Source organism: Vipera ursinii (assembly GCF_947247035.1).
Source record: "Vipera ursinii genome assembly, chromosome: 7".
Classification (NCBI taxonomy): domain Eukaryota; kingdom Metazoa; phylum Chordata; class Lepidosauria; order Squamata; family Viperidae; genus Vipera; species Vipera ursinii.
The window spans coordinates 65,127,393-65,244,007 of record NC_139521.1 but is presented as its reverse complement, the minus strand read 5'-3'; the positions used below and the strand labels follow the sequence as shown (position 1 = coordinate 65,244,007).

The following is a 116,615-nucleotide window of genomic DNA, read 5'->3' as shown; positions in this document are numbered from 1 at the left end:
AAAATGGCAATCACGTAACCCCTGGACACTGCAACCATTGTAAATACACACTGGTTGCCCAGTGCCCAAATTCTGATCATGTGACCATGGGAATGCTGCATTAAGTGAAGGACCAGTCAGAAGTCACTTCACTGAATACCACTGTAACTTCTAACAATCACGAAATGAATGGCTGTAAGTTAGCAACTACAGGTAAAGCAGGGGTCCCCAACCCCCAGTCCGTGGATCAGCCCCACTCCATAGCATGCCAGAAACCGGTTCACGCAAATAAGTGAAGCCCCATCTGTGGGATGCAGGCAGCACGCGGTCCACTGAAAAACATATGGTCCACTGAAAAATCTCTCTCTAACGGAACCGGTCCCTGGTGCCCAAAAGATTGGGGGCCACTGCTATAAAAGAAGCACAGTAATTAATACCAGTTTGTTCAGTAGCCTCTCTGATCAGATATAATTTCTCAAAATCTGTGATTTATTCTGTTGCTCTGCACAACTAAGGCCCTGCAAGTGTTAAGGAATCTCTGCTCTGATTATTACAACAAACTGAGCCATTTGGTGTAAACCCAACCAGTTAGGTATTCAATAATTTTTGATTAAATCAGCCGTTTGTGGGTCAATTCTGCTGGTAAACCTATCTTCATCTTTCTTCAACCTCGGATTTTCACATATGCAGGAGTACAAGTCCCATTAACAAACATTCTAGATTAAGACATCTGAATGTGCTGTTGTGGCAGTTTCAGTGTAAAATGAATTACACCTATGAGCAGAAAGCAGAATGTTCACATTCCATGTATCTCATTTCCCCCCATCTTTTATTCATACACTCATTCACACACCTGCTGTTTCATTCTGGATACCACGCTAGGATATAGGTATAGAGGGCTAGAATAAATTTAAAAACGGAAAGTGAGTAATTGAGTATTATTTTCATAGAAAAGTCCTTTTTTTAAAATCTTTGAGTCAGAGGATTAATGTTGACGGCATAGAACTGTTAACAACAACAAAAATAAGAGGAATTGAAGACAATGTTCTGTACCAGCCTGCTACCGGCCCTGCAGAAAAGGCAACCCCTTTACAAACGGCAAGAGGCTGGAATAACGTCTGCCACATTTATTACTACAAAAACAAACAAGACACGAACCAAGATACAGGAGCTTTGAAACACTATCCGAGCGGTTGCTTTCAGCAAACCAGACCTCCCCACACATTCCCCTTATAAAGAGTTCAGGGTGTGGCTTCTCTCTGCCTCCTTCCGAGAAGCCCCATTGCCTTCCTCTGTTTACTCCTACTTGACTGCCTCCTGCGTCGGGCGTCCTTGAACAGGGCCAGTTGTGGGTCATCTTCATCCACACTGTCAGGCTCACACAGCTGGCTCTCCATGGTGACCAAGTGGGAGGGGCCTGCCTGAGGGCTATCATCAGCAAGATCTTCAACCCCCTCAGCAAGCTCTTCAACACCCCCCTCCTCCTCTGAGTCATCCGACCCAACTGCCGAACCCACAGGCTGACCCTGAATCACAACAGACAAATGCCTGTACTGATTCCTGCAACGGATGGAAACTAACGAAGGAGAGAACCAACCTAGAACAGAAATTTCCTGACAGAACAACTAATGATTTCAGAAGTTATGGGTGCTCCAACACTGCAGACTTTTAAGATGAGACTTGACAGCCATTTGTCTAAAATGGTATAAGGTCTCTTGCTTGAGCAGGGAGTTGGACTAGAAGACCTCCAAGGTCCCTTTCAACTCTGTTATTCTGTTAAATTGAATTCCCAGATTTGTATCTGACATGCCAATTGCCTAAGCCTGGAAGACATAGCCTCAAACATCTGAACAGAGCAGCTTCAGCTTGGAGAAATTATCTTTGATATACGGTAGGCAGAAAACTACTGTTAAAAGGTAAAAACATCCCTGACATTCCTGCTAGACAGATCACACATTGATGGCAGCCATCCCTGACCTTCAATAAACCCTAGACAGAAATACAAAAGCACAGCTTAAGCTTTTTCCTCTGATTGAAACTTGGGCTGAAATTGATTAAACATGTCTTACCTGTTCTCCATCTAAGCTTGGAGCACTTAGAGGAAAGAAATACTCATGTCTGTCACCCTCAGTTCGACATTTAATACTGTATAATCATTCCTCAGCATCTAGCAGACAGATTGAGCCTTTTAGGCTTTAATGCTCCTTTGTGCGACAGGATTCCTGATTTTCTTATTGATCGGCCCCAGTATTTATTATTTATTTATTTATTATTGGGATTTATATGCCGCCCTATCTCCCGAAGGACTCAGGGCGCCTAACAACAATAACATACAATAATACAGAAGTTAAAAGAAAAATTTAATTAATGGCCCTGTAGAATAAATTAAAATTAAAATTAAAATAAGTTAAAAAATAAAGTTAAAAATTTAAAACATAATTAAAATCCCTGTCAGTCCAGGTCAGCCTGATGGAAAAGGAGTGTTTTGAGGCCACGGCGAAAGGACTGGAGATCTGGGTATGGAGTATGTGCGAGTTGGGACTAATATTTCTAACACCATTTTCTTGAGCACAGGTTCTCCTCACAGTTGTGTCCTAAGTCCCCTGCTGTTCACCCTGTTGACCCATGACTGTTGTTTTTTTTAATCCCATTTATATCCTGCCCTTCTCCGAAGACTCAGGGCGGCTTACAATCTAAAGCACAATGTGCTTAGCAGTAGCCTTCATTCTATGTATATGCCTGCTTATTAGGGCTTTCACACACACCCCAAGCGGCATTATTACAAAGTCAGCTTAATTGCCCCCAACAATCTGGGTCCTCATTTTACCTACCTTGGAAGGATGGAAGGCTGAGTCATGTTTAAAGAGAGTTAAAGCGCATTATGAATTTGGTTAATTGTATATTATGCATAATTGTTATTTAGAATATGATTATTGTAACTATAATCCTGTATTTAGCTCTGGGAAGTGGGGGGAAGTGGGTGGGTTTGGGGTGGGAGTGATTTGGGGATATATTGTAAAATTTTGTTTTTGTAAAACTCTTTAATAAAAAAAAGGAAAACTAATTCATTGTCGATTTCAGAAAAGGCAGGCACAGCTACACTCCTCTATGTATTAATGATTCATCTGTAGAGATGGTTAGCAGCATCAAATTTCTGGGTGTGCAGCTAACAAGTAGGCTGGCTTGGTCGCTCAACAGTGAGACACTGGTGAAGTGGGCATAGCAGTGCCTGCATTTTCTGCATCGTATGAGAAAAGTACATCTTTCTTCCACTGTTCTTACCAATATTTATAGAGGGACGATCGAGAGCATCCTATCATATTGCATTGCAGTCCTGCTTCAGACAGAAAGGCGGTGCAGAGAGTGGTGAGGATAGCAGAAAAGATTATTGGCAGTTCACTCCCTTCTATCCAGACATGGCATATAAGCGTTGCTTGAGCAGGATCCACAGGATTGTCTGGGACACGACACATCCTCTTCACAACCTGTTTGTTACCTTCTGGGAGTAGGCTTCAGGGTATCCGAAGCAGAACATCCAGATTCAGTCACAATTTTGTTCCATACAGTATTAATCTTGTGAACTCTCAAACTTGCCTTGTCTTGTCTTGCCTTGCCTTGCCTTGCCTTGCCTTGCCTTGCCTTGCCCTGTCCTGTCCTATCTTACCTTACCTTACCTTATTGAAATGAGCCAATACCAGCAACACAAATCAAACCCTAAAAAAGCTCCTCAAAACATTACAATCCTTTATACACACATTAAAGACTCTCCAAATCTGAACCCATCACCCATGGCAGATACCAACATATACAAAATATAAAAAGATTGTCTCACCCTTCAGGGTGAGAAGACATCATTGCCTCCCAGACTCAGTGCAAACCCTCACGGCAAGTCATGCCCACTGTACTAACAAAGCCTTAGATTTCTGTGCAAATATTTCCAAAACTTTTTAAACGTGGCCCCGTTTGACTGTCCTGCTGCCAAATAAATTCTACCTCCACTTCAAGCAGGCATCCTGTGCTCATTTACCTGGCACCAGAAGTGACCAGAAGTTCCAGACATCTGGATTTATATTTTGATTTATAATTGAGTGACCAGAAGAGGGAAATAGGCATATGGGCTTTTTGATTTCAGTAACTAAATATAGCATTTTTAAAATATTTACTTGTTGCACATCCTTTGAATTCAGTGCCAGGGCACTAATCAGTACAGACGGTAATTATGAAAAAATGCCAAGTAGCATTCTGTGACAGTATCAGATAATAGATATAATACTTCCCCCAATTTTTCCACGTTTTTCTTTAAAAATTAATTCACGTGGGTATAGGGCTTTACAGATCACTGAATATGTTTCTCTACTTTTCCATTTATGCTACCAGAATAGCTCCAGAATCCATCTGAACTTTTACCTGCCTTTTCCCCATGGAACCTAGACAATGGCATCATGCCAAGAGTCTGTATAAAGATAGTCATAGATTGAAATCTGCAGTCCATTGGTGGCTAATGTAATAGTGATACTTGCAAAATTCTACAAATGTAGCCTATTTCAATAAACTATAGTTCCAGTCTTTCTGTGAAGTCAGTTTTCTGATCTGGTCTACTTCAGAAGGCTGACACTGCTTGCAGAATTCTGCCTTTTGCAAGCTATAGATACACCACAACATTTGAATATCTTTTCCAAAGCCCTTATTATTAACCTATCAAAGCATTGGTCTTGATTGATTTTTTTTAATTTACTGTTGATATTTAAACTTCAAAGGCAGAAACTCTCCACTTTTCAGTGAATTATTACTGTATAATTTTATTTAACCACTAAGGCATACCTTCATTAAAATACTTCTATCCACATGAAATCTAAGGAATGATAAGTTAATGCCTGAAGGAAATCAATTGCCAACATCATAAAAAGGCCATGACATGTTCTTCAGAACTCCTACGTTGAATTGAAGGAAATACTTTGTACCTCTTTTTAGATCTCCCACTCAGTCTTTGATGCAAATGCTAGATCATGATAAGAAATGCCTTAACCAGTACAATCTTAACAATATCTTTGTTTTTCCAGCCACCAAAAGAAGAAAAAGGGGGCAAGCAAAAAGGAAGCAATAAGGAAACTTATGTAAGTCTGACCTCATGAAACTGTGGGTTGATCCTTGGGCAGGATTAAAATTCCCAGGGGTTGTAGGCAACAGAGCAGCAGGGATAAAAGTCTCTTCTGAATCAGAAGTCCAACACTACATTGGAGTCCATTCTAAGTGGTTGGCCGCCTTTGGAGAATTTACTCTTCAGATCCAGGTAATGAGATGATCACATACTATTTTAGAATATCTAGAGCAATATATAAAAAGAACTTTGTAAGCAAAACAAATGTTGCTATCCTTAAATTACTGACGTTCTAAGAAGTTCTAAGCTTCCCTAAGATAGCCAGAGTTGCTGTTAAGATCTAGGTATTGTATAGATCAGGGATAGGCATAGCTGGTTCAGGAATTCTGGGTATTGAAGTCCACTGTCAATGTCAATGATCAGAGTCATCAAAGAGCCAAGGTTGCCTAACCCTGGTATAGATCAAGAATATTTCTATGCTACTATGTCACACTACACTGTTTATTAATTTATGCAAATAGGCAACTTAAAGCAGTTGCTCCTATTCGTAGATTCTCTTTCCTGCCTTTAAATATAACTTTTATTTCACATCTCTTTTTAAAATTTAGTTCTGTCTCTAAACAGAGATTCAAGTCGAGTAAGGGAGCAAGCACAGAGCACAGCCTCCCTAGAACCCAACCTTTGCAACACCCAACATCCAGATAAGAAAAAGGGAAGAAATAGGATAGTCAGGGAAGAAACAATAGCTTAGTCAAGAAACCATCAAGGATACCACGTTCCAACCAAGATTGGCAGGGCAAGCTACTATGTATAAACAATCAGTAAACTCCACTCTATGAATGTCTCCAAGAAGACATCCAAGCTCTCTTCCAGTTTGTGATAGTGCTGTAGGCATATGTTTCACTTCTATCCTGTATTATTGTACGTTCTGGATAAAGAATTTAATCACTGGGTGATCAATAGTTCATTTTTTTATGAGCTATTGGCATAGCTACTAGACCCAAGCAATCAACAGCTAGCTTATTCATTTATTAAATAAATTGGTGGTGCGAAAAGTTTCCACCCAGAATTTAATGACAGTTCCAGGCAAAACTACCTTTTGCAATTGACTGACAGTGTGTCAACCTCCAGTTCAAATATCCAAATAATGTCCAGGACTTTTTTCATTTTGAAAATTCAACGCCAATGGTGTTCAGTAGTGCTCCAGACATTTGGGAATGGTACCCAAGGAGCCTATCACTATTGATGCTATCTTTGCTTCCTTTTGTTTCAGTCTTATTATTACAGTGGATTGCACAGTCAGCCAAATGTTTAGACTGGATTTGGCATATTCATCTCCCTATCAAGCCCCTTCCCACGACCTAGGATAGGCAGATGTTGTTGTTTGATAAGAGTCCATCACCTTTAAATTAGCTTGTTGTGCCAACTCAGACAACACAAACAGTTTCATGTTCAGTGTGTTGTACAAACCCAGAAAAAAATAATATTATATAAACAAGCGTATTATGGAAACGCAACCACTGGGAAGAAAAGGTGAATGGTTTTCATGGCCCTTTTTGGTGATTTGTATAGTGAGACTAGTCTTCCTGTGGCTATTCAATGACGCAACCACAACAAAGAACTCCTGAGGTTAAATTTCAAAATATTGTGGCTAAATGTCAAAACTGTTACAGCAAGCATACTTCAAGCTTCCCAGTTATGTACTTTTTGGCACCTTTGCTCTTTGGTGGATATATAGGAATGCATTTTTATCCCACTTTTATCTCGGATCATTTAGGATTTTCAGATATTGTGAAAACTTACAGGGACCGCTCCCTGCTCTAAAATATATTTACTGGCTGCAACAATAATATGTTGAATATAATGCAGCCATTCCTACACAACATAGCTGGCTGGGGAATTCTGGAGTTGGTCCAGATATCTTCAAGCTGCCAAAGTCGAGAAACACTGCTATATAATATTATTCGTGGGAAGCTCACGTTAGTTCCCTTTCCATCTTTCCGACTTCTGTACTTTTGTTGGTAGTGCTTCAACCTTGATCTGTAGCTTGCGATAGCAATGAAGAAATCAGGTGACCAAAACCAGTAATTTGGTCAGCCACAAAAACCACTGAACGGACAATTCAAGAGAAAGAGGGCAACAACAACAAAAAAGCAAGGGTTAAAATCTTTGTAACCTTCTGTCTTCATTTTTGAACATTTTTCCTCTTATTAAATACTCTACAGGGGATCAGTCACAATGCAAAGCACTGAGAGAATCTGCTGTCTTTCCATCGTCATCTTTGCTTTAGCAGTAAGTACATTGCCAATTTTTTTTAAACAAGCAAAAAAACAAACCAAGGACGTTATATATTTGCATTGGTAGTAGGAAATGAAATCCTTTTTCACCATCCCTCTTCTGCTTTGTCTTTTCCCAAGGTCGCTCATCCACTGCCAGACAATGTTTTGGAACAGGTAGAAGCAAAGGAGGTAGGTCAAACATTATTTCCATAGTTCTTTTGGAAGAAATAATAAAGGTTGCAAAATATTTCATGGGGGAAAGTCTGTCCATTTCAATATTTCCTTCTCCTCTCCTCCTCCTTCTTCTCCTTTAAGATAAAAGCTAATACAAGCTAATACAGGTGGTCCTCAACTTACAACAGTTCATTTAGTGATCATTCAAAGTTACAGCTACTCTGGAAAAAGTGATTTATGACCATTTTTCACACTTATGACCATTGCAGCATCCCCATGATCATGTGATCAAAATTCAGATGCTTAGCAACTGATTCATACTTATGACATTTGCAGTGTCCCGGGATCATGTGATTCCCCTTTTGCAACCTTCTGACAAGTAAAGTCAATGGAGAAGTCAGATTCACTTAACAACCAGGTTACTAACTTATCAACTGTCGTGATTCACTTAATAACTGAGGCAAAAAAGGTTGTAAAATGGGACAAAACTCACTTAACAAATGTCTCACTTAACAACAGAAATTTGGGCTCAATTGTGGTCGTGCGTTGAGGACTACCTGGAGAAAAACAAAGAAATCAAAGAGAAAGCTAAAAATGCAAGAAAGGAAAATATAAAAAAATAGAAAAGAAAAACAAGGATAAAAGAAGAGCTTCCATTCTTTACTGCAGTTATTAAGTGTAACTATAAATTTACTGCTTAGTCTATGCTTACAACATAACTTTCTTCTTTCTATAATCTCACCTGTCTAATCATCAAAACCATAAATCATAAATTCATTTTTTCTGTTTCACACAAAACGTCTATAAAGGGTGTCCTCTCAACAATAAAATCCACATTAACCTTGATTTTGTTGTACCACAGATATCCATGCCCTTCAAATCTCAGGCTGTGTTCCTCTAACTTCAAAAACGCCTTTTACTTCTCAGCAACACTCCTTCAGCCAAACCAAGTAACTGCAAGCTGCAAAATACAATTTCAAGTCAGATAAACCTGATCCTCCTCTTTCCTTTGCATCTTATATTTATTTTATAGATTGTTCCTTACCATACAAATTTAGATAAATCCTTTTGCCGCTGTTTCAATGGTGCAACAATTATCAAAACAGATAGCGTCTGATACAAAAACATATTCTATGCAAGATATTCATTTTATCAGATATTCTCCCCACAGTAATTTCTCCCCTATCTTTTTAAACCTCATTCTATTGTTACTTTGAAATAACATATAATTCATGTTTGTCATAGTGACATCCAGATATTTTACTTTCTACTCAAACTTAAAACTCATTTTATCAGTTCTGTTTGATCTTCTGTTTTTATGATTTTGATTAACATCTTTGTCTTCTGTTTATTGATCTTGAAACCTGTTTGCATAAAATTCTTTTAATTTGCTTCATAATATTTCAATTCCCTTTAAAGGATCCTACAGCACCAACACTCCTTTTAATGGATCCTTCAAGATCAGCACTTCTTTTGAAAGATCCCACAGCGCCAGCGCTCGCTTTAGAGGAAGCTACAAGGCCAGAACACCTTTTCAATGATCCCACAGCGCCAGCACTCGCTTTAGAGGAAGCTACAAGGCCAGAACACCTTTTCAATGATCCCACAGCTCCAGCGCTCGCTTTAGAGGAAGCTACAGGGCCAGAACACCTTTTCAATGATCCCACAGCGCCAGCACTCGCTTTAGAGGAAGCTACAAGGCCAGAACACCTTTTCAATGATCCCACAGCGCCAGCACTCGCTTTAGAGGAAGCTACAAGTCCAGCACTCCATTTAAATGATCCCACAGCGCCAGCGCTCGCTTTAGAGGAAGCTTCAAGGCCAGAACACCTTTTCAATGATCCCACAGCGCCAGCGCTCGCTTTAGAGGAAGCTACAAGGCCAGCACTCCATTTAAAGGATCCCACAGCGCCAGCACTCGCTTTAAAGGATCCTACAGCACCATCTTATCTTCAGAAACTCCCCGCTGTTGACTTTGTTCCTTTAGATATGAGCCAGGAAGATTTCCAGGAACAGCAGGTAGAAGCAATACTTTCAGTGCATTAAGCACTACAGCAGAGGGGGAGAAGGATGGGCACCTTCATGACTTGTGGACTTCAACTCCCAAACTTCCTTAGCCAGTCATGCTCAGTTGAAGTCCACAAGTGCTGGCTCAGGAATTCTGGGACTTGAAGTCCACATGTCATAAAAGGGCCATTATTCCCCACCCCTGCACTAAAGAGTGTTTATTTGTTTTGATTCAATGGATTTGTATGTAATACCGTGATCAGTAACAAATAAATTAAAAGAACAAATAACCTTTTTAAATTGGTAAATAATTAACAAAAATTCAGAAGCTTATCAAGCCTGGGGCAGTACAGCGATCCAAGACAACCCACCTCCACAATTCCACACAAGGGTTCACTTAATTTTTTAACCTGGGGTGGTGGTGTTAATGTCTTCAGAAAGTCACAGGGCCAAAGCCGTCCAGAAAGTCACAGGGCCAAAGCCATCCAGATCTAAGAGGGTATGGTCTTCCATAGGGCAGACTGAAACGTGTTTTCTGTGTACCATCAGATGTCATTGTTTAATCAAAGGTACCTGGAATTAAACCATTAAGAACATCATCATCATCATCATCATCATCATCATCATCATAATTAGAACAGTGTAAGACATCAGATTAGGAATCAGAAGAACGTGAGTTCTAGTTCAGCCTTAGGCACTAAGTCAGCTGAGTAGTTTTGGGCCAGTCACTCTCAGTCCTAGGAAGGAGGCAATGGCAAACCACTTCTGACAAAAACTTGTGAAGGACACGGCATGAACTTGTCCAGGCAGTTTCTAGTAGTCAGTAATGACTCCTCCCCAACTCCTCCAAAAAGAAAATCTACAGCAGAAATCAAGTTATTGTAAACTTACTTTGCATAGCACTATATAAAATAAACCTTGTACATTCTGAATTTCACTGAACAATTAAATTATTCAATTAAAAAATAGATACTTTCCCCAAAAGATACATTTCTGGCAAGATACTTCTATTAAGTGACAACGAGGTAGGAGATTTATATAGACCAGACACTTAAAAAGCAGCAAAAGTGATGCCGATGTAAGAGAAACAGCAAGAAAAATATTGATTCTTCTTCTGGCAAAATGGACAACCATTTTGTGTAACGCTTCTGAGGCACATCAAACAGGAAAATATAGGAATGTCCAGATCATGGTGGTTAAGAGATACATCTTCCCCATCCCAATCCTGCCAGATAAATAACAACTAAGAAATAATAAAATATAGTTTGAACAAGGGTTTAATGACAAAGATGCATAACTGTACTACTTCTAAACGTAATATTCTAGGTTACGCGTTTTAATGTTCACCTGCCTCGTTTTTTATAGTAAATTATGTCAAGTGGAAGGAATGGGAAGAAATGACAAAATATTAAGAACAGTGAATTTCAGAAACTTAACTTCATTTTGAATACTGTCTTGTATCATTTTGGAACTGGTTCCAAGAATTTTCGTAGTCAAAATAGCTATCATTTCATTTTCACGATACAAGTGGGAAATAGAACTTACAACAAATTATTATTAAAACAAATCCTCAATTTGTTTTGTTTAAAGATGAATTTGTAGTAGGCCCTATTGACAATGCCTTTTTTTTGCAGGACCCTGAGGCAATGATGTTTTCAGAGGAAGCTTTAGAGGCTATCTATAATGATACACCTCAAGAAAGTGAACTACAGAAAGAAGAATAGGGAACTTATACAACTTATAAAATGGTTGTCAGAATGACTCCAAATTTCCTAATAAAATTTAAACTGCAGCATAAATCAACTGTGTCATTATTCGGAGTTACATCAGTATTTATTTTCAACAAATTGGAGTAATGACTCCGATTTCAGATTATAAACTCAAAGTTCGCAGATTTCTTCATAAGCAAAACTCTACCATTAGCAATCTTGTTTCCTATTGAAATGTCTCTCTTTTTTAACAATTCCTATGGTGTTTCACTTTATTTTATTGAGAGAAGAGGAAAAAATTGATTATTCATGGAGCACTAATTATTTTAAATAACATAGTTCAATCATTTTAATACAAAGACTAAAGATGTCAGTTAGCAAGGCCGTTACATGTTACTCACAAAATATATACATTCCAGCAGACTTTAGGTTAATAAAAACAACCCTGTGAATAGGTTGCTATTCAGCCCGTCAGTTTTTCTTTTTCTTCCAAAGTCCTCATCAGGGCAACCCAGCACAGTCAAGATCAGGTAAATGCTTTCTAACAGAAAAGAGTACAGATAGTCTTCAATTTACAACCTTTTGTTTAATGACTGTTCGAAGTTAAAACTGCACTGGAAAAAGGGACTTATCATCATTTTTCACACTTATAACCATTATTACAGCATCCCCATGGTCACGTGATTGAAATTCGTAAAATTGGGCGAAACTCACTTAACAACTGTTTCACTTAACAACAGAAATTTGGGCTCAACTGTGGTGGTAAGCCCAGGACTTACTATAGTCATGTGTTTTTTTAGGTCATACTTAATAAAAGCACCTCTTTTTGTATCCGGGCCTAGTGCAGGGCTTTTCAACCAGTGGTACAGGTACCACCTGTGGTACATGCGACCATCCTAGAAAAGTGGTAGTGGGGGAGGGGAATGAGCTGAACCAGTGGTAACACCGCACAAGCCTGAGCAAGAGATGGCTGGAGCTGCAGGGCTTTTCAGGGCTCAGCGAAAGCGCCAGGATCAGCGCCAGGCTCCAGCAGGAGCTTGGCGCTGATCCTGGTGCTTCTGAGCCCAGAACAAGCGTCGGTCAGCTGGAATGTTGTAGCATTTCCAGGGTCTTGTGATCTACATTCAGAAGCTTGGCAAATGATTCATATTTATGACGGTCACAGTGTCCCAGGGTCATGTGAAGTGACCAAAACTTGCTGCAACCACCCAGCAGACCGGGGGGGGGGGAGAATAAAAACCAAACACCCCCCCACCCCAAAGCTGTGGCTTGGGGGGCACTTTTTTCAGTGCCATTGTAACTTCAAACAGTCACTAAGAGAACTGTTGTAAGTCAAGGACTACCTGTACTTCCATCACTTTTTTCTTTTCTTTTTTCTTTTTTTGGTCATCAAGTTTTTGACACCTTGCTAGGCGACTGGTGGTACTCAGATGTTGCCCTGTCCTAAAAACCACCCCGTGGTTTCGGGGTGAGGTATCATCAATATGCTGATGATACCCAGCTTTTTATCTCCACCAACCCAGCGATGCCCTCGATGTGATGTCCCGTTGCCTGGAAGCGGTACGGATTTGGATGGGGAAGAACAGGCTCCAGCTCAACCCGGCCAAACTGAGTGGCTTTACATACCGGCATCTCGACTTGCCCAAGAGGTTCCATCTTTGGTTATGGGAGGAGAGGTGTTACCTCCCGTTGATAGGGCACGCAATTTAGGCGTCCTCCTGGACTCATGACTCAGTTTTGAAGATCATATTGGAGTCGTGGCCAGGGGGGCATTTGCCCAGGTTCTCCTGGTGCACCAGTTGCGCCCCTATCTGCCCTATGTACGGTCACTCATGCACTTGTTACCTCTCGGATAGATTACTGCAATGCTCTCTACATGGGGCTGCCCTTGAAGACCACCCAGAGGCTCCAGCTGGTGCAGAATGTGGCCGCGCAGGTAGTGATGGGAGCATCCCGATACTCCCATATTACACCCCTCCTGCGTGAGCTGCATTGGTTACCAGTTGTCTTCTGGGTGAGATTTAAGGTGCTGGTACTTACCTTTAAAGCCCTACATGGCCTAGGCCCGGGATATCTGCAAGACCGTCTTCTGCCGGAGACGACTTCCCATCACCCAGTACACTCACACAGAGAGGGCCTCCTCAGGGTGCCGTGGGCTAGACAATGTCAGCTGGCAACCCCCAGGGGGAGGGCCTCCTCTGTGGGAGCGCCGGCCCTGTGGAACCAACTCCCCCTTGAGCTCCGGATGGCCCCGGATCTCCGGTCCTTTCGCCGCGACCTCAAAACTTTCCTTTTTCTTTTTTTTTTTTTTAATTTTTTATTAAATTTATTATTTAAAAACATTGGACACAGTACCAGCGAGCTGACAAACCTTTTTGTCTACAATGTTTAAATATATATATATACATGTATATATGTACATCAAAAATACACTTAAATACACTTAGATTACAAATCGGTGAAATACCACAATATTTAAAACAGTGAGCTAGTCTGTAAAACCTAATAGAGACCTTTCTTTTTATCCATCCAAAGATACAATTTGTTCCAAATTCTATAATAGTCTGATTGATCTTTATTCTTTAATTCCAAAGTTAATTTGTCCATTTCAGCGCAATCCCAAATTTTCCTAATAACCTCTTTTTGTCCTGGGATCTCATTCTTTTTCCATTTTTGCGCAAATGATATTCTAGCTGCTGTGATAATATGGATCGTTAAGTATAGCACATCTTTAGGATATTTCTCTTTCGTGATTCCCAACAAGAAAAGTTCTGGACTAAACTCCAGATCTTGTTTCAAAATTTCTTTCAGCCAAATCCAAATCATTCTCCAAAATTTTTGTGTTTTACTGCAAGACCACCACGTGTGGAAGTATGTGCCTATCTCTTCAGAACACTTCCAACATTTGGGAGATGCTGTTGTGTACATTTTTGCTAAGCGGGCTGGGGGAAGATGCCATCGGTAAAACATTTTAAATAAATTTTCTTTATACGATGAGGCCAGTGTTATCCTTTTATTCCTATCCCAAATTGTTTGCCAAGTATCTAGGTCGATGTTATGTCCTAAATTGTTAGCCCAGGTCAACATAGGGTCTTTCACTTGCTCTTCAAACAGCTTATATCCCAAAAGTAATTTATAAAAATTCCTTATTTGTTTAGAGTCCGGTCCCAATAATATTTTGTCCAATGCTGTTTCAGAGGTATATATCCCCCATTCATTTTTATCCTTCCTAAATCTCGATTGGATTTGTAAGTAGGCCCACCAATCGAGTTTTATACCTTGTAATTCTAGTTCATTCCTAAGTTTCAATTCCCCCTCCTCATTCAGAATATCCTTGTATGAGATTATGTTACCCAAATCAAACAGATTTGGGTAAACTATCGCTTCAAGGGTGGATAGCCAGACCGGTATTTTAGTGTAATTGTGAGATCTAATTTTTTTCCAAGTATTGAGTAGCGCTTGCCTGATCCGGTGTCTTTGAAAATGCGAGAAAAGACCTTGTTTCTCCGTCCATAGGAAAGCATGCCAGCCATATTGCAAATCGTGACCCTCTAAAGTTAATAGTCTTCTATTTCTCAAGATTACCCATTCTCTAATCCAGCTCAGGGCCGCGGCGTGGTAATATAATTCCCAGTCTGGCAATCCAAAACCCCCATTTTCCTTCGTGTCTTGTAAATATTTCAATTTAATTCTTGGTTTTTTCCCCTGCCAAATAAAATTTAGTGATAATTTATCCAAATTTCGAAAAAATTTAGAGTCGAGTTGAATTGGGATATTCTGAAACAGAAACAGGATTTTAGGCAGAATATTCATCTTAATGACAGCGATTCTTCCCAATAATGAGAGTTTTAGGTTTCCCCATCTTTCCAGGTCACCTTTTATTTGGTTCACTACATTATCATAATTATCCTTTTTGAGTGAAGTGCATCTAGCCGTAATGTTAATCCCTAGATATTTTATTTTCTTGACTATTTCTATATCCGTGATTTCGGCCAGATTACCTTTTTGTTTATTGGTCATATTTTTAACAATCATCTTGGTCTTATTTCTATTTATTCGCAGTCCGGCAACCTCACCATATTTAGATAATTCTTCCAATAGCTTTGGTCCCGTCTGACATGGATCCTCCATAATAAAAACTAGATCGTCCGCGAAAGCTTGCAATTTAAAGGTTTCCTTTTTAATGGTTAATCCTTTTATCTTTGGGTCGTTTCTTATAGTTCTCGTTAATACTTCAAGAGTCAATATAAACAGCAACGGTGATAAGGGGCAGCCTTGCCGTGTTCCTTTTTGAATTTGAAACTTGCTAGATGCTTCCCCATTAAAAATTATTTTTGCTTCCTGATTGTCATAAATTGCCCTAATTATATTTATAAATTTTTCTCCCATATTCATAAAGCTAAGCTGTTGGCACAAAAAAGACCATTTAACATTGTCAAATGCCTTTTGGGCGTCTAAGAAAAGTAATGCCATCTGTTGTTCGCTATGTAATTCATAGTACTCCAATGTATCTAATATTATTCTAATGTTGTGCTTAGTGTGTCTCTTAGCGAGAAAACCATTTTGATCTGCGTGTATGAAATCATTCAGAAATCGTTTCAATCGTTCCGCTATAATTGATGTAAATATCTTGTAGTCCGAGTTAAGAAGTGATATGGGTCTGTAATTTTGGATTAATGTATGGTCTGTGTTATCTTTCGGAATAAGGGTTATGTTTGCCTCTAGCCAAGATTTAGGCGTCCTTGCGCCTTCTAATACTGCGTTAAATACCTCCACTAGGGGTTGAGCTAGGATATTTTGTAATTCTTTATAAATCTCTGATGGAAGACCGTCGGGTCCCGATGCTTTATTATTCTTTTGTGCATTAATAGCTTTTATCACCTCAGATAGTCGAATTTCCTCGTTTAACATATTTCTGGTATCTTCTGTGACCTTAGGTAGTTTGGCTCTTTGAAAATATTCCTCCATTTTCTCCACACTTGCCTGGCTATCTTCTTTATATAAACGTTCATAAAATTCCTGGGCTATAATTTTTTTTTTTTCCTCCTGGTGGAATATTCTCCCTTCCTCATCTCGTAGTTCGTGAATCCAGTTTTTCCCCTTTTGTTTTCCCAATTTGTATGCGAGCCACCGGCCCGGTTTATTTGCATTTTCAAAAAAATTTTGTTTCGTGTTTCTCAATTGTTGTGCCAATTTCTCTTTGTCTAGGATGTTAAGTTTGTGTTTAATCAGATCCATAGATTGCTTGATATTCTCTTTTTGTGGATCTTGTTGGAGTGTAACTTCTAAGCTCTTATATTCCTCTTCTAATCTTTCCCGTTGTTGTCTTTTCCCCTTATTTTTATATACCATATATGCCCTCGCTACCCCTCTCATCATTGCCTTAGCTGTATCCCAATTGTTTTGTACTGAGGTGTCTATAGCTTTATTTTCCTTAAAGAAAAAACTTAGTTCTCTCTCCATCTTAGATTTGAATTCGTCTTCTTTTAAAATTGCTCTTTGAAGCGTCCATCTGGGTATTTTTTTGGAACCTTTCCAGATAAGTTTAATAGGATTGTGATCTGCCCAAGTACCTGTCGCTATATGTACCTCGTCTATTTCTGAACTAATTTCTTTCGTCATCCATACCATGTCTATTCTAGACCATGAGTTATGTCGGTTGGAGTAATATGTATATTGTCTAGCCTTACGATTTCTTTCCCTCCAGACATCTTGGATATTTAGTTCCTCAGCCAAGTTAAGAAAAGATCTCGGTAGAGTTCTTCTCTTCTTTTTCCTAAGCGTCTTTCCCATATAATCCAAATTTATATCTAGGATAGCATTAAAATCTCCTATTAAACAAATCTCCTCATAATCAATGCTACATATCTTATTGTGAAGTGTTTTGAAAAATTGTTCTTGGTTATGGTTTGGGGCATATATCTCTACCATCATGACCTTCCTGTGATTTATTATAACCTCGACTATCAGTATTCTACCCTCTTTATCGTTATAAATTTGTTTTGCAGTCAATTTTGGGTTTACATATAGTGCCACTCCTCTCTTTTTCTTGTGTCGGTCTAAGGAAACGAATAGGTTCCCTATTCTTGGTTGTACTAACAAATATTTTTGTTGTTCCTTTATATGGACTTCTTGTATTGCCACGATATCCAATTGTTGGTGAATAAGCCTATTAAAAAATTTCCGCCTTTTCACTGGCGAATTCAATCCATTAATATTCACAGACATAATACTACACTCACCTCCCTTCATCTTACTTATTTCTGGTTTTTGTGGATCTCGTGATTCGGGGCTCTCTCTCTTCCTTGTCTCTAGTTCCATGTTTCTCTGTCAACTCACCGGATTTGTTCCTTCTATCCTCTGTAGCTAAGATCTTCCCATCCATTGCCACACGTATTGTATCTCTTTCTTTTACCTCCCTTCCATCTTGATCTTCTAAATCTACTTCCTCTTGGCTATGGAAGTGGCGTTTGTAAAAATCTTCTGCCTTCTCTATCGTGTCCAGTCTATGCCTTCTATCCTGCCACGTAACTAGAATACCCTCTGGAGTTAGCCATCTAAAGTTTACATTTTCTCTTATTAGTTTGGATGTTAAGAATTGATAGCCGCGTCTCAGATCCCTCATCCTTTTAGGTATCTGTTTAAGGATGGTGATTGGTTGGCCCCGAAATTCTAATGGTTCCTCTCTAGATCTATGCAGAAGCTCATCCCGAATTGATTTTTTAACTAACCTTACATGTACTTCTTTTGGGAGGTTGTGCCTTCTCGCATAATTAGTTTGGACCCTGTATGTTTCATCAATTTCCTCCAGCTGGTGCAGAATGTGGCCGCGCAGGTAGTGATGGGAGCATCCCGATACTCCCATATTACACCCCTCCTGCGTGAGCTGCATTGGTTACCAGTTGTCTTCTGGGTGAGATTTAAGGTGCTGGTACTTACCTTTAAAGCCCTACATGGCCTAGGCCCGGGATATCTGCAAGACCGTCTTCTGCCGGAGACGACTTCCCATCACCCAGTACACTCACACAGAGAGGGCCTCCTCAGGGTGCCGTGGGCTAGACAATGTCAGCTGGCAACCCCCAGGGGGAGGGCCTCCTCTGTGGGAGCGCCGGCCCTGTGGAACCAACTCCCCCTTGAGCTCCGGATGGCCCCGGATCTCCGGTCCTTTCGCCGCGACCTCAAAACTTTCCTTTTTCATCAGGCTGACCTGGATTGACGACGGGTTTTTAAAAATGTTTTAATTTTTAATTGTTTAGTTAATTTATTTTGGGGATGTTTATTTAATTTCTTTTAACTTTTGTATTGTTGTTTTTATTGTTGTCAGCCGCCCTGAGTCCTTCGGGAGATAGGGTGGCATATAAGTCCAATCAATCAATCAATCAATCAATCAATGCGGTACAATGGGGGGAAATGTTGACAAGCCCTGGTCTAGCGACCTGCTCCACTGTGTTTTCGCAAACAATAGGATGCTGCTGCTGCTGCTGCTGCTGCAAGGGGACCCTGCAGCTTCTCCCGGATGATCGACTGGACCTTTCGGCCTTTCCACATCCAGACCCCGACGGAGGAGGGCTCAGCCCTCTCCGATCCAACCTCGGCCTGCCTTTAGCACTGAATCCTTCCACGACCTGCTTGCTCCCGCCTCCGCCTCCATCCTTGGAAACGACTCCAAGGAAACTCGGGGGAGATTTTGACTCCTGGGGAAAAATCGGCCGAGAGATTCCCCAGCAGCGCCACTTTCCACCGGGAGCTCAGGAGCTCGCTTCTTTTCCCTTCTCAGCCCGTCCCGAGGAGGCTGTTGGCTCGGCCGGGCTGGCCGCCGAGGCGCTGTGGGCGGGGATGGGGAGGAAAGAGGGCGAGGGCGCCCATTTCCCGCCCCGTTACTCGGCGGGGTTGCGGGGAAGCTCTGGAGGCGGCGGGGCTTGCAAAGGGACAATGGCGGGAGCGGGAGGCGGCGGCGGCGGCCGCGCTGGACTTTGCTCCCCGGGCGGTCTTGAGCAGCTGGAGCTGGGCCAGCTCGGCCAGCCCGCTGGCTCGCCCTCGCCGCCGCTTTCCTCTTGCTCGAGGCAGGCCTGGAGCCGGGACAACCCGGTCTTTGAGCCCGAGGAGGAAGACCCGGCCAGGGTGGCGACGGCGGTGGCGGGGCCGGTGCTGAGGATGGACGTGGAGTGGGGCCGGGGCCACGCGGCCTCGCCGACCTCCGGCGGGCCCGGCGCTCGAAGCGGAGACGCCGCGCAGGGGAGGCAGCGGCGGCGCAGGCGGCGGGGCGAGGAAGAGGAGGAGGAGGACGGAGGGGAGCGGGGCCATCCCTTCCCCGCAGGAGCGGGAGACGCCCTGCCCGCCCGCTTCGCTCCCGAAGAGGGCAACGGCGAGGCCGCGGAGCCCCCGCCGCACCGGGTCGCCTGGGCCAAAGGACTGGCCAGCCGACTGCGAGGTGAGTTGAGCGGCCGTCCGGGGCAGCCTCGCCTCCCCGCCCCTCGCCCAGCTGCTCTCGGACGCGGCTTTCCTGCTCCTGGAAGGAAGGGCAGTCCTTGGCGGATGCATCTACCTGTGGCTGCCAGGAGGACTGGGACCTGAAGGGGACAGAGTTCAGCTCAAAAAAACCCCACCCCAAACCGTAAAGCAGGATGGGAGACCACCAGGAGAGCCCCAAGATTATCAATTAGCCTGAAAACTCCCCCCCCCAAAAAAAAAAGTTCCAGAAGGCAATAGCCAATAACTTCCATAATGTTTACCAGTGCTTTTTTTGTAAAAGAAAAAGGTGCCGGAACTCACCCATGTCATACAACCCGCCTTGCCTACCCTACAAGGTTCTATCCAAAAAAGGTGCCGGAACTCCGTTCTGAGCGGTCTATGAGAAAAAAAGCCCTGGTAATAAGTCATAAGTCAAGGACTACTTGTAAATGCTCAAAAGGCACTGAATTTTAGTAATAAAGAGGGAGGGGTTACTGTGTATTTTTGGTACTTCCGTTAACTTCAAGGTTTTTTATTTATTTATTAACTTGGAATAGAATTAGAATGAATAGAATAGAATAGAATAGAATAGAATAGAATAGAATAGAATAGAATAGAAGGAATACAATGGAATAGAACAGAACCTTGGAGGTCTTGTCCAGCCCCCAACTCAAGCAGGAGAACCTATACCATCTCAGACAAATGGTTGTCCAGTCTCTTCTTAAAAACCTCCGGTGATGGAGCACCCACTTTTTCTGAAGGCAAGCTGTTCCGCTGATTAATGGTCCTCACTGTTAGGAACTTTCTCCTTAATTCTAGGTTGCTTCTCTCTGTGATCAGTTTCCAACCATCGTTTCTCATCCTTCCCTCTGGTGCTTTGGAGAATAGTTTGACCCCTTCTTTGTGTCAGCCCCTCAAATAGTAGAATACTGCTATCGTGTCATCCCTATTTCTTCTTTTCTTTAGACTAGCCAAATCCATGTCCTGCAGCTGTTCTTCATATGTTTTAGTCTCCAGGCCTTGTATCATCTTAGTTGCTCTTCTCTGAACTTGTTCCATATTTCCAATAATTGTGATCTGTATTTTATTCCTTTGATGGGTGGCTCGACTTTTTCCAAATTGATATCCTCCAGATGGGTTTGATTTTGATTTTAAATTGTAGTCTGTGGTTTTCTAATTGGAGAAAAAATGATTGTGAATAAAAAGTTTAGGGCTTTCTTTATAGCCCCAAACGTAATGTGATGTTCTCATTTTGGCCTTAAGAATATCCAGATGATCTCATGACAAAAATTACATGGTGCCTATAGCCTTTAACTGGGTGAAATAGTGTATCGTAAGACAAAACGTTTTAAACCAAAATACCTTTAATGGGCTACTGTACAGAGTGCATCCTAAATCTGAAATCCTATGGAATTGAATTGGTGAATTCTATAAAGCACTTTATGACATAAAAAATGTTACGGAGCAAGGGGTTAGACTAGAAGACCTCCAAGGTCCCTTCCAACTTTTATGATATGGTTATAAAACATTTCCTATGGTCAACTGCTGATGTCTTAACTGTACTATACAGTGTAAATGTGAGCTACTTTCAAGGCAGATACATACATCTCTGAATATCTATTTGAATTTTTAAGAACTTTTGAAGTACAGGTAGTCCTCAACTTAGAACAGTTCATATAGAGACTGTTTGAAGTTACAACGGCACTGAAAAAAGTGGCTTATGACTACTGCAACATCCTGATAGTCACATGATCAAAATCCAGACGCTTGATAAAACTGACTCATATTTGCAATATCCTGGGGTCATGTGATCACTTTTTGTGACCTGACAAGCAAAGTCAATGGAGAGACCAAATTCACTTAACAACCATATTACTAACTTAACAACTCTATTGATTCATTTAACAACTGTGGCAAGAGAGGTTGTAAAATGGGACAAAACTCACTTAACAAATGTCTTACTTAGCAACAGAAATTTTGGGCTCAATTGTGGTCATAAGTTGAGGACCACCTGTACCTTAGAAGCTCTGCCACTGTTGAAAACATTGAGAAATCTGGTAAGGAGATATCTTCGAAACAATAACCCAAGGAGATTGTGATTGACTATTTCTACTATAACAGTTAAAATATTCCTGAATACTAACCCTTGCTATCTAAATTTAATACACATTGGTGGAACCTAGCAGTTTTTATAAAAAATGTAGTAGGTAATGCAAATCTATTCAGTTATAATGTGGAACTGGTCATATGTATTTGAAGGGCAATCCACTGTCACTATTTCAAAGTCTGTGTGTGTGTGTGTGTGTGTGTGTTTGAAAACTTGATTTTGTTTTTCCTGAAATCACATGATTTTTCTTCTGAATTCAGATTTGTTGTTACCGTGCTGCAGATGCGGGTATTCAGACAATATTACATAATTTGCCAACTTCACTGCAATTTATTCGCATGCTTTGAGGCCTGTCCCCATTTGCTCCTAAGCAAAGTACGAACGTATCTTGACAACATCTTTCTGCTTTATCTCTTTGACATCACTTTCACCTTGTCTCTGAAGGCCCTGGCCAAGGCAAGCTGAGGTGATCTTCGCCTGTATGAGCAAAAACATTTACAAAATGAAAGGTCTTAAGGAAAAGCTTTAAGCCTTTTCCTTTCCTGAAAAAATATGAAACTTTTACCCTGGGCACCAGGCAGAATTCATAGACTATCTATTTTTTAAGCTATGCTTCTTTTTTCCCCAAAAGTAAAATATTTCTTTGCCAAGTGTTGCAAACTCCAATCCATTCAGAGTGCATTTCAAACTTTCTGTTGCCTGGCCAACCAGCCTTTGCTCATTTGTTCCAGTTCAGGATAGCCATCTAGTTAGTTACAAATTCCAGAAGGGTAGCCATATTAATCCTTAGAAGTAAAAAAACAGACAAGCATAACTGCAGCTACTTTCAGCTTTGTACTGTAAGCCGTTTATTTTTATTTTTTTTATTTTAATTCCATTTATATCCCGCCCTTCTCCGAAGACTCAGGGCAGCTTACAAGCTTAGCAGTAGCCTTCATTCTATGTATATGCCTGCTTATTAGGGCTTTCACACACCCCCAAGCGGCATTATTACAAAGTCAGCTTATTGCCCCCAACAATCTGGGTCCTCATTTTACCTACCTCGGAAGGATGGAAGGCTGAGTCAACCTTGAGCCTGGTGGGATGAGAACCTGCACTAATTGCAGGCAGCTGGTGTTACTTTTTTTTAACTTTTTTTTTTAACTTTTTTTTACTTTTTTTGTTACTTAAGGAGGCATTAGCCCATTGCTCCACCAAGGCTCACTCGCTTCTTTTCATATAATATTGTTTGCTTGTAATTTATTTATATGCAGGATGGTTCACAGAATAGAAGAGAGAGAAAATCCTGCTACAAAGTAGCATATATCTTAAAAGTTAATTTAAAAAACCTCCCACAAGTGATAATTATTTGAGACAGATGTTAACAACTAAAAAGACCTAAGCTATGTTTGCAAGCTTACTTACTGGACATAAAATACCTAAGTTATGCCCTTTTTCTTGCATTGCAATTCCTTCTGTGGATAGCTCATGCTGTTATTTTTAGTAACATGCCTTTGGTATGATGAAATGAGCACATTTTGTACAACTACTGTTTTGATCTATATACTGATTTGATGTACTGTTTTTGGCAACATGTACTGTTCAGTTCTTATGTCATGATCCACTGTTACAGGACAGGGATTGATCTTCATTGTTGGTCTAATACAAAACTGATACAGTTTAACATAGCTTGTTGTTGTTTTTAAAAAAAGTGGGACATGTTTAGAGTACTTTCCTTTGCACTATAACTTGACACATCTGTTCAGATACTAAGACAAATCCCTGATCCTTAAAGAGTAGAGGTTGGCAATCTGATATCCTTCAGAAGTTTTGGATTGAAATTCTTTGCCATTAGCCAGAACTGGTGAAAGTTGAGACCGAAAATATCTTCACTGTCCTAACTTTTTCTCCTGTTGTTCAAGTGGGTGGTAATTGGTACTAGGTAATGTGCAAACTTCTACAAAACTCTGTCAATTTATCATTTGCGGGGGTGCCTGTTTCTCAGGCAAGTGGGATGTGCAACAGCATGCAAATACATCTTACAAATTTTGTACAAATTACACACAAGTTTAATAAACGGATACAGAACAGCCTAGCTCCATGGTGGTGAACCTATGGCACGGGTGCCACAGGTGGCACGCAGAGCCCTCTCTGTGGGCACACGCACCGTCACCCCAGTCCTAGGCCTTCAGCTGGATTTTAAAGAACCTTTTCGCTTTAGGACTGCATCGCCATGTGCAAAAAAAAAAAAGGTTCAATCAATCAATCAATTTCAACTTCTTGTGGGGAAAAAAAAAGATCTCGCCAAGTTGGAATTGATTGATTGAACTTTTTAGTCCCACCCAGTCTGCCGTTACCACTGCAGCCACACCCACCCAATGGGCCATGCCCACCCAATCGTCCACATTCAGCCAATGGGCCACGCCCACCCGGCACCCGACGATACATAAGTGGGTTTTGGGTTGCAGTTTGGGCACTCGGTCTCTAAAAGGTTCGCCATCACTGGCCTAGCTTCAGTGGACTTTCAATAATGTAGAACTTTATAGTTCTTTTTGTTACTTTGCTGGCTGTTAACACACATTTTGAGCTTTCTGGTCTGGCTGCCTTCCAGAAGAGGCTGAGTAACTGTTTTGGCCTATTTGGGATGTTTAAAATCTTTAAATCCTTTTTGATGATTTCTTACAGAGCATGTTGTAGAAGAACCTTTTCAATAAACTGCATTAGTGGAGTATTGCTTTTTAAAACATCAATTTAGCAGTGTTTGTAAATAGTGCATCATCATTGCAATGTATTTATATGCTGTTGCCATTGGTTTCATTGTTACTGTGTTGGTCTTGAGAGAAAAGTTGTTAACTGCCAATAAGACAAAGATAAACGTATTTCCTTACCTAGAGCCAAGTGCTGTTCCACTAAATTTGAATATGTGTTTTTTTGGATTATTATTTTTTTGCCTGCAAAAACTATTTCCATATTTTCCAGTAAAAATTGCACAAGGTGCTTTTTGCTGGCCAAGGTTTGCCATTCTAACTTGGTTAGTCTTATCAGTGGTCTTCTGCTTGAGCTATCTTGGTAGTACTTAGAACTCCAGTGATGTAATATTGATGCAAATGATATACAGGTAGTCCCCAATTTATAACCACATTTGAGCCCCAAAGTCCATTGCTAAGCAAGACAGTTGTTAAGTGAATTTTGCCCCATTTTACGACCTTTCTGGCCACAGTTGTTAAGTGAATCCTGTAGTTGTTAATAACATGGTTGTTAAATGAATCTGACTTCCTCACTGACTTTGCTTGTCAGAAGGTCACAAAAGGGGATCCATGACCCTGGGATACTTCAACTGTCATCAATATGAACCAAGCATCCGAATTTTGAGCATGTGGCCAGAAGGATGCCACAATAGTTGTAAATATGAAAAGTGGTCACTTTTTCAGTGCCGTTGTAACTTCAGTCACTAAATGAATGGTTGTAAGTCAAGGACTACCTGCATTCAGTTATTACACCTTAGGTAGCAATCTTTCATCCCTTTCTAGTTTATTTCCTTGTTTTTTTGGTTAATAGGTATAACCTATTGTACAAAGTAAGTCTTATATTAATCTTGTAAGGTGGAAATAAATGCCCAAACTTATACATCAGACTAAACAATGCCAAACTAGTACTAGTTTATACTGATGCCTTTCATATACCAATACGTCGTATTTCTTACGGATTCCTGGTTATTCTTTTTAAGGTCTGTGGGGTACTCGGCTCATGGAAGAAGCTACAACTCGAGAGAAATACTTGAAAAGCGTTTTGCGAGAGCTAATAACATATTTGATTTTTCTTGTGGTCCTATCAATCTGTAAGTAGTCTTTGCTGATATTTTAATGTGATGGTAAACTGATATTTAATACATAATGGAATAGAGTCTGAAAGATTTCTTAATTTGAGGCCATGGTTATTGCTTATCCAGTCAAATCTGATGTTCAGAAAATTGCTAATTCATATAGGCTATAATAACTTCCCAAACCTGTTCTTTAATTCTTATGGCTGTAGATTGATTCAAGATCTAGGGAAAACAGTTTGAAGAAGATAATTCTAAAAGTATAGTACAATTTCAGTCTACAATTTAAAAATAAGAAGAAAAAATGTATAGTCTGAGATTTTACAAAATCAGCTATAGTGGATATATCAGTTAGGTAGACTTCTACTACCGTAAAACAATAAATACAATACTATTAGTTTTACAAGGTAGAGCAGATCAGGAAACAGTCACACACAGACACACACAAAAAAACATATTACTTACTATAAGCTATAATATCAGAACCTGCAGCCTTTCTCCTTCCCTCTGTCTGTCTATACCAGGGGTTTTCAAACTTGGCCCTTTTATGACTTGTGGACTTCAACTCCCAGAATTCCTCAGCCAGGCACACTGGCCTATACCATAGAGTCTTAAATTGACATTATCTTGAGTTTTCTTCTCACAAGTTCATGTTTTCCTGGGCTATGTTCATGTTTCCTAACTGCTGCTGCATATTTTCTTCAAGGCTATTTCCATAGTCCTCTGCACATATTGTATTCAAGTTATATTTCCTTTATAAAGCCAGCTGTTGTGGTCCAGCCACTTTCTCTCAGCTGAACCCATCACACTGGGTTGGTATTGTGGGGAAAATAACAGGCAGAATATTAGATGCTGTATGCTTGCCCTCTTGAGTTATTTATAAAAAATAATAAATATGGGATACAAATAAGTGTGTCTGTATTCCCATTCTGTTGTTATTTTTAAAATTGATTAATTTGCAAAATAATATCTTATAAATAAATGTAGATATTTAAAATATTAAATATTACAAATACAACCTTTATTAACAATAAAGGGAGATTGTGGCCTTGTTCTTTTCATTACAAAACCAACATGATATTGTTGTTGTTCAGTTGCTAAGTCCGACTTTTCGCAACTCCATGGACCATAGCATGCCAGGCTTCCCTGTTCTGTATTGTCTCCTGGAGTTTACCCAAATTCATGTTCACTGCATTGATGACACTGTCTATCCATCTTATCCTCTGCTGTGTCCTTTTCCTTTTGCCTTCCTTCTTTCCCAACATCAGGATGTTTTCCAATGACTCCTCTCTTCTCATTTAGTGGCCAAAGTATTTCATCTTCAGTATCTGTTCTTCCAAAGAACCGAGAGGGTTGATTTCCTTTAAGACTGACTGATTTGATCTTCCCCTGCAATCCACAGGCGCTTAAGAGCAGTGGTGGGATTCAAATACCGTATTTTCCGGCGTATAAGATGACCCCCTGACTTTTGAGAAGATTTTCAAGGTTTTTCGTCTTATACGCCGGAAAATACTTACATGCCCGTTGCCAAGTGTCCGACACAAGCCCGATTCAGATTCAGCCCCGTCTGATGCAAATGGTGCAAAGCCATGCGCTCTTCCAGGCCAGACTCTGCAAACAGCACACCAGAAGCCGCAACCACCGCGGGAACTCTGAGTCCCCGCCTTTCGGCAGCCTGCACAGCCAAGCGCAATTCGGCTTTGAGACAGCATTTGCAGACGGAGCAGCCGCCGCGTCTGGAGCCAAGCCCCGCCCAGGAGACGGTTGGCCAGGCGGGCCCGGAAGACGTGCTAGAGAGCCGGGCTTGGGGCGGCCATGCCAAGGCCGGCTGGCGAAGGCCGCTGCATGTTCTGCGGGCAAGAGGGGCGCCAAGTACCGCTGTTCCGCACTCCGTGACCAGGCAAGCGATTCTTCCGGTCGGTACGGGTCAGGCGGTGCCTCGGCAGGAGCAAAGGTGCTACCTTCCTACTGTCTGTCGCGGCCTATGGGCGCGACATTCAGCGGGGCCCCTCTTTGCAGCACGCCGCACGGGCCTCACCCGTCTCCCCATGGACGCGCCTCCCTCGCTACGGGAGCCACCCCCGCCATCCCTGCACGCCACAGACGCAGGCCCACCTCGACTCATCGTGAGCCTGCCTTCCGCGCGTCGGCTGCTTCTTCCGACCGTCCGACGCTGTGTCCGTCCCTCCAGCGATCGCCGGCCTGGCTCGGAGGCAGGGGAGGCTCGCGAAAAGGAGGCTTCTCCCTCCTGTCCAAACCCCAGTGGCGACGGCAACAGCAGCGGCTCAGCTCCAAGCCGTTCCGTCCCCTCCCCCGATCCGATGAGTGATTGACACACCAACGCGCGGCAGCTGGCCAGCGCACGCATGCGCAGGACAACTCTGCCAGGTCTCGCCCGGTACCAGCGGGCTCCGCAGCGTCCTTGACCGGGACCGGACCCATCTGGGCTGCAGTGCCTAGACGCGGTGTGGGCTGGGAAGTTTGGTGGCGACATGCTGGCTGGGAGGCGGCTTCGGAGCGCGTTGCCGGGGACTGCAGATCAGAGAGGTGAATAGTATTTTTCGGCGTATAAGACGACCCGGCGTATAAGACGACCCCCAACTTTTGAGACGATTTTCATGGGTTAAAAAGTCGTCTTATACGCCGGAAAATACTGTAGGTGGACAACCGGTTCTCTGTGTGGATGCCACTTCCAGAAGTCCATTCTGGACCTGGGCAACAAAAAATTAGCTACCGGTTCTGCTGAATTGGTGCAAACCAGCTGAATCTCACCGCCGCTGAAGAGTCTTCTCCAATACCACAATTCGAAATCACGATGGGTCCGTGTATTGATGATATTAAAAGAGCCGTTCTCTCTTCAATTATGGGATTTATTTTTTTTGTCCCTTTGAGTCAGTCTTGACTCTTGCCAATTACAGTACATGCACAAAGCCTTGGTAATTTTTTAAAAAAATAATTTGCCATTTCGTTCTTCCTAGGACTGAGAGGGAATAACTGATCCAAGATCCCCTGGCAAGCTTCGTAATCCTGCTTCAGGCAGGGTTAGAACCCACAGTCTTTTGATGTCCAGCTTGGTGGTTTTAACAAGCACATCAAACTGGGTCTTAGAACATTTTAGGGATACATAAAATATTGAAAGAGCTCTGCCTTTTGTCTGCAATGCAATCTCCTGCGGAGTTTTATTTCTGCTAGAGAATATAATTGGGCAGGCGATTAACTGAATGTAGCTCCAGTTAAGTGCTTCACTAAGTAAACCAACTTCGCTTTTCCGGACACCAAGACAAATAAATTAGAACTGCATGTACCTTTTTTATGTTTTTGCTTTTTGCTTTTTTCAGATATTAAATATAAACAAATAGGTTTAGTATTAGAAACTAGTCCGTGTCCTAATGATTGGATAAGAGGACTGCCTCCAGTGTACGTTTTCTTCAGAAACTGAATCTAGATAATTTCAGTTTCAATTCAGTTTTATTACAGCATTTAGCCAGCAAATAAAACAAAAGGAAAAGAAAGAAAAAAATAAACAGCAAATATGCATATACATCAATCCATCTTATTCTTTTAGATGGCTACAGGTTCCCCATTGTCCTGGGTTCCTTCAACACAAGAGTTTCTGGAAACGTATGAAGGATCTGTTGAACAGAATTCGGAAGAACTATATTTACTTTTTGGTTGATGTTGGGAACATTCATACATAATATGAATACTTCTTGTGCATTTAGCATTAAACATAGACAATCTCTGGCATCTAGGCTCATCCTAAAGAGCCCCATGTGAGATAATTCTTGATAATATAGCAGATAAAATATTGCTTGCTTACATGTTACAGATGAAGATGGTGATTAATAAATTTCTATCTGAAATACATATTATTTCCAAATTCATGTTTACAGTATCTTACGGAATGGTGAATTCTAACATTTACTACTACACAAGAGTAATGTCCCAGCTGTTTCTCGATACACCAGTATCAAAGATGGAGAAAACCAATTTCAGATCTTTGTCTACTATGGAAGACTTCTGGAAGGTACTAATTGAAATGTGATTCTTGATATCGTTAAGCTATATGCATATCACTCAGATTTAACATAAATTATGAGAGCCCTGGTGGGCACTGGTGTTAGAATGCAGTATTGCAGGCTAATTCTGCTGACTCCAGGAGTTCGATTCTCACCAGCTCTCAAGGTTGACTCAGACTTACACACACACACACACACACACACACACACACACACACACACACACACAAACACTTTCTATCCACTGCAGGATGAAGGCCTCTTCCGCAAGATGGTTTCTTTTGCCAATTGGGCCCACAACACTTACTGATGTTGATGATCCACTTTGTTTTAGGTCTGTTTCATGGATTCTTTTTATCAAGTGGGATCCATTCTAGGACTGCCTTGGTCCACCTGCCACCAATTCTTCTTCCTTATGTGACCAGCTCATTTCCATTTCAATCCTTTTACTCTCTTCATGATATCGTATACCAGACATGTCAAACACAAGGCCCGGGGGCCGGATCCGGCCCGCGAAGTGGTTTCATGCGGCCCGCGAAGCCATCCTGGAAACAGTGAGGGAACGGCCCCCACTGCCTTGGCTCTGGCCCAGAAACCCTCCTCCTGCCAGAGACCCCCAGATCTGTCCCACTCCTGCCCCCATAGGCACCCTTGATGCGAACGATGTAGAGCTGGCCACGCCCACCCAGTAGGACATACGCACTCTAGCCATGCCCACCCAATAGGCCACGCCCACCCTGGCCATACCCACCCGGCCCCCTGAGGGCAACCGCAGTGCTGATGCGGCCCTCAATGAAATTGAGTTTGACACCCCTGTCGTATACTTTTGATTGTTCTCTAATCATGGGATCCCCAGCCCCCAGGCCACGGCCCACTAACAGGCCGTGAGCTGTTCAAAACCAGAAGGCCCAATGCAGCAAGCAGGCACACGCACGTGTATGAGCACCAGGTGAGCCCGTGCATACGTGCTCCATTTGCACAAGCGGCAAGCACTCATGCCCACCGCTCACGCAAATGGAGCTGCACATATGCACACGCACGCCCGCAGCTCATGCTGAACCATCACCTCTCCCCCCCCCATGCTGTTCCGCAAAGGTGGAAAGGTTGGGGAACTCTGCTCTAATCCATGTGCAGGTCTTTCTATCTTGTCTTTTAATGTCGAACATGTATCTTTCCATGGCTCTTTATGACATTTGTTGCTTTTCTATCGATTGTGAGCTTAGTGTCCATGTTTCACTGGCTTATGTTAGAGCAGGTAACACACACTGATCAAAAACATTTCTCTTCAGCCATAGGTGGAGGTTATTCTTGAAAATTATTATTAGTTTGCTGAATGCCTGCCAACCACATTTAACATGCTGTTAAATTTCCTTTATTGTATCACATTCCGTTGAGATCCATTGGCCAAGGTGGTCTACTATATCTATCGTCTGTCTGTCTGTCTGCCTGCCTGCCTGCCTGTCTGTCTGTCTGTCTGTCTTTATCTATCTATCTATCTATCTATCTATCTATCTATCTATCTATCTATCTATCTATCTATCTATCTATCTATCTGATAAAAGGGATATTTAAAAATTAAATTAAATGACCAAATGACAAGAAATCTTATGTGAGGGGACAGTGATCCTCAAGGCAGCTTATTAACTTTAATATGAATTAAAAATATTTCTTTTTTAAAACATTTTTTAATGGCTGAAATTTAGTAGAGTCCAGCAAGTAGCATCAGAGGCAGCACATCGCTGATTCTCAATCTAAAACAGTTTGCTTAATCTTTCAGTTCACTGAGGGGCCGTTGTTGGATGGACTGTACTGGGAGATGTGGTACAATAATAAAACAGTGGCAGAGAACAGAAGTTTCATCTACCACGAGAATCTACTTTTAGGAGTGCCTCGTATCCGGCAGCTGAAAGTGAGGAATGCCTCATGTTCGATACCTGAAGATTTAAAAGATGAAATAAAAGACTGTTACGATGTTTACTCGGTGGCTAATGAGGACACTGCTCCGTTTGGGCTCCGGAATGGGACAGCGTATGTATTTATTCACATTCGTATAGACCAGGCGTGGGTAACTGTGGCAACTTTATGATCTGTGGACTTCAACTCCATGTTGGCTCAGGAATTCTGGGAGTTGCAGTCCACAGGTCATAAAGTTGCCATAGTTGCCCATCCCAATATACATAGATGTCTTAGCTATTTAACAGGACTTAAAGCTTCTAAGGCCTTTAAACAACCACATCCATAGCATCAGATAACAACTGCATTTCTTCATTTATTTGTTAGCTCCTTCATTCATTCATTCATTCATTCATTCATTCTATTTAAAGTTTATTCTTATGTTCTGGAGACCAAACCTCTATATGCTTACCAGATGAGCCAGCTATGAAACTTTTATTGATCAAGACTTAATAGTGTATTTGAATAAGGCAGAGGAGGTGTAGAGTACATTATCAGCCCTTACGTTACCCATACTATCGGTATGCCCTACCAATAGGACAGTACTCCATTTTTGATGTTTGACCTCAGTAATGGGGCATGCTACATGAGCAACCCATACCCAATTTTATACCAAGTATGCTCATGCTTTTCAGTGCTACTAAGACAGCTGATAAACTATTCTGGAGATGGCCCCTGCAAGTTACTATCCTGTTGCTGCCACCCCACCTACTAGGAAAAATATTCAATGTATGGCGCATACCGCAGATTCAACGGATATTCAAATATTTTGTCATCATGTTTTACTTCTGATGGGGAAAAAAGCGCTTAGGGATAATTCGTTTCATAAGTGTTCACGATGACGGTAACGGAGGTGGGATTCTAGTAATTCTCATGATTCTAGTGTTGTGTTTTAGATGGACGTACAGCAGTGAAAAAGACTTGAATGGGAGCAGCCACTGGGGGTTGATCGCCACATACAGTGGAGCTGGCTATTACCAGGAGCTCTCAAAAAGCAAAGAAGACACCTCTGCCTTGATTGCTGTCCTTAAGAACAACTTGTGGCTTGACAGAGGCACAAGGGCAGTATTTATCGACTTTTCCGTCTACAATGCAAATATCAATCTATTCTTCATTGTCAGGTGAGCATGGACTGTTTGACTATTAACTGAGCTTTAACTCTTGATTTGTGAAGCCACCTTCTGGTGCATGTGGGTTTCATCTCCATTATACCCAACAGGAAGGCCATGCTACCCATAATGTGTTTTTTTCTCTCACGAGGCTATAGTTAACATTGTCTATTTGAGGTATTTTTTGTAAGATTAATAGCATGCAGGTAAAAGTTCCAAAAGTACTTTTTTTTTAAGACAGTTTCGCTTCTCATCCAAGGAGCTTCTTCAGCTCTGACTGGATGGTGGGGAATGGAAGGATTTATACTCCTTGCAGACAGCTGGTCATTTGCATTCTTTTAGAGAGTCGTTGAGGATCTCTTTGGAGGTTTACCGGTGACCTCAGGCTCACCTGAGTAGTGCAGATGGGTGACCTTGAGGACACAGATAAACCTCCAAGTGGCCTCAATGACTCAATAAAAGAATGCAAACGACCAGCTGTCTGCAAGGAATATAAATCCTTCCATTCCCCACCGTCCAGTCAGAGCTGAAGAAGCTTCTTGGATGAGAATTGAAACGTCTTCAAAGAAAAACAAAGTCCAGTTGCCTCGTGAAAAAACAAACACCTTTGGGACAACCATGATCTGGATGACTGAGAATCTCCATAAACATTTAGGTAAAAGTTTAATTACAGACAGTCCTTGACTGTTCATTTAGCAACTGCTCATAATTACAATGGCACTGAAAAAATTGACTTATGACCAGTTCTCACACTTATCATTGTTGCAGCATCCCTGCTGGTGTGTGATCAGAACTTGGGCACTTGGCAGCTGGCTTGTACTTGTGATGGTTGCAACATCCTGAGATCATGTGATCACATATGCAACCTTCCCAAATTTGCTTAGAACCACGTGATTCACTTAACTTGGAAGTGATTTGCTTAACAACCCTGGCAAAATTGGGTCTGACTCGCTTAACTTCAATTGCTTAGTAATGGAAACCCTGATCCCAATTTTGGGTAGTAAGTCAAGGAGGGCCCATATTGACCCAGGAAGTCTATAAAGTTCAACTCTTGAGATGGCCAGAACCAAACCACATTAACATTTAGCTTCCTACATCAAGCATGCTTATGGATACATCGTAGGGAAGAGAAGGGTTTGATCCAGTTTACAGTTTTATAGCACCAGACATGATTTTATATTTTTAAAACCCTAACCTGAAATAAAATTATACTGCAACAGGCAGTGTTTTCTAGGCCGTTTCCCAATAAAAAGAAGAATGATAGGACGCCGTAGGCAGCCATTTCTTGGCTGTCAGCCTCGCAGCTCCGTAGAGCCGCCGAAAACAGCGCTGATCAGCTGTTCGGTGGCTCGGAAGCCCCCACCTCGGGAGAAAAGGAGGGGGTGAGCGTCCAGGTAGGGGTAGAGCTCTCCGGGGCTGCCAGAACTTAGAGTTTTGGCGGCGGAAGGATTGAGCCCCCCCGAAGCCTGGGCATGCTCCGGACTGCGAGGCGCCTCTGCTCCGGGTTTTTTGGAGCAGAACAGGGCGTTCGCAACCATCCCTGCTAGCAAGGAAGAGCTTTTGAGAATGAGGACGCAGGCAAAGCGATGCAGGAGATTTTGGTGAAGATGATGTTTTGATCTTTAACTCAATGGACTTTGCTGAATCTGCATGTGAAAGTGCGTAGTTAACAATAGAGGATGAAAATGGCGGCTATATCTTCTAAAGTTCCTGCCCTGAGGCAGCAGTCTTCGGTGAAAATTTCATTGTCCTCTGCATCTGAATTTGTATCAGCTTTTACAGCAAAAGATTTGCAGAATCTGTTGCAAGAGACTATGGAAAAGCAAATGCAGCAATTTGTTGAGATAATGGAGAAAAAGTTGGAGGAGAAGTTTACAGAGAAATTAAAAGAAATGAGAGCAGACATCACATCTGCAGTAGAAAGCATGGTTAAAAGTATTGAGATTTTGGATGACAGAGTGGAAGATCTTGTTCAAAATGATATTAGATTGGAAGCCAAAATGACAGAAACTGAAAATGTAATAGAGAAAATGGATTATGATTTGATTTCGACACAGTATTCTCAGATGGAGTTTGCTTTAAGAATCAGAGGCCTAATAGAAAATCCTAAGGAAAATTTGGAGAAAATGGTTTCTGAGGCTTTGGAAGGGGTGTTGAAGCGACCAGCAGATGAAATAATGCAAGATATAGATAAAATCTTCCGTGTTAATTCGTGGATCACAAGACAAAGGAAACTACCCAGAGATGTGGTGGTTTATTTTACAAAGAGAATGATTAGAAATGAAGTTATCCAGGCCTCCTACAATATTGATTTTGTAATTGCTGAGCAAAAAGTTCTGATTTTAAAAGAGATCCCTGCAAAGATTTTAAGGAAAAGGAAGGAATTTGCTTTTTTGACACAAGAATTGAGACGACGTGATATTAAGTTTAGATGGCAAATACCAGTGGGTATGGTGGTGACCTATGAAGGTACGAGGTACTGTTTTACCACGGAGATTCAGGCACATGATTTCTACAGTAATGTTTTAAAAGCAGTCCCCATACCATCTTTGGAATCTACAAAGAAAAACGGTGAGAGAGAGTCTCAACGTTTCAGAGAGAACCCGCAAGTCCCTGAAGGGTTAACGCAGGCAGATGTGAAAGATACAGGAGGGGGTCAAATTTCATTATCACTGGAGAAGGCCAGAAATTGGAAGAGGCATGTTACTTCTGGATGAATGAATCAAGCCTGAAGATTTAGTCACATAACTGTAAGAGACAATAATGTAATAAGGATTATGGGAATTGGAATTGCTAGAAGGACTAAATATTTGGGGATATATTTTTTACCCTTATAAAATAATTATGTAATATTTCGTGTTGCTTTAGTTCTAAGATGATTATGAAAAGTTAATTGGGAAGATTTGTAGTAGTGTTTATTGATATTCTGTAGGTTATGATTTGTTATTTGGATGAAAAATTTTAAGCTTTTAGTTGGATAGAAGAATAGTTTTATAAAATTGATATAAATTGTTTTCTTTGTGATTGAAGTTAATTTGTAATATTTTTATGGGTAATATTGGAATAGGTAATAGAATATAAGAATATAAGAATGATGTGATTATATAAAAATTTCTTAAGTTTGGAAAGTAATCTATGGTATTTTAAGTTGTATAACATATTAGGATAATGTGAATTTAAAGCTTAGTTGGAATGAGGAATAGTTTTAGACAATTGATATAAATTGGTTTATTTGAGATTGTTTTTATTGGGTATCAGATTGGAAGGTATTATTTTGTATTTGAATAATCATTGATATGATATATATATGTATGTTTGGAATTTACCTATATGAGTTAAAGTTTGATAGTTTGAATAGTTTAGGATTGTCTGCGTAAGTTAGATCATGATTGTTTGTATTTTTATACCCTGTGTTTTGGTATTAGATTGGAAAGTATTATTCTGTATTTGTATAATTATTGATATGATATATATATATATATATATATATATATATATATATATATATATATATATATATATATATATATGTTTGGAGTTTTCTTATATGAGTTAAAGTTCAGTAGTTTAAATAGTTTAGGATTGTTTGCGTAAATTAGATTATGATTGTTTGTATTTTTATACCCTGTATTTTGCTCTGGGAAGCGGGGGGGGGGAAGGGAGGGAGGGGTTGGGGAGGGGGAAGAGGGTGGGGGGAGGGGGTTGGGAGGGGTTTTTTTCTTTTTTCTTTCTTTTTTTTGGTTTGTTAAAGATAAAATGTATTGTAAAACTTTTTAATAAAAAAAAAGAATGATAATTTAGAGAAAAATGTAGCAGGCATACTCTAGAAAATAACAGAGTTCTTTGTTGCTATGACCACACACACACACATACACCAATGGCCTCAACTCTTTTGGCCTTTTGCAAAGTCACAAACATCTGGTTCCCCCCCCTCCCTTGAGCTGGACCGAGATGAGCCCATTTTGTGCTGAGAATGTGTGCTATTATTGCCAGCCTCAATTATATATTGATTATATAGTGTTTTTGTTCATTATGATATTGCAAATATTTCTTTTTCTTTTGGGAGTGGGGGAATCCTTTCAAGTCAGACTTGACTCCTAGCAACTACATGAACAAGTCTTCCTGGCACCAGTTATGGAAATGGTTTGCCATTGCCTCCTTCCTCTGGCTGAGACAAAGTGACTGGCCCAAAGTGATCTCTGGACCCAGATTGTTGGGGGCAATTAAGCTGACTTTGTAATAATGCCGCTTGGGGTGTGTGTGAAAGCCCTAATAAGCAGGCATATACATAGAATGAAGGCTACTGCTAAGCTTGTAAGCCGCCCTGAGTCTTCGGAGAAGGGCGGGATATAAATGGAATTAAAATAAAAAAATAAATAAATCTCGCTGGCTTTGTACTTAAGGCAGGTTTAAGATTCATTGTCTCCCAGTTTCTTGTCTGGAGCCTTAACCACCACACCAAACCAAGGGTCATAAATAAAAACCCTGTATATTTATTTCAAACATAGGTTAGTAAGCGTAAGTGAAATAATCCAATACTTGCAAATTATAAAAAAATATATATTTTGTGGGAAGTAAAAAATAATTTTAATTAAAATCTTTTAATAAAATAGTTATAAGCATAGGATTTTCATAGGTATTACTTATCACTTTAACATCTTAATTGTCCACCCTTGGGTTAAAAAAAGATATTTAATATCAGCTGAGCAACAAAAGGATAATCTATGACAAGATAACTTTTATTTTTAAATGCAGGCTGTTGGTGGAATTCCCACCCACCGGAGGCCTCCTGACATCCTGGCAATTCCAGCCAGTGAAGTTAATCCACTACATTTCCACTTTTGACTTTTTCTTGGCTGCTTGTGAACTTGTGTTTTGCCTCTTTATTATTTATTACGTGGTGGAAGAAATCCTGGAAATTCACATTCACAGGTTGTTCTATTTTAGGAGTCTTTGGAACTGTCTCGATGTTCTCATAATCACAGTAAGTAAACCCATTTAAATACTGGGCTAATTTGAAATATTCCAGAAACTTTGTAGGGAGTTGTCAACTCTCAAGTTTCTGATGAACAAAAGAGATAGATCCCTCCTTGTTTGCCCCTTCTGTACCATAACTGCTAGGGATGCCTTCCTTTCTGATGCTGCTAGAAAAATAATAATAATTTGAAATAAACAGCAGCCTTCCCATCTTTGATGAATCAGTAGCCAAATCAGTGGAACAGTAAACCATATGCTTATACTACAAAGCATTTTATACTGTATTATCTACTTTATTTATGTAGGTGTCCATTTGACTTTTATGCGATGCTGGGAGGCTTACAATAAATGGATAAAGACACATAAAATAAAAATGAATAGCCGGGCATCCCCTTAATCCATCATACATGCAATTAGGAAATGGTTCTCTAAGATGGGCTCCAGGCTTAGGCATAAAGCCATGTTTTCAAGACATTATGAAGGGTCCAAATGGATGGGCCACAAATTTCAGAGTGGTCTCCAACTATGTGAACAATCTTTTTGAATCTCTTTTCAATGCTCTTTTCCTCAATACTCCAAATATGTACTTATGGTACTAAGGATACCCAGAATGTTTTCTTTTGGTGGTACTAGGTGTAAACCAGAAGTTAAAAGTACAGTGACGTCTTTATTGACAGGATTACAGTATTACGCAGGAGCAATAAAGTTAGTCCACTAAACTTTGTGTATGTTTTTTTCTTTTTTTTCCCTTCCTATTCTCAGCTATCATTGGCAGCTATTGGATTGAATATCTATCAAATATCTACTGTGAATAAGCTACTGAAGAAACTGCTGGAAGATCAAAATAGCTTTCCCAATTTTGAACCTTTAGCATACTGGCAAACCCAGTTCAATAATGTTGCAGCTGTTACCATGTTTTTCGTCTGGATAAAGGTAATTCAAATTTTACTGAGATAATTAAAGTAAATCAGGACACTTTATAAGAAAATTGTTTTTTTTCTTTTGAAAAACTGAATAGTTATAATTTGGGAGTGAGGAAAATCAATTTGCATTCAAGGTCTTCCTCTCTTTTGTACTTTTAAATGTCTATCTATCCTAAAAGTCAGGAACATAGAACAATGTACTGCAATAAATAAAACTCTTGCAGTTAAGTGGTGTTTTTTTTACTGCTTTCTGACATGGCATATCAAAATTATTTTAAAAGCTTTGGTTGACTAACAAGAGCTTTTCTAAAAAGGAGCAGAAAGCCCAATCCAAGTTAGTTTTTGCCATAATTGCAGATCTTAGGTTGTTGATGTTTCTAATTGCAGGATTACAGTAAAAATACAATTTAGTAATTAAATGTGTGTTATGTGATTGTATAGAGAATTAAAAAGTAGCTCCTAAAAATGTTTCTGCTCAAAGGGGTGGCTCAGTTCACATGCTGTGATAAATCACAGTTTGTTGGGGGGCGGGGGGGAATGTAGGCCCACCATTACCCCCACAGTAACACTTTCCATCTTACACAGCAGAAATGTAATAATAAAATTCACTGAAAATGAAAATGGTTTTCAGTTGATTTGCTTTGAGACAATCCACATGATTCTAAATCACATTCGCAGTATTTATTTGGATTTCACTAAAGGCAAAATTAAAGGGTATTGAAGACCTTCTAGGCTTACAGAAGAATAATAGGTAGGAGAACTCTTTAGGTCTAAAACAGTTCTGTCTCTTGTGCCATGCAGATCGTGTCTAGAGTAATGCAAAGCTTCCATCATCATAAATATGTCCACTGGACAGAGGTCGCCCTCTAAAGATGACCAGGCCAGGATAGTTTTGTGGAGTATTTAAGCCAGACATGTCAAACACAAGGCCCGGGGGCCAGATCCGGCCCGCGAAGTGGTTTCATGTGGTCCGTGAACAGTGAGGGAACGGCCCCCACTGCCTTGGCCCTGGCCCAGAGACCCTCCTTCTGCCAGAGACCCTCAGATCTGTCCCACTCTTGCCCAGGCCCCCTTGATGCGAATGATTTAGAGCTGGGCACGCCCACCCAGTAGGCCATACGCACTCTAGCCACGCCCACCCAGTAGGCCATGCCCACCCTGGCCATACCCACTGAGGGCAACCGCAATGCTGATGCGGCCCTCAATGAAATTGAGTTTGACACCCCTGATTTAAGCCATGAAATAGACATTTTAAGCTTCCACAGGGCTTAAGGCAACCATTTTGCACCTTAGCTTTCTCTTCCCAAATGAAAACAAAAAAAGAGATAGTTGTCTTGTCCGAGTCATTGGTGGTGATGGGGTGAGGGAGAGAGAGAGAGAGAGCCATGAAAGGGATGAATTACATGCTGTCTCCAATCCAGGAGGTCCAACGAGGAGGAGGAGGATCAAAAAAAAGTCAAGATGGCAGTATGAATTTACGGGATGGGTTCTGAAGAAGAGGAGGAAGAGTTGCAGCCAAGGCAAAAATCAGATAAGGGAAAAATGAGTCCAGAGCAGGAATGGAATTTGAGAAAGTATCTCAGACCCTCTCTAGTTCTCTCTAGGAAAAAAGCTGGGAAGGGAGAGGGCCATTTGGAATTAACAAAATTCTGTTACTGTAACTCTGCAATGAAATACAAGTAGACCTTGACTTGTAACAGCTCATTTAGCGACCTTTCCAAGTTACAACAGCACTGAAAAAGGGGATTTGTGGCCATCTTTCGCACATAAGGCCCGCTACAGCATCCCCAGGGTCACATGATCAAAATTCAACCACTTAGCAACTGACTGGTATTTGTGACAGTTTGCAATGTCCCAGGATCGTTGGCGACCTTCTGACAGTGGGGAAGCCTGATTCACTTAACCACCATGTTACTAACATGATTGACTTAACAGCCGTGGCAAGAAAGGTCTTAAAAGGGGCAAAACTTAACAACTGTCTTGCCTAATAACAAAAAATTGGAGCTCAATCGTGGACGTAAGTTGAAACCTGTAGTTTCAGTATTCATGACTTTGGTGTTCATATCTGGTTTACCACAAAGGGCTGATACCAGCCCTGGGATTTTGCCTTTATCCTACAAAGAACTAGGAAGAGCAAAGGAAAGGAGGGGAATTCTCAAATTCCGCTCCTATTCTAATTGTTACCAGAGCTGTAACTGTTCCTCCTCTTCTTCAAGGTTATTCTAAGGGCTCATTACATCGTACAATCAAAGCCCCACCCCTTTTTTATATACTTGATGCTACTTAATATGATATCAAATGCAAACAGTTGATATTTGCAGTATATCCTGCCCCCAAGAATGATTTTCTTTTTTTTGTCTGCTCTAATAATATACAACTGAGATAGTACATTCAGTGTTTCAGCTGAAAACATCTAAGCATCAAGGTAGGCAAATGAACACCAAAAGTGAAAATAAGGCCACAATTTCAACCTTTAACGTATTTACTTTGTATATATCTTGATCTGTCAAAAAAGCAGCCATTGGAATAGTCCTTGACAGTGCTTTTTTTGTAAAAGAAAAAGGTGCTGGAACTCACACATGTCATACAACCCACCTTGCCTACCCTACAAGGTTCCATCCAAAAAAAGGTGCCGGAACTCCGTTCTGAGCGTTCTATGAGAAAAAAAGCCCTGGTCCTTGACGTTACGTTTCTTAATATTTAAGATGTTCTTTCCATATAAACTCTGGTTTTCCTTCACTTTTGTATCACAAACCACAGCTCGGTGAATATATAAACATGAAATCAAAGTATCCTACGGTAACTATTCGGTATGGAATGTGTTCACTGCAATTCTTTCTGGTCAGTAGCTCAATTCTTTTAGCTACTGTTGGCTGCTTGTTTTCAACCATTTTCTCTTCTTCATCAGCTTTTCAAATTTATCAGCTTCAACCGAACCATGAACCAGTTGTCCACAACCATGTCAAGATGTGCCAAAGATATTCTTGGCTTTGCAATTATGTTTTTCATCATCTTCTTAGCCTATGCTCAGCTAGCTTACCTTGTGTTTGGGACACAAGTTAATGACTTCAGTACATTCCAGGATAGTGTGTAAGTAGAATGAACTCTTTGTTTATATGTTATAGTTTAGATTTCTAAAGCTGTCCAACTCAACAATTATGGTTGGTGCATAAATTCATTAAACTGGAGAAAATAAAAGAAGAACATACAGGTTGCCCTCAACTTACAAAAGTTCGTTTAGTGACTGTTCAAAGTTGCAACAGCATTGAAAAAAGTGACTTGTGACCATTTTTCACACTTACAACTATTGTATCTCCATGGTCATGTGATTAAAATTTGGATACTTGGCAACTGGCTCATACTTATGATGGTTGTATTGTCCCAGGGTCATGTAATCCTCTTTTGTGACCTTCTGACAAGCAAAGTCAATGGGGAACCCAGATTCACTTAACAATTGTGTTACTAACTTAATAACTGCAGTGATTCACTTAACAACTGTGGCAAGAAAGGTAATCAGATAGGTCAAAATTCACTTAACAACTGCCTCACTCGGCAACAGAAATTTTGGGCTCAGTTATGGTCGTAAGTCAAGGACTTACCTGTAATACACTACATGCATCCCAGAAGACAGGCATGGTGACAGACAAATCATGCTTCCTTGGTCCCATCACAAGGCATTACTCAGTAGATAGGAGATGAAACATGCCCACGCTGTCACGGGTTATGAGAAGGGCAGAGGTGATGGGGGGGGGGGGAAAGCAGTTCCTCAAATAACCAGTCCTATGCCATAATAAGAGCTTAGTGGATCACAATCAGAAACCTGAATTATACCCTGAGGTTTGCTGGTAACCAGCACAGTTCACACAATAGATGTGTTATCTGGGCACCCTGAGGCATGCTCACAACTGTTTATACTGCTGCATTTGGAACCATCTGTAGCTTTTGAGAACTCTTCAAGGTCAGCCAAATGGAGAGTACATTTCAGTGGTCCTCATTCAAGGGATTAAACTGTAAGATAATGTGATTCAAAAGCCCTTAGTGAATTAGTAAATGTCTTACAGACTTAAAATGTTGTCTGATTCAGTGGATTAGCTTGGAGATATTACTTACATATGTACATCCCAATCATATTGCAAGGTGGAAAAAAAGAGTAAGAAAGAGAAATCGGAGAGATTAAAAGACATGAGATATAAAAATGAAAATCAACTGTATATTTGCAAATCCTCCTTGCTTACACCATATCCATACACTATTCCAACCTTTGTCCTTTAGACCAGAGGTCCCCAACCTTTTGGGCACTGGAGACCAGTTGAATGGAGAGAGGTTTTTCTGTGGACCGGAGGGTGCATGGTTTTGTGTGTTGCCTGCATCCTATGGATGGGGCTTTGTTTGTGCGGACTGGTTGCTGGCATGCCACGGGCTGGTACTGGTCCATGGACGGGGGATTGGGAACCCCTACCTTAGACTATCCCTTCATCAGCATCTTACGAAACCCATCCAACAATAGCTTTCTTACACGGACTTGTGATCATGCAAAATCTGAGTGAAATTCTTTCATCCTGGTCAATCTGAATTGAATCCACTTTCACCCATACATTCTTGAACCTTTGTTTGTTTGATTGTTTTAGCATATACTTCTTCAATACCCTCTTTCCGTTGTATTCAGCTTACTTCAGCCTCTCAGCTACAGAAAGCATTCAAACACCTGATTTTGCACTAGAAATATCCTGAAAGGTTAAAGTTAATTGGTAAAGAAAATTCCAGTTCCACACAGTGCCTTAACTGTTGGCTATATGTGTGTTATTCTCTTTAAAGCTTTACTCAGTTCCGCATCCTGCTGGGAGATTTTGACTTTACAGAGGTTGAAGAAGCTAACAGAATTTTAGGACCAGTTTATTTCACTTCATTTGTGTTCTTTATGCTCTTCATTCTTTTGGTATGTAACTTTTTTTTGTTCCTTGATGTTTTTTGTTGCTGGTCATCTTTTTCAAATTGAACTTTATTTTGCATTATTATTTTTCACTACAACTAATACCAGTTTTATGCTATGTATCAGAACAACAACAACAACAAATGACTAAATCTCCCCAAAAGCATGCACCTTCCAAATCATTACTGTGTAATGGGAGAATCTCACTATTGCATTACTATACTAAAAAGTGGGCAGGTTTCATAAACATAAAATCAAAAAGGTATAGATTCCTCTGCTTCTCTATTGGGTCTAGGACAGGGATAGGCAACCTTGGCTCTTTTATGACTCATGGATTTCAACTCCCAGAATTCCTGAGCCAGCCATGCTGGCTTTGGAATTCTGGGAGTTGAAGTCCATGAGTCATAAAAGAGCCAGGATTGCCTACCCTGGGTCTAGAATAACGTGCCTCAGCCAAATCGCCATGGGACAATTTGCCACGGAACAAGAATTACAGTAATATCAAAGAAATGGTAGAATAGAATCAATAAAGAAAGGTTGCCGAAGGAGGACAAAATGAATGACAATGTCAGAGCACGCACAGTCTTTTTGCGCTGAGGTAACCCAGGAGTAAATACAGTAAACAGTGGTTTGTATTAAATGGTGGTTTATCATACAGTATCTACAATATACACCAGGAACAATATACATACACCTGGTAATACAGCAAACTCCAACACACAGCAGTTACAGCAGGAAAATGGACAACTAAGAGATACTCTAGCACAGACATGCCAAACACAAGGCCTGGTGGCCAGATCCAGCCTGCAAAGTGGTTTCATGCGAAGCCATCCTGGAAATAGTGAGGGAATGGCCCCCACTACCTTGGCCCTGGCCCAGAGACCCTCCTCCTGCCAGAGACCCTCAGGTCTGTCCCACTCCTGCCTAGGCCCCCATAGGCACCCTTGATGCGAACGATGTAGAGCTAGCCATGCCTACCCAGTAGGCCATACGCACTCTAGCCACACCCACCCAGTAGGCCATGCCCACCCAGGCCACACCCACCCAGCCCCCTGAGGGCAACCACAATGCTGATGCGGCCATCAATGAAATTGAGTTTGACACCCTAGCAAAAGCCTTCCCTTTTATACACAGGCTCTTAAAGGGATACAGACACAGACCCTGCTGAGTAATTCTATCATTGCATCATCTACCTTATGTTACATTACATAAGGCAGCTGTTTAGCTATTAATCTATTTCCTTGACAAAAAGTAAAATATTTTTTTAATTAGTTTGAATAATTAAATGGAATTGTTGACTTGTCCTGTGCCAAGTTGTCCCACGGTGCGTTGGCCATGGCGAGTTGTCCTGTGGTGAACTAGCCATGGCAAGTTGGCTGTGATGAATTGGCTGTGGTGAATTGTCCCATTCTGTCTCTGATCACCTGCCAAATTCCTGTCAAAATCAAAATCAACATGGTTCACATGGGCATTCATGGAATGCTGGTCTAAAGTCTCACAGGTGTCCTATGCTAGCAAGTGATGAAGCTGCTTCATTTTCTGAATATACGAAGAGGCATTAATACAAGTGGCAATGTAAAATCTACTTTCCATGAGACCTAAGAAGTGGTGGGATTCAGCCAGTTCACACCACTTCGGCAGAACTGGTAGGTAATTTTTTGTTGCCCAGGCCCAGAATGCACTTCCGGAAGTGGCATCCACACAGAGAACCGGTTGTTCACATATTTGAATCCCACCACTGGACCTAAGGGTGTGTCCTCTATTTCCTTCTGCACTGTCCACATGCCGCATAAATGATTTAATTTTTGTTTTTTCTAATGACTACTCTGGTAAGATACATTAAATCAGTTTAAACGGACCAGAAAAAATATTGTTTTATGCTTGCAGTTGCCAATCTTAATTGCTAGAGATATTGAAAAATAACTCTCTTTGTACTGGGATCCTTGGTCAGCATTTTTTTTAAATATATTTCTAAAATGCTTTTCTTAAACAGAACATGTTTTTGGCCATCATCAACGACACATATTCAGAAGTCAAAACTGATATGATACAGCAGAAGTCGGAAATGGAACTTTCAGATCTTATTAAAAAGGTAATCTAGAACTCCCAGTCTCCCGGTGACTGGCTCCAGATCGCGCAGCTGGCTTTCAGAGTTGAAGCGGGACTTGAACTCATTAATGTTTAGAGGGTTGACTCTTATTAAAATCAGGGCTTATGATGCCTGTTTCCATCACAGAATAGTTTATTTAGTTGTTTTGTTCTGTTGTAACAAATTGTTTATAATTCCATTTTTGACCAGACTGGAGTTAAACCCCCCTTTTGCTCTCCTTTTTCAGGGATACACCAAAGCCATGGTGAAATTAAAGTTGAAAAAAACACCAGTCGATGACATTTCAGAGAGTCTGCGCCAATGTGGAGGCAAATTAAATTTTGATGAACTGCGGCAAAACCTAAAGGGGTAACTTTGCACCGTTTTTTTCCTTTTGTACAGGGATTAAATAACAAATAAATGATCACACAGTTCCTTTCAGGAGTGGCGTTGTTTTCCGCAGCTCAACAATGGAGTAAAGAAATAGTAAGCCAAGGAATTAGATAAGAAGAAAGAAAGGAAAGGAAATTAAACACAGTTTACCATGCAACCGTTTGCAATTTCTCTCCATATCTTTCTGTCCTTGCAAACTAGTCTTCTTTGTATCTTATCCATTGCCTTTTGTTCCTTTAATTTCTCACATCTCGTTTTCAGATTCTCATCAGTTCTGTCAGATCATGATTTCTTTGGTCGTTTCCTTCCTGTCAGCATATTCACCTCCCTTTATGTTGGTGAATGGATCCTTACTTACTCCTGGTTTACTCTTTCTGTAAGTCAGACTGTCCCAATGAATTTCTTTGTATCATCTCCGTATGAAAATACCTGTCCATTCTTCTAATCACAAGCATTTCTTAATAGGTATCCATAAAACATATTTTACTTCCATCATATAGCACTCTTATCTCAATAAACTAAGTTACAAGAAGGTGTCTGTCTCCTTGTATATTTACTGGCTTAAAGTAAAGATATGATTACTTCACAATAGTTCTTTTTTCAAGGCATACTTTTTATACAGAGTAACACTTCTGGTTACATTTAGCGACCCTGCTAATTATATGACAGTTCTCCCAAACCAATAATATAATTAAGTTGCTGAATGCAGAATGACTCTGTGAAGGCCCCTGATTTATTGCTAGCACCAGAAAATAATTTTTTAACCTAAAATATTGAAAGCAATCACATTTAAAAACCTAGCCTTTACTTCCAGAAAGGGACGCACTGATGCTGAAATTGAAGCCATCTTTACAAAATATGACCAAGATGGAGATCAAGAATTGACCGAGTTGGAGCATCAGCAAATGAGAGATGATTTAGAGAAAGAGAGGGTGAGCTTTACATTGGTTTGGTGTGGTCGCATCCTTGAAAATGTGGGAGGTTTTTTGTTAGCCTGCACTGCTATTGTACCAGAAAGAAATCTTTATGGCTATTAATGCAGTAAAGAATTCTGGAATTTCATTTCTTGGGAAATTTGCTTTTTGATTTCAGAGAAGCACTTTTAGCTAGTCCTGTTTACTAACTTTGTACAATCTCATTTTATTGCTGGTGAAGATCTCTGGCTGCTGAATGTTGAATGATGAGGCAACAAAATAGCATACAGGTAGTCCTCGACGTACTGTATGAACACAATTGAGCCCAACGTTTCTGTTGTTAAGTGAGACATTTGTTAAGTGAGTTTTGCCCCATTTTGCGACCTTGCTTGCCACAACTGTGAATCACTACAATTGATAAGTCAGTAACCTGGTGGCTAAGTGAAACTGACTTCCCCATTGACTTTGCTTGTCAGAAGGTTGCATGACCTTGGGACACAGCAACGGTCATTAAGTATGAACCAGTTGCCAAGCGTCTGAATTTTGACCACTTGGGGAGCCTTCAAAGGTTGTAACAAAAACGGTCATAAGTCACTTTATTTTGTGCCGTTGTAACTTTGAACAGTCACTAAATGAACTGTTGTACGTTGAGGTCTAACGGTATTAAGTTTTGGATGGGAAATGTTTTGCTCATCCTGAATTGCAGTACCATAGATTGGGCTGGGCAATCTACTATTCACCTTGAAAGAATCACAAAAACATTCTCGGTTGGTCCAGCAGGTTTCCATTGCCTGCAAATAGGACACACTTGATTGTAGGAGTAAGAAAGCATCAAGTTCTAACAGTTGTGTTTGTTTTCACTAAGGAGGACTTAGAGCTAGACAGAAGTTCTCTAAACCGTCCACTCAGTGGCCGTAGCTTTCCACGAAGCCTTGATGATTCGGAAGAGGATGATGACGACGACAGTGGACACAGCTCCAGAAGAAGAGGCAGCAGCTCAAGTGGCGTTTCATATGAAGAGTTTCAAGTGTTCGTGTTATGGTTTTTTTCCTGTCAAATCTCACTTCATTAATTCTAAAGTACAGAATCCATGTCAAGAACTCTCTTTCCATACAAATCTGATTTCCAATTGCACCCGGCTGAAAGCAGCTCTCCAGAATAGATCAGAGGCTACTTCAGACTTTCTTATCCAAGAGGCCACTAGACCCATAGACATGGATGTTCCTAACGAAAGTAGTAGATGAAATATTATTTTCTCATGAATGAAGGCGAATAAACGTGTCCCAGGATAATGCGGCAGGATCCAATCTGGAACCAGAGTTTTTGTCTTCCAAGCTTTTGGACCTATGCGGGAGCCCACCCTTGGGTAACTTCTCCATAGTAGAGTGTGTGCTTTGGGATGTTCTCTAGTATTTACAACAGGCACTCTATAAATACCACACACAGTGTAATCCAAAGCGCACACACTGCTAGAGAGAAATTCCCTGAGGGTGGGCAAAAACTTCCGGTGACTGACCCAGATTGGATCCTGAAAGATTATTTTAACTGTTATTCTACCCATCTTTGGGACAGATTTGAAAGAGAATGTGTTGTCTATACTGTTCTTGAAATCCTAACTGTATCCGAATGCATTTTCCGTTCAGCTTGGTCCGCCGAGTGGATCGCATGGAACATTCCATAGGCAGCATTGTATCTAAGATTGATGCCGTCATAGTCAAGCTGGAAACTATGGAGAGAGTTAAACTGAAGAGGAAAGAGGTGCTGCGCAGGCTGCTTGACGGAGTGGCAGAGGTAAATTTACTTAACGCTGGCAAAACATTTAGTATTTATTTTGCAAGCGTCGCTATTTTGTATTTAATTTCTTCAGATGAAAGGATGTTGCTACTGGATTGTGTAACAAAATCTTAGCGAGGACGTGGGTAGATTTTCGTCACAATCATCGTGTCTCTAAACTGAGCTTTCAGTTCTTCCAGTGGGGCACCCATCTCCATTGCAAATGAATCCATACCTTTCACAAAATAATAATAATAATAATAATAATAATAATAATAATAATAATAACAACAACAACAACAACAATAATAATAATAATAATAACAATAACAATAATAATAATAATAAAAATAATAATAATAATAATAATAATAATAATAATAATAATAATAATAATAAAAATAATACCGCGACCTGACCATCGAAACTGCGCGATTATGGATGAAAAGTGTAACAGTGATACCCATTGTCATCGGGGCACTGGGAACTATGTCCAAAACCTTTGCAAAATACATCAAGAAATTGCAGCTTCCTGCAATAACTCCAGCAAAGCTACAAAAAACTGTGCTACTCGGAACATCTTACATTTTAAGGAGATACCTGGTTGATACCTAGGTTGCTGGCAGCAACCCGTGTCAACCATTAGTGCCAGTCAATTTGAGTGTTCAGTTGATTGAGTTTCATGTTTTATGAATAAAAGTTTTACAATATAATAATAATAATAGTAATAGTAATATAATAAAGTTGGAAGGGACCTTGGAGGTCTTCTAGTCCAACCCCTACTCAGGCAGGAAACCCTATACCATTTCAGGCAAATGGCTGTCCAGTCTCTTCTTGAAAACTTCCAGTGTTGGAGCATTCACAGCTTCTGGAGGCAGGTTGTTCCACTGACTAATTGTTCTAACGGTCAGGAAGCAGGGTATTTTATCAGAATTATACCATTCTGACTATAGATAGTCCTCAACTTACAACCATTCATTTACTGACCGAAGTTAAAACGGCACTGAAAAAAGTGCCTTAGAACTGATGCTCACATAACTGTTAGTAGCATCCCCAAGTCAAATGATCAAAATTTGGGCACTTGATACCTGGCCTGTATTTACAATAGTTTTTTTTTTATTTATTTTTTATTTTAATTCCATTTATATCCCGCCCTTCTCCGAAGACTCAGGGCGGCTTACAAGCTTAGCAGTAGCCTTCATTCTATGTATATGCCTGCTTATTAGGGCTTTCACACACACCCCAAGCGGCATTATTACAAAGTCAGCTTAATTGCCCCCAACAATCTGGGTCCTCATTTTACCTACCTCGGAAGGATGGAAGGCTGAGTCAACCTTGAGTCTGGTGGGATGCGAACCTGCACTAATTACAGGCAGCTGGTGTTACTTAAGGAGGCATTAGTCCACTGCTCCACCAAGGCTCATATTGCAGCATCCTGGGGCTCATACGATTGCCATCTTCAGCCTTCCCATCCGGTTTCCAACAAAAGCTGGATTCGCTCAGTGACTACACAATTCACTTAACAACTCTCTTGACCGCCATGGCTAAAAAGGTTATAGCATCGGGCACAATTCACTTAACAACCGCCACGCTTAGCCATGGAAATTCTCCTCCCAGTTGTAAGTTGTAAATTGAGCACTACCGGTTGTTCAAATTATTAAAAATGATTTTAAAATGCGTTTATATCTTTGCACTGAAAGTGAGTTTAGCCATTTGAGCACGATCAGAGATTGTGGCATTTCTGCTTAGGATGAAAGGCTGGGTTGTGACAATGAGGCGCGCAGAGATCAGATGGAGAGACTTGTACGAGAAGAACTGGAACACTGGGAATCGGATGATGCTGCATCCCAAGTAAGCCAGCGATTGGGAACCCCGGTGGGATTCAACAGCCACGGACGGACCAGGAATTCGCGCCCTTCTTCCTCACAGTCCACAGAGGGCATTGATGGAGGAGGAGGAGGGGGAGGAAATAGAGGGAGCAACATCCACGTCTAGTATTTGCTGAAACTTATTTTCCACAAATCATGAGTTAACTACGGTAAATGACAAAATGCCTTGGGACAGGGCTGTGATTTTATAGGGTAAGATATAGGAAACCTATCATGTTGTGATCTGGTCTGGCTTTTAAAAACCAGAGCTTCTTGTTTAAATGCCCTTGGTTTCCTTTCCAACAGCTTTGATTAAAAAGGTGCACACTTCTCGACCAGCTAGGAGAAAATAGGTAAGCTAGTAAATTTATTTTCCAGTTGTAGAACTTAAGGTGAGAGTGCTTTGCACATTTACCTGGCAATAAGACATATTGGAACCTGAGACATACTTCCTTAAAAAAATGTACATAAATTACCCTATAAGTAGCTGTTTCATGTGGAGTAATCAAGTCTATATGATTTTCTCTTCCCTTTTTTAATTGAAACAGGCAGTCTGTAATACATTCTGTGCAAACCAATACATACAGAAGTAATATCAGTGTTTGGCTGCGTGAATTAGATTATCATCATTTCAGTATGATAGATTTGTCTTTTAATCTTTAGGATTTAAGCTTACCAAAAAGGAATTCCTATTCTGTCAAAGCCTATTTCACATGGTTATTGGGAGGATAACCTTCATTATTCTCAAAGCTCCTTTGAGAAAAAATGTACGACACAATTTAGCAACATTAATTATCTCACAGATGAAAATGCATGATTATAGGAAAATTTTCCCCTTAATAGCATATTGTTCTGAACGGGCCATTTACAATTGTCCTTGTAAAATTAGGTTCTGGAAAAAGCATTCTCTGGAGCATAATCTTCATAAGCCCATAAAACAGGGATCTGATTAAATATATTCTGAAAGCATTTATGAAAGTAGTTTCAGTAAAAGTAAAGTAAATAAAAGCACTAAGTTAAATAAGCTGTTCTAAAGAAAACTGGACAGCGAAATGAATAGTATTTAATGGGGGAGCTTCTGCAAGGTTTATATTCTTGTATTTCATCGCTTATAAGTCAAAGCCAGAGAGGTTGGTGGATGGTGTAGAAGCAGCGCAGGTCAGATTGAGATGTAGAATTGCATGTAACATATTTCAAAATGTAACATGCATGTATGACATCTGGTGATTAGATTGCCTCTGGCAGTGGGAACCAGGTATGTTCTATCCCAGAAGTCTCCAAATTTGGCAACATTAAGGCTTGTGGACTTCAACTTCCTAGAATTCCCCAGCCAGCTGTGCTGGCTGGGGAATTCTGGGAAATTGAAGTCCACAAGCCTTAAAGTTGCTAACTTTGAAACCCCTATTCTATACTGTAGATCAGGGGTCTCCAAACTTGGCTCTTTTATGACTTGTGGACTTCAACTCCCAGAATTCCTCAGCCAGGCACGCTGGCTGAGGAATTCTGGGAGTTGAAGTCCACAAGTCATAAAAGGGCCAAGTTTGAAGACCCCTGCTGTAGATGCTTCATCTTATGTTGTTTTAGTGTTCATGGCAGGAAAGGAAAGAGCATTCCTTACTCAAAACAGTGCCAAGCATAGCTTTGTAAAAACACTTGTGTCTTTTAACTCCTGAATCACCCATGCTTTGGGTATTGAGGTAGAGTGGGAAACTGTTTGCATGGCTTACTATGCTTGTTTTTAAGATACAGTATATCTTCCTGTTCTCTTTAACAACCCTCAGAACAATAGAGTTTCACATAAAGGAATACTATGAAAACCAAAGGTTTGCATTCATATCGTAATAGCTTACATTTCTGTAACATGTTGTTACTTCATAACAAACTTCATTTTGAAGTGCATTAAGATTTCATGGGATAGCCATGTGCGTTGACAATGTACACATACATTTAAAGTATGACAGCAAAGAAGCTTGAGTATCTGCTATTTTGCACACTGTGTATATGTGTATGTATGTATATATGTATGTGTGTATGTGTATGTGTGTGTATACATACACACACACACACACACACACACACACACACACACACATGCTTCCAAAGTGCCAATATATTTCTAGGATAATGTTGCCTTAGAAAGGAATATAAATGTTAATTTTTCAACATTTCACATAACGGTAAAAATGTACCAGTGAACAACTTCCTGGCCAATTTTGTGTATTTTGAAGTTGTTTGTGAAAAAGCGGAAGTGGCCTTTGCATTCATTTCAAAGGATTGGATATTTTTTTACTCTGGTCTTAAGTGCCATCCAATTAACTGTTTGTGAAATAAAAGATTTATAATCATGTCTTTTTATTTGTGGTCATAACTGTGGTCATGTGACTGGAGGAAGTGTCATAAGTATCCTACGGATAGGTCCATCAGAACTTTTAATGGTCACTATGCAGTCATTTGTAAGTTGAAGACTATCTGTATAGTATTGCCCCAGACCTGGTTCTACCACAAGGAAGCAAAATATATTCTGGAGCTCACAGAACAGAGGCAGAGCTGAATTAAAATTAAATCATGATTTAAAAAGTAAATTTAATCATGAATTAAATCACAGCCGGAGCTAAATTAACAGATTAAACGGAAACCTAGCCCTGCACGAGGAAAAAAAAAAGCAAAATACATTGAGCATTTAAAGCAATAGAGATTTTTCACTCTTCAGATCGTAAAAGGCACTTGAGACACACACCAAAGCTTGAACACAAAAAAACAGAATTAATCACCCCAGTTCAATGTAGAGGCTTTGCATTTTAAAATGCATCCTGAAACTCACTATCAGCAAAATACAAAGGAATTAAAATGTTGGGGGTTTTTTTTAAAAAAAGTTTTATTTTCAAGTTCAGAGCCCAAAACAAAACTTAAAACAGGTATGGCTTCAAAATTGGAATACTCTGCAAAATATTTTGCACATCCCCAATTCAATGAATAAAACGAATTAGTATTATTATAGGGCTTGTCTTTGCATTCCATTTACCACTAATACCTTGATACCTGATTTTAAGGGACACACATCTTTATGGCATTATCTGTTGTTGAGACAATCTAATTATCTTCAGTTGTCCCACAGTTATGTGGCATTTTTCCTTTCCCAATATAAACCTTAACTACAGAGATTCTGTAGTGCCTCATTAATGATACCAACAATACAGGAGCCAAGATCTGCCCTGCTCCTATTGGCCAATTAAGTCTGCTGTGGGGACACCATCTTCCCATCCAGTTTGCCTACGTGTCCATTTTTTGGACTGCAAGAGATCAGATATCTGGCTGGTGTAGCATAGACACCTCAGATGGAATTTTGAGAGGTTTCATGTTCTCTTATTTTTCACGCAAAACGATATACTTAAGCTGGGCCTCAGTTTGAAGACAATAGCTGTACAACAATTGCAATTCCATAATTATCATTAAATATAAATCAGAAAGGTATTTAAAGAACTGTATAACCATATGTTACAAGAACTAAGTGTTTATTATAAAAGTACAATGCTGCGTTAAATAAGGATAGCCTCTTGCTAAGTATACTTCTTCAGAAATTTCAATTTCAGATATGCAAATGTCAGAAAAATCAATGTCATACATATAAGCGCAACGTGATTCTGCCACAAGTCCCAAGCAGTTGTGCCAATGCCTTGCATTTCCAAATAGTCTTCTCCAGTGCATCTACAAACATGGGTTAAAAAAAAATTGTGTTAGAACAATGCAATTCTTAATTTTACCTTATTTATTTATTTATTGCTGTAAATTCGTACAGATAGTCCTCTGCTTATGACCATAATACAGCCAGCCCATAATTTTGGAACCCTTTTCACGTCATTAAGCAAACCCAGCACTCATAAGGTGAAGGCCACATCCATTAAGAGAACAATCGTTAAGGAATCTCATTGTTCCCTATGGCAGGTTTTGGCTGAAAACCTGAAACGAATAGCAAGTTTTTGGCAAAAACATCATATTTTTAAATTTTAAATTTTGGCGAATAACAACGAAACGTGATAAGAACGCTTTCCAGGTTGTTTTCATGTGCGCTTGCTTTGCTTTTCTGGAAGCCCCAGCAGAAGTGTGGCGCATATATACCTTTAGATTCAACTGTCAAAAACATCAGCCTCCACAAGGATGCGGCAACCTTAAGGAAAAGTGCTTTTGCTACAATACCCTTTGCAAGCCACCTTTCCCAATGTTAAGTTGGAAACAGTTCCACATCTTTTTAACTAGTGCAGCCCTGAATATTAAAAAAAAAGCAGGAGTAATAATTAAAGAAACCTGGGCACTGTTGTTTGTTGTACTTTTCTAGATGGTGCCAACAATTTGCCAGGTGACAGATGCTTACACTGTAAATGCAGCAGTAGAAACACATGTTACGTTGACCCCTTCTGGGGTATCATTGCAAAATCTGAGTCCAGTAAATTCGTTGATTTGCAAAGCCTTTGAAAAACAGACAGATAATGGAATTACTTGCTTATATTATCTGAAAGGTTTCCCCTGCAGTTGGACCTAAAAGGCAACAAAATGACAGAAATGAGAGTGCTTTGCTAAAAATTAAAGCAACAACAGATTTGTTTTATTCTTAATAGGTAGGGATATGTTGAGCTCCCGTTAAGTTGTTGCTCTAATTCAATTATTGTGCTCTCCCATGTAGTATCCAGCTCAAATGTATAAGTTGACAACAATTTTTGGATGAGCTGTAGAAGTCACATATAGAGAATAAGATGAGGACTCACTTCAATAGATTCTGGCTCCCCTTCACGTTTCTAAGACACAGGATTTCCTGTAGGTAGTATAGGTAGTCCTCGACTTACGAGCCTAAAATTTCTGTTGCTAAGACAGACATTTGTTTTCAAGTGAGTTTTGCCCTGCTTTATGACCTTTCTTGGTACAGTTGCTAAACGAATCACTGCAGTTAAGTTACTAACATGGTTGTTAAGTGAATCTGGCTTCCCCATTGACTTGCTTGTCAGAAGATCACAAAAGTTGATCACGTCACCCTGGGACACTGCAACCGTCATAAATATGAATCAGTTGCCAAGCATCTGAATTTTGAACACATGACCGTGGGGATGCTGCAACGGTCCTAAGTGAGAAATGGTCTTGTCATTTTTTCCCCCAGTGCTGTTGTAACTTTGAACAGTCGCTAAATGAACCGTTGTTAAGTCAAAGACTACCTGTATCTGGTTACCCTTTCTCTAGCAGTAGGAAAAATTGACTCGTGTGTCGCTTCACCCACTTCTACTCTAGCAATGCAAATCTTCACTGCCTATTCTAGTTCCCACTGAAAACAGAAATGCGAAGTACACATACATAACACACTAGGCCAGGGGTAGGCAACCTCGGCTCTTTTATGACTCATGGACTTCAACTCCCAGAATTCCTGAGTCAGCAAGCTGACTCATAGTCCATGAGTCATAAAAGAGCCGAGGTTGCCTACCCCTGCACTAGGCCATAAACGATGGTTTACAAGCCAGAATGGTTCCCACAGCAAACCTAACCAAAGCCAAACCAAATAAAGCCAGATGTTTTAATGTGTGGTGTGAATCCATGCCTCTTTCTAAGCCTCTTAAGAGGCACTGCAACAGGGCATCAAAACCGGTAGATCCATCTGGATATTCACCCTGTAGTCGCAGACACTGCCTGTTCAAAAACTACAGAGCTGGAAGTGCACTTTTCAAGCTCCTTGGCACATCTCAATATCATAGCCCCGTGTACAGCTATAGAGGACAGCCGTGTTAGTTATTGTAGCAAAAAAAAAAATCAATTTTTCCCCCAATTTCCAAATCGTATCAAATGACATAAGCTTTTGTGAGCTACAAGTCGCTTCATCAGATTCATACAGCATAGCTGACTCAGGAATTCTGGGAGTTGAAGTCCATGAGTCATAAAATGGCTTGGGTCCGGGAAGGGCCACAGGAAGGGCCTTCTGAGAGTGTCGCCGGCAAAAGATTGCCGGCGGGTAACACCCAGGGGGAGGGCCTTCTCTGTTGGGTGCGCCTGCCCTTTGGAACCAGGTGCCCGTAGAGCTCAGGACTGCCCCTGACCTTCGTTCATTCCGCCGGGACCTGAAGTCTTGGCTCTTTGAACTTTCCAGCCAGGACTGAGAATTTTAATTGTAATTTTATTTTAATTGGGTTTTAATTGGAGTTTAACAGGGGTTTTATTTTATTCAAGGACTAAATTTAATTATTTTAATTGTTCTTAACTTTTGTAATTTGTATTGTTATTTTAAATACCTTGTGAACCGTCCTGAGTCCTACGGGAGAAGGGCGGTATATAAGTCCAATAAACATAAACATAAACATAAAAGAGCTGAGGTTGCCTACCCCTGGGCTAGGCTGATAAAAGATTTAAATTGGGGTAAAGTGGCGAGAGGACAGGTTGGCTGTGCAGATGCAGATTACCCTTAAGCCAGATTTCTGGTATCTTACATTTTTAATGTGTTATGAATCCAGATTAATTTTTTTTTGCCACTATGTAGGAGCTACTTATGTAGGATAGAATTGTTTCTTCTAAAGCGGAAATCACCCCAAGTTCTCAAAATGAACCACTAGATGTCAATTAATTAGATTTTTTTTTCAGTTTGTAACTTCAAAAGATTTCCCTTCCTTGAACTTGGCTCTGTAGAAGAAGAACATTTGCTAAACGGCTTTCATGAAAGCAGTTGGTTCACCACTGTAAGTCCTTCATTTAATTATAAAGATTAGGTTGCTTGAATAATAATAATAATAATAATAATAATAATAATAATAATAATAATAATAACAACAACAACAACAACAACAACAATAATAATAATAATAATAATAATAATAATAATAATAATAATAATAATTTAATTTCTATACCGCCCTTCTCCCGAAGGACTCAGGGCGGTGTACAGGGCAAATACAGTAAAAATACAGTGTACAAAAGTTAAAGAATTAAATAATGCAGCCCAATTACAATAAAATTAATACAATAATATTAAAATACCCCAAACCCATCAGACCAGGCCGGCTTGTTCAAATAAGTATGTTTTTAGGTCACGGCGGAAGGAGCGAAGGTCGTGAGCCATCCGGAGCTCAACCGGTAAGCAGTTCCAAAGGTCTGGCGCGCCCACAGCCAACGCCCTCCCCCTGGGGGTCGCCAGTCGACACTCTTTGACCGACGGCACCCTAAGGAGGCCCTCTCTGTGGGAGCGCACTGGACAAAGGGAAGTTGATGCCGGCAGCAGGTGCTCCCGTAAGTAATACGGGAGAATACACAGCTGACTCACAGGAAACAATAGAAGTAGAGCAAAAAATATCTATCTGGACAATGGATGCAGTGCAGAACATATTCCACAATCCCTCAAATGGTTCTATAGCAGATGTGTTAGAATTCCTTAGCAGGGAGAATAACAATGAATAATGAAACAATAAAAGCAGAATAACAGGCAGATTAACAATGTTTTCCCCAAAGGAGTCTCTTGTGTAAATGTGTAGTATGTGGGCACTGGTGGGATTCAAATATGTGAACAACCAGTTCTCTGTGTGGATGCTGCTTCCGGAAGTCCATTCTGGGCCTGGGCAACAAAAAAATTAGCTTTGGTTCTGCCAAAGTGGCGCGAGCCAGCTGACTCCTAGTGGTGACACCAATGAAGAGGACAAGCATAATTTATTTATTTATTTATTTTTGGGACTTATATGCCGCCCTATCTCCCGAAGGACTCAGGGCGGCTAACAACAATAAAACACAATAATACAAATGTTAAAAAAGATTAAACTAACAAGCCCCAATGATAAAATGATAAAATATTAAAAATATTCTATTTAAAAATCCCTATCGTCAGTCCAGGTCAGCCTGATGGAAGAGAAATGTTTTAAGGCTGCGACGAAAGGACCGGAGCTCAAGGGGAAGTTGATTCCACAGGGCCGGCGCTCCCACAGAGAAGGCCCTCCCCCTGGGGGTAGCCAGCCGACATTGTCTTGCCGACGGCACCCTGAGGAGGCCCTCCCTGTGTGAGCACACCGGGCGATGGGAGGTCGTTCCTGGCAGCAGACGGTCCTGCAAATATCCCGGGCCTAAGCCATGTAGGGCTTTATAGGTAAGAACCAGCACCTTAAATCTCACCCGGAGGACAACCGGTAACCAATGTAGCTCACGCAGGAGGAGTGTAATATGGGAGTATCGGGATGCTCCCATCACAACCTGCGTGGCCACATTCTGCACCAGCTGGAGCCTCTGGGTGGTCTTCAAGGGCAGCCCCATGTAGAGAGCATTGCAGTAATCTATACGGGAGGTAACGAGTGCATGAGTGACCGTACGTAGAGTATCTCGGTCCAGATAGGGGCGCAACTGGCGCACCAGGCGAACCTGGGCAAATGCCCCCCTGGCCACAACTCCTATATGATCTTCAAAACTGAGTCGTGTATCCAGGAGGACGCCTAAGTTGCGTGCCCTATCAATGGGAGGTAACACCTCTCCTCCCGTAACCAAAAACGGAACCTCTTGGACTAAACGAGATGCCGGTACGTAGAGCCACTCAGTCTTGGCTGGGTTGAGCTGGAGCCTGTTCTTCCCCATCCAGATTCGTACCGCTTCCAGGCAGCGGGACATCACGTCGAGGGCATCATTACAACAGAAAAGGTGCTTGAATGGTTCTCTAACACTTCTGCAACTGCTGCTTCTGAAAAGTGGGGGCTTGCTTCAAGCAAGACTGTAGAAACACACACACACACTTCTCTTTTTAAAAAGGAACAGATTCTCCCCAAACCTGCCTTAAACCAAATACAGAATCTCCTTTTAGTGCAGAGGTGGAGTACTACGCTGCCTTTATAGACTTCAAATGCCAGAATTCCTAAGCCAACCATGCCAGTTCAGGTATTCTAGGAGTTGAAGTCCACAAGTCATAAAAGGTCCTTAGTTCCCCACCCCTGTTCTAGCATATAGAAAAGAGGACATGTCTGTATGGAGGAGGACAACCTTTGGAGGGAAAATGTTTGGAATTCAGACCCCAACTTCTTTGGGGATGGCAGAACCTCCATGAAACTCTGGGAACTGCTGAATGTTCTGACATCCTGGAAGCAGGTAAGACAATGGCCTAACTCAGAATATACCTAAACAGCAACATGTCCACTTTAATCCTAAGAGACCACATGAAGTCGTGCCAAGGAAAACAAGTCAGTTCTACCAACTTGAGAGTACTGGGAGATGAGTTATTTTACAAATAGTTTAACAAATAATACTAGTAATAATATTTACATTTAGGCCATAGCGAGGGATACTGAGGTACTCCAGCCACAATAACGAAGGTGTAATGGTTGTGAGATTTACCAGCACACCAGAAAAAACCTGCAAGAAAAAAAAGGGGAGGGGGTGAGAGACATCTGTTATAGCATAGAATTTTGTCCAGGGCTCCATAAATAATTTCACATTTATATCCAGGATTCGTTCTTCCATCAATAATTGCCACTGCACATACAGTATACAGGTAGATTTGTGACTTTCACATTTCCTGAGAAACAAAGTTCCTGCAATTCGTTTATTTATGATTCATATTGTAGGCCTATTTGGAAAGAATATTGTCTTTGGAAACGCACAAGCTCTCTCTTGCCAGCAAATTGAAAGTCACTGGCCTTTCTGCACTAACAATTCGTAGCAGTAGCCACTCATCCCTGGCCTGTAAGAAAACAATCCAAAAAGAAATCCGCTATGCCTGATCCTGCCTCTATTGCCTCTGATCCCAATCACACCTGATCACTTGACTTCCTTCCAAATTACTGGATGACAGAGCCAAAATATGTGTCAAGTTTCATGTATACAGGTTATCTATCCTCAGTTGATAACCCTGTTAGAAAAGTAGAAAAATCAATGGAAGTGTGTTATTACACTTTTAAGACTGAACCTTTTATGACTATGGTTAATTTAGTCTAAATTGAGCTAATCAGATTCATGAACTTATCCTGTGTTACAAATATACATATCTGAAGTAAGTTACTCAGAATACTATCTCATGCATATTATATTGGCCTGATTTCCTTAGGGCTGAGGATATGGTGTAAGATTTCCTTTGGCTACTTTTTGCCAACCTGGAGAATGATCCAGTTGGTTAGAGAGTTCTGGGAGCTGATGGCCACATATTTGAGGGGGGGGAACAAAACACTTAACCTAGGTCATAATTAACTTGGACCGGTATTCATCTCCATTTCAAGGCCACTGAGCCAGCACTGTCCAAAGACTTTTCCACGGTCATGTGGCCAGCATGCTGTCACAAAGCACTGTTATCTCCCCACTGAAGTAGCACCTACAGTATTTACTTGCATTTATATGCTTTTGAGCTGCTAGGTTTGCAAGAGCTGGGGCCAGGACGGGAGCTCACCCCATCACGTGGAGCTTGGGTCTCGAACCTGGGCTGCTAGTGTTCCATCCGACAAACCCAGCGTCTTAACCACTGAGCCACCACGCTGTCTCCCTTTTACTAAACAGTAATTATCTCCTAATAACTCTCCTAATAAGGAAGGAGCCAGCGTGTGGAGTGGCACATCAAAAGAGATTCAGGCATCAGCCCTGCTTTTTCTCTAGCGTACAAGAGTCAGTCAACCTTTTTAGTTGACTGGTTTAGCTGGGATCACTTCTGAGGCCAGTAAATCAGCTAATATATTTCTAGGCTCTGAACTCAAGTGATATTTTCAGGCTCCCCCTTTAAAACAGAAATATGTTGAAGTATTTTGAAATGTGGCAAGCCAGGTCTTTGGGAAACCTCTGGAACAATGGGGCCAAGGATGACATCATTCCACAAATTTGTCCTTTGACAGTGATGTCACGACACACAATGGGAATTTACTCTTCTTATAATGGACATTTGTCCTGTTGAAAGGATCTCAGGGATCCTTTTCTAAATTCCTGTCCTGACTACACCACCGTTTGACCCAGCGCTGACACCCACCACCATTACAAATAAAACACACATCGGAATCCATTCTTCCAGTTCTGATTCTGATTCTGCACATAGAGCAGACATGTCAAACACAAGGCCCGGGGGCTGGATCCGGCCCGCAAAGTGGTTTCATGTGGCCTGCGAAGCCATCCTGGAAACAGTGAGGGAATGGCCCCCACTGCCTTGGCCCTGGCCCAGAGACCCTCCTCCTGCCAGAGACCCTCAGATCTGTCCCACTCCTGCCCAGGCCCCCATAGGCACCCTTGATGCAAACCATGTAGAGCTGGCCACACCCACCCAGTAGGCCATACACACTTTAGCCACGCCCACCCAGTAGGCCTTGCCCACCCGCCCCCCTGAGGGCAACCGCAATGCTTATGCAGCCCTCAATGAAATTGAGTTTGACACCCCTGACAGAGGAAATTGCCAGCATTTAAGCCAATGAAGGGAATGTCAAATCCTAGCTTTTTAAAGGTAGGCTAGCTACGTATAACAAATAAATATGAAAAGGCAACACTCACAATCATAAATACAAAGCAAATATTTATGAGGAGGTTCGCAACCGATGTGACGTTTTGCCCTGTTGCAACTGCCATAGCAAGAGAACTAGAGGCATATGCAATTAATATAATAGTAAACATCATGATAAAGAAAGACTCCAAAGCTGGCTTGAAACCTGTAAGGAACGAATAAATACACATAAACTGGGTGTATACCAATCCACATACACACTTAGTATCAACCTTAACAGAGTCGTATACAGGTTCCAAATTATAATGGCATTGGAAAAAAGTGACTCATGGCCATTTTTCACACTTCATGATCACTGCAGCCTCCGCAGAGTCATGTGAACGAAATTTGGGTGTTTGGCAACTAGCTTATATTTATGAGGGTTGCAGTGTCCTGTTTTTACAACCTTCTGACAAGCACAGTCAGTGGGGAAGCCAGATTCACTTACCAACTGGGTTACTGACTTAACTGCTGTGACTCATTGTGTAAGAAAAGTTGTAAAATGGGGCAAAATTCACTTAACTGTCTTGCTTAGCCACAGAGATTTTGGGCTCAGTTATGGTCGCAAGTCGAGGACCACCTGTACTTCAGCCATGCAATCAACCTTCTGCATGTCCACTTAGAAGGAAGTCCCGCTAAATGCAATCAGTGCTCACCGCCATGTATCAGAATTTGCTTTTATTTGCTATTGTCCTGTTGCTTGTATTTTGTGTGGACAAGTCAGTTGAAAATAATTTTATTAAGGCTTCCATATTTGAGTTGCAAAGCATTCAGACAATCCTAAAAGGGCAGCAAAAGTTGGAATTTTCTATATCCTTCTGATACCCCTTAGTGGGTGGATTTTTGCAGCCCAGATATAGCAGCCTAAATCTATATGACTTCTCTGTACCACAAAAAGGGTGTAGGACTGAATTTACTTGCCTATTGTGAAATAATTCAAGCTGGTGAGGATGATGCCTGGCAAAGTCCTCATGGGCAACATGTCAGCTATTATTTTTGAGAAGAAATATGCAGACACTCTATAGTAGCCACTTATATATTCATGTCTGCAAGAAAAAAACAACACATATATCCATACTTAAACCTGGAACAGTCAAATAAATGCATGCAATGGGTTTCAGGTTGGGAATTTACTGGATTTTCTTCAGTTATCTTAAATGTTCAGTTAAACATTAAATAGTCTTTTTAGCTACATTTTGTATTCACCATTTAGATCTCTTCATCACCCTGGGTGAAGTGAGTGATACCATGGATGTACTTTTGTGTGGTGCCAGGAGACTGTGGGAGCCTGGATGAGGAACAACAATTTCAGCTGAACCCCGGTAAGATCGAGGAGCTGTGGGTGGGCCCTTCTGCCTCTAGGAGTTTATCATCTTTATTCTTGCATGGGGTTGCTCTACTCCAGACCGACCCAGTGAGTAATCTGGGGTTCCTCCGGGATTCACATCTCCTGCTCGAACAGCAGGTGGCGGCCTTGGCTAGGAAGGGTTTTGCTCAACTTGAGTTCCAGCTATCCTCTTTCCTGGATAGCGAGGCGCTCCGACCGGTTATTTATGCCCTGGTCATCTCCCATTTGGTCTATTGCAGGGGTAGGCAAACTTGGACTTTTATGACTTTATGACTATGCTATGCTGACTCAGGAATTCTGGGAAGTTGAAGTCCATGAGTCATAATGAGCCAAGGTTGCCTACCCCTGGTTGTTGTAATGTGCTATATACATGGAGCTACCATTGAAAAGTATCTGGAAACTTCAGCTTGTACAGAGTGTGGCTATCTGGACAACCTTGGGCATCAAAAGAATGGAGCATGTAACAGCTTTGCTATGCAAGCTGCACTGGGTGCCGGTTTGCTTCCAAGTCCAAATCAAGGTGTTGGATATGACCTTTAAAGTCCTACATGGCAGCTTTTCCACTAGATGGGTGTGGGGGGGGGGGGAGATTGACTATAGTTTGGTGAAAACTGTAGGTCAGAAGAACATGCATGGGTGCTGGGAAAGAAACCAAGGAATGATTAACTACAGAGTAAACAAGTGCAATTATTAATTGTAAGAAAAAAACTTGATGTTCCATTCCATGCAGATTTACCTACATAAATATCCTTTTTTCTGTGATAAAAAGTTCAACGGTTGTAATACTGTTCAAGACCTGATTCGTTGCCAAAAAGAACAAAGCACCAATTCTACAAGAAAACCCAAGAATTTTCAAATTAGAAAATACATATGAAGCACTAATGAAACAGAGCATGATAAGATCACAATGTAAGAAAATCAAGGGTGCCTCCAAATGAGGCCTCTATCATCATGTTTTGTTCACAGAATTTTACATGAGATACATACTGTATGTTATATAAGTTGTAATTTACCAGATGACTATTAGATGATAGCAAAAAAAATAGAGAAAACGTAAGACTTTGCTTCTGTCTAGAGATCACCTGGAACCCAAATATAGTAGCTGGTCACTGCCTCATACAACACAGCAACCAGGAAGTCCCGTCTCTCCTGAAATTCAGATAGTGGGGACATAAGAGACACCCTGAATGTAGTGGCTTCTGCCAATCAGAAATAGATGCACTTACAGGAAACCAGAAGCATCAAGGACTTGGGTATACAACTTGGGTGATTGAATCTTTATAGGCATGCAATATATAAGCTCATGAAAGAGCATAATATATCAATAGAAGTATTTTGTATATTTGTAGCTCAAGGTTGAACTTTGGGGGTCCTTGGTGAACTGTTGGGATTACCTAGTTTGGTAATGAAACATCTGCAAAAAAAATAGCTAAAATATCAAAATATCAAAATGAATAAAAGTTTCTATTGCCCAGTCATGCCCACCATTTTGATGCTGTTGATCTCCCTAGGGACCTCCCAGTGGAAATTGCCTAATTTTTCTGAAAATAAAACAAAAACAAAGCACAATGCTTTGATCAAGTAATCAAAATGAAGTTATTTCCTAGGAAATTATTCTTCCCTGCTCTACAGGCAAAGAAGCATGCAAATAAAACAATATTGACGATTGTGATACTAACATTATTTTTTTATATATACAATTGTTTTACGCCCTGCTAATCTCAAAAGTTAAACTATTAATTGAGAAAGGTGCATTTGGTTTAGAAGCATGTTTCTTACATTAACTAACCTATTTTGAATTCCAGTTGCATCATTTTTAATGCCAGAAAAAACAGCTCCAGTAATTATTCCCATGACGGTGATAATAGCTATCTAGGAAGAAAGGGTACTTCAAATTATCAATGTTAGGATGAAACAGGTATTAAATGTTTTTGACAAATTAATGAGCTTAGGAAAAATATATACCCATTTTCTGTAGGTCTCCAATTTAAATGATACGACAAATATTCCATTCCAATGATCAAGAAAGGATAGGAAAAATAGGGATAGGAAACACCCTGCTTTTACAACTGGGAGGGTGAGCTAAACTGAAAAAAAATCTAGTGGGCCACTAAATGGAATCAAAGAGTTAAAGAAAACTCCATTTTTTGTACCCTAGACCTGGTGGTCTTGGCTGGGGAGATAGGTATCCTACATTGTGCTGACCAATGGTACATATCTCTTAGTCACAGTCCATTGACTAAAATACAGTTGATTGGATTTCTATAACCCAATATTCCATAATGAAAGCAAATTTTTCTTATGTGTAAATCCAATCACTACTACTTATCCAAGTTTTGAAAACATACTAAGTTGTGGTTTGGCTTGGCTTGGCTTGGCTTGGCTTGGGTTACAATAGGTTGAGTTGGGTTGGGTTGGTTTTGGCCTAACAAACAAATCATTTGATCTAGAGTCTTTAGCTTCTGTAATTTTAATCAGTATGGCCATTAGTTCAGAATTCCTGTCTGGGAACTCTATGGACTGCCAGCATTGTACAGCAGCAGTTTTTAGGGATGAGGGTACTAAAAATAAAGTTATCTATGCTTGAATGTGTTAAACAAGTAATTCTAATGTCTGCTCAGTTAATGGGGATTACCCTTACATAAATATGCCTAGGCACCAATTATAATAATCAAACTAACAGATATCTAATGTATTAGGTGTCTTTTTATTTTTAAGAATAAACACACACATAATTAAAATCTCAGCTAAGGTGATGGTAACAGGCTGCTCTGAAGTGTTAGACAGGAAAGATTGCCTCAATCAAATGACAAGCTCTTAAATGTGGCCCTAGGCTCAAGAGAACTGCCGAAAAAGATCAAATACCAGCACTCGTTCTACCACTAAACAATTACAGTGGGAAACAAGGATCATAGCTAGACCCATTTAAGAGGATTAACAAAAGGGATTAATTCCATGAAATGCAAGGGCTTTTGGAAAAATGCCTTCAAAAATCCATCTGTAATGAGGTTAGGGAGATAGAAATGATTGTGAGAAAAAAAAAGTCAGGGCTCTTAGATGAGGAAACATTGTAATCTCCTAAAATCACAATTCCTGTCACAAGGTCAAATTTTTAGAAAGTAATTTATAAGGTCCACATAAGACCAGCACACACATAACAAAACTTTTTAACTGCATGGCCTTTCTTCCTAGAAAATTTAACAATTACTATGTACTTTTTTTTTAACCACTTGACAATTTTGCAAGAACATTAGCTGGAACCAAAAATCACACTAAAAGAGGCAGAGAGGCTATATAAAGGAAAACATGCAAAGCCTTTCAGACAGAAGACCTGAAAGACATCCTTTGAATCCGCCAAAATTTCAGTCTTTCCAAATTCATGTCCCAATTTTAACGTTTAAAGACCCACCTTAGTTTATTAACATTAAGATGTTAGACCACAACTAAAGAGATCCAAGCTGAAGTTGAGAGTCAGTTATAGAAAATTAATGGATATTTAATGGATTAATGGATATATATGCAACAATCACTACATCTGAGACAATACTGTTTCATAGGGCTATTAAAAAATTGTTTAAAAATTGTGTTAAAAAATTGAAGAATATTATACTGTACATTATGTACATACTGTACATTATGTAGTGCTGCATATTCAATTCCAAAATTGAACTTTGGAGCTGAATGTACCACTGCTTTGCAACTCTTTAAGTGAGTTGGAGACACATGCTACATGTTGCACAAATTCCAAACCACCTTCCTGAAATCAGATCTCAAGGCTATCCTGAGAACAAGTTAAATGTACAACTAGTAAATATATTACTATTATGGTTCATCGGGCAGTCAGCCAGATGTTCAGACTGGATTTGGCATTTTTGTCCTTCCCAAGGACCTGGGATAGGCAGATGTGGATGTTTGATGGTGTCACAGATAGCGTTGCAGGATATTTATTTATTTATTTATTTATTTATTTATTTATTTATTTATTTATTTATTTATTTATTTATTTATTTATGTGATTTTATATACCGCCCTATTCCCGAAGGACTCAGGGCGGTTTACAGGGCGAATTAAAACAATACAAATAAATACAATTAAAATAGAATTAAATTAAGACTAGCCCACAATTAAAACAAATTAAAATTTAAAATTAAATTAAAACCCCCTCAGTCCAGGCCAGAAAGATCAAATAACCAAGTTTTCAGGTCCCGGCGAAACGAGCGAAGGAAGGCTTATGTCATTTATTTTTATTTAATTCTAATTCTAGTCCACCTAATAACCAGAACACATTGGGTGGATTACAAAGAACCCTAACAATATATAAGCTGGTTCCAAGTAAAGCTGCCTTTTGCAATTGACTGATGGTGAATCCTAACCAACCACTGAACAACAAGGAATCTGTTAAATGATATCTTAGCCTGTTTTTATCTAGTCTTGCCCTCAAACATTTAAGGCTGCATCTAAATCACAAAATACACTTCAGTTTGACACTAGTTACAATCCAAAAGTGTACACTGCATGTGGAGTGGTTGTCAAAAATATTAAGATGGCAGCCACAATCCTGCTATCAAAGCCCTGCTCCATTTTGGTGATGGATGGTGATGGATGTGATGTTTTGAACACTGTCCCAGACACCATCTGAATTTTTTTAATCTCTGCATGTAAGCACCTGTTACAACCATTAAAGTTTCCTTCTAGTACATTTGGGAAACATTATCAAGCACTGATCAGAGGATTTATCTCATTAATATATCCTATTAAGCTGATTCTATTAATTCCTTAATAGGATATATTAATGCTTGAAGGTGGTTTCATTAACCAATAGATGACTGGAGAAGGAAGCCATGGTTTGATTTTATTTTGCAACATCATTCCCAGACTTCTTCATGATTTATAATTACTTTAGTTGGGTAATGTCTGCAAGCAACCAAGCCAAGAGAGCACCAAGGATTCTAAGGACTCCCATTGGTATCCCTCAAATAAGCTTAAATGCAGTAATTTTAGATCTGACACAAATTAGCTGTTTCAAAAACCACTTAAAATGATATAAACAGTTTATTTCATAGTATATCAAGGAGGAGGAGGTGGTGGTGGTAGTGGTGGAGGTCACTTTGTTTACCTGCGCTGTGGAATTTTGTGGATTGCCTATCAAATTTTTAAAGGTGCGCCTGGACAGCCACTTGAGTTGATGAAGAAAAGGAGTGGAATATGGAACTCCTTTAATTGTTGTTCCCTGTATTTTCTGATCTTTACACATTGCATCCAGCTCTTCGAGTATTTTTTTGTAGTAACTGCATTTGGAAAACTGTACTGCTAATGTTAGAGCAATCGTCTCCTGCTCTCTCTCAGTTGCCTCAAGAACTGTTTGAAGGACAACGGAAAAGCCAAATTAGTGTGTTTCAAATAAAATGAGAGACATACAAGTCAATTGAATCATAGCTTATTATGCTCTAGGACTCAGGGGTGTCAAACTGGCAGCCTGTGGGCCAGATGCGTCACATGCAGGCCATGCCCACCCGGCTCCACAAAGGCAAAAAAAAAAGGCACGATACACCACCATATGTCACGTGACATGATTGTTCTAGGTCCTATCTGTGCTTTGCAAAAAGCAGCTCTTCCACTAGTGAGCAGCTGTTGAGCTCCACCATAATTCCAGTTTCATGTGATTTTGCAGTTCTTCATTGAGTTTTAAATAGTCCTTTTTTGGGGGGGGGGGGAATCTTAAAACAGCCTATGAGGGAACGCAGAAAAGACGTGCCCTGTGTGTTTTTCTTCAGTGTTCAAGTCAGTCTCTCCTCAGACTGGAATTACAAATAAATCTGTATATGTATCTGTATGTAGGTATCTATGTGCGCATGTATATATACATACATGTTCAAACTCTCTTGAATCATTTTTTTATTGAAAGACATCAGTGTTTTTGAAAGTTGGCAATTTTAAGACGTATAGATTTCAATTCTCAGTCAGTATTAAGTCAGCATTAAGTCCACACATCTTAACGTTGCCAATTTTGAAAAACACTGAAATAAATGATACAAGGGAATGCAAAATAATTTAAAGAAGAACTGGGTGATAACCATGAATGAATGAATGAATCAATCAGTGTGTGTGTGTGTGTGTGTGTGTGTGTACAGGTAGTCCTTGACATTCAGCTGTAAGTGAACCTGAAATTAGTAAGTAAAGCCAATTGTTAAACGAGTCATCCCACAACCAACCTGATTTTATGACTCATTTTGCGGTGGTCATTAAGCAAACATGATGGTTGGGAACGAAACCCTAACCCTAACCTATTGTCCACACTGGGTGCTTTTTTGTTGGAAACCAGAAATAAAAGCCAATTTCTGGCAACAAAGCAAAAAAGTATTGTAAATTACAGTCACGTGGCGACTGTGCAGCTTGCTACAAATGGCCGTAATTGTGGATGGCCAAGCACCCAAAATGCAATCATGTGACCGTGGGGTGGGAGGGTGGGCTAGCCCTCAAAATTTCAAATCCAAATTGTAAGTACCTTTTTTTTGGGGGGTGTCTGTTGTAACTTCAAATGGTTGCTAAGTAACCAGTCATTAAGCAAGGCTTGCTTGTATCCTTACAAATGAATTGTATAAATATGTTTTATTTATAACATTTTCATTCCTTGCCTTTCATCAATTTGTGTGGGATATTTTGGAGCTGAAGTATAGGAAAGAGAGGAGAGCCTTGGAGGGCTATTGAGCTAACTCCTTTTTCTGAAGCAATCACCCACAAGCTCGTCGCACAGATGCCCGATTTCTTCCGCAGAATATCTGAAAAGCTTGGCCATTTATACCTGCAGTGTGAATTGTCATTTTACTCATTGCAACCGCCGAGGAATCCCCATTGATGATATCCAGGAAAAAATCCGCAGGGTTGTTGTATGGTTCACAGACAAAACCTGCAAGGAATTTTTTTTTAAAAAAAAATATTTGTTACCACAACAGTCGTAATGAAAACTCATAAAGCAATTACAACTTGGAGTGGTGTTTTTTTTAGTTACATCCAATTTGGCTACTTCATCATACTTTATGAGGGATGACCAAAAAGCCTACTGACCAAAAAAAAACAACAAAAAACCAGCAGCCAAATTGTTAAACTGATGCACAATATCTGGAACACATCACCATCTTTTCCCCCAATATTCAAAGCTGGATTTCTCCATAAAGTTAATTTGGCATGGGAATAACAGACCAATCCTTTTTTTTATTAGATATTACAAACCATAACATTCTAACTGACGTAATGGTTTTCAGAGATACCAGAGTTTTAGTACATTTAGATTTTAATATTGCCCATCCCATCAAAGGTGCTATACAGGTAGTCCTCGAGTTACGACTAAAATTGAACCCAAAATTTCTGTTTCAAAGTGAAACAAGTGAATTTTGCCTCATTGTTAGTTGGTAAGGTGATTGTTAAGTGAATCTGGTTTCCCCATTAACTTTGCTTGTCAGTAGGTTGCAAAATGTAATTACATGACCCCGGGCCTGAATTTTGATCACATGATTGTAGGGATGCTGCAACGGTCTTAAGTGTGAAAAACAGTCATAAGTTGCTTTTTTCAGTGTCACTGCAACTTTGAACAGTCACTAAATAAACTATTGTAAATCAAAGACTACCTTGTATCTATATTCTTAAGTTGCCCAAGTAGGAAAATTAAATCCAACTGTTGGCTTCTTGATATATAAGTATGTGGGAGAGGGATGGTCCAGAAATACAAAATAGAAATAAACGCAATACAATAAAATAATAGACTAAATAAATGATGATGTACGGTAACTCCAGATTTGGAAAAGCAACTCCTCCCTCCCTGGCTCCCTCATTAATTAGGAACTGCATACTGTATTCTCTAAAGATATTGTCCTAATTGAAGAACCCCACAGAAGTTTTCTAAAAAAAATATTTTCTGAAAATATTTTTCCAGATATATAAATGGGAAAACACCTCAGAATATAAACATACATCTAGGAATAATATTCATTCTGAGAGCACTGATTTTTCTCCAGAGAGTGAGGTTTAATAATTCCTATCTATCGCAACATATCTGGAATATATTAAAACTAAGTCAAAAGGCTGTACCAGAGGCCAACTGTTTGCCAGGGCTTAATAGTTTTTTTGTATTCTATATGAACTGTTTAACGCCGAATTACTCCAGCTTTCTGAGGTCCTTTTTCAAATATTGGTTTCCTTTGCAATACACGATCTATGTCTAGAACAGTGTATTTTGGGGCGGGGTTGCATTTAAACCATTCATTCATTCATTCATTCATTCATTCATTCATTCATTCATTCATTCTGAAAAGGGATCTGCATGTTTTATCAGACTCTCAAAAGGTCCATGGGGCATATAAGCTAGGAATCCTAGCTCCAAAAGATTTTTAAACTCAGATTATTTCCTTCTGCTTTTCTTCCCAGGCACAAACAAATGGAACGCTTTTTATTTTATATTTCCTTTCAACTTATTTCATCCAATTTATAAGCTAACCCAATGTCTATCGCAACTCAAGCCAGTCGACAAAGTAGAATGATTAGCCTTAAAACAGCAATTTAAAAAGTATATACAAAAAAAATACAGCAGAGACATTTGCCAAATATCCATTCTGGGGAGAAAAATACAACCTGTCATGAAAACAATCACAACACCAAGGAGGTACTTCAAGCCATCCTCCCCATCCTATCTATTTATCTGCCTACCAAACTACCTACCACACACACACAAAAACACACATACACAGACAGACACCCTGCAAGTCTGCAGAAAAAGCAAGATCTTCAACGCTTCACAAAAGCGCAAACAGGATCAGGCTACAGAGACTTTTTGGGAGGGGAAAAGGGAGGAAGATACAGTTACAGACATAAGCAAAGCTCCATTTTATTAGACTTTCCTCCAAATCAGATATACTGTGTTTCCCCGAAAATAAGACCCAGTCTTTTTTTTCCCTCTAAAAGAGACATTAGGTCTTATTTTCGGGGGATGACTTTTCTGCTGTCTCGCCTCATGGCGGCGGCACCGACAGCCCCATCCAGAAGGAGCCCGCGTGGCTGCCACTGGCCCACTTCTTCTGCGGCCACTCGTCACCACTCACAAGTATTGCCCCCGGCCTCCATTTCGTTGGCAGAGGCCATCAGAAAAGGCCCCTGCAGCCAGAATGGAGCTCTGGGATGACACGCGCATCGCGACCCGGCCTTCGTTTCACTGGCAGAGACCTTCAGGAAAGGCCTCTGCAGCCCAGAATGGAGCTCCGGGATGATGCGTGCATCGGGGCCTGGCCTCCATTTCACCGGCAGAGGTCTTTTCTAAAGCTTGATCTTTACATGTGCGCTTTGCCCCACCCCGTGTAACAGATGGTGGGATGGAGTGGGCGTGGCTTATTTTGGAAGTAGGGTTTACATTAGGCCCATGCGTAAAAATCAAGCTAGGGCTTATTTTCGGGATAGGTCTTGTTTTTGGGGAAACACAGTAGATAACTAGGTGCCAGGCTTTGCTTACCTCTGCATTGCATTTCCTTAAATGAATCTTTTTTTTTCACTAACCGTTGCTCAAAACCTATTTCCTACTGTCCATAATATTCCCAAGGCACATCCATAATTTGTACCTGTAACAGCTCCCAAGTGATAGAATACATTGCCTTGTGATCAGCTCCACTTTCTCTCCTTTTAGGAAACCCTTGTACACCACTGATTTTAACTGGGGTTTTTTTTTTTAAATTAAATGATACCTTTCACATTTTTTACTGGAATGTTTACTCCCCAAATAGAAAGGCAGAGGGCTAATCTGCCTCCTGCGACCTACCCGGAGCTGGATGGTGACCCCCTGAGATCCTGATCACTGTGAGAGGGTGACCATGTTCTCAGGAGCCACTACTTCAGCTCTGTGGTCATGATATGCAGTTGTTCCTACCAGCTCGTCCTTTACTCCTATTTCCACCTCTGATGGCTTACACCAGAAGTGAGCTACTTGCCCTGAGAGCTTCCCCACTCTCTCAGAGATGGCCATCAGACCTACGCCGCCGTTTCCTTAATGACGGGTCCTGGGACCCCGAGAGGTGGCATGGCGCCAAGAAGAGGCTCTTGGGTTTTCTTTTAAAATTTTTTGAAGGGTTAGGGAGGGGGGAGGGTCAGGCCCAGCAAATCGAGGGGAAGATCCCACCGGACCTGTCTCAGCCTAAGTTGGCCAATGGTCGCGGCAATATGAGAGCCAAGGAGAGTCTTGTAAACCAGGGGGATGGGACAGGGATACCGATCCCCACAGTAATTGGGAATGGCAGCAGATGGAGGAGCAGAGGGTCATATCGTATTCTGAGATCACGCCCACGCTATCTTCTTGCTGTGGCGCGCTCTGACCCTCTGGCTCCCGCTTGCTGCCCTGGGGAAGAGGGAGGTCTGACTCCTGAGCTCAGGCTGATCTATTTTAATGCCAGGTCTGTTGTGAATAAAGCTCCCCTCATCCATGACTTGATCGAGGAGGAAGGCGCAGACCTGGCATGCATCACGGAAACCTGGCTGGGCCCAGAGGGAGGGGTCCCTCTGACTGATTTATCCCCTCCAGGTTTCCGTGTGCTACATCAACCTCGAGCTCAGGGTAGGGGAGGTGGCGTGGCGATCGTTATCAGAGAGACCCTCCATCCGCGGGAGGCCACTGCCCCTCAGATAGACGGATGTGAATCCCTCCTCTTAAGGTGGGGTCCTGGTGGTCAGTTGGGCCTACTTCTGGTATACCTCTCTCCAAGCTGCACAGCAACGGTTCTACCCAAGCTACCTGACGCCATCTCAGGATTGGCGGTCGAATTTCCAAAGCTTATGGTACTGGGAGACTTTAATCTACCTTCCCTGGGCAGTGCATCAGAAGTGGCCCGAGAGTTCATGGCCTCCATGACGGCCATGGACCTTACTCAAATTACTCAGGACCCAACTCACGAGGGAGGAAACATGCCGGATCTAATTTTTGTCTCTGGGCAGTGGCTAAATGGGCTGGGTGGGGTTACTCCAACATCACAACCCCTTTCATGGACAGACCACTACCTCCTGCGGTTGGGCCTCCGTCACGTCACCCCCCGATGTCAGGAAGCGGAACCGAACAGGTGGTTCCGCCCCAGGCGCCTGATGGACCCAGATAAATTCCAGATGGCGCTTGGACCGATTCCCACCTCCCTCTCCCACAACCCGGTCGAGTCCTTAGTTAATGCCTGGCAACAGGCTGCTTCGGAGGCGCTCGACCGCGTTGTCCCTTTGCGGCCTCTGACCCGGCGCAAGTCCCGACTCGCTCCTTGGTTCTCCAAGGACCTGCGGGAGATGAAGCGCCAGAGAAGGGGCCTAGAGAGCATTTGGAGAGCCAGTCGGTCTGAGTCTGACCGAACACAGTTAAGATCCTTTTCTAGATCCTATCTTGTGGCAATGAGGGTGGCAAAGCGCGCCTACTTCACCACCCTCATTGCGTCCGCAGATAATCGCCCAGCCGCCCTATTTAGAGTGGTCCGCTCCCTTTTAAGTCAAGAGACGGGAGAGGACCCCCTACATGGACGGGCTGAGGAATTTAGTAAATATCTGGTGGACAAAATTGCTCAGATTCGGGCTGGTCTGGACTCTGACTGGGCAGTATCTAACGAGAGGAAATCGATGAAGTTGGCCAAGTACATCTGGGAAGAGTTCGATCCTGTGACTCCGGATGAAGTGGACAAGATCACGGGGAAACTAAGTGCCGCCACATGTTTGTTGGACCCGTGTCCCTCCTGGCTAGTCTATGCTTCTCGGGAGGTTACACGAGGCTGGCTCCTAGCAGTTATCAATGCCTCACTGAGTGAAGGGTACTTCCCTGCTGCCTTGAAAGAGGCGGTGGTAAGGCCCCTCCTCAAGAAACCGGCACTGGACCCAGCTGTTTTAAACAACTTCCGTCCTGTCTCCAACCTTCGCTTCCTTGCGAAGGTCGTTGAGAGTGTGGTGGCGCGACAGCTCCCTTTGAACCTGGAGGAAGCTGAATATCTAGAGGTGGCGTGGCGATCGTTATCAGAGAGACCCTCCATCCGCGTACCAATCGGGTTTCAGACCGGGGCACAGCACGGAGACGGCATTGGTCGCGCTGGTGAATGATCTCTGGCGGGCCCGAGATAGAGGTTATTCTTCTGTCCTGGTCCTATTAGATCTATCAGCGGCTTTTGATACCATCGACCATGGTATCTTACTGCGTCGTCTTGAGGGGCTGGGAGTGGGAGGCACCGTTCTGCGTTGGTTCTCCTCCTACCTCTCGGACCGTTCGCAGACGGTGTTGGCAGGAGGGCAGAGGTCAAGCCCTAGGCCTCTTAATTGTGGAGTGCCTCAGGGTTCGGTGCTCTCGCCCCTCCTGTTCAACATCTATATGAAGCCGCTGGGAGAGATCATCCGTAGCTTCGGGGTGAAATATCATCAATATGCTGATGATACCCAGCTATTCATCTCCACCCCAAACCAACCCAGTGATGCCCTTGATGTGATGTCCCGTTGTCTGGAAGCGGTACAGATTTGGATGGGAGAAAACAGGCTTCGACTCAACCCGGCCAAGACTGAGTGGCTGTACATACCGTCATCTCGTTTAGTCCAAGAGGTTCCATCTCTGACTATAGGAGGAGAGATGTTACCTCCCATTGATAAAGCACGCAATCTGGGCGTCCTCCTAGATTCACGACTCAGTTTTGAAGATCACATTGGAACCGTGGCTAGGGGGGCATTTGCCCAGATTCGTCTTATATACCAATTGCGCCCCTTTTTGGACCGAGATGCCCTACGTACAGTCACCCACGCACTCGTTACCTCCCGTATTGATTACTGTAATGCTCTCTACATGGGGCTGCCCTTGAAGACCACCCGGAGGCTTCAGCTGGTGCAGAATGCAGCTGCACGGGTTGTGATGGGAGCTTCCCGATACTCCCATATTACACCCCTCCTGCGTGAGCTGCATTGGCTACCAGTTGCCCTCCGGGTGAGATTTAAGGTGCTGGTACTTACCTTTAAAGCCCTACATGGCTTAGGTCCGGGATACTTGCAGGACCATCTGCTGCCGGGAACAAATTCCCATCGTCCAGTACGCTCACACAGAGAAGGCCTCCTCAGGGTACCGTCAGCTAGGCAATGTCGGCTGGCGACCCCCAGGGGGAGGGCCTTCTCTGTGGGAGCACCAACCCTATGGAATCAGCTCCCCCCTGAGCTTCGGATAGCCCAAAACCTCCAATCCTTTTGCCGCGGCCTCAAAACACACCTGTTCCACCAAGCTGACCTAGACTGACAGGCATTTTAATTAATTTATATTTAGTATTTTTAATTCATTTTAAAATTCTCTAATTTTTTATTGCACTGATGTTCTCAATTTTCATTTTATCTTGATTTATGTACTTATTATATGTTTTATTGTGAGCCGCCCTGAGTCCTTCAGGAGATAGGGCGGGATATAAATCCCATCAATAAATAAAATAAATAAATAAATCAAATTGGGTAAGAATGGGCACAGCCCATAAAAACTCACCAAGGCTTTTGAAATAGGGAAGAGCATTGTCAGCTGGCCCGTGATACAATAGCCTTCCAGAGGCAAGTAGTGTCAGGCTGTCAAACAACTTGAAAATAGAGTAGCGGGGCTGATGGATTGAAAAAATGATTGTCTTTCCTTGCAGTGACATCCTGGGTGCAACAGAGGGAAGACCATTACCTCACGTAAGAACTCTTTGCTTTTAATTGCTGTGCATCAAAGTACAATACATGCAGCTTGAAATGAGAAAATGGATCAGACTCTTGAATGTTGCTATCACAGTCGAAAATTGCTGAGGGTCCTATAGCCCTACCCCTGCTCAAGCCAAAGCCACCTGCTTTAGCCCAGTTCTGTCTTAGCCAGAGCTGTAGCAATAGCACTTGAGACTTATATACTGCTTCATAGTTCTCTCACAGTACTCTCTGAGCGGCTTACAAATGTCAGCATATTGACCCCCAACAATATGGATCCTCATTTTACTGACCTCAGAAGGCTGGAAGGCTGAGTCAACCTTCATCTGGCCAAGATCGAACTCTAGGCTGTGGGCCTAGAGCCAGGGATAGGTAACCTTGGCTCTTTTATGACTCGTGTATTTCAACTCCCAGAATTCCTGAGCCAGCATAGCTAGCTCAGGAATTCTGGGTGTTGAAGTCCACGAATCATAAAAGAGCCAAGGTTGCCTACCCCTGGACTAGAGCTTCCCTTGCGATACTACATTCTAACCACTGCGCCATCAGGGTTGTACAAGACATATGAAATGAATTAATGACACATGACGAAGAAGGTTCTCCTGGCCACCAGAATGACAAAAGCACAGGTGGTCCTCAGCCCAGAAGCACGATTGAGCCTGACATTTCTATTGCTAAGCCAGGCAATTGTTAAATGGGTGGCAGCCTGCTTTACATTTTTTTCCGATTTTATTAAGCAAATGTCTGCCGTGGTCGTAAGGGAGAGGACTGGTTGTAAGTCACTTTTTTCCAGTGCCATTGGAACTTCAAAAGGTCGCTAAATGAATGGCTGTAAGTTGAGCATTACCCGTGGCACAGATTACCTTTTTAAGAGCAGAAGGACAGCGTTGGCTGTGCTAGCATCCAATCCCGTGGTTGGTTCATCTAAGAACAACACTCTGGGGTTAGTAATGAGTTCTAATCCAATGCTGGTCCTTTTCCTTTCCCCCCCTGAAACTCCGCGAGTGAAATAGGTGCCAACCTGGTGCAGCAAAGGAAATGGCAAAATAAACTTCTTGGAACTGTAACATTTCATGAACAGTATGGAAGAAAAAAATTATTTCAGCATAGAATACTTTAACCATGTCTTCTCCTGATAACAGCTGAGTTTATCAAATGGCGCATCATTGAAAGAATATGGGGGGAACTGGAAAGGCAGCATACATTAAGGCAGACCTGGGCAAGTTATGGACCCCAGGCCATATCCAGCCTTTTGATAGTCCCTGTCCGGCCTGCATGAGATCAGTCTAGAAATTAGAAGTCAAATGTAAATAAGTGTACACCATGCATGCAATACAATTGCGTTGCTTTTATTTTGAAGGCAACTGCTTTTTTTTTTTACAATTTACATATGTGTGTGGGTGTGCGTGCCGATGCGTCTTCAGAACCCTATTGGTTTGGCCTTCCAGAACAGCCCCAGTTTCTCAGGTGGGAAAATTAATTGCCCACCCCTGCATTAAGTGGTCTCAGATGGTCATCTTAAGCCACCTGTCCTCATGCATTGGTGAAAGAATGCCCATTTATATGGAGTTCACTTGACCCTTAGTTGCCAGAAAGATCTATCAGAACCCTGCAACCTAAGACCTCGCATAAAGATAGGCAACCTTTTTGGAATTTTAAGAACCTGCATGTCCTTGAGGCACTCACAAAATGGCCACCTTGAGCAAATCTTCCCTCACAGATTAGTGTCTACACTGAGGATGTCCAGTCTCAAAGTACCCCTTTATTAAAAAAAAGGGAGACTGGTAAAGTTGCTTCTCTCTCTTTCCCCAGCGCTCATCTATCACCTGTTTTCCAGGCAGCTAATTATTTTCCTGCCTCCTTCTCTTTCTTCTCTCTAGCCCAGTTCAGCAGCCCCGTCTCTGTACAACGCCATTTCTGTTGCTCTGCTTGCATTCACTGCCCCCATCCTTCTCTTTCATGCTCTTTTCCCTCAGGTCAACAGAGATCTCTCCAACAAAGGGTTCATTTGCATCCCATCCCCTAATCTCCTGCCCTGTTTCATTCTCATTTAACCTATTTCCTGGATTTTAACTACGGTAGCTAAGTCCAGTTTCGCCACTAAACACTGTCAGCCCGTGCTATTTTCACATGGATCCAAGAAGGGAAGCAATGCGGATGAGATGACCCACCATTTCCTCATTTTTGCAAGCCCTTCAGCTATATTATGTTAAACTAAGTCATACAGCAACTGCAGACTGGATGCTTTCTACAAGCTCAGCACAGCCCCAACGGCAGTTCCTATGACACTCAAGCATCATTGTTCTTGCAAAATAGAGTAATAGTAATAGACTAAACTTTCTCTCATTTTCGGATTAGATGAAAGGTGGGCAAACACCAATCTGCAGCTTACATGCGACCCCAGACATACTTCTGTGGATTCCAGAAACAAAATCACTCTTTGAAGATGGTGGTTTCGTACCGTTCTTTATAGACACAACTATTTACAACACTAAATGTTGGTATTGCATGGGATTAAAAACTATACTAATGCATGTATAGCTACCTTAGTATCTGCAACTTTAGCCAAATCCAATTCCTTGAGAACCTGTTCAACCCTCTCCTTCTTTTCATATTTGGTCGTAGATAAAGGTAGCCGAAGGGCTGCTGAAAACATTAAATTTTCTCTGACTGTCAAGGTCCCCATCACTATGTCATCCTTAGAGATTAAAGAAACAATTAGATATTTTCATTTGAACATTAGACTTGCTAAGACCGCTATTGTACAATCATTATTAGACACTTAAGAGAGTGTATTGAGCATTCACAGAATTATATTTATGTTCTACGTCTATGTTCCTTTAAAAACCTCTCAAAACAGAGCTAGATTTTATTTTATGACATCACACCATATATAGGATTTTCCAAAACTTCCATCTCCCCACCTAGGTAGACCTTGACTTACAACCACAATTGAGCCCAAAATTTCTGTTGCTAAGAAATTTTGTCCCATTTTATGGCCCTTCTTGCCACAGTCGTTAAGTGAACCACTGCAGTTGTGAAATTAGTAACACCGTTGTTAAATTAATCTATTTGCCCCGTTAACTTTGCTTGTCAGAAGATCGCAAAAAATAAACATTCTTGGGACACTGCAGCCGTCATAAATATGAGCCAGTTTCCAAGTGTGTGGATTTGATCACGTGACCATGGGGATGCTACAACGCTTGTAAGTGTGAAAAACAGTCATGAGTCATTTTTTCAGTGCCATTGTAATTTAAACAGTCACTAAATGAACTATTGTAAATCGAGGATTACCTGTATTCATTTCTGGTTTTACAACCCCTGAACATTCTTTTAGATTTAATTTCCTCTTCCTGTCTAGACGTTCAGCATGTGTATATTTTTGTAAAAAAAATTTTTTTACAATATTCTACATTAGATTATGCAATATAAGCACAGAAGATATTGGAATGTGTTCCTGACGCAAACCATTCTATTTGGCCAATTTATCATAAATAAACAGGAGTCACTGAGAAATTCTATACTTTCCCCTGGGTGGAAAATAAAATATGTGGGTTATACATAGCAACAAAAGGCTTACCTGTACTACATATCCAGACATACATTTAAAATGTGTTGGCAAGCCCATGCCATCTAATAAAATATCCCCAGACAGCCCTTTGGGGTCTTTCCTTGTAGATAAAATGTCCAATAGCCTAAAAGAAAAATAAAACCCATTTCAATTGAAACTACTGAGATCTACGTTTCAGGAACACATCAACTGCAGCTTTACAATCGTTCAAAATCATAATTTATCTGTGCGTGCACACACAAGAGAAACAGGTGCTTTCAAAACAGCTACATAAGCCAGAGAAATACAAAGTTGTTTAAACTGTTAAAGAATGCAAGCATTCAAAAGTCTTGTAAAATTCAAACCTGTACTGAAACTCTAAAACTTATGAAGAACAGTTGCAGGAATTAAGTATGCTAGTTTAATGAAAAGAAGGATTAGGGGTTCCATTATTTGAGGGGCTCCCAAAAAGAAGAGGGGGTCAACCTATTCTCCAAACCACCTGAGGGCAATATGCATTTAATTGGATTATAAAATAGGGCTTTTGTGTCATTATTTTAATACTTACGAAGATTTGCCACAGCCAGTGGGTCCTAAAATTGCATTAAGACCAGGTTTCATGGCACCACTACAAAATAAAATTAGTTTGTTATACTTGAGATGTTTACTGTATATATATTTTACTAACTACACATTTTGCTTTGTTATTTTAGATACATGGGCAAATAACATTATGTGACTATTATCTATAAGCCTCTCATCATTTGAGTTGATTCATCAGTTTCAATTCTTTAAATTGTATAGTTTCAGGTTTGATCAAAAGTGAGTTACATGGCAACACATCAACAGCTCCATTGTGTCCCTGACATTAAAAAGACTGGACAAATAATAAACATTCAAAAAGTTCAATAATAATAGCATTAAAAGGCCTGGCTCAAATAGTATATTTTTAAAGGAAACAATAAACTTCAATTGAATCTGAGTTTGGGGAGGGAAGGGGCTACGTGTATATGTTTATGAAATTTTTGGCAGTGCAACAGAAATGGCTGGCCGTTGTTTACTTCTGGAATAACTTTCAAATATCCAAGAAGGCTTATAGTCAGGTGTGTCTGCAGGATGTGCTCAAAACTGTCAAGATGGCAGCCAGAATGGTATGGTGTGATGGAAGCTCTGCCCCAATAAAGCAGGTGGAGCTTCTATCATACTGTCGTAGCTGTCATTTTGGAACTTCCTGGTGTTCTCCCATCCAAATCCTAATCCAGCCTGACCCTGCTTAGCTTCCCAGTCCAAACAAATTTAACCCACTGCACCCCAATAAGCCCCCTCCTCAGTTAAAACTTACCTGATATTGAACAAAATGTTTTTCTTAATTTCTTTTCGAAAGCCAAGATAGCCAGTCTTGAATTTCACAAAATAGGAAACATTGTAAAAGGTTATGATACTTCCTTCTACATTACTCATCCCGCTTAAGAACGTAACTTTTCTCTTCGATATGTCAACTATACTTTTGTCAGGATCTTGAAAAAAACAACAACAGAAGGAATGATTGGAAACCTCATGGCTGGTCTAGAGAGAACAAGCTGGGAGAAGTAACAATTCTGTATTGCACAAAGAGTGATGCTTCCAGGACTAAATCACAAATCAAGACATACATTAGCATAAGCTTTTAAAAGTAGACCTCAAGTTACAACCACAGTTGGGACCGAAACGTCCGTTGCTAAACGAGATGGTTGTTAAATAAGTCATGTCTAATTTTATCACTTTTTGCCATGGTTGTTAAGTGAATCACTGTAGGTGTTAAGTGAATCATGCACTTGTTAACTAAATTTGATTTCCCTGTTGACTCTGCTTATTGGATATCAGCTGGGAAGGTTGCAAATGGTAACCATGCAAACCCGGGATGCTGCTGCAATCATTATAAATACATAACAGTTGTCAAGCACCTGAATTTTGATCACATGAGCTTGGGGGACTCTAGGATAGTCATAAGTGTAAGGACCAGTTGCAAGTCACTTTTTTCAACACCATCCTAACTTTGAACAGTCCTTACCATAACAACCGTCATGAACAGTTGTAAGACTAGGACTGCCTACACAGGCAGTCCTCAACTTACAATTGTTCATTTAGTGACTGTTCGAAGTTCCAGCGGCGCTGAAAAATATGACATGACCATTTTTCACATTTACGACTGTGGCAGCAAAGTCACGGTCACATGATCAGAATTCAGACCCTTGGCAACCGATTCGTATTTTATGACGGTTGATATTGTTCTGGGTCACGTGACCTCCTTTTGCGAGCTTTTGGCAAGCAAAGTCAATGGAGGAGCTGGATTCGCTTCATGACTACGTGATTCCCTTAGCAACTGCAGTGATTCTCTTAACCACTGTAGCAAGAAAGGTCGTAAAACGGGGCAATGCTCACTTAACGAATCTCTCAGGAACAGAAATGCTGGGCTCAGCTGTGGGCTACTTTTAGACACTTTTGGAACACAGAGGCTTGCGATCATTAGCAAGCAAGCAAGAAGCAAAAAGCAATAAAATATTCACAACCCTGGTAACTCAATGGCCCTTCCTGAAGGGGGGGGCTTCATTACTAAAATATTGCAGCCCTCGCCCTTCTGCCCCTAACTGATAAGGCTGATAATTAAGTATGCAGAACTTCCTAGCTAATTAATCTGCAACAACGAAGGGGAGGCAACCCTGAATCAGCTGCTGGCCTGGTAAGAGTCCCTAGATAAGGCTACCCTGTACCCTTCCAGGAATTTTAGGTCAAGGTTGAGAGGCCCCAGGAGAAAACATCTAAGAACAGAAGTGAGACAAATGAAAGTTGGGGTGGCGGGTGTGGGGGGAGATTCAAAAAAATGGAGTTGCTCTGGCCAAAACTAGCCCTACCAGTCCTACGGTGTGTTATGAGTTAAGAGAAAATTTTTATAAAATGTTTTATAGATGGCATCTGGATCCCAAGAAGTTGTCCAACATGTATCCTAATTTACAGTCTAAATGTTGGAGATGTGGTAGTTTAGAAGCTACCTATTTTCACATGTGGTGGACTTGTAGAAATATAAAAGCTTTCTGGATCAAAATTTGGTGGAGCATTCAAAAGATTTTCAAGAGAAAGATAAAGTTTTCTCCGCAATTGTTTTTATTGGGTATTGTTGTAGATTGTGATGTTAAAGAAACTAACTTGATGTTGAACATGATAACAGCAGCACGGTTACTGGTGGGACAATATTGGAAGAAGGATAGTTTGCCCACTGTAGAAGAATGGGTGTTTAAAGCTTCGAATCTTGCAGAAATGTCTAAGATTTCTGCTTATTTGAAAGATCATTCACAGGTAAGATATATTTCAGTTTGGAGGAGATGGATAAATTATATTCAGAACAAATATGGGACTAAAAAGTTCCATTTAGCTTATGAGTAGATTTTAGTGGGATATTGTTATTGGTACTTTGTTTGTAGTTATGTTAAAGGGGAGTTCAAGCACATTATGAATTTGGTTAATTGTATATTATGCATAATTTTTATTTAGAATATGATTATTGTAACTATAATCCTGTATAAGCAGGCATATACATAGAATGAAGGCTACTGCTAAGCTTGTAAGCAGCCCTGAGTCTTCGGAGAAGGGCGGGATATAAATGGAATTAAAATAAAAATAAAAATTTAGCTCTGGGAAGTGGGGGGGGGGAAGTGGGCGGGTTTGGGGTGGGAGGGTTTTGGGGATATATTGTAAAATTTTGTTTTTGTAAAACCCTTTAATAATAATAATAATAAAAAGATGAACGGCTACATCTATTTGCTGGCTAAGGGAATTCTGGGCGTTGAAGTCCACGCAGCTCAAAGCTGCCAAGGTTTGAGAACTAGGGCTCTAGAGAAGAAACAAAAAAGAGATACAGAAAAGCCGAACTTGGGAAAGCGTGATCTGCGTACAGGGAGCGCGTTTCTCCATCTCGTTCATCTCGGATGATGGAATACTACCGGCCAGAACACCAGACTCCAGGAAAGCCGCGCTTCTCCCGGCCGGCGTTTGGTCAGCAATCCGGATCAGCTGGAACCGACTCCTTTCCCCCTTCGCCTCCTACCGTTAAGCCTCCTGGCCGCCCTCCCTCTCGCTTCACCGGGACGTTAAGGAGTGGCGGCGGGCCGCGAAACCGAACGCAAGCGAAGCGTTGCCCACGAAGGCGGCGGAGGCTTAACTGCTCGGCCCCAGCTTGGTTCCGCAACCGTTGCCCGCCGCGGCCGCGTTCCAGGGCGGCCCCTCCCTCCGCGCAGGCTGCGCGCCCCAGGGGTCGTCCGAACGCTGGACCAAGCCGGGCCCGGGGGAAAAAGCTCAGCCATCATGTTAATTAATCGTTCGTGTTAATGCAGCCCTGGATTGCATTGGATTTTATTTTATTTTATTTTATTTTATTTTATTTTTTTATTATTTTATTTTATTTTATTGTTATTTTATTTTATTATTTTATTTTATTATTTTATTTTATTATTATTTTATTTTATTATTTTATTTTATTTATTTTATTTATTTTATTTTATTTTATTTTATTTTAATTTATTTTATTTTATTATTATTTTATTATTTTATTTTATTGTTATTTTATTTTATTACTTTATTTTATTATTATTTTATTTTATTTATTTTATTTTATTTTAATTTATTTTTTTATTTTATTTTATTTTATTTTATTATTTTATTTGGCAGCCGCAATGTAGGATTGTCTTAAGATTGCAAAAAGCCAGTGCAATCCCAGACTGCATCAACAGAGGGATAGGATGAAGATCACAGAAGGGACACTACCACTTTATAACAAAGCCTTGGTAAGAGCGCGCTTGGAATATTGCATCCAGTTTGGGTCACCAAAATATTAAAAAAAAAATAAGATGTCCGGACGCTGGAAAGAGTGCAGAGAAGAGTGACGCAGATGATTGGGGGGCTGGTGGCTAAAACATAGGAAGAATGGCTGCAGGAATTTATAGAATAGAATAGAATATTTATTTATTTTTATTTTTATTCCATTTATATCCCGCCCTTCTCCGAAGACTCAGGGCGGCTTACAAGCTTAGCAGTAGCCTTCATTCTATGTATATTCCTGCTTATTAGGGCTTTCACACACACCCCAAGCGGCATTATTACAAAGTCAGCTTATTGCCCCCAACAATCTGGATCCTCATTTTACCTACCTCGGAAGGATGGAAGGCTGAGTCAACCTTGAGCCTGGTGGGATGCGAACCTGCACTAATTGCAGGCAGCTGGTGTTACTTAAGGAGGCATTAGCCCACTGCTCCACCAAGGCTAGAATAGAATAGAATAGAATAGAATAGAATAGAATAGAATAGAATAGAATAGAATAGAATAGAATAGAATAGAATAGAATAGAATAGAATCTGGGAGGGACCTTGGAGATCATCTAGTCCAGCCCCCCGCTGAAGCAGGAGAATTGGGTATGTCTAGTGAAAAGAAAAACTAGGGGCGACATGATACCAAGAAGAACTAGGGGTAACATGATAGCAGTATTTCAGTATTTGAGGGGCTGCCACAAAGAAGTGAGGGTCAACCTATTTTCCAAAGCCCCAAGAGGCAAGACAGAAAGTAATGCGTGGAAACTGAACAGAGAGAGTAACCACCTGGACCTAAGGAAACTTTTCCCGACAGTAAGAACAATCAAACCAGTGGAACAGCTTGCCTTCAGAAGTTGTGGGTGCTCCATCACTGGTGGCTTTTAAGAAGAGACTGGACAGCCATTTGTCTGAAATGGTATTGGGGTGGACTGGATCAGGGGTCCCCAACCCCCAGTCCGCAGCATGCCAGAAACCAGGCTGCACAAATAAGCAAAGCCCCATCTGTGGGATGCAGGCAGCACATGAAACCACGCCCCCTCTGGTCCACAGAAAAACCTCTCTCCATGGAACTGGTCCCTAGTGCCCAAAAGGTTGGGGGCCTCTGGACTAGATGACCTCCGAGGCCCCTTCCAACTCTGTTATTCTGATATGGAGGTGCCAACTGTCTGCAGAATGTGTGTAGCAATAAAAATAATAAACCTTTATTGTCAAAGTACAACATGTGTACATTGAGATTAGCTGAGCCTCCCCCCGTGCTCTCTCCCCCCAACACACAGTGACAACAAACCCTCCATCCCACCACACCATGTGAACCCACTATACCACACACCGGCCTCCCAAGTCAATTCTGCATAAAATTATGTCCCATTTAAAAGCCTAACAGCCCATGGATAAAAGCTATTTTTCAGCCTGTTGGTACGGCTGGCTATACTCCTATATCTCCTACCCGATGGTAGGAGAGTAAAGAGATACCGTCCAGGGTGTGAGTCATCCCTGAGAATCTTCCTCACTCTTCCAAGGCAGCGGGCCCTGGCAATGTCATCCAGTGGTGTCAGGGGACAGCCCACAATGTCTTGTGCTGTGCTCACTACCCTCTGTAATGCTGAAAGGCTACTTCCAGTGTGCAGAGCTCTGATTGTTAATGTGATTGGGATGCCCAGAAGCAGGTGGGTTAACCCCCCCTCCCCACATTAGACCTTGACGACATGGAATATCAGTGAGTTTTTTTCATTATGTCAAGTGAAAATGAGTTCCAGGCAGAGAGAATGCAACTCCCAATCCAGGGCTGAAAATCTGGAGTGGTGCCGCGTCGTCTTTTCATTAATAACAAGATACTGCAATCTTCTTGTTCAATGAACCCAGTGTTCAGTGTTGTTCAATGAATGTTCAGTGAATCCAGTGCTCTTCATCTACTGATAAGCTCCAAATGTCTGGTTTGAAAAGCCACATCACATTAATATCTTTACCTTTTTTAAAAAAATTAAATGTTTTATTGTTTTCAAGGTAACAGAAAAAAGAAAAAAGAAAAGGAACAAAACACAAAGATACATACAACATCAAAACAATGCATAACAAGTGCTTAAAAATAATACAACAGGAAAAAAATTAAAATATAGAATTATACCGGTAGTCCTCAACGTACGACCACAATTGAGCCCAATAGTTCTGTTGCTAAGTGAAATATTTGTTAAGTGAGTTTTGCCCCATTTTACGATCTTTCTTGCCACAGTTATTAAGTGAATCACTACAGTTGTTAATTTAGTAACACGGTTGTTAAGTGAATCTGGCTTCCCCATTGACTTTGCTTGTCAGAAGGTTACAAAAGGTGATCACATGATCCCGGGACACTGCAGCCGTCATAAGTATGAATCAGTTGCCAAGTGTTTGTATTTTGATCGCATGACCCGAGGGATGCTGCAATGGTCGTATGTGTGAAAAATGGTCATAAGTCACTTTTTTCAGTGCCGTTGTAATTTTGAACAGCCACTAAATGAACAGTTGTAAGTCAAATACTAGCTGTATACCAGTAGTCCTTGACTTGCTACTGGGTATTTAATGAGTATTTAAAGTTACAACAGACTAAAGAAGTTACTTAAGATCCATTCTTGAAGTTTTGACTCCCTCACATGACTGTATTTCAAGTGATTGGCAAATAGTTGCATTTACAATAAGTTGCAGCATCCTCTGATCACATGACTGATTTCTGAGGGGTTTTTTTGCTGATTTCCAACAAAAAAAATGTCTATTGGATAAACGGGATTCGCTTAAGAACCACATGATTCACTTAGCAACCATCTCATTCGCTATATAACCATGGTAGCTTGCTATAAAAAAGATGGCTGTAAAATCTAGTCCCATCACATAGTACACCGACTAACGACCGCAACGACCCAGTCTCATTTTGTGGTTGTAAATTGAGGATTACCTGTAATATATTGTTACAATAGTAAACCCGATTAAACTTGCTACTTATGAGTGGATTAGACTGTATATGGATAAATATAATGAAAGGCAGGTAGTCTTCAACGTACGGTCACAACTGAACCCCAAATTTCCATTATTTTTAAGTACGCTTTGCCCCATTTTATTATCTGTTTTGCTACAGTTGTTAAGCAAATCACTGCTGTTATTAAGTGAAGCAGGCAGTTAGTAAGTGAATCTGGCTTCCCCCATTGACTTTGCTTGTCAGAAAGTTGCAGAAGGAGATCACATGATCCCGGGACACTGCTAGTTGCCAGTTGCCAAGTGCCCAAATTTTAATCATGGGGATGCTGCAACGATTGTAAGTATGAAAACCAGTCATAAGTCACTTTTTTTTCAGTGCTGTTGTAACTCTGAACAAATGATTGTAAATTGAGGACTACCTATATCGAATTTATTTATACAAAATACAATAGGTTAAAAAAAGCATGGTACTTACACACACACTTGCATAAATGATTGCATTAGACATTTACATGGAGAATTGTATCTGTTAACTATTGTAACAACATATTATACATTAATATCTTTAAATCTTATTACTAATGTCTTATAATAAATTTTAGAACATTAAACCAAATCAGGACAATGACTAGATAACCTTTTGTCAGTTCATACTTCTAGCCAATTTTTTCTAAATCTTTTCTGATGTGTCCAATAAACATTAAAAATCATATTATGATAACAAGGAACCTAGTTAATAATTTAAGACACTTAACTATTAACTAACACTTAACTATAGAATATTCCATCTCTTCTTTGCAGAGTTTTTACAAATAACCAATGTCTATCATAATAATATACATTAATTGTCTAAAGAACTATAAATTTGGAATTGTAAAGTATATTTTTCAAAAATAATAATTCAGGAGTTATAGAGCTGGTAACAAGTCCAGACCAAGCTATGAAATCAAAAGACACTTTAATCAAATCTACTGTTTTTCTGTAGTTTTAGACAATCCAAATCCTTTTTGCAATAATAAAAAACAGATGTTTGAAAGTTTGGTTGGCAATAAGTTGAACTAAAGTACAATATTATTTATCTATGAATTTTTATACATACATACATAGATACATGAATTTGCAATGTAGGTTTAACCCAAAGGTATAAAATTCAGAAAATAAGAAACAACATCATACTTCTTTATATGCCTGGCAGCCTTCAGTGTTGAAAATACAACTGAATTTTGGGCAGAAGAAAGAACCAAGACATTGCAGAAGTATTAAAAAGTTAACATAGTCATATAATCTTAATTCCCTCAGTTTTAAATTTCACAAAGAAAATAGAAGGGAAAACATATGCTTAGTGGTAAAACTGAAGATTGAGGAAGTTAAAATTGCTATTATCATATAAAGCCCATCAATGGCACAATTAGGAAATTTGTCCTTCCCAAATGCGAAAAATCCATTCAAGGTAGTAGCAAAGGAATCAGTTTGAGTACATATCTCAGTCTTAAAGCAATATTCATTTTTTACATTTATCCTTAACTACTCATGAAGTCATTTTTAGTCATCGCTTTATATCAACGTTGATGTGAGGCAGGGGCATATGTCAGGACTGCCAATATGTCAGAATGTGATTTATTATATGCATCACAAGAACCAGTTTGGTGTAGTGGTTAAGGCAGGGGTAGGCAACCTCGGCTCTTTTATGACTCATGGACTTCAACTCCCAGAATTCCTGAGTCAGCTATGCTATGCTGACTCAGGAATTCTGGGAGTTGAAGTCCATGAGTCATAAAAGAGCCGAGGTTGCCTACCCCTGGGTTAAGGCATTTGGTTAGAACAGGGGTCTTCAAACTTGGCCCTTTTATGACTTGTGGACTTCAACTCCCAGGCACACTGGCTGAGGAATTCTGGGAGTTGAAGTCCACAAGTCATAAAAGGGCCAAGTTTGAAGATCCCTGGGTTAGAAATTGAGGAACTATGAGTTCACATGGGACATGAAGCCAACTGGGTGACCTTGGGCCAGTCACTTTCTCTCAGCCCTGGGAAGAAGACAATAGCAAATCACTTCCAAAAAGATCTTGCCAAGAAAACTGCAAACTTCTCTAGGCAGTCTCTGAGAATTGGACAAGATTGAACAAAAGTAAAATACGCATCATATACATGTTAAAAAGAGGGACAGCTTTGATCATCCATTCGTACCTGTTATATTGATATTGGTATTGAACAACCTTAATATATTTTGATATAAAGCAAGTATTGACTTTTTCTACCAAAAAGTTCAAATGCAGGCTTTTATATTGATATGAAACCCCAACTATCACTGTTTTAAGTTTAAGGTATGGCAATTCAGTCACTGGCTTCCAAAAAGGTTATGAGAAAAAATACCCCATGAAATATGCTTAAATGCAATAGTGCAGTAGAATAAAACTTTTGTGCTGTAACTGTGGATAATATGAATTGGAAACCACCTGACTATTATCCCGACATACTATGCACATTTTTATATCAATGTTTTCTCATATATTCACAGGTGTTGGGTGTGTAGTAGGGGCAATTCTCATTCTAAGCTTTGCACACAAAGTACAATCCATAATAATGGTTGTAAGTAGAAATGTTTTATAGCCTGTAAATAATAAACAAAAATGTCATGTTTCCATACCTGCGCGGCAACTAATAAAATGTGTGTGTTGTTGATAGCAAAATAGTGGTAGCATGATTGCAATTCTTGCTCCTTATATGCCTTATTTTATATGTTCTATTTTGTGGGTTGTACATTACAGGTTTTATCTAGTAAGATTTACTTGATCTGTGTCACTGACCTATAATTGGATTGAATTGGTTTGAATTGGACTGGATATTTAAGTAACCTTTTACACAATTGTACAGCAGCATGGAGTTAGCATTGAAAAAATATATTGCAGTCAATAGGAAACCATGAACAGGAAAACAGGAAGGTGTAAAAATGATACTCAAGATTGCCTTGTCTAGAGTCTCTTTGATGTTAGAGAGAGAAAAGAATTGTTGTCAAGCTTTCAGGCTTGTTACAGCCTATATCCGGCTAGCTGTACACATCTGTACATCTTATCTGTACTGTACACTGCCCAAAGTCTGTGAGGGAGATGGGCAGTTTCAAAATTTGATAAAAAAATAATAAAAAATATCAATAGAGTTTTAGTATTTGTAGTGGTATCTGTCACCAGTCCTGGTTTATCTCCAATGGCTTTGTTACACTTCATATTTATACTTTAGACTATGAATCACTTACAAACCCATATATTGAGAAATATGATTAATCTGGAATTAAGCATTTCATAACCATTTAGTACCTGGGGAAGAATTAAACACGTACTATGGTGGCTTAGTACTCGGCTGCTTTAAAACTCATCAAATTTGGTACTCAATTCATTGTGATGTGAAAATTTTGTCCCAGTAATCATTGTTTGCTTGGTACGCAATGCACAAGCTAGAACTTGTCAATGTCGTCTGCCTTGTGACTCACTACATTATTCCTTATGGGAAACAATTGTTTGATACTCATCATTATTGTGCCTCCCGGAACCAATTAACGATGACTACCAAGGTACCACTGTATCTAATTATTTGAAAAATAACCTGAAATCTTTAAATGTAGCATTCCCTTCAAGAAGTTTATTTATGTCTTTATCAATGGTTAATTTTATTTGTGAGATGGTTTTATTGTTATTTGATGGGTCCATTCATTTAAATATAATTTTATTGTCATTTAATGTTGTGAATCAGCATGGGCTATGTCAGGAATATAAAGACTTTTTAAGAAAAATATAAATAAAAAAAATGCTATTCAAGTGCAATCTTCATACTTGTAAGCAGGAAATGACACTGATTTTCAGACTTTTTGACATGCAACCAAATACTATCTGAGGGTATTATAAAGGCAAACATCTTGGCTGAAGGATAAGGCTTTTCTTGTTTGTGAGATGGTTAATCAAGAAGAAAAGTTTGAAAGAATACAGTTAGAAGAACAATAGTCTTTTTTCTCATTCTCCTCTTTACATTATGCTGGCTTGGGCTAACTGGATTAGACACCTGACAACTTCATTAACTTAAGAGAACTTTTTCATGAAATGTAGCTTCAAGTAAGAAATAGTAAGGAAAATGATGGTCATGCAAGCCAGTGCCACATGGTTCTGCCATAACCCCCAATCAGTTGCATCAATCCCTTGGCTTTTTAGGTATTCTTCTCCAGTGCACCTAAAAAGAAATACAAGCAGAGGTTTTTGATTATCAGAAACTTCACCACACATGTAACAATCTTGTGTGGCATCGATAGAGGAGAATATTTGTAGCTCAGGGATGAAATGAAGGGTCCTTGGTACTCTCTGGGTACACCTGATGATGTTACCTAGTTTGGTAATGAAACATCTGCAAGAAAACAACCACGCTTAGACAGCACCAAAGGATGCCTCAGTCTTGTGTGGGCCAAAGACTGCAACACAGATGTGGCCACATTATAACCCATGGATACAGATTGGTTTGAGGGTAGCCTAACAACCACCACATAATAATGCTGTAAAATCAGGCTAGTCATATGATTACCCACTTATCGACCGACATGATTTACAACCACAATTCCAAGTCTCAATTACAATTGTAAGTTGTTGGTATTATCAGTGCAAAGTCTTTACATAGGAAAATATATTCTGGGGGGACCTGATCAGATTTAGGTGCTTTCTCCTTCTGATTCCCACTTTAAAGGATTCAAGACTTCATTAACCATAATATGAAAAGGATAATATCTCATTTCTTTCACTTATAATATCTTGTACCAGGATTGCCTCAAGTCTTTAGTATTAGGCATAGCTGAGAAAAGCAGAGATCCTACTTACGGCTGAATTGTGCTAACTTCTGTATAATTGGAGGGGATGCTGTTTTCATTTGTATGCAAATTGCAGAAGTCAAGACCAGCCAATTCATTGATCTGCAATGCCTTCGAAGATGAAGAAACATAACACAATAGTGTTTTTGAAAGCATACACAAAACAAGCCATATGTGTGCAACAATATACCTATGCATTCAGAAGTATTACATAGTATGTGCGTTAGACTTACAATATACCTACTGCTGTTAAAATTGCAGAAAAAAATAAAATATAAATAAAATAAATGCTATTAAAGGAAGTCTCCATACTTGTAAGCATAAAACAGTTGACCCTGATTTTCAGAACTTTTTGACACACAACCAAATAATATCTGAGGGTATTATAAAAGTAAACATCTTGGTTGAAGGGTGAGGCTTTTCTTGTTTGTGAGATGGTTAATCAAGAAGAAAAGTTTTTTAAAAATACAGTTAGAACAATAATCTTTTTTCTCATTCCCCTTTTTACATTATTCTGGCTTGGGCTAACTGGACTGGACACTTGACAACTTCATTGACTTAAAACTTTTTCATGAAATGTAGCTTCAAGTAAGAAATTGGAGGGGCCCCAGTTTTCATTTGTATGGAAATTGCAGAACTCAAGACCAACTAATTCATTGATCTACAATGCCTTTGAAGATGAAGAAACATAACACAATAGTGTTTTTGAAAACATATAAAAAACAAGCCTCAATGTGTGCAACAATGTGCCTATGCATTCAGAAGTATTAGATATTACGTGTGTTAGACTTACAATATACCCACTGCTGCTAAAATTGCCCCTTTAGTTATATGTTTAACTGCACTGGGGCCATAACCCATAAAAGAACCAATAAATCAGTATTCTCTCCTTGTATTATTAATCTCATGAAATCGCAGAACAGAGATTTTGAGGTCTTGAAAGGATTTCATTTGTTTGCTATTCAGCAATACACTATTGTGGGCTAGAGAATGCTTGTGGATGTGGATGGATGGATGGATGGATGGACAGGATGGACAGAAAGATACATATTAGTCAATTCTTCTTTACAAGATGATGTAGCACTTACTGTCATGCCATATCGAGGGATGCTGAAGTACTGGAGCCAAGATAGCCATGACATGACACTGGTGAGATTGACTAACAAACCCGAGAAAATCTGCAAATAAAATCAAAGATGCAAAATTCATTAAAAAAAAAGGAATGTAATTTTTGAAACTATAATCAGTAAATGATCAAACATTTCCTGGAATGTTAAAGGCTGTTCTATTTTCTCAACTAAATCCATTCTCTTCCTTCTGTGTGTAGTATCTTCTTAATCCCATCTTGGTTTTTCAAACTGTTTACCATCAAACTGGCCTGGTGGTAAGAGAAATGCCCATATTCGGGCATGCTGGCCAAATGTTGATGTGTAACATACCTGAACAACATTATGTGGGGAAGGGATGATAACAGGGAAGGGGACAAGCAAATTGTTAGGGTTAGTCAATAGGGAAATCACAATCATGTAATGGAAACCCCATCTTTTTATGTGTGTCATGGCAACAAATTCAAAAGGAAGGGGCTTTGATTCTATGGTTGTGGTTGACAACCCTCTGGAAACCTCTGAAGTTGGACAAAGTAGCCTTAATGAGATGTGCATTCAAGGTACTCACAATCATAAAAACAAAGCTGATAGTCATCAGGAGATTGGCGACAGCAACCACATTCTGTCCTGTAGCAATAGCAAGTGCCATCGAGGTTGCAGTGTATGACACCATCATCAGAGTAAACATCATTATAAAGAAAGCCTCTACGGTGGGTTTCAGTCCTTGAGAACAAGAAAAGCAGGATTGGAATCTCAATCCTATTATATTGTCAAACATTATATTAGCCTGAGGATTACATTTTTTGTTACATAATTCATTCCGATTTGCATAAAGATGCATTGTAGTTTTTATGATGTCTATATATGAAACATCTGTTTGCAGATCTTGCTCAGTATATTTCTCCAGATAGACAAAAGATGATAAACTTACCTAGCATGAAATAAACTATGCAGGTGAAAATTATGCTGGGTAAAGTTCTCATAGGTATTAAATCAGCCATTAGTTTTGAGAAGAAGTATGCAGAAATTCGATAGTATCCACTGATATATTCATGTCTATAACAAAACAACCAAAAAATTAGATACTCGATTAACTTTCACTCATTAAAAACATAGATGTGTCATGTATGAATTGCAGCAGAATGACTGTTCCTTGGAAATTATCCTGACTGAAATATTGCATTTACAAAAGCTCTACAGCTTTTAGTTTGACTTCTTGCAACCAGTTTACACAATATATCGAATAATAATTAAACTACTCATTACGGAGTAAATTACAATCTGTATTCACACTACTCTATACATAAAACCTGGCTCAGCATTTCGAGCGTCTATGGCTGAGTTCACAAGCTAGATAGATAAATAAATCATCAATCAATCAAAAATTAAATATCACATTTTGATATGTCCTAATAACAATGTTTATCCTAATATCAAACTCCCATTCTTACAATATGCATATTCAACTATTATTTCTGCAAAAACTGTGATTCCTTTTAATTTAAGCCATTTTGTTTTTGCCCCAATATATTTCTAAAATTACAGAGTAAAGCCTGGCATTCAAAACTTATTTAGACAGACCTTTTGTTTTAGGAAAACTTTTGCTTGTTTTTTTTTAATCTCTTGTGGTGTATCAGTTAAGCTTGGAATGCAGTACTGCAGGCTAATTCTGCTGACTGAGGACTCAGATTGCTGGGGGCAATATGCTGACTCTGTAAACCGCTTAGAGAGGGATGTAAATCACTGTGAAGCGGTATATACGGTAGGTTTAAGTGCTATTGCCGGTACTACCCAGAATCATGAAGGGATTAGGTGGCATTCTCAATAAATATTATTGATTAAAGTTAGAAATAGTCATAAAAACAGAAGCATGTCTAATAGGTACCTTGTGACTACTATCTTGAGTTTTTGGATTGCCCTATGCCAGGGGTCAGCAACCTGAAACAGTGAAAGAGCCACTCGGAACCGGTTCCCTCACAAAAGGAAAAACTGGGACCCGCAAAAAATGTGTGCGCATGTGCGTACATGCGCGCATGCACAGAACAGGGATTGACTGAAGAGTGGAGCCAAGGTGAGATATGCACCTACCCTGCATATTTGAATTGATTGGTTGAACTTTTTTAGTCCCACTTTTTTTTTTTTTTAGACTGCACATGACAGAGGACTGGGAGCCGCAGGAGACGGTTGAAAGAGCCGCATGCGGCTCCGGAGCCGCGGGTTGCAGAGCTGTGCCCTATGCACAGCCAAACACAGCAATGAGAGTCAAACCTGCACACCCACTGAGGCCTAGAGAGGACTATACCGCAAGTGAAGAGCTAATAGATCAAAAGATTTTATCACTAAAGAAAGAATTCTTTTAGATATTCATCATCTATTTTCTCTAGGAATGCTTACTTACATAAATATTTTCTTCTCCACCACAAAGAGTTCAATTGCTGAGATGCTGCTGAAACACTGATTAGTGGTCATAAAGAACATGGCACCGATTCTAGGGGAAAGACAGATTGTCATTGTGAGAAACTAGCTTTTTCAAATGGCTTTTTAAAAAATAAAATAATCCAGCGCTTCTGGGTTTTATTTTCTTAGCAAAAAATGTTCTGTCACTTGTGTTCCAGGAGGTAAATAGTAAATAAAAAAGAATGATTTAGAAAAGGAAGTTTTACTGGTTCAGCAAAATAAACTGGCCGAGGTTTTAAAATTTTAAAGGGAAATACAAATGATAAGCCAAAAGCGTTTATCTGACTATTTTTTTCCTTAAAAAGTTGTCAGAAGAAGCAACAACAATCTTGCTCTAACCTTGATCAAATAAATACATATTTTATCAAAATTAAAACAAGAAAAGTTATCACCTCTGGCAACCTTTTATATCAGTTTTGTGTAGGTGATGTTTTTTGGCTTTAAAAGCAACAGCCCTTGCTATTAAACAGTGAAGATGGCAGAAGCAATGATTTCACCCTATGAACACACCCTATTTCAAGTGTGTTTTCCATAGCTGAATTGAAGCACTACCTCCAAAATACAATTTCTATAATCATCCCATTATGCAAAAACATGTACACAGAGATAAATATCAGACAAAATAGAGGAAATCTCTTGTAATGTCCTACTCTCCAATTCACCATACATTTTTCTGTAGTGAACATTTTCAACCTGTTAAAATAAGGTTTCAATTTTATTTCGAGTTATCATTGTTGGAATTTGCACTCAAAACAAATACCACTCATTTGATCATCCTATTATCCCCAAAGGACTCACCTATTTTGTAAACCTTTACCATCATTTGTTACACCAAAGAATATGGCACCCACGACTAATCCCAGGAAAATTGTAACCAGTAACTGAAATATAAACATACCGGTATATTATGCTCAGTTATTAATTGATGCACACTAACATAAACCTATTGGAAAACAGTTGTTCTAGTGCAGGGGTAGGTAACCTTGACTCTTTTATGACTCGTGGACTTCTTCTTGATAAGAAAAAAAATGTCATATGTGGACGCTATTATTGTTGGTACAAACATGGAAAAAATGTTCATATTTAATCATTTATGCATAGAAAATATTAATTCTATTTGTTTAAGGTTAAAGAAGGAGAATACTATTAGGAGAAGAGAAGATCAAAGAAATATACTATTAATCAATATACTAATTATGGAAGTATAAAAATGAATTATTATTTTTTAAAAAATATGAACCAAGACAACACGCTGAACACCAGGTACTAAGGATTGTTACTGCAAAAAATCAATACAATTTTTTTTAAAAAAAAGAAACTACATAGCATTGATTAAAATTGCAGCCAAAGTAATGGTATCAGGCCATTGAGAGTCGATCTTGAACTGAAGAAATTCAGGAAACTGCCAAAAGGACCTAGTGTCAAAAATCGTGCAACTAAGCCAATTGTATTAGAGAGTAAGGATCATAGCAAGACCAATCTGAGAAGATTAATACAAAGGTTTAAAGGAATACCTTGGAGCATTTACAGATTTCATTTCATAAACCATTCCTAATGAGGTTAGGAAGAACAAAGCAATCAAGAGGGGGCAGGAAGTTAGGACTCTTAGCCCTCAGGAGATTATAAGACTCTTAAAGGGCATAATTCTTGTCACAAGGTCAAGCTTTTACAATGCTATTAAAAGGGATTTTCATAACATCAACATACAACATCAAAGACCTCTGTGATGAGGAGATTATTGCCTCGTGGAGAGCAAAGGTTTTAACAAGAAATCAAACAGATCTAATCATTTTATTAAGCCCCACTTCTAAAGTTTCCCAATACCACCAAACCTCTAAGAAATGATGGTGAAGGGGATAGATTTTGTCTGCTGCTATTTCTCCATGGCAGTTACCTCTAAAGCAGCTTTTTTACACTATCAGGGACCCCAAAACAGTCTTTATTGAATCTCAGAGAACTTCCACACAGTCACTGGACTCACCTATCAAATCTTTCACAGCAATTTCAAGCTGTCAAGCTGGTGTCCATCATTACTGAGCTCCTACAGCTGGCTAACGGAAGGATAAAAAAATAACAGCCAGCTTATCCTTAGCCTCATTCTTCCCTTCTCATGTTTGGTTTTTGCAGCCAGAAAAGTGGTGGTGGTGGGGAATGGGGAGTATCAGGAAACTACAGTGTGGGATGATCAGTAAAGTAAGGCAACAGGGTGTCTCAGCTGTAGTAAGGTAGTGAAACATGTTGGAGGCAGAATATCTGTAGAGCAGGAATCTCCAACCTTGGCAACTTTAAGACTTGTGGATTTCAACTCCCAGAATTCTTCAGCCCTCATGATTGGGGGTCCCCAATCCCCGCTCTGTGGACCAGTACCAGGCCAGAGCATGCCAACAACTGGGCCACACAAACAAGCAAAGCCCCATCCGCGAGATGCAGGCAGCATACAAAACCACACACTCTCCGGTCCACAGAGAAACCTCTTTCCACAGAACCTGTCCCTGGTGCCCAATAGGTTGGGATCCTAGGAGATCTAAGAGGCAGAAGTCCCAACCAAAGAGAAACTTACAGCTCCATAAGAAAATATGAATTATAGCCTTTAGATCAAGAAATGGGGAGGATAATCAGGTTAGTTAGTTTCCTAGAGAGGCAGCATTCAAACTGGTGCTATCTCTGACAATGGGAAGGATCTCAGAGAAAATCAGCTTTTTTCTCCAGCTGATCTTCTCTGAGACCCCTTCCATAATCAAGGGAATGCCAGGAGGGAATTGCCAGTTGGGATTTCTTAAATTGGAAGGTGTGGGTGATCAGAGACACTTTAGAGTGATGGAAAGACATGTCAACATGGAAGCACCAGTAGTCCTCTGTCTTTTTTAACAGTACTGTAAAGACTTCTGTAAGAAGAAACGTGAAAGAAATGAATTCCTTATTGAAAATAAGGAAGCATTGACACCTAAGCCCCAAGCAACACCTCACCAGCTTCAGTAAGTGTAAAATTGGAATGTCAAAGGGCAGGAGAATTTAAACCTTTAGAATTACCTGTGCTATGGAGGCTTGAGGATTACCCATTAAATTTTTCAACATCCGTTTGGAGACCCACTTCAGCTGGTGAAAGAAGGAAGTGGAATAGGTGATTTTTGGGAAAATGATGTGCTTGGTTTTGCGCTTGGAAGACAGCTTTTCCAATTCTGCTTCGGTTTCTTGGTAGTAAGAAGAACTGGAATACTTCTCTGCCAATTTGTCTGCCAGCATCTGATCGTGAGTACCATCTTTAAAGAGATAAAAGGAAAAATAATTACATTGAATATGTTTTTTTTTCCTTCTCTGGGTGGACAGATAGCACTTTGGCTTGATGGTGGTGGGAATAGCGTTGCTTAAATACATGCAGTCTTTGATTTACGACCACAATTCAAAGTGAGACATTTGTTGAGTTTTGCTCCATTTTACGACCTTTCTTGCCGCAGTTATTAAGTGAATCACTGCAGTTGTGAAATTAGTAAAAATGGTTGTTAAGTTGAAACTAGCTTCCTCATTGACTTTGCTTGCCAGAAGGTCACAAAAGATGATCATGTGACCTGGGGACACTGCAACTGAATTTGAATGGTTACTAAATGAACCGGACTACCTGTATTTATGCTAATGATGTGCATCATGATAATCATTGCTATGTACTGGGCTTTTGAGGGAATACCACGTGGGTTGCTGGAGCAGCTAACGGCTCTCCAGCAACCCAGACTACAAGTCTCCTGTGCTGCAGTTGGCTAGCTCCAGGCGGCAATGGTTGATTCAAATCTATTGGCTGCCACCTAGGGGCTAGACTATATATTGCGGCTGTTTGCAGCCTCTTCCCTGGTACAGTCACAGCACGAAATAAATTATGAGTTACCCTGTACTCTGTTCCGCGTCTTCATTCCTGAGCCAAAGAACCCGCTATTTAACAATGATCATGACAGAAATTGTACCAACCTATAAATCTCTGCAGAGACAGCAAAGCCAATTCAGAACTGTTTGTTTGATCTGTATCTGCTTTTCCTTTAGGAATTTGAGGCAGCATTCATATGTCTCTTTCTTTTAATTTTCCCCATACCAATCCTGGGAGATAAGTTAAAGTTACTGACTCAAAGTCACCTAGTGAATTTCTGTGTAGCTGAGTTCAAACTTTGACTTGCATCTCACTGATCATGGCCCAGCACTTTCCTTGTCACCCAGAAGTCGGTGGGCCTGTAAATATCCTTTTATTCACTTTTGAATTTTTAAAGTACACTTTTACATCTAAATGTGGCTCAAAGCGGTGCACACAAAAATCTGAAATAATAACAATACCAACATTAAAAGGTTGGTAAAAAGACAAAAATAGAAGGAATCTAAATTAGTCAATGATGGCCAAAAAAATCAGTCTGCTTGTACCTTACTAGAAGGCAGGACAAGAAGCAATGGATGGAAACTAATCAAGGAGAGAAGTAACCTAGAACTAAGGAGAATCTTCCTGACAGTTAGAATAATTAGGAGAACGTTCGGCTTGCCTTCAGAAGTTGTGGGTGCTCCATCACTGGAGACTTTGAAGAGAAGTCTAGACAGCTACTTGTCTGGAATGGGGTTGGACTAGATGACTTCCAAGGTCCCTTTCAACTCTGTTATTCTGCTATTCTTTTTTGGCTAACAACATTTATCAAAAGGTACTGGCTTTTGTAGGCTGTAGCTCACTTCAACAGATGCATAGCGTAGCTAGAGAATTGATTAACACTGCAGAACCAATTTTCAATTTGTCAGAGCTGGTATTAAAATATAATCCATGTAATGATGGATGCAGCTTTCTCTACTCTCTGTGGCTCCACTGCATCATAATTAAGCTATGCAGCATTTAGGAATACTGACACGTAAATGAATCTAATGTACTTAGATATATGTTTCCTGCGGTGCAATTTGCACTATTTAGATCCTAAGTGAGCTCAATGACAGAGCTGACAGTGCAAAAAGCAGACTGGCTCTCTATAGCACACCAGGCAGTGATTCCAAACAAGGAGCTATGTTTTGCACACTATACCTTTGTCAGTTTCATTATGAGAAGCCACAGCTGTCGAGTCTCCATTAATGACATCCAGAAAAAAGTCAGCAGGGTTATTGTATGGTTCACACTCATAACCTCAAAAAGAAAGAAAGAAAGAAAGAAAAAATAAAAGAAACAAAATTGCTTCTGCATCATTTCAACCATTGGTGAAAATATATGGCAAAGCATTTCCGGCAATACCACAAACATCTACATTATTGTTTGCTAGAGCTGGCCCAAACAGGCTTCCTTAATAAAATTTAGGACAGAGAAATTGGGTAGACATTTTCTCTGAATTTCTCCAGGTGAAGCAAAACGTATCCACCAATTTAAAAAAAATACAGGACTCCACCTTAGCAAAGATGGTAGCATCATCACAGCCTTTTTCCTTTGGGATTTAATGCTGGGGATGGAACGTGGGGAGAACAAAAGCCATTGGAAAGTTGATTGTTTAGAGAAGGGTGTTATGTATCCAATGCAGGCATCTGCATAGCAACAGCCACCAGGGGGCGTGGCCTGGACGGTTTTGGCGGGAAACCTAGTTTCGGTGGGAAACCTAGGGCCAACCCCATTGGCTGGACGCCTACCTGGCTAGGTATTTAAGGAGGCCAGGTAACCCTCGTTCCTCAGTACGTTCCCCCCCCCAATAAAGAGATGAACATGTACTCCAGCTGGCGCTTCTTCCTTGCGTCGGACCCACTACATTACAAAGGCTAGGACATTTCTACGCACATCTGCCCTGGCTACTTCTTAATAAATGTTTCCCTCAAAATTGTTTCATAACGTAACAGCACATTGTTCGACTCCAAAGTTTCCAAAGTACATGTATGGTATTTGGTACACCTTGATTATTGTGTAATAGAATTGTGGAAAGCATTTGGAGGGGTTGCTTCTGAAGGCCAGTTTTCTACAAGGCTCATTATCTCATCTTCAGACTTTTTTCTCAGGTTTTGAACATAAAGGTGCACACAGAGACAAGGTACTAAGAAAACTGAAGGAAGACCTCAAAATATGATGAGCCTCTGAAGAACAAAACCATCTTTGCTAAGTTTATTGCAATGCCTCTCCAAATACATTATCCAGATCTAATACTTAGGCTTAAGTAAGGTCATTTATAATTTTGTTCATACTAATACTCCATGAGCAATCCTGTCCTTCACTGTTGTCTTTGAGCTAAGAATCATACTGGATCTTTGGCAAATTAATCTCACAGGTAAATACTTTCCCATCAACGTTATGGTTCCAAATTAAATCAGATCCCAGATCTTTTTTTAAAAAAAGAAAAGAAAAAAGAAAAGGAGATATCCAGGCATTCAATAAATAGCCTTCTGGATGCTTACCGATGGTCTTGAAGTATTCTAAGGCATTCTGAGCAGGTCCATGATACAAAAGTCTTCCTGCAGCCAGCAAGGTCAGCTTATCAAACAGTCTGAAGATGGAATAGCGTGGTTGATGGATGGAAAAGATAATGGTTTTCCCTTGCTTAGACATCCTGCACAGAGAGTAGAAAGCTCATTAGAAATATGTTAAAGAGCTAAAATTCTTAATGTAAAAGACCCTGAAAATTAATATTGATCACTCAAATCCTAGGTTTTGTTTTCTTTTGTTTTGGGGAAAAAATGAATTAAAATATCCACCCATCCATCCATCCATTTATCCATCTGTCATTTTGTTTGGCTGTGCAAAATGTCAATATTGTAACTGGTCTCTTTCTTTTCATTATTCTTTTTTCTTTTCAGGGAGCGGGTAGGGCTGCTAAGAAAATGCCTTCTGAATGGTATCTTGATCCTCTGATCAAGGGGACGATGTTTAATTCTATATGTGGCCTTTGTGCATGAAAAAAAAGACTATAGCAGGCGTCTTCAAACTTGGCCCTTTTATGTCTTGTGGACTTCAACTCCCAGAATTCCTCAGCCAGCAATGCTGGCTGAGGAATTCTGGGAGTTGAAGTCCACAAGTCATAAAAGGGCCAAGTTTGAAGACCCTTGGACTATAACATCACTTCCTTTTATAGAATCATAGAATCAAAGGGCTGACATGGACCTTGGAGGTCTTCTAGGTCAACCCAACAGTTGTGCACTCTGTTTTTGAAAACCTCGAGTTATTTTCTGCTTAGTTTCTACATGGAGCACTTCATCTAGCAATTACCTTTTCAAGAGCAGCAAAACGGCATTGGCTGTGCTGGCATCCAGACCAGTGGTTGGCTCATCTAAGAACAAGATGGCTGGGTCAGTAATGAGCTCCATTCCAATATTGGTCCTTTTTCTCTCTCCTCCTGATATGCCACGAATGAACTGAGTTCCAACCTAATGGAAAATGGGGATGTCCGTGACATTGTCTTCTAGAAAACATTTTCCAGTACAGATTATTTAGCACCCAGAAATAGAAGACTTGCTATTGAACTTGATTTTTTTTAAAAAAACCTGGAAGATAAAGGAGAATATTTGCAGCTCAGGGTTGGTGTTGTTTGAGCTTGGTTGTTTTCTTGCAGACATTTCATAACATCATGGTGATGTTGTCTAGTTTGGGGAACAAAATGTCTACAAGAAAACAACCAAGCTTAGAGAGTATCAAAGACCCTTCCAATTGGAATATGTATTCATTATCAGTGGTACATTAGCACAGACACAATGTTAATACATTGTCATCTTCGGGCACCCTTTGCTGAACCCTAGTTCAGTGTTGATAAGAACAAACCATAGTAACATCTGGTTTAAGTATTCACTCTGTACTTCCCCTCCATTTATTTGCCTAATCGCTTAACCTGGTTCATATTTACTTCTGCACTGTTAATCAGAAGGCTAATAATACACTCCTTTCATCTCATTAAGACCAATTTCTCTCAGTCTGATCGTTGAGTAGCCAGAATTCTGTATTCTTCATTTTTAATATAAAGATCTGGTAACACATAAGCCCTCCTGTTCTTCACTTCTCCCAAAGGTTGATACTGTGTTGTAGTTAGGCTATGCACAAGTGTTATAGATCATAGGTCTCCCTATTAATGACACAAAGAGCACAGACGAATTGCAGTTGACTTCAAAAAACATGAAAGGATGAATATGCCCCATATTCTGGGAGGATACAGATATAGGTATAGATAAAGGTATAGGCTTTGGAATAAGTATAGCTAGAGATATAGAGATAGAACCAGATCCAAATCTAGATAATTGAAGGCAGATATTCTATATGTGTGTCTATGTATGTTATAGGCAAAGTCCTGGATATGGGGGATCTAGAACAGTGGTCTCCAAGTTTTTTCATGCACTGGAGAGTGTGTGGTTTTGTGTGCTGCCTGCATCCCAACGATGAGGCTTTGCTTGTTTGGTGGATCGGTTTTTGGCATGCCACGGGCCAGTATCAGTCCACAGACCGGGGGTTGGGGACCCCTGATCTAGAAAATCAAGATATATTGCTGACAAATATTCCTGAGTAAAATGTCACCAAATGAAAATACAGATCAATTGACATTATAACACCCTCTCCAAGCCTTGGTGCCATTCAGAGGGTTTTTACACCATTCTGGCTGGCATGGTGAAGTTAGGGCGTGAGGATAGATAAAAGGTAAAGGTTCCCCTGCACATGCGTGCTAGTCGTTTCCAACTTTAGGGGCCGGTGCTCATCTCCATTTCAAAGCCAAAGAGCCAGCGCTTGTCCAAGTATGTCTCCGTGGTCATGTGGCCGGCATGACTAGACGCCAAAGGTGCATGGAACGCTGTTACCTTCCCACCGTAGTGGTCCCTATTTTTCTACTTGCATTTTTTACGTGCTTTCGAACTGCTAGGTTGGCAGAAGCTGGGATGAGTAACAGGCACTCACTCTGTTATGCAGTACTCAGGATTCGACCCGCCAAACTGCCAATCATCTGGTCAACAAGCTCAGCGTCCTAACCCACTGAGCCACCGCGTGCCTTTAGAGTCCATTTCTAGTGCTCCCTTTATGGAAATCAGTCCTCAGGGAGATTTAATTTCATTACCTTTGAATCTGCCACTTTTGTCAATCCCAGCTCCTTGAGGATCTGGTTGATTCTCTCCTCCTTTTCATGAGCTTTTACTGTATTTGGTAGTCTGAGCGCAGCTGAGAACTGGAAGTTTTCCCTCACCGTCAAAGTCCCCATCACAACATCATCCTGAAAATACAAAGGAAGCTTTTAGCTGATTTCCATTTATTTGCGTCAAACCGGAAATTATATATGTATTTATTTATCAAATTTCTACACCGCTCATCTCGCCTCATTTATACTGTGGTATATAAAAAATAATAATTAAAAACAGAGCTAAACATATAATTAAAAATAGAGTTAAAAACATTTTTTTAAAAATAAATAAATAAAAGATAATTAAAAGCAAAGTTAAAAATTAAGAGGTTAAAAATGTTGAAGAGGCAAAGGCAGTGCCCTCAAGCCACCAATGAGTCCCAGGGTTGCATATCAGTCTTAGGCCCGCATGCCAATGGGCCGTGAGCCAGGTGTTGATATTCTTCCAGAAGGCCAGGAGAGCGGTGGGCCTTCATCACTTCTGGAAGTGAGATGTTCCAAAGCCTATCCAATGTGAAACAGGATCTCACAACTGGCAACTTGTGGAGCAGCACCTCTGAAGGCCAATAGATAGTCCCAGATGACAACTGTTTGAACCCCTCCCATGGCCTGCAGGTCTGAGTGGTGCCATACCCCCTTGCTTTCAAACCCAGCCATGTCTTGGTGATGCTTGCCAGGTTGGTATGTTCTTCTTAATAAGGTCACAAATGAGAGGTGGTTTGTTATTGACCAGCCTAGCATTCAACCGCAGCAGCAGCTGAAAACCTGGGCCTCTGTCAGATTTCAAGGAATACATGGAACTTTTGCTCCAGATTCTTGAAGTGTCAAAAAAAGAAGAGAAAGCATGGAATAGTCCACTCTATACATATCCAGATTTCTTTTGCATAAAAGACATTTACACATAACAGTTCTGATGTTTCACTGTATTTGGTGAACAATCAGGTGGGGGGAAAAGGATACTCAATTACCTGGACTACATAGCCGGAGATGCATTTAAAATTGGCAGGCTGGGGGGCACCATTGATGAAAACATCTCCAGTTAAGCCACGAGGGTCTTTCCGTGCCGCTAAAATATCCAGTAATCTAAAGGAGAAATCAGGATTGCATGATGTTTGCCACATTTTGCTAAGCTGAAAAGTGCACAAACGCAATTAACGCATTTGTGTGGTTTTGGTTACATAAAATGCACAAGGATGGGGAAAGCCTCAATGAGATGCAATACCTTCAGATAGAGGGTTTGGCAGAGATCGTCAAAACCCATCTGTCTCATCTCTCCCAGTCTAATTTTGCAGCAGTTGCTACTATTTCATGTAAATCAGTGTCCCTCAACCTTGACAACTTGAAGATTTCAACTCCTGGATTTCCTCAGCCAGGATTACACCTCTTCACAGTTATGATCTGATCCTACATTGCAAGACTGGAGGTACTTAGGATTTCAAAGGAAGAACGCATCATCAAACTATCTGTCTGGCATAAATATATGGTTTGACCAATAGACTGTGACTGTGCTAATACTATTTTTACAGAAATTTGCAAATCTGAATTTCGTCCCCCTCCCCCCTTGCTGCCTTTATCTTATCAGAACTAGGGAGGTCAAGTCTAAGACATTTTCTCAAATTACCTTTCTGTTTTGGAGGCTTTTCTTTGTGGTTGTTCTCACAGTCAAAATAAGACTAGAACTAATGCAATGAATTTCAAGAATGTAAATACAGAATTGATTTTAAGAAGATTTTCTTTTGAGTAACAATTGTCACTCAGTGGAATAGGTTACCCCATGGAATGGGTTTTTTCCCTCTTCGCTGGAGATTTTCAAACAAAGGCTGGATATGTTAAATCCTAGAGTCTGCAGGAGATTGCATTTGATGACATCTTACGGTAAGTTCTTCCAAATCTATGAATCAATATTTTAATATATTTTCTTTTAAAATTTTATGACTTGTGACAAACACATCTCTTGCTCTACTGCCTCAGCATCTTAATGCTGGGCATTTAGACCAGGGGTAGGCAACCTTGACTCTTTTATGACTCGTGGACTTCAACTCCCAGAATTCCTGAGCCAGCAACCTTGGCTCTTTTATGACTCGTGGACTTCAACTCCCAGAATTCCTGAGCCAGCAACCTTGGCTCTTTTATGACTTGTGGACTTCAACTCCCAGAATTCCTGAGCCAGCATAGCTGGCTCAGGAATTCTGAGAGTTGAAGTCCACGAGTCATAAAAGAGCCAAAGCTGCCTACCCCTGATTCTTAGAGAGTTGGGCATAATCCACATCCAGCTATTTTTCAGCTGCCTGGGACAGCACAGATAGGTATGTGACCATAGCAGGATCCAAGCGAATATTCCAACAAAATAGCGGACAGAGAAGCTATCCAATTATGATTCACATCAAAGTAATTTCTGCTTAGCAAAGGATTATAGAAAACCGTGTGTAATGGGGTGGCTCTTGCAGTTAGGAGGCTGGGTTGGATGTGAGAGCGAGCCCGTGCTCGAAAGCCAAATGCTGCCATGGGGTGTGTGTGTGTTAAGAACCCATCTTTTACTCCAGCTCCTGCTGTGGACATGAAAGGAGCCCCCCAGCTGGGTGTCCCGTGGGCAATGGTGACGTCACCACCTAATCCTTTTAACTTGCAAGCATCTCAGTGCTTCTGACACGCTTCCAAATTAAAGTTAAAAGGATTAGCTGGTGACATCACCATTGCCCAGGGGACTCCCAGTCGTATATAAACGGAAACCACATTTGTCCACTGCTGTAAAACTTACGAAGATTTGCCGCTGCCTGTTGGCCCCAGAATTGCATTCAGTCCTGGTGTCATTATTCCACTGAAAAACAAACCACCAAAGAAGTATCACTTTCTAAGCCAGTAGAAACAAGCATCTTAGGTCAGAAATGTGCCTTGGAAAGCTATGGTATGGAATACCCCAACAGCTGGACACTAAAGGCAAGGTGTAATTCAAGGAAGCTGATTTCTGCCACTGCTGAACTTCTTGAAAAAGATTTTTTTTAAAAAAAAAAAAGTAAAAAAGACACAAGAGTCCCCAGTGCAAAAGAAATACTCTGTGCATTACAGGTAACCCTCGAATTACAAACATTTGTTTAGTGACCATTCAAAGTTACAATGACACTGAAACAAGTGACCTATGACCATTTTTCACACTTACGAGCGTTGCGGCTTCCCCATGGTCACATGATCAAAATTCAGATGCTCGGCAACCGGCTCGTATTTATGGTGTGCCAAAGTCATCTGATCCTCTTTTAGGACTTTCTGAGAAGCCAAGTCAAAGGGGAATCCAGGTTCACTTAACAGCTGTGTTACTACCTTAACCACTGCAGTGATTCACTTCACAAATGTGGCAAGAAAGGTTGTAAAAACTCACCTAACTGCCTCGCTAAGCAACAGAGACTTTCGGCTCAGTTGTGGCTGTAAGTCAAGGACTACCTGTAGTTCCAAAAAAAGGTAAAGGTTCCCCCGCACATGTGTGCTAGTTGTTTCCGACTCTAGGGGCCGGTGCTCATCTCCATTTCAAAGTCGAAGAGCCAGCACTTGTCCGAGGACGTCTCCGTGGTCATGTGGCCGGCATGACTAGACGCCAAAGGCACACGAAACGCTGTTACCTTCCCACTGTAGTGGTCCCTATTTTTCTACTTGCATTTTTACGTGCTTTCGAACTGCTAGGTTGGCAGAAGCTGGGACGAGTAACAGGTGCTCACTCTGTTACGCGGCACTCGGGATTCGACCCGCCAAACTGCCGACCTTCTGATCAACAAACTCAGTATCCTAACCCACTGAGCCACTGCGTACCTTGTAGTTCCAAAGATCCACCTAATAAACCTCCTTTTTTCAGAATGCCCAAACAGGTTCTTTTAAGGAGCCAAGATGAAGCATAAACAAAAAAAAACAACCCCACCTGTCCATTCTCTCCCCTTAACAGTTCATACTGCCTTAGAACAAGAAATTGTATAATATGACCAGTCGTCACTAGTTATCTGATCTTCCTTGAATTTGAGGTTTTCTCAGTTGTGATGCTGGAGAAGGCTTCTGGGCATTCCTTGGACCCCAAAAGTGACAGGCAAGTAATGGAACATATAAAAACAAACATGTCACTGGAAGGCAAAAATCATAAGATGAGGTGATCAAACTCAGTGAAAAGGAGAGCTGTGCTCGGAATAATCAACGGTAAAAGGAAACGAGGCCGCCCCAAACGTGGTGGCTAAAGACTATCAAAGCTGATTCCAGGTAGAGCATAAAACAAGTGAAATATCAGAAAATGCGGAGAGATAACTGGACTACTATGCCGAGAATCGGATACAATTGAACAGACAGCATCATTATTGTCAAGTTGCTTATGGCAGATGGTAGCATCTGGATCCCCGTCTCTGACTTGGAAGCTAAGCCTGCTCAGAGTTGGATAATAATTAAATAGGAATGTACCAGGGAATCCAAAACTAGATATTTGGTTATCAAGACCTGACCACAACTTGGCAAAGATTCTTTTTTTTTTTAAAGGGGCCTAAGTCAGTGGCCTTCTTCAACCCTAGAAAGAAGATACAAATACTCCTCGACTTATGACGATAAATGAGTCCAAAATTTACGTTGCTAAACGAGACAGTTTTCAAATGAATTTTGCCCCATTTTACAACTTGTCTTGCCACGGCTGTTAAATGAATCACTGCAGTTTTTAAGATAGTAACACGGTGGTTCAGTGACTCTGGCTTCTCCATTGACGCTGCTCATCAGGAGCTTGCCAAAGGAGATCACATGATCCTGGGACACTGCAACCGCCATAAATATGAGTCAGTTGCCAGGCATCTGAATTTTGGTCACATGACCATAGGGATGCTGCAAAGGTCATAAAATGTGAAAAGCGGTCGTAAGTCACTTTTGCAGTGTCGTTGCAAGAGTTGCTAAACAAACTGTTGTTAAGTCAAGGACTATTTGTAGTGGGAAACTATTTTACCAAAAAGGTTTTGCCAAAAAATTTCTGCATGGACTAGTGTTGCCAGGGTTCCTAATTATGAACTTGAAGGCACATGAATACACACAAAGAATAGCCAGTGTGGCCACTAATAGTTTTATTTTATTTTTTTTATTTTAATTCCATTTATATCCCGCCCTTCTCCGAAGACTCAGGGCGGCTTACAAGCTTAGCAAATACTTCCTTTGTGACTCAATTAATTTCAAGACTCTATATTTTGTATTATGGGAAGACCGATGAGACTTTCCATACAATATAGGATTTTTTAAAATATCCAAGGTGTCCTCTGCCTTAGTTGCCCTTCTTCTTGTTAACCTAAAAAGGAAAGCCAACTTCTTGTGCCTTTCCTTGTCAAAATTGTCTACATCCCTCTCGTTGTTGTTTTTCTGCATCTTTTCAAACAGAGTTGAAAACCTGGATGAGTAAATGAATTGAAAGTAGAGGTGGTCCTTGACTTATGACTATAATTGAGCCCAAAATTTCTGTTGTTAAGCGAGACAGTTGTTAAGTGAGTTTTGCCCCATTTTGTGACCTTTCTTGCCACAGTTGTTAAGCGAATCACTGCAGTAGATAAATTAGCAACTCAGTTGTTAAGTGAATCTGGAGTTCCCTTTGACTTTGCTTCCCAGAAGGTTGCAAAAGGGGATCACATGACCCTGGGACACAGCAACAGTCATAAATGTGAGCCAGTTGCCAAGCATCTGAATTTTGATCACATGACCATGGGATGCTGCAAAGGTCGCAACTGTGAAAAAGTCAAAAGTCACAGTTTTCAATGGTTTTGTAACTTTGAACAGCCACTAAATGAACTGTTGTAAATCGAGAACTACCTGAAGTTCTAGATACTGAAGAACTGAAGAAGCTTCTTGGATGGGAAGCAAAACATCTTCAAGGAAAAACATAGAAAGTCCAATTTCCTCTTGAAAAAGCACCTTTGGAACAACCATGACCTGGATGACTGAGAGCCTCCATAGACTTCTAGATACAGGTAGTCCTCAACTTACAACAGTTTGTTTAGTGACCGTTCAAAGTTCCAATGACGCTGAAAAAAGTTACTTATGACCATTTTTCTTATTTACGACCATTGCAGCATCTCCATGGTCCTGTGATTTACATTCAGATGCTGGATAACTGGTTCATACGTATGATGGTTTCAGTGTCCCAGGGTCATGGGATCCCCTTTTGTGACCTTCTGGCAAGCAAAGTCAATGGGGAACCCAGATTCACTTAACAACCGTGGTACTAGCTTAACAACTGCAATGAGTCACTTAACAAGAAAGGTCGTAAAATGGGGCAAAACTCACTTAACAAATTTCTCACTTAGCGACATAAACTTTGGATTCAGTTGTGGCCATAAGTTGAGGACTACCTATAGCAGTGATGGTGAACCTTTTAGAGACTGAGTGCCCAAAATGCAACAAAACCCACTAATGTATCGTTGGGTGCCGGGTGGGTGTGGCCCATTGGGTGGGTATGGCCCATTGGGTGGTCGTGGCCCATTGGGTGGTCGTGACTGCGGTGGTAACGGCAGACTGGGTGGGATTAAAAAGTTCAATCAATCAATTCCAACTTTGCGAGATCTTTTTTTTTCCCCGCGAGAAGTTGAAATTGATTGATTGAACCTTTTCTCTTTTTTTGCACACGGCAGCAGAGGCCTAAAGCAAAAAGGGTTTATAAAACCCAGCTGAAGGCCTAGGATTGGGGCAACAGCACATGTGCCCCCAAACAGGGCTCTGCGTGCCACCTGTGGCACGTGTGCCATAGGTTTGCCACCACGGACCTATAGTAATAAATTGAAATCCATTGATCCAAATATGCAGAGACTTGAATCTATTTTCAGGAGTTTCTGTGTAGAAAAAAAATATTGACTTCAAAATATAACCATGACCTCAGATATTCTCTGAAATCTGACCTTTTTATGGTGTAATTAAGTGTGATGACTTCTGCCTTCATGACACCTAGCTACCTAGATGTATTTTGCTGAGTATTCTGCAGGGAGTAACCCTTTTACTTTTCACACAGAGAGTAATATAATTCAGTTAATTATTTATAGCATCACACACTGACCCCACGCCATACTGAACCTTTGAGCCTACATGGGCCAAAATAATGATGGAAAGTAAACATTTAAAGGGAGATCCATACAACAAACATCCGAGAACAGGAGACAACTGGTGTTTGAACTTGGGTAACTGTGTTTTGTGTTTTTTCTATATTCTCCAAACTAGTCAACCAACTTTCAGATCTAGAGTAGACAATGCCTTATTTCTCACGTCTCTTCACTTGTTATCTAGTGGTTATACTTCATTCCCACGTATGATTTATCTCATATTTTGTTCTCTTCTAAGACGCTTGCTCCTGGGGAGGAAAGCTAAGGCAAATCTAGACAGCACACTAAAAAGCAGAGACATCACCCTGCCAGCAAAAGTGCGTATAGTCAAGGCTATGGTTTTCCCAGCTGCAATGTATGGCTGTGAAAGTTGGACCATAAGAAAGGCTGAGCGCCAAAGAATGGAGGCCTTTGAACTATGGTGCTGGAGAAGACTCCTGTGAGTCCCTTGGACTGCAAGGCGTTCAAACCGGTCAGTCCTAGAGGAGATCACCCTGACTGCTCTTTAGAAGGCCAGATCCTGAAGTTGAAACTCAAATACTTTGGCCACCTAATGAGAAGGAAGGACTCACTGGAGAAGAGCCTAATGCTAGGAAAGATTGAGGGCAAGAGAAGAAGGGGACGACAGAGAATGAGGTGGCTGGATGGAGTCACTGAAGCAGTAGGCATGAGCTTAAATGGACTCCAGAAGACGGTAGAGGACAGGGAGGCCTGGAGGAACATTGTCCAAGGGATCGCGATGCGTCGGATATGACTTCGCAACTAACAACAACAACAATACTTCATTCCCACATATAATTTATCTCATATTCTGTTCTCTTCTAGCCTATTCCAAAGATAAGATTTTTTGGGGGATCCAATCTGGGTAGGTCACCTGCTCCAGAGGTTTAGTTTTCTGAGCTTCTGTACTTGTGCTGGAGGCCAGTGGTGACACATTCTAGTGAGAGAGATGTTCCCTGAGGATGGACTCTAGCAGAAGTCTGAAAGCTTGAAAGATTAAACCTCCGGTCCCGGTGACTGACAAAGATTGGATCGATCCTGCAACATTATCTTGGGACAGGTATATTTGCCTTCAAAAAAATGTATGGCATACGGTAGTGGCCCCCAACCTTTTGGGCACCAGGGATCGGTTCTGTGGAGAGAGGTTTTTTCCACAGACCAGTGGGGGTGTGGTTTCGCATGTTACCTGCATCCTGCGGATGGGGCTTTGCTTGTTTGCGAGGCCCAGGGGCTGGCATGCTGCGGACCTGTGCCAGTCCACAGACTGGGGGTGGGGCACCCCTGGGATATGACATAAATGACCGTGGTAGAAAGTGTACACCCCAGAAAGGATAGCATTTTTTTCACTGCTACACAACCGCCACAGGATTCAATCCACTGAAATTTACAAATGGCCATCGTATTAATTATCCCTAATAGAAAGATTAGTCAATAAACATAGTCATCCTGAGGGGAAAAAAAGACACACTATATTCTTTCTCATTAGTGTGAACCCTTCCCTGATTGGAACTTTCTGATGATGTGAAAAAAAATTATCACAGATAAGTGTTCAAATAGTGACTGTCCAGGAATGGACTCAACTAGTACACCAGCTGAAGCTGAGAAAGGCATTCCTTATTATGGAAGCCATTATGGGGCCTAAATGACTACGCGAGTCCAAATTACGAGACCCAGTTTGGTGTAGTGGTCAAGACATTAAACTAGAAACCATGAGGCCATGAGTTCTAGTCCCATATTGGGCGCAAAGCCAGCTGTGTGATCTTGGACCAGTCATTACTACTTCTGAAAACTTTCCAAGAAAACTAATTCAGGCCAGGCCAGGAGTCAAAAGCAGTCTGGAAGGGCCAAAAAAATAAAAAGTCCAAATTATGCACCTGATGCTTCAGAGAAGCACAACCTCAACAAATAGACAAACTCCAAATCCCAGGGATATTATCCAAGTGCCATCATCTGTCTAAAAGTTTCCAAAATATTGCAAATGAGCCATGTTAAAAATCCTATGCAAATGCTAAGGATATCTAAAAAGAAAACAATCTGAGCATGCAAGTGGATGTAGTAGATGAACATACTTGATATCTTTTAAAATTTCTTTTCCAATTATTTTTCGACAGCCTATAAATCCACTCTTTGTCTTCACTCTGTAGCAGATGTTACAAAAGGCAACAGTACTGGGTTTTGTTGAGCTGCAAGATTGATTCTGGATACCATTTGTATCGCAATCTGCCATCGGGACAATGACTTCTGGGCTCTGAGACATCTTTCTGGATTATATTCACGCCTAGGAAACACATACATGTGTTATTTTTCAGACATGTGCTGTCTCTTTTCATTTACTGTTTTATTTTATCATGCAAATAAAAATGTATAAATGCATTAACCGTATTAAACAATCAATACTTAAGCTGAAAATTAACCAGCCCTGAAAAATTGTTATCAACTGAACTGTTTTAAAAATGGTGACCATATTGCTTAAAAATACTTCTTTTTTTTAACAAAGTCTAATTCAAATGTTAACGATGTACAATTATGAACAATCCAATGCTACAAATCAGTTGTACATTTCTGCTCTCTATGATGCAAACATCATTTTAGGCAGATGCATCCTTAATATTCATAGATTGATCCATGGCAGCCTAAATAGAATGCCAAAATAATAATGAATAAAAACTTTATGAAAAAAAATATCATTGTACATTGGAACTTTGCTTTTTGAATATATCTCCAAGGACTCTTGAACTTATTGATTTTTGAAAAGTTTTTGTATTCTAAAAATGAAAAGATGAAGTAATACATTTCCATAGGTCTAGATTTAACAAGCTCAAGGATGTAATTAATCCCATATCAACACTAAATGTATTTTATACGGATTTTATTATTATTTTTCTGTTAAGTTCAGTTTATTTTAATCCCATATCAATGCTTTGGATTCAAAAATTTTTTATTATATTCAATTTATTTTAATCACTACATAATATATTGACAAGAAAGCATTTCATAAATGATTCACTACTATTACACTAAATGTCTGTGGAGATTCTCAGTCATCCAGGTCATGGTTGTCCCAAAGGTGCTTTTTTAAGAGGCAACTGGCCTTTCTTTGTTTTTTCTTGAAGATGTTTCGCTTCAAGGAAAGTCAGAACCGAGGAAGCTTCTTGGATAAGAAGCGAAATACCTTCAAGGAAAAACAAAGAAAGTCCAATTGCCTCTTGAAAAAGCACCTTTGGGAATTCTATTACACTAACTTTTTTTAAAAAAGAAACCTTTTTCTTACAGCTGTGAGTCCTAAAAAATAATTCTTTCAAGTAGTAGTAGCATAATTGTAAGGAAGGTCAATTGTACTTATTTCTGAGCGGATACGATGTAAAAAAAAAAACTTAAGGAATGAAGAGAATTCCATTTTCCCCAGAATTTTCATTTCTAAAGTCCCTCGTTGTTTTATTTATTTATTTAAAACATTTCTATGGCCGCCTGTCTTATAAACCAACTCTGGGTGGCTCTCTTAACTTTTACTTATTTAATAACACAAAGCTAATGAGGGTGGAGGGTGAACAATCACAAAAAGGGGAAAAAATAAGGAGGATAAAGAAATTTTGTTTAAAAAAATAAACATATGAACATGTAAGAGGAATACACATATATGCCATATACCAAAAGGAAATGTTGGACAATTTAGGAAGAGGTAGAATAAAAGTAGTGAAGAAAA

At 40.5% G+C, this 116,615-nt stretch overlaps 3 protein-coding genes across 3 annotated transcripts; 1 reads left to right on the top strand and 2 right to left on the bottom strand.

Annotated features, from left to right (window-relative positions):
- Positions 1-19,148: 19,148 nt before the first annotated feature.
- Positions 19,149-52,533, top strand: PKD2 (polycystin 2, transient receptor potential cation channel). The gene is made up of 15 exons (XM_083367026.1): positions 19,149-19,677; positions 25,511-25,621; positions 29,497-29,630; positions 31,400-31,650; positions 32,472-32,696; positions 37,440-37,668; positions 38,424-38,594; positions 41,493-41,674; positions 43,400-43,520; positions 45,508-45,606; positions 45,851-45,972; positions 46,811-46,928; positions 47,776-47,939; positions 48,554-48,701; positions 50,433-52,533. Exons 1-15 carry the CDS (start codon positions 19,179-19,181, stop codon positions 50,676-50,678), a joined length of 2,820 nt encoding a protein of 939 aa, XP_083223152.1. The 5' UTR covers positions 19,149-19,178; the 3' UTR covers positions 50,679-52,533.
- A 583-nt stretch (positions 52,534-53,116) lies between these two features.
- LOC310643002 (broad substrate specificity ATP-binding cassette transporter ABCG2-like) lies at positions 53,117-81,193 on the bottom strand (the record flags this gene model as incomplete). Its single annotated transcript, XM_083367024.1, has 14 exons — positions 53,117-54,256; positions 54,921-55,015; positions 59,804-59,893; positions 62,000-62,154; positions 62,910-63,034; positions 64,077-64,166; positions 65,126-65,208; positions 68,453-68,694; positions 70,139-70,243; positions 76,835-76,986; positions 77,886-78,043; positions 79,568-79,720; positions 80,603-80,717; positions 81,141-81,193. 14 exons carry the CDS (start codon positions 81,191-81,193, stop codon positions 54,109-54,111), a joined length of 1,764 nt encoding a protein of 587 aa, XP_083223150.1. The 3' UTR covers positions 53,117-54,108.
- Positions 81,194-90,255: 9,062 nt separating this feature from the next.
- On the bottom strand, positions 90,256-115,557 carry ABCG2 (ATP binding cassette subfamily G member 2 (JR blood group)). Its single transcript, XM_083367023.1, has 15 exons — positions 114,982-115,557; positions 108,589-108,648; positions 106,799-106,913; positions 105,771-105,923; positions 103,946-104,103; positions 103,138-103,289; positions 101,795-101,893; positions 99,790-100,019; positions 97,558-97,640; positions 96,701-96,790; positions 95,234-95,358; positions 94,871-95,025; positions 94,285-94,374; positions 93,207-93,307; positions 90,256-92,571 (listed from the first exon to the last, which is right to left on the bottom strand). The coding sequence occupies exons 1-15, from the start codon at positions 115,167-115,169 to the stop codon at positions 92,424-92,426; spliced, it is 1,947 nt and encodes a 648-aa protein (XP_083223149.1). The 5' UTR covers positions 115,170-115,557; the 3' UTR covers positions 90,256-92,423.
- Between the last annotated feature and the right edge of the window lie 1,058 nt (positions 115,558-116,615).

What these genes read in the sequence shown, in the direction of transcription:
- ABCG2 (XM_083367023.1), bottom strand. Translation starts at nt 115,169, where the DNA reads ATGTCTCAGAGCCCAGAAGTCATTGTCCCGATGGCAGATTGCGATACA. An exon ending in ACAGGCAGCGGCAAATCTTC is followed by an intron (nt 106,914 to 108,588) that starts GTAAGTTTTACA and finishes TTTCTCCTTTAG; the next exon opens with ATTACTGGATATTTTAGCGG. An exon ending in TCATAATGAAACTGACAAAG is followed by an intron (nt 100,020 to 101,794) that starts GTATAGTGTGCA and finishes ATCTCTTTAAAG; the next exon opens with ATGGTACTCACGATCAGATG.
- PKD2 (XM_083367026.1), top strand. Translation starts at nt 19,179, where the DNA reads ATGGCGGGAGCGGGAGGCGGCGGCGGCGGCCGCGCTGGACTTTGCTCC. An exon ending in TGTTTTTCGTCTGGATAAAG is followed by an intron (nt 38,595 to 41,492) that starts GTAATTCAAATT and finishes CTTCTTCATCAG; the next exon opens with CTTTTCAAATTTATCAGCTT. An exon ending in TGCTTGACGGAGTGGCAGAG is followed by an intron (nt 48,702 to 50,432) that starts GTAAATTTACTT and finishes ATTTCTGCTTAG; the next exon opens with GATGAAAGGCTGGGTTGTGA.